The 144179-nt window shown below is 41.6% G+C and overlaps 3 protein-coding genes across 3 annotated transcripts; all 3 read right to left on the bottom strand.

The window, feature by feature from the left end:
• Positions 1-61731: 61731 nt before the first annotated feature.
• Positions 61732-102488, bottom strand: ankrd50 (ankyrin repeat domain 50). The gene is made up of 4 exons (XM_061686086.1): positions 102162-102488; positions 98132-99104; positions 80971-81203; positions 61732-66627 (listed from the first exon to the last, which is right to left on the bottom strand). The coding sequence occupies exons 2-4, from the start codon at positions 98680-98682 to the stop codon at positions 63122-63124; spliced, it is 4290 nt and encodes a 1429-aa protein (XP_061542070.1). The 5' UTR covers positions 98683-99104; positions 102162-102488; the 3' UTR covers positions 61732-63121.
• Positions 102489-117195: 14707 nt separating this feature from the next.
• Positions 117196-121918, bottom strand: LOC133407608 (C-type lectin domain family 4 member M-like). Its single transcript, XM_061685669.1, has 7 exons — positions 121768-121918; positions 121043-121132; positions 120689-120790; positions 119130-120587; positions 118915-119057; positions 117869-117978; positions 117196-117663 (listed from the first exon to the last, which is right to left on the bottom strand). The coding sequence occupies exons 2-7, from the start codon at positions 121113-121115 to the stop codon at positions 117528-117530; spliced, it is 2022 nt and encodes a 673-aa protein (XP_061541653.1). The 5' UTR covers positions 121116-121132; positions 121768-121918; the 3' UTR covers positions 117196-117527.
• Positions 121919-134043: 12125 nt separating this feature from the next.
• LOC133407671 (centromere-associated protein E-like) lies at positions 134044-138546 on the bottom strand. Its single transcript, XM_061685787.1, has 7 exons — positions 138470-138546; positions 137815-137904; positions 137382-137483; positions 135387-137300; positions 135172-135314; positions 134643-134752; positions 134044-134393 (listed from the first exon to the last, which is right to left on the bottom strand). The coding sequence occupies exons 2-7, from the start codon at positions 137885-137887 to the stop codon at positions 134258-134260; spliced, it is 2478 nt and encodes an 825-aa protein (XP_061541771.1). The 5' UTR covers positions 137888-137904; positions 138470-138546; the 3' UTR covers positions 134044-134257.
• Positions 138547-144179: the final 5633 nt, after the last annotated feature.

Here is a 144179-nt window from a genome sequence, read left to right as displayed (position 1 = left end):
ATTCCTTGTGCGTTTTTTGGACATACTTGGTATATAAAGATGATTCTGAGATGGATGTTTTTAACAGTGGTGAAAATAACCAAATATCCTCTGGTGCGTTAAAATAATTGTCTTTTGCAAATCTACAAGGGGGTTGGTTTATGAAATGCCAAACCTTGGGACTATTGTAAACTGAGGCCCCTCTGTCATTATAAGATGTTGCAAAGCTCGATGAATGCTATGCCCATATTTGTTCTTTTCATTTTCAAATTGTTTCAATGTTGCCATATGATTACTGGCGACCAGTCCAGGTTGTACTCAGACTCTAGCCTAAAAGTCTGATGGCATAGACGGAGTCACTTGATTTTGAGCGTCTACTGATACCGGGTCTGGATCCGATCAATCCATTAAGTAGAAAAAAAGAGACCTCATCCAAATTGGTTGCTGCCGTAGCTTCTGTTTTATGATCTTTAAAAATTAAGAAAATAAAAATATGTGATCTTTTTCAGCCGATATTGCGCAGCTAAACATTTCGTGATCGACCCTGATTTCATTTCCAACCAATTTCCATCATGTGATTAGATCGGGACAATTGTACTGTTGTAAGGGCTCCCTGGACCAAGAAAGCTTTTCCATTACAAGTTCCAGAACAGCCTGGCCCCGCTCTGCCCCGGCTTCCGTTGCTTTTCCATTACAACAGGCACCAATCAAAAGTGGGAGGGATTGGGGCGGGATCAAGAAGAAGGTGATGCACTCGTTTCTTGTCGCGCCTTCCACCCCTCGCTGTATTTCATCTTCTACCATTATGGACAAAAATGGCCGCAACTCCTCAGTCAACCACGGAACAAAAGCCCTGCGCAACATGGTTGAACCTGACTGGACATGACCATTGCGTACAGTTGATATACAATATCATAAACAACCAGAGGATTCCTTGTGGAGTATGATGTGGTTGTCTAACAACATGGATTTGTAGGAGTCAGCATCTTTCTTTCATACACCAGTAATCTGTAACAGTGTGCTATATACAAGGTTAATTCATTTTCATGTCAAATGTGAATTGAAATGTATATTTGTGTCATGTTTTTGATTGAATCAAAGTAACATTGTGTAGATCAATCAACGGGATGCTTAACTATTGGCTAGAGGAACGAGCCAGGAAGTGTGCAAGAGCTTTTTAACGAATCAAAGTGCCAACTCTTGACTCCAAGGGACCATTTGAAGTCGGGGCTGAAGGAGCCTCATTACCGGCCGGCCCGCACATGGGGGGCTTTCTCCCAGACACACTTAAATGGCCGTTAAAAAAAAAAAAAAAAAAAAGAGAAAAAAAGGCTTTAAGCTTATGAGATGCTGAATGGCTTTAGAGGAGACGGATCGTTCTCCCTTTGTCCTGTATCCCACGTCACTGGAGCCAGTGGAGTCATAAATGGCTGCTAACACTAACTGTAAATGGGTATAAAAGTCTCCTGGTTTCCTTTATGTGACCCACTCCCCGTTGCTCTGGGGGGTTGGAGATGGCCACTTGAGGTGTGGGACTAGGAAGAGAAGTGCACTTGATGAACTTCCATTGGGTAACTTTTCCTTAAAAAAGAAACCGTATGACGTGATGATCCAATATTCTTTAATTGCCTTCTCGAAAAGGAAAGCATTTAAGGTGACGTGAAGTGTTATTAGTCTTAGCTAAATGTTTCTCATTCAAACTAAATCAAGCTTACACAAATCAAGGTTTGTTTCCATAAAAATGTAAGATGTCATAAAGGATGACAGAATTTTTTCGGGTAGACAAATGCAGAGAAATAAAATGTACTCTCTCTGGTAGTTCTGTAGAGCTTGTGGAAAACTCCCATCCTTAAGACTTGCAAGCGGTTTATAAAAGGTTGCTGGAAACATGACCAACTACGTAGTGTAAATTAGTTAAAAGTAGGGACTACATTTCTTTGACGGTTATGGAAAAATTAACCAATACAAAAATTCTAGGTATTCTTCTGTTCAAAGAAAAATCTACAGTGACTACCGAAATAACTTGAAAGTGGACTTGGAATTTTTCAAAATGCGTATTGACCAGCCACGAAGTGTCTGGGAGAAAAAACTGGAGCTTGTGGGCAAGTCACATCAGCTCTATATTTACAGAACTAACACTGTTCCTACCGTGAAACACGGCGGCAGCTTGATAATGTTCTGGGGCTGATTTACTACATCCGGCACACGGTGTCTTAAATCTTTGCAGGCTTCAATGAAATTTTGAGGGCAGTGTTACAGGATCACCAAAGTAACATTCTTGTCATTATCCTTTCTGGGTCGAACACATCCAGAGCCCCCATCTCATGTTCAGTGTCTCCAGCACCGGAGATTAGCTTGCATTTAGGGAGGTACTTAGCAGACCCTGAAAATTGATATGCATCAGTGCAATAATTTCAAGTTAGTTTTCAAGAGTGGGCACTGCTGCTTCTACACTGGCAGTGTAAATTCTTTAGTTCATTGGTTGCTAATTGTGAAACCAAACGTTTCAGAATCCGCGGCGACTTCACACTGTGGTCCACGCACTGCAGAATACCTTCACGCATTCAGTAGGTGTCATCCTCATTCTCTTACTGCTATGATACAATCTATCAAGGCATAAAATTCCCGAGTTGACTTTGTTCCCTCATTCCGAAGAGGATCTACTCTTAGGCCTGCCGTGCAATGTGGCCAAATGCAACTGAACTGGACCAACGCGAAAAAAATATAGTCTGCTATTCTTCGCCATTTAACAGCCATTTGAGTACCGCACATATACTTAGGCTATGTTCACGCTGCCAGTCGATTCAGTTTTTTTTTTGCCCAATGTGAATGTATCAGATTTCTTCATGTCAATATGATGAGTACAATTCCAATTTTCTTCAAATCCAAACCAGGCCTCTTTCGTATATGGTTATAAATCTGATCTGTGTTCGATGTGAGTGCAGTCTGGACACGCTCAGGTCGCGCTCATCCGACCTATACGTCATCAAAAGGCGAAAACCGTCACAGTTGTTTGATAAAATGGACATGAGCAACAAGCAATGGCAGAAGAAGGAGCAGAAAACAGTTGTGAAAAGAAGATGCTTTTGAACTGATAAATATACGGGAGGAAGCGGTCAATTAAAGCACAAAATCCTTGAAATTGCCACAAATGCGTCACAGTGAGATATACGTGCGAGGCCATATTTACTACCGTAAACACATGGCGCCTCATGTTTGAGCACATACACAACATAACGTCCTATTTTGTGCATGTGTTTCACTTAACAGAGTGATTCCATTCACATAAGAAGTCACATGCCTTTTTGTAATGTGAACGACTACAGAAAAAGATTGAGTGTAGCAAAATATCTGAATTGCGCATCATGTCCTGCAGCGTGAACGCAGCGTTATTGTATCGGATTTTGAGGCTCCACATTCTGTATACAGCGCTGATTTATTTTCTATTGAACTACAAAAACAAGATGCAGTTGTCAAGCAAGACGAGGGTTGCCACAAAGACAGGAAACGGGCGACAATAAAGGAGAGTTTGGATATTTTGAGAGGCTGTTGGCAATGTCCGATGACCGACATTCCTACAACTGGGTGGGCTTTTACACAGCAAAACGGCATTGTGAATCAGATAATCTGATTTGTCAGCACTAGTGGTTGTCGTGACACATAAAATACTTGAGGGACAGCAACAATAGGGCAAGAGAAGCCAGTACTATGAATTAAACATCATAATTCTTCAAAGTTGGCTTTGTGTTCAACAAAATAGGCCCAGATTTCACAATAAGTAGATTTGTGAGTAAATTACAAGATCGTCATTACTTGAGGACTGTACAGTATGTACAGTATACTTTTTGACATTTTTGTTTGGTGGAGTGCTGTGATATTTATTTTTATTTAAATTTTTTTGAAATATGTGCCTTGGCTCAATGCTTGGGGGAAACTAGCTTAGAGTTCCTGCTGTCTAGCACCCATCCAAATTAACCCTCCAACCAAGTAAACAATATATTCTTACGATCTTCTTCTTCTGTGAACTTTCAGTGCACTTCTGGCTCACCCCTCAGCTCGTTTCGGAGGCCCCAGGCCTGTTGTGTGAACTCCGACCTCAAGCTGGAAAGGGAAAGGCTTACACTAGCTCGCGCAGCCGACGGAGAAACCTTAAACTGGCATCTTTCGATGCAATTGTTAGGCTTTGCATTCTCATTCCCACAAAAAAAAAAACACCTCCCTCCTTCCACTTATGGCCGAACAAGTCATTGACCTGTCAAGCACTCCTATAATTATGACCACGTCAATGTTATCTCCATACAGGTTCTGCTAACAGATAATCTAATGGGAGGCATCGTAAACACTGCAGTTGAAAGCACAATTATTTCTTTTTCTCTAATGATAATACACTGCTGTCCAAATTCCCAAATGGGGTTGTTTACAATTTTGAGGTCGAAAATGCATATTTTATTCCTAATAATAATAACGAAAGTAATAATAATGAAGAAAAAGAATAATTTTGGCGGCACGGTGAACGACAGGTTAGCACATCTGCCTCACAGTTCTGAGGACCGGGGTTCAAATCCCGGCCCTGCGTGTGTGGTACTCCAGTTTCCTCCCATATCCCAAAAACATGCATGGTCGGTTAATTGAAGAATCTAAATTGCCCGTAGGTGTGAATGTGAGTACTAATGGTTGTTTGTTAATATGTGCCCTGCGATTGGTTGGCGACCAGTTCAGGGTGTACATTCCATCTCATTGTGAACATCATCCAACAGTTCTACAACAACTTTTCCAGCACTGTAGAGACCAACAAAAACAGCTTTGAAGTAAATTCTGGAGGCCGCCAGTGATGTGTTATGTCTTTACTATTATTCAACCTCACCATGGAGTGGGTCATGTGATGAAAAATAGCAGACTAAGTGAGAGGAATTAGCATTGGGATTGACCGACCCCAAATTCACTGCATAGCCAGTGTGGAAAATGAAACGCACTATACCAAAAAGTGGCAGTATTTAGTGATATTTCATATATTGTCGAGCAGAACCACCCCCCCCCCCCCCCCCCCACACACACACGCTTCCAAAATGACAACTTTTCAGGTAATAATAATAAAAAAAAGACATCTTGCTTGGGTTTCCAAACACCACCTTGTTTAAGTTGGTATTATACCTTATATTGTGTACCGTTGCACAGTCACATGAACACAACAGATAGCAACCCAAAATTATGTTGAATAGCAAATTTATTAGGGTTTGAGTTGGAAAATATATACATCAATTAAAATGGTCCTACAAACACCTCGGAGGGCGTAAGACATCCTTATAACTCGCTCAAGACAGGTAAACGCCTGTGTCACTTCATCCATCCAAACTATTTTCAAAGATCTTAGAGGCATTAGTGATACAATCTGCACAACACTGAGCTGTATATAGGCAGAAATTAATCTGCAAGCATTTACCTCATGTGGGATGATGTGGCTGTCTTCTTTAATGAGGCTCAACGATCGAGTTTAACAAAACAAGCCTGCAAAAATGTGTTATTATGTGTTTCAATATAGGTGACACACTGCAGACAGTTTGTAGTTCATTCATTTGCCTTCTGTATTTGAAGTGTCAGGCAGACGTGACCAAAATGTGGGCAGACCATCATCTGGATGAAAATCAAATGTTTCATCAAAAAAACAAGCCTAAAATTTTGGGGGGATTTTCTTTCTGTAGACATCGTTTTTAAGTCCAGAACTATGGAATAAGTGCCAGTGTTCGCAGCAATAGAGAAGTCCTTTAAAGACACAGTGTTAAAAAGCTCAGAAAACCTGCTAGCAGATGACAGCAATCAAATGCCACCACACGCCGCCACCCCCCCAATAATGAGTGAAGTATGGAGGGGTTTGCATCAATCAGTGACACATTGTCTCCAGGGGTTAGCCAGGTCTCGGTAATGATAAAGAAGTTCAGGTTATTGTCAGTTATAAAATTGTGGCAGAGGAAATATTTATTATTGAGGGATCTGGCATTCAGGAGGCCAAGGTTTACTGTGTTGAATAGGGTTGGGCATTGAGAATCTTGGACTGATTGGAACCGGAACTAATGTTCTGGTTCTCCCGGAATCGTTAAAATTTTAAAAAATTCGGTTCCCAGTTTCAGTTAGTCCGCTGGCCCCGAAGAAGAAGTGGCGAAAACCAACGAAGAAACGGAGAAAACCAACAAAGAAGAACGCGCATGAAGACGTGCTTCTGCCCAATGACGGCAAACAAGTGTGTGTCTTAATTTTGTTAAAATTAATAAGCAGTCGCCTCAGTGGAATAAGATTATATTGTGCAAAGGAGGCTTTCATGATGTGTAGCGTCTGACGTGCTCCGAGCCTCAGCCTACACCGCGTGGAGCTTCAGTGACGTCAACTCTCAGTCAGTTGGATGAGTGAAACAATAAAATGCGTCTATGCCATCATTGAGACAGCTAACAAGGTAAACAGTTGGTTGCACTTTTGCACTGATGGGTTTTAGCGTTTATTTTAGTCTTCAAACTAACGTAAGAGCCGATGACAGAAAAAAAAGCTTAACATTGAGCTAAAACGTCACCTTCAACTTTACATCACAATGAATTGGGACAAAATTCGCATAAACGTCTCAAAGTATTACAAACACTAACTTTGTGCCTCATCGGTGGGTAAGGAAAGGAATCAACGTTTTATAGCATTTGGTTCCATTACCTTCATTTTCAAAATTCACCAGTTAGTTCCACACACATTGCCTTTTAGTTCATAGGTTTGATATTGATACTGGTTATAAAGAACCCCGAGTCAAATGTTCATTTTAGTCTACGCTGTGGGCAGCTAAGAAAATGGATGTTCATAATTTGGACACCCTATATTTAAACCATGCAAGCTTTTTTGACCCAGCCCCTTAAAGGAATCGGAATTGAGAATCGTTTGGAACCGGAATTGAAATAAGGAACCGGAATCAGAACCGGAATCGCTAAAATTTAAACGAGGCCCAACCATAGTTGAATTGAAATGGTGGAGAGTGTTTCTCTGTCGTGTTTCTCATTTGGCTGCCGCGTGGAACTGTAGATGGGCGCCAAAGGCTTCTCTGCGGTCGCTACTTACAGGAGTGGTGTCCGGGCCGGCAGGGAAGTGGTGCAGTTTAGATCTCTCCTTCCTGTTGGTGTCCAGTCACACCATATCAGTGGCCTCCGATGACACCACATCACTGGCTTTAGTTGGATGACGTATCCGGCCTCTATTTGAGGAGATCTGGTATATTGTAAGTACACACATGGAGCTACCACCACCCTCCACGTACAAGACCTCCCTGTTTCATTTGGCTGACACATGGCATACACACACAACCAGACGTCAATCACTTTGTCTTTCTTTTTCTTATGGGGGCAGGGGTTCATTTATGGCACTTTTTGAGGCTTTGCCACACATGCACTGAGCTTTGACAGAGTTTATGGGCCATATTTTTCCAGCGCAATTTGTCTCTGGAGCAAAAGTGACACAGCCGTAACATTTAGAGGCTGAGAACCCCATAAAGCACTCTCCTTCTATTTCTAACCATAACCATGCACTGGTGGCCATTAACCCCTCCACCTCTGCGTCCACTTACCCATGATCCCTCCTTGTTGCAATGGCAGTCTTAATTCACAGATCGCTGTTACACATTACAAGTCTGAGGTGCAGCCAGAGAGCACAGACCTCTGCCAAGGCCCGTGTAGTATGCTGGAACCTCCAAAGTCCTCCAAGTTTCAACAAAAGCTTTCTGGAAAATATTTCTTGAAACCCAGTTTAGTCTGAGTCATTCACTGGCTGAAGTTATCTGGTTACTTAACTTGGTCAGCATTGTTGTCTACCCCCACCCCCCAAAAAAATCAACAGAATCATCTGAGTCCACGGTATTTGTGGTGAGTCTTCTAACTTGAGTCAGCCTCGATTGACCTGAATCTTTTGAATCTACGGTGATTACGAGGGGCCCGCTAACTCGAGTGAGTCTCCCGATCGACCTGAATCATCTGAGTCTGTGGTGTTTCTGGAGAGTGCGCTAAATCTAATAAATGAACCAAATTATCTGAGTCCACAAGATTTCCTTGTCTGCAAACACAAGTCAGTCACCCAGTTCAACTGAATCATCTCAGTCAGTGGTGTTTCCGGTGAGTCTGCTAACTGGATTTGTGAATCAAGTCATCAGAATCCTCTGACTCGTGTCAGTTCCTGATTCAACTGAAGTATCCATTAACTCAAATGAGTCCCTGATTCAGTTGAATCATATCAGTCCACTGTGTTTGCGGGGAGCGCGATAGCTTAAGTCAGTGAACCAAATCATCAGAGTCTGAAGTGATTCCTTTGTGTTTCTGGTGAGTCCTCTAACTCAAGCCAATAACCTGATTCACCAAAATCATCTAGTTTTCTGCTATGTCTGATGAGTCTGCTAACTCTCATCAGTCTCCTAATTCATCTGAATCATTCAGTGTTTCTGGCTAACTTGTGTCGGTGAACCAAATCATCTGAGTCCACTAACTTGAGTCATTAAACCAATCGTCAGAGTCTGCATTGTTTCCTGTGTCCACTAACGTAATTTAGTCATCTGAATTTTCGGAATCATCTCAGTTTACGGTGAGTCTGCTAACTTGAGTCAGTAAACCAAATCATCTGAGTCTGCAGTGTTTGCGGTGTGTCCGCTACGTCAAGCTGGTGAAGCAAACCATCTGACTCTGCAGTGTTTTTGGTGGGTCCACTTACTCGAATCAGTCACCGATTCAGGTGAATTCTCAGAGTCTGCTGAGTTTCCGGTAAATCCACTAGCTCGCTTTGTGTTCATAGTATCAGCCAACCAGGACTCATATGATCCGGGTTAATGGGGACCTCTGACTTAAGTGATTTCAATAATACCTATAAATAGCCATGAGATGACAACAATCATTTCAGATGTCATCAATGGGTGAGTAGTTTTATCTTATTTTATTTCAGTGGTTCACTCTTCTTTATGCTTGTTAGGCAGATAGTAAAGGTCATTGAAACATTTCCTGTACAGTCCACTATATTGTTCATTTTTCTGTTAAATTTATTTTTTGTTGTGTTGAACTAAGTTTAAATGTGATTACAGCACATGGGCGGTGTATTTTAAGCCTTAAACTATTAAAAATAAATTCTATGATCTCTATCGCTGATTTATACCTTTTGTGTGTAAGTCTGGAACACAACTCGAGCGATGAATGGGGGATCACTGTATTTCCTCTGTTAAGGCGTGGTGTTAAACTTATTTATTTAAAGAAGTGTGCAGGGAAGAGATGAATTAGAAGGAAAGAGACGGGTGAAACGGCAAAGCTGGAATGTCTGAGGGGATGTAGGAGTAGGAGGTTGGTATGGGGAGAGTCTGGAAGTGGAAGATGGTACTGTTTCAAAATGACTTCCTGTCTCTGTTACAGCATCCCGTGTCTAGGAAAGTATGACCTTAAGATTCTGAATTAATGGTTCATATAAACACTGCCAAAAACAGTGGAAGTTTTTTTCACTAAATGCTGCAGAAACAGGAAGTTAAAGACACTGAAAGCAAAGGAAAGGGAAAGGATAGACCTGTTTTCTTTATTTTTATTGTATTTTATTTTATTTTTTTTAAATTGGAAAGGACATGATCTGGTTGACTTTTTTATAGGTCAGGACATGATATATATATATATATATATATTAAATGATTGGACAAGATATGATATGGTTTTATTTAAATTTTAATACAACATCCTTTTTTGTTTGCTTTAAATACAACATGTCAGGACAGAATGCGATCTGTTTTTTCTTTTCCTTTTAAAAGCATGATGCAAGATAGGACAGGACAAGATTTGATTTTTAAAGGATAGGATAGGAGATTCGGTTCTTCTTTCATTTATAATACAACAGTATGAGAGGACAAGATCTCTTTTTCTTTTTGAATGGGACAGGACAGGACATGATCTGTTTTTCTTTTAAAAGGACAAGACAGGAGAGAACAAGATGGGATGATTGATAGGAAGAGACAAGACAATCCATTTTCTTTTTCCTTTATTAGGACAGGGCATTGTTTTTCTTTTCATAGAAAAAGGCGGGACAGGACAGTTCAACACAGGAGATAATCTGTTTTTCTTGAGGACCTTGGCTGTTATCAACACATCTCCTTATTGTATTGACTTCATAACCATAAAATCCCAAACCACAGTAAAGCAATTAATCGTATGGAGACTTGTTGGTGTCATGCCTCAATGTTGATGTATTCAAATGTGTTTCTATATATTGCATTATGAGTACCAGGTACTTATGATGACTGAAACTGAATTTAGTTGAAGAGAAAGACTGCACTTTTCAGAAGAGCCTGACTCTTTTTAACATGAAACATCTGGTTTGGGTTGAAAGGAGCTGTTTTTCTTGCATAGTCGTTCAAGTTGTGCACACATACATGTAACTTAAAGGAGGGGGTGCGAGGGGAAGATGGCGCTTGTAAAAGTGAGGGATTAAGTGTGTAAAGACGTGTGTATGTGTATGCGGAGGAACTTTGCATCAGGAAGTGAGGAGCACTTCTGGAAGGCTTCCTTTGTCATTCTGTCAAGGGAAAACATTCCGCTTGCTGGCTAATTTCTCTAATTATCTCGGTGCCAAATGACTTCCAGATGACAGCGACAGGAAATCAACACTCACTTCACGGCATTGTCACATAGACGTGTATGCGTTGTAGCCTCAAACTACGCAAACCGTAGTTTCCTAGTCAGTGTACTATATAGCAGCAAGACATATTTTGCAGATCACACGAGTCTTGGCAAGTTTCCTTCTTTCTAGTGTGCCGGCTGAGCCTTAAAAAAGACAGGACAGGACGAGATCTGTTTTTCCTTTAATAGGAAGGACGTGACAGGACATGATCTGCTTTTTCTATTCATTTAAAAGGACAGGACAGGGAATGATCTGAGGTTTTTTTTCACCTCTTTTTATATTCTTTTAACAAGGACCTGTGATGATCTTTTATTAGGACATGATAGGACAGAACATGAGGCATTTTTCTTTTTCTTTCAATTGGACAGGACAGGAAATGATCTGTATTATTTTACTTTTAATAGGAAGGATGGGACCAGGCGGCACGGTGAGCGACTGCTTAGCACATCTGCCTCACAATTCTGAAGACCCGGGTTCAAATCCGGCCTCGCCTGTATGGAGTTTGCATGTTCTCCCAGTGCCTGCGTGGGTTTTCTCTGGGTAGTCCGGTTTCCTCCCACACCCCCAAAACATGCATGGTAGGTTAATTGATGACTCTAAATTGTCCGTATGTGTGAGTGTGACTGCGTAGGGTTGTTTGTTTGTTTATATGTGCCCTGCGCGTGGCTGGCAACCAGTTCAGAGTGTACCCCGCCTCCTGCGGTGCAAGGGGTGTAGAAAATGGATGGATGGATGGATGGATGGATGGACGGGACCCGATAGGACAGGGCATGATCTGCTTTTTTTCTATTTCAATTTGACAGGATTGGACATGTCCTGTTTTTCATTTTCTTATTGTACAATAGGACGGGACAGGAGAGAAATAGACTTTTTCCTTGTCTTTTAATAGGGCAGGGCAAGCAAGGTCATCACGTTTTTCTTTTTCTTTCAATGCGACGTGACATTGTGTTTTTCATTTACCAAAATGTATTTTTTGATCTTTTTCCCCAACCAAATATACCAAAACACATTTATTGCGGGGTGGAAACCCTCCTAGGGTCTGGAGTCGGATCCCGGCCTGGTCATTCCCAGTTGCAGCCCCCCCGTCTGCTAACCAGCTGTTTGGGATCAGATGCAGCAAAAGCCAACCATTAGTCCCAGTAGAAGCGAGACTGCTGGTGCATTCCAGCAACTTGATCTCATGCGATTTCATCACTAGTGGGGGTACATGAACCTTGGGCAAGGAGGAGTCTCATCTGGAGTCATATCGTTGTTCTATCGTCCTTTGCATTAGTCTTTGCCTTTGAACTTCAGTGGAGACAATGTACTGCATTTAGACCTTCTAACAGTGTTTCCTGACCAATAAAACAAACATAACAAATTACTCCTTCCCACCTCCCTGATATGATTATGACATATCACATAAATCAGACATCCCTTCACAATCCCTTTTTTTTTTTAATCACAATTTCAATTCAATTGTTCGATAAATTAATAATTGTTACTAATTACAATGACTTTTCCCCCTGCTAACTATGACTTCAACATAAAAGATGATTTTTCTTCTTGAAAAAACACGACATTAATCTCATAACATTACAGCTTTTTTTTCTCAAATAGTCAGCGTTTTAATCCTTATGGAATTTAGTGGTACAAATGCTGTAGTAGTTATTTGATTCATGAAATTGATGTTCCGATTATGAGGGGGTCCTTGGAAAAGTCTCTCTCCCCCACGTACAGGGTCCCTGGACCCAGAACGTTTGAGAACCTCTAATGTTGGTCATGCTGGCATTTTAAGATTGAAACATGACTGTGTTTATCCAGTTTTGCACGTGTGGAGCAACTGGACAGCGGGAGATTTACTGCGGCAAACATTTCAAGCAGGTGCTGTTGTGACCCCACTTCATTTCCACTCTTCTTCTCCTCTCTCCTACGTGTCTCCGTCTCACACTTGTCCTCCCATTTAATGATGCGCCTGCCGTCCAACTCGACCAGAAATTATAGGCAGACCAGGCGCTCGTCTGGAGAGACAACTGGCAGCATATGTTGTCAGTGCAAACAGAAAAACAAGCAACGCCAACGTTCAGGTGACTGGTGATTTTCGGACGGAGTCGTGGTTGATGTATTTATGTCAGTCGGAAATCACAGATTGTCAGCGTATGCTGAGAAAGTGGGTTTAAGAAGGAAGCGAGGGCAAACACCAGATGAGGAAGGAACCACATTTAAAACCACCAGCCTACCAACCGTGATATTACAAAGTTCCTCAATGTCTTAACAACAATGGACACTCTAAGGCTAAATTTACATTGCAGGTCCAAGTGCCCATTTCCGATATAAAGCTTCTAAAGTAATCCCCCGCGTATTCACCTATTCATTCAGTTTTTTTGTGCTGTTTCTGAAACACTCTTAAGATGCCAAAAGATAGCGCCGATACAGTCCAGTATATTGTGGCAATTCGCTTCTTCCTTGACAATCGCGCTATGTTTGTAGTTTAGTAGAAAATAATACAGTCCAGTATACTCTATGTGGAGCCTCAAAACCTGATAAAGGTTTGCAGTTTTTCCATCGTAGCGTGCCGGTAGATGTGTCGGTGTTCAATCACTCCAAGTGCAGCCAAGAGTCAGTTGCCAACTCAAATGTTTTTTCGCGATGCTACACTTCAGTTGCATTCGGCCGAATATTGAATATTGGGACTTTTTAAAAAATGTCTAGAAAAGCAGCATCACTGATTTTAGTAGGGAAGAGCGTTCATGTTGCTCTCCTCTTGCGTGAATAGTTGACCTGTCGAGAAGAAGCAAAAGAGCAGAGACAGAGACCATCAATTCCCGGCAAATTGACGAGAAGGAAAGGAGAGAGCATTAGGAATCCGGAAGCACTTGAATGCCGAGTGCAGCTGCAGAAAGCTATTTCACTGGGATCTTTCAGCTCAACCCTGATTGGCCTGACACTGTTAATCCCTCCAGATGTTCGGCATTAACTGATGAGTGTATGACTGTGTCGCACGGGCGGGGGTTTAGGATGGGGGGCCGCAGGGGGAATGAGCTGGGCGTCCGAGGCTTCCACGACCGGGGTCCAGGGTAAACAGGGCCTCTCAGGGACCACTGTCCGTGGGATTTGGGGAGATTTGGAGGACAGGATGAGCCGACATCCGGGAATTAGGTGGCACAGAGCACAGATTGTGTCAACAGTTGGGGATAGTGGCGATGCACGTGACTTCCCATTCCCCGAGCCACCATCTGCACTGTCCAAATGTTTGTTTGTCTATGCAAAGAAATGTCCGGCGGTGGTTTCTCCAACAATGGGCAACACAGGAAAGCGTGTTCTGGTTCTTTCCGACAACTGTCCAAAAATGGATACTATTTGGAGATGTTGTATAAATACTTGTACAGACCAAACTAATAATAATTTTGCCATTTTTGACAATAGCGGTTGCTACTAGCATCGACACTTCTAATGGGATGGGGAGTCACTCAGGTGGTACACTCGAAGGAACTGATTTTACACTCCTCCAAAATATTTCCTTCACAAAAATCTGAGTTCCGATTTGAATTTTTCTCCTTTGCTTGCAGAGGAAATGCAAATAACAGTGGCATTGTTCAAAAGGTTTGCTCTTTATTCTTTCCTGCTTCTGGGATAAGATGTATTTCTCCTGATAGCATTTTTTTTTAACCCCCAGCATTAACTGGTTTATGATTTACTGCTTTTGCAATGTGTAAATGGGCACCATGTCTGGCAATTTTCAGCTCAATTGACTCTGTGATTGTCTTCCAACAGGCTCCTTTCTTGTCATATGGAAAACAATACTGTATGAACATTATTCTGCTCGTTTTCTGTTACTTAGCAGGAAATAAAGTTGTTAGTCATTTTTAAAAGAATTTGTCACTAGAGGGGTCTCAAACAAAACTAAATAATAACTAGCAACACTGACTATTCTTTTGTAAACTAGCGAAACACCGTTCTGTTTCCTAATTACAGTACATTAAAGTAAATATTTGAATGAACACTTCTCAGTCTTAAACATAAAATATCCATCCATCCATTTTCTATACCGCTTATCCTACTTAGGTTTGGCAGTCGAGGTGTGTCAGAAAGGTTCCACTGCAAGTTTTCCCCTTCAAATTAATCCCCTTGGAGTCTAATGCACTTTTCAAGCCTCTCTTCCACACTTCCATTCACTCCTGGAAGGATTCTTCCTCCATCCTCCATCACCTCGTCGTCGCGGCCGTCATGATGTCATCCACATCTTCAAAACGGGTCCCCTTGTTGACCCACTTGACCTTGGGAAAGAGGGGAAAAAAAATTCAACTGCGCCAGGTCGGGTGAGTCGGGAGGCTTCTCCAGCACCGCGATGTTCTTCTCGGCCAGGAAATATCAGATACTCAGCAGGCCATGGTGAAGCAGCCACGAATTGTTCTGACACAGCTCTCGCCTCTTCTCGCGCACTAAACGAAAGACACTTTCTCATCGAATGGGAAAATTCATAGTTTGTAGTTTGGGTTTGAAATTTGTCTATTGTGACACAAGTCATGGAATAATTCTGACGAACAACCATTCTCTCCCACCTTCACACCTGTGGACAATATAGTCTTCTAACATGCATGGTTTTGGAATGTGGTAGAAAGCTGGCATAGCCAGAGAAAACCAGGCCACCCGGCACTAAAATTGGAATAAACCACGAGTCCACTGTGCTGTCTAAATATAAAACGTAAAACAAATCAAATGAACTCAAATCAAATTCGCTTGCACACTGTTCATCGTACATTGTCTGTCGAAACCGTTGTAAACTGAGGACCCCCGTAACCTCTATTTTCATCAGTCTACTGGGACAAACCCATTTGGGCTTTTTAACAACAATTCTTTACATTAGCATATGGTTTGGTCAAATCATCGTCGTGTTAGATTAGCGGTTGAAAAACGAACACCACCGAAGAGCAGTCATATGTGGACAACATTCCAGCAATGTAACCTTTTTTGATGCTTCGTTGTTGTGAAGCGACAGCCGCCAGGACGGCCTCCCTCTTCTCCCCACAAAAACAGATGAGCAGAATGGAAGCAGCTGCACTTGGGGCGGGGGCGGGGGGCCCGTGGGAGTCGAAATGAACCGATCAAATGCCTCCAGACCGAGGACAGATTTCTTAATGTGTGAAAGCTGTGCAGCGTTCTAAGATATGTTTTGTCTGCTCTTTGGGATTTGTTGTTGCACAAGACTTTTCATTCACAGCGGCCAATGAGGGATCTGTCGGTTGGCAAGCCACCACTTGGAATAGCTGTGCGAGACTTTGGCTTGGTTGTTTGGTGAAGGAGCGGGGTGGTTTGGAAAGGGTTAGAAGGTGGCCCTGATAGGAGTTTGTGTGTTGTGTTGAGGTGGGGTGTGTGGGGGGGGGGATTGGGCGGCTTCCGGCTCCAGTCTGCTGAAATCCCGGCACAATTACTCTATTAGCATGCTCAACTGTGCCTCTGCTTTTCTGTATTCACGCAAGTCGTCACAAGCGACAAGGCTCGTCAGGCCGTCCGAAAGGTCGCCTGACAGAGCTCCTTTGAATCCTCAACCCGTCAGCCTCGAGCCTTTCTCGACATCCACCCTCGGTAATGGGTGGAAATCAGGGGAAATGCCCCTTTTGTGCCAGTTGATGTTGGTATTAAAAAAGAAAAAAAAAAAGGAATATTTTACAATAAAAACACTCTGAGATAAGGAGTCATTAGTTCACTTATTCTTTCTGAGCACAAGAAGTTATACATTTTGTTTCACAGAACTACTTTTTTCAATTAAATTCTGTGGAGAGGTGTTGCTAATTTGTTAAATTATTGTTTGTCAATCCCACAAAAAAGTGCCATAGCTTTTTCAGTTAACAACCGTAAAGCCGTAAACTATAAATTATTTGCTGAGAATAGGGACTGAGCTCCTGCCCGAGGCTTGAACCCATGGTACCACTGTTTCTTGGGTTGAGAGTCAAGTGCACTAACCAGCAGGTTAACAGCAAGGGCTGCTTACCCACCGGGTAGCACTACTCCTAAGGCTCTCGAGGAGAAGGTTTGACACGTACTTTTGTACAAGTTAAAAATGTAATTGCGATTGTTCTGGGAGATATTGTGATTTCGATTAGATTCACGATTTCCGTTGCAATATTCACTATGTGCAGTAACATTTCCAAACATGGCAGACTCATCTAATCATGCAAGGACACTGTTTTTATTTCTTTTACACAACGTACCAACTTCTTTGGAATTGGGGTTTGTATACAGTATACTGAGTAGAATATTGAGTTATTTACTGTATCTGTCAATCTATTAAACTATCTTTTGAGCTATGAGGTTATCGACCGATCCAACGATCAAGCGATTTGTCTTTTGAGCTATCTGTCAAACTATCAAGTTGCTCAGCTTGTTTTCCAGCTTTTATATGCGCAAGTCGCAACAACAAAATAGTGGTGTTTGTATAGGTGTGACATTAGCATTAGCACCATAATGAGTTATTACTGCACTCCTCCTCCTGTGTTTTCTCTGCCACGTTTGCCTCCGCATGGTAGGAAATGCCTTTGACTGCAGCGAAGCCCTCGAGGAACAAGCGGTGCAAGCGAATAAATCAACACAAGGGCGATAGTTAGGCTTCTTTATTCGCCAGTAATAATGGGACGAGCTGCATGACGTGACTTGTCGGTGTTCTGAGCAAAGCACGAAAGGCAGCCAGATAACTGCAGCCTTTAGTATGGAACAAACATTACAGGTCGTAGTAAAGAAGAAGAAGAATAAAGGACAACAGATCATGCACAGCTGCACTTTTGTAATTTAGTGTCGATTGCTTACTCATAGTCCTCAATGCTAAAAGGAATTTACACATATGCAACTTTCCAATGTCAATTCATGCAATGCATCCTGCAACCTTATTGTGGTTGTATTTATTTTTCCACGTCAAATGAGGAAATCATTAAATGAGTGACAAACTCAAGATGCAAGAATTAGGTCAGACCGGATAGTTCCGTCGACAAGTCAGCGTTTGTTTTTTTGGCAATATCAAGACTTTGCAGAAGGAGACAGTAGTCTGTTTTCCAGCCGGCATTCCGGTTTGACCAAAAGTTGGTGAAGTGTTTACTGAACACACAATAACAGTCACATCAATCCAATTCTCTATTGTCTTATCCTTCAGTTTTAACCCAGTCTCCCAGTGGGTCAAACCCAAACCAAACAATAGTACTGACACACACACACAAAAAAAAGTCATTTTGTCAGTGTTTCTAATTAGCACTTATTGTCATTATCCAATAAAAAAAAAAAAATGTTTTATTTATTTTTATACATGAAAAACAACATTTTTTTTGGGTTTGTTTTTCATGTGAAGAGGAAAAAAACAACTATACACAATTTGGAGCTATGTAGTTTACATTGGATAAAGCCCTTTACCCCTGAAGTTTTATGAGTCGGAATTCAACCAACATTTCTTCTGGAAAAATATGCTCAAATGTTGCCAAAATTACCAATAATAATAATTTTTTTTTTTTTTTTTTGCAAATGCACAGTAGAAGTCTGCCTCAGTAGTTACCAAAACTAAAGCAGCATCATTTAAAAAAAAATAATAATAATAATTTTTGTTACGTTACATTTTTATAAAAATGAAATGAGTGAAGTAAAATGCAAATCATCTTCGTGTTACAACATCCATATTGGTTACTGTAAAAGTGTGTAATGTAAGATGCCATGAGATGTCCGATGTCTTAATAACAATTGTGTGTGGGGGGATGACTTTGCCAGATAAGCAAGTTAAATGTTTATGGTGGTGAAAGTTTGTCGCTGGATTGGAATTTTTCTGTTTACATGATTTCCAAATGGAAATTCCTGGAACCCCCTCACCAACCAACCAAACCAATCCACCCAACCCACCCAACCCGACCAACCAAGTCACCAATTCTACTGCATAACATCAGCATATCCCCCAGAACCTTAAACATCTAAGGATGAACTTTTTCTTTGACTTTTCATTCGACACTTACGTATATCAAAAGAAGGCCGGGGGTCGTCTTGATTGGTCCACCTACAACCAAGAACCAATTTTGTTTGACTTCATAGCTTTCCGTGTGTAGAACAGCTATTTCATTTTTGGTTTGCAGATTCAGTGCTAAATACTGGGCTGCAGTGTGTGTGTGTGTGATTGTGCCGTCACTGGTCCTATCATTAAAAAAAAATATATATATATCTCATAGTTCTATGTGATTGAAATCTGGTGTGCACAAGGTATGACTTCATCACAGTTGCCACAGCCTGACAGTGAGCACATTTCTTCAATAAAATCTCAAACCGCTGTGGTGAGTGGCGTCCATCTTTTCCAGCAGCCCCCCCCCCCCTCGTCTTCACCTTATATGAGCATGCTTTGGAGACGACACTATCGCTGTGTGGTTTTTGCCTCGCAGCCTCTCAGTGACTTTAATGCTCCATTTAACGCTTACATCATTAAGCCGGAGCCAGACAAGTTTAAAAGTTGAAGCGGACGTTGAGCAATCTCGACATGCGCTGTATTTCATTAATTTGACAGGCTGATAAAAAGCCAGCGGGCATGCATTTGGCTGCCGTTGCATTCCAGCTGCATTGATTAGCAACGCCCACAAAAAAGAGCGGGTTCTGGTCGTGGTGGTGGTGGTGGTGTGTGTGTGTGCGGGGGGGGGGGATCCGCAGTGCACACGTCCGTCGTGGCAGTATGGCATGTGAAGCTCCATCAACACCTCAGAGAAAAACCTCCAGCTACGAAATAAATAACACGGCAGTCTTTCCTGGTGGCAGGGCTAAACATGCTGATTTTGGACAGGCTTCAATGACGCTTTGATTCTAAGGGGAAGTGAAATAAAATCACCATTTACAACGTCTGACAGCCGGCAGCTCTCTCTTTTTTCTCTCTCCTTCTTCTTCACCTCCCCTCCTTCATGTTTGGCTCCCCACGCCAATAAAAGGCTCTCGTCAGGGGGAAACTGTCATGTTGATTCTCAAAGCGCTGCGAGTGTCAAAGCCCTTCAAAACGTGCTCCCACTGTTGACGTTCGTTAGCCTGCAGCGATTTGACAACTTTAGCCGAGTGGGGGGGGGGGGGGGGGGGGGGGGGGGGTGCCGAGTTTATGCCCGAAGACAGATAACGGCAGACATACCTGCGTGTCCTCCAACACGCACACGCATGAACTGACAGCACACACGAACGACAAGCACACTCTAGCAGTCAAGTGAAAGCATGCTTAAAATCACTGGACATTAACAAAACACCTTACTGAGAACCTCCACCTATTTGCGGTACACTATTAATGAATACAACTTTTTGCGCTGTCGTCAGTCATTCCCTGAAATACTGACCGACAGTATTTGTGCTCTTTCTGTAAAGGCCTGGCTAATAGAAAAGTAGAAGTTGGTGTCAAGGAAGTTCCAAGACCATTTTATGTTGGGGAGGAGCTAAGTTTAGCCTGGGTTGTTCTCAGCAGGAGTTATAGTGCGTTTTTGTGGCATGTGTATGTTTTTGGTCCGCTAAGTGGCTATTAAAAGGCTCAAGCGAACAATTGCTTGACAATTTCTATTTTTATGGGTTGCGCACTTTCGGTGCATTTTTTTTTTTTTAAAGGTAATGTGCTCCAAACAACTAACCAACCCACTAAATTACCGAACAACCAACTAAGCCACAAAGTCACAAATCAGCCAACCCACTTTCACCAGCCAACTGTCGTCATGCAGATTTTGCGATTTATTTTATTTTAATTTTTTTTTTTGCTAAATTCAGAACTGAACAAATCGGACAACTGGCATCCTGGAATCATTTATTTTCCTGAAACCCACTCCTTAACCAACCAGTCTACTAATCCAATTGACCCACTAATTTAACCGCCAAACAAACAACCAAACCAGCAATTCACCTCCCTTTTTCACAATGGAACCGACCGACCATCAAGCCCACTAAATTCACCCACATACCTTCCAACTAACTATCCAACCAACCAACCACCCGTCCACCGCTATTAACAATTACTTCCATTTTGGATGTACAGTGTACCTTGAATGCAAGAAAAGTATTGATGGAATTATTGGTTTTAGTTACTGAATCATTGTGGGCTGAAGAGAGTGGCACAACACGTCGCTGGAATAGCTAGATAAATAAAAGATGCATTTATAGTAAATAATATTTGCTGGGCAAATTCAGTGAAATTAGATGTTCTCTCATTGCACAGTGGTTGGAAATTACTACCTTATTGCTTCCTGGTGAGTGTAATATATGTCATGTTGACACAATTTCCTTCCGTGTCCCATGTAGGAGCTTGTCATTTGTCCTCTGGGGTGGCTACACAATGAAAAAAGCGCCGCCCGCCACGCACACCGCAAGCGCACCGGGTAGGTGGATTGGCAAAGGTGCTCTATTGAAATAAGCAGCAAGCTTTTGTTCCTAAACCAATATTGCGAGACTACAAAGGGGTCAGGGGACGGCAGGCGCGCGCAAAAGGCATCCGCGGAGGTAAGAAGAAGAAGGGCCCCCGCGGGCGGCTTTCGCTGAAAGCGCAGCATTGGGCTTGAAAGAATACTCCCTGATGTGGAAATAACAGAACATTCTGGAAGAGCTCGGCCGTCCCACCCAAGCTCACAGCTGCACTCAGACCCACTGCGAGCCGCGTCGTGCTTTCTCTCAGCCTTGAAATGTTTATTTTACATCAGGCCGCTTCCACTTCCCGCCCTGATATCTACTGTACCTGCTGAGCGCTTGATTGACACACGGCAATGGAGGCCCTGATAAACGCTGTCAGAGCTCAAAGCGAAGGGGGGGGGGGGAAATGAAGCCGGTGTGTTTTTAGCCCCGAGGTTAAGTCAGAAAAACAACAGATCTTTTCAATAGACTGCACGGTGAAATATTCGGTAGTATGTTTGCCTTGCATTTCTGTGGTTCTGGATTCAAATCTCAGCTTTTTGTAGAATTTGCATGCTCTCCCTGTGCTTTCGTTGGTCTTCTCCGGGAGCCAGTGAATTTACTGTACGTCAATGTTATTTGTGGTTGACTAATCTTGAATTCACTTCTTAATTGTTTTCTTTCTTTTAAATCTAGTTCACCTATTCTTGGCAAGTTTTGCGGTCTTTACGCAATGCCACATCATTGACAGAAGTAATGGGTATGTTATTTTTTATTAAAGCTAATGTCGTAAGGTGAGTTTGAAATTATATTTAAGTATTTTGCGATCATAGCGTGCTGTATATTTAGTGTTTCAACTTTTAATAAAACGATTCCAAGCATTTTTAGGGGGGGTGTCAATTCCCATGACCTTATTCCTCACAAATAGGGGGGTTTACTGAATGAACGCTGGCCTGTTCCCGCCACACTCCCAAAAAATCCCCGTCTGGTTCAGTCAAGACTGAATTGTCCATAGGTACGAGTGTGAATGGCTACTTGTTTTATGTGCCCTACGATTGGCTGGCGATTACTCCAGGGTGTACTTCGCCTTGTGACCAAAGTCAGCTGGGTTAGACTCATAATGTAAATAAACGTTTACAACAAAGTAATTAAGAACTAAATACATTAGACTATTTCCCATTTGCTAAAACACCAGGGGTGCCTTACTGGGGAGACATTTTTTCCAAGGACCCCTCATAATCCTAACACAAATTCAACATAACTGGGTACCCCTAAATGCCATAGAAATTAAAAAGTTGCCTAGTTCAGGGAAAAAAAAGTAGTAAAGTGGCAATAACAAATTCACATATTTTAGAGAAAAAGGTTATTTACAAGTATTTTGTCGATTGTCATATTCTTACGTGAATAAAGTTTTTACAAGAGAAAATGGGGGGGGGGGGGAATTAAGTTGAAAGAGGGACTAAAGTCATGTTTTAACAAATGAATTTCAAAAATGCAACTTTATTCTCGTAATATTCCACAGAACAGAGAGGACCGCATGTGGCCTGCGGGCCGTACTTTGCTCACCTCTGGTACCGGCCAATCATTTTGTCATTTGCCATTCCTTTTGGACTCGGAAGATCACAAGGCGATATTATTAGCCGGCGTTAAATCCTACAAGGATGTTCTTTTCTTAACACTTGTGCTTTGATCTCTCCTCATCCTTTAATTACGGGAAGGGATTACTTCATCGTGTCAGTCAGGGGTTCTTCTTTGCCACTAGAAGCCCCTCGCCGTCTTTTCCTGTTTGCGGCGGCTCGGACGTGAACCCGCTAACACTCGACAGCTAACAACACGCCGCCTGCGGGCCCCGACACGCATACGTACAGTGTACTGTGCGTCGTGAACTTTTTGATGCGCATCATACAAGAGTGGCTTAAGAGATCCAAAACAAAGTGCAGTGGCAGTTTAATAGACAATTAAACACTTAACACTGGTTTTCAACGTTAGAAAAGAACTGGGAAGAAGTCGAGATTTACAGTGTGACAATAAAAGGCCTTCTATTTTATTCTATTCTATTCTAGCTATTGTAAATTTAGCCATTCAGATTCTTGAATATTTTATGGAATTCAACTTTGTCTGTGAATTTTAATCATTTTTATTGCAAGAATGAAAGAAACAACTTTGTCGATGATCTGAATTGTTAATTGATTTATTTATTTAATCTTAAGCAGTGGTTCTCAGTTTTTTGGTCCAGGTACCCCTTGCAATGAAGATTTTTTTCCCCTAGGACCCTCCCTCATAATCCTACAGACAATTACACAAAACTACTATGTGAAGCCCTAAATGGCCCATTTTAGGGGAAAAAAAGTCATAAAGTTGTAAAAATGGTGGTCTTCTGGCCAGTTGTGCAGTCTTCCCAATATTGAACCCAACTGAGACAATTGAACCAAACTGAAGCATTTTAATGACACCTGGGGAAACCTGGGCAGGTGCTTTGAGTTTAGTAGATGATTAGCGTGTGTGACACTCAGTTTAAAACATTTATGGCCTGCAAAATTTGGGCCGATTTCGTGATAGTATTCTAATTTTTGGAATTCCTGATTTTTGTGGCTTTCATGAGCCGGAAGCCCAAATGATGTAAAAATAAACAAATAAATAATTGTGGGCCCTGAATCTATAATCTATGAAAGTATAACCTGTTGAATGGAATTATGGAAATAAATAAACCTTTCCATGATATTCAATTTTTTTGGGAAAGGGTCTGCATGTAATTAGGGTTTACACGATCAAGATTTTTGGGGCCGATCACCGATCATCAAGTTTAAAAAAAAAAAAAACGATAACCGATCACCGATCCGATCACAAGATGGAGCAATGTGTCTGTTGACATGAATTTGTTCATATATTGTATATACTTGTGTACTGTATACCGAGTATCTTAAAGTATTCTCTAGGATTTTAGACAAATGTTAAAACATCAATGGGGGCATTCAAGGATTTCGGTCAAATCAACATTACAACATGACAGAAATAATTGGTGCTAACTGACTGTAATTCAATTACTTCATTGCAATTAAATTAACAATTACTTAAGGATCAAATTGTTGTGTTGAAGCATTTAGATGACGTTCCCCACGACGTACTTCAGTTGTGCGCAGACAGCAAATAAGTTGCGTGTTGTTTGTCTGAGGCACCGCACCGACAATGTGTTTTTTCACCGGCAAGATTGAAAAAATTGGCTATTGGCTGTCAGATAATTACACTACTACGCCACAAGACACGTAACAAGGCTAAAAAATAAACTGCCTTTTGGATTCATACGCAATGGCGACGCGGACTAAATGGATTTTGCGGAGCCGATCGATGACGTCATTGATCGGATCCACGAATTATGACATGAAAGCCGATCGGCCAATCAGCATAAAATGATAATTATCGGCCGAGACCGATCGAGCCGATCAGATCGGGGTAAAGTCTATGTGTGATATATTACAATCATAGCAGACCTTTTAATTGGCCCGTCCATCTATTTTCTACCATTTTCCTAGTTTAACAAGAGAGCCATATTAAGAAATGAAAATTCAACTTTATTCTCATCATATTACACCTTTTATTCTGGAAAAGGCGCCTTTATTTTCTATAATAAAATAAGACTAAAATATATACTGGTCGTTCTTTAAAAATTGGCAATATTCATGCGGGGCTGTCAGAGATTTTAATTGGCCTGAAGCTAAAGTAGGGAGGAGTATTTGGTTTGTCATGTTTGTTTTAGTGGCATGCTGGTCCCCCATATGTAGGTATTCATTTTTTAAAACAATACGACATCATTCATTGCAAAGTATTATGCGGACCCCCAAGCTATGGCTCGTGGATCCCCGAGGGTCCAGGGACCCCCAGTTTGAGAACCCCAGTTTTAAAGGCTATATGGCAGGACCGGTCATTTGCGTGCTTGCGCCACATTATTGCTCCGGGCCGTTATCACGGTCCATAGAAGCCTCTCGGTGTAGCGTGTCAAACTCTGCTGCCGCGTACACTGAACAAAACCACGTAATTAATGATTTTATCTTCAGCCCAGATCCCACATCACACAGCTGGAGATAAGTTTAGGTACAGAAGGCTTCGGGGGCACAGCATGCGGGTTTCCCCCCTTGTTTGGTGCACTCGGGCGTGGGGAGAGGGTGGAAGCATGAAGGCATCAGCCTGTTATCTGGAGCTGCCGCAGATAAAGGAGGAAGTGGTTAAAGTGGTCCAAGGCGGCTGCGTTCTTGCTCGAAAATCCGCCGCCTCACGCACGCGCGTACGATGGAATGTGCGTTTCCACGTGCATGCGCTCGATCAGCCTGCTTGGACCGAGGGCCGGCGCGGTGATAGTCAATCTTCTATTCTGTATGTGCTGTTACAGCAGCATGAGCACCAGAGACCTCAGAGTATGTTTACGCCGCGACAATGTGGCAACAACTGGAATGTTTTATGTTGTTGTTGTTTTTTTTAAAAAGTAGTTAGCACGTCTACTTCACAGTCAAGACATCCGAATTCCAATCTCCTTTGGAACATAGCTCTGTGCAGTTGTGATCGAGCAGGCTGCAGTGCACAAGCATACTTGAATCCCCCGCGTATTCGCAGCGAGTTTGTGTTTCTGTGGAGATTATCCCCAGCTATTTGCTAATAAACTCACAGATGTATATGCGCTTTCTGAAATGTCCTTAGATAACACAAGATGGCGCCAAAGCCCTGCCTAAATAGGACATTCTTGCCGTATTTGATCCAAGGAAGTATGTTCAAGTGAAACGTCTTGACTGCACTCTTAGCGAAAGTTACAGAGAGTCTTTGCCAAATGTGCATGAGCACTTCTTTTGCATTTTTTCCCCCCAAATCAGCTCATCTGTAAGCCTTTTTTGGGGGGTAATGCAGAGATGGCAAGTGCTCCGATTTCTCCATATTTTCATTCACACGGTTGCGTTATATTCCGCTGATATGGATGAGAAGTCGAAAATGTTCGTCGTGTGGATCTTTAGTTTATAGTTTTTTTGGGGTTTTTTTTTTTTTTTGCATTGTGTTAGCTCTGTTGTTAAACTAATGTAGCGTCCGAGATGGTAACACAAAAACAGTCAAACGGCGTTTGCTGAGCACGCTTTCTTGTGCCGTGAGACAACGTATTCTTATTCTGCTGCGCAAACTAGTTCAGTTGTCACCTCCAAACCTGTCGGTACCGCCCTAAACTGAGGACTTCCTTTATTCACGTCTTCAGGTTCTCCAAAGCGGTTGATGACAGCCTCAGATAGTAATGCAACTCAGCATTATATTAAGGTGACTAGCTGTGAAGAAGCATCCGTAGAAGACGGGGGAATCAAATAAGGGGATTTGTCCACAGACACTAATCATTCCCAACTTAGTGCAGTGGCACCACAAGGGAAGAATGTGGAACACAAAAGCTTGGGTCTGATCAAAAGGAGCATTAAGGGTGACTTCTTCCACTGAGCCATTGTCTGTGTGTTTCATGAAGTATCCCTCCTGGAGGAGCATCAAGCAGGGAGGCAGGGACGAAGTTTTTTTTTTTTTTTTTTTTTAATTAAAGAGCTTCGACTCTTTTCTCTCTCACCTTTTAATCCACCACCGTCGCTCTTGCCTCCTTCCAGGAATAGATTCCTGCGTGCTCAAAGTTGGCAGGAGATGCGAGTTTGTTTGGATTTTTTTTTTTTTTTTTTTTTTTTTTTCCCTTTCCAGATTCAACTTCACAACTTCAAACAGCTGCGAGCCAGTGGAGCTCTGGGTGGGCTTCTGAAAGGTTGCGAGAAGGAGGTGCCGCTCGGAGCCACCAGGATAATGACCGTGACGGCCCCCCCGCTGGCCTTTTCAAGTCCTTGTTGAAAGTTTTGGCTTCAGCACCCGCTTTGAACAACATCACCGATTCCCAATTCCCGTTCTCGTCCTTATTTAAGGAGATTATTCCCTCTCGTCTTTAGTCTCTTTGGCGCAGAAATCCAGTAAAAGAGTCGCATTGACGCTGTAACACCAAATCTCGCAATAAGCCACCTTTGCCTTTTTCACAGAACCCAGCAAATACAGGATAATAGCTTATTTCACATCCTGCATAAAATTGCTGGCTAAGATCCATACCATGAGATCCTGTCACAAGCCACCTTTTCCTTTTAACACAGAACCAAGCAAATGCAGGATAAGTTTCTTTTACATGGCGATCGTGCAAAAAGTTGGTACATCAGAGCCATACCACCAAAACACGCAATAATTCACCTTTGCCTGTTATACGGAATTGAGTCAACAGCGGCTAATAGCCTCACAGAGATCCTGTGAAAAATCTTTGTTTATAAATATGTAAATAGCAAATAGGCGGGGGTTCACAGTAGACACAACAGCAATCCGGAGAAAAGGCAGTAAAATCACGGTCTTGATCAGGCGATGTGAAAATGGCTCCCCTCATGTGTATTATGATCCCGCACTTCGGAGAGTAAAAAAGTCATTTAATAGTCCAAGCAAAATGTCTTTTTATAGGTAGGCAGACTTGCAGGCCTGTTGTGACAAAAACAGGATCGGTTTGCTTGTTTGTGCGTTTTGAAGTTAGTCTGGTTGCATGGACACACGGGATGAGGCCAACTGCCTGCACTCTGTTGTTCCATGACAACAATGTGTTGTCCTAGTCAAGATGTCACTTAATAGCAGAGGAAGGGTTTAAAAAAACAACAACAACAAAAAAAACACATGCTCGTGTTACAGTGTAGGCTGTCACTCAGCAGACCAAGCCCTGCCTTTTAAAGCCACACACGCTCAAAGTCACAGATATTAACAGTGTGGAACGTGAAGATGACAAGCCCGAGTGGACATCAATAGCTGCACATTTTCTTGTTTAATAATGCAAAAGTAATGTTTATCCAGTGACATAATCTAATTGCATAATCTGTAGACTAAGCGATTCTAGCCCTATGGCACACTCTATAAGACCAGTAAGGACCCACATGGTGATATTTTTCAGTCATTTCTGGGGTCTCTCAGAGTTTAGATATCAGTTAAGAAATGCACGTATGTGTGTGTGCGTACCCCGTTTTAGTGATGTCAAAAATGTACATAAGTATCACACACACACCTTCTAAAAATCACTTAATAGCAGTTGTATTACCTAGCGTCAGTGCTCCTGTTTTTATTTGATAGCGCTCATTTACCGTTTATGACAGTTGTTCCCATCCTCCTCTTACTAGTGTCTGACCTCCGAGCCCTCTTGCACGACTATTACATGTTAATAGACGGTATTTCCTCCCATCCAGTTGCTTCCTATTCTTCAGGAGGGCTGCAGATAAGCTATCGCAAAAACACCGTTTTGTAGACACAAACTGAACAAATTTCCCCTCGGAGCGTTCTGCGTTGAAAAGCAAACGCCAGCGCCGACGGAAGATAGCGGCTTCGAAAAAACAAACAAAACGAGTCAGGCAAGGGGGAGGACGTTCCGGAGCTTGTGTTCCGAGGAGCATTGTGACCAAACAGTTAAGGGAAGCGCAGATAAACAAACGGTGCGGTTTATCGCCGCGCGTCAAACAATTTGCCGCGCTGCCGTGACCTTGACGGAATCCGGAGAGATGTCCTGAAAAAAACACCGCTTCCTCCCCTCGGAACGCTGTGGGTCGTCCTTTGACTGAAGAATTTAGGATCACAATGCTGAAATGACTAAAGTATAAATTGATTTTATGTGGAGCTTTTCTCGATATGCAAAGAAAGTATTTACAGCTAAAATACAAACAGTTTCTATTTAGAGTGCCTCAATAATAAAGATAATTAGTTTTCACAAGCAAAAACATTTTCCTCTACTTTCTGCTTCTGTGTCAAGATCTAAATTGATTAGCATACCATATTAATGATTAATTATGATCATCAAGTAAACACTGCTTTAAAGATTTTCAGCTTACTATAGATTGCCCTAGTTTTCGTTCTAAATATGGAGATCTGCTCAGGGGAGGAGCAGAGCTATTCTCAAAATGGGAAACATCAAAAACAATTTGCCCTATCACCTTGAACAGAAAGCTGTGATGTAGCAGTTTCTCAAAATAACTAATATCTATGTAACTAATATATATTAAGTCAGAGAATGTAAAAAGTGGCCCTTGTATCTTTGGATTTTTCTGTATGCGGACCGTGAAGGCAAACGTTTGGACACGCAAAGACACTCTGGAGGCTATCAATAAGGCTAAAAATAATCAAAAATGGGTCAAATCAGTTGATGCTACAGCTGGAAGGAATTCATATACAGTGGTACGACAACAAACAACAAATAGCATATATTGAGGACAAGAGGTCAAGGTGCTTGCTTCAAGCTGTTTATTGCCATTCCCAGTTGACGTTTATACTGTAAACCTAAACATAAAACGTTGACAAATTTGACATAGGTGGTATCATTGAACAGCAACAATGCACTTACTAGTTAAAAAAAAAAAAGAAGTCTGACAGCATTTTGTTGACCTAATAGCATAATTGCTAAAATGTAAATAAGTCATTTTTGAATGTTTTTGGAAAACAAGAAAAAAGACAATAAGTTCAACAAACTGCAAGAGTCCGGTGGCCTCGATTCAGCCTTTGCGGACGAGCATGAACTGGATAACTGAGAATCTACATAGGCATCAAGAAAAAAAATCATCTTTAGCAAGCATATTGGTATTTTTTATTGATATTATGTCAGTAAGTTAGTAACATTACATCAGGGGTGCCCAAACTTAGCGCTACCAGTGAGCTGAAATTCTGGGCCGCCGACACATCTCAGCACCAATGTATGCCGATGTACCTTGCATCACCGCATGAGCCAATCTTGCAAAACACAACATAATTAACAATGTAATATTTGTTTTTTGTTTTTTTTCCATTACCTGAGTTTACTCCGATGACTTGCACTGAAGTGAACCAGCCAGGGATGCGTAGTCAGTGTCGTATTTTCCGTGCGCAGTCCTACAATGCCGCTCCACATTTCCGTTCTTTGGCAATGCGATGGCAGACTGGCAGATGAGGCGCAAGCACTTCGAAAAATGTCATCGTGAAAAAAATACTCCTCGTCCCGTTCCGTATGAAAGTGGTAAGTTTTTGTCTTCTTCCTTGGTCCAGCTCCCCCACTCATTTTTATGCCATTTCTTAAGTTTAAGAGAAAACACCGAGAGCTAAAAATCGGAGGTAACTCACTGACGAGCTTGTTAGTTTTGACACATTGCTTGCGCATCTGCAGTTACCTTTTAGCAGCGTTGTTTGCGCATATGCGTGACCTAAGTGTCAGAAAAATTCAGATGATATCGATTATATATGTATATCAATCAAGCAACGGGATGGATGACAGACTGATGTCTTTTTTATTTATTTTTTATTATGTCAGGCAATGTCATGCGATCTACCAATACGACGCATTGAGCACCCCTGCGTTACATCTTGGAACTTGGACATTTACTGTGTCGTACTTGTAACTCTTCAAAACACCATTGGGAGGCACTCGTTCACCGGCTCCTGCTCTGTGATCTGGCTTTTTCATTAAATCGTCTTTGTTTGAAGCGTGGAAATAACCAAAGGAGCAAACTCACACACAGGAAGCAGCTTGTTGGACTTTTTGCGATTGTTTTCGGGAAGAAAATGTACTGCCTGTCAAAGCACGTGGACACAGTTGAGTCTGTGTGTGTGTGTGTGTGTGTTGGCCGGGCAGTAGGCCCTATCTATTTACAGAACGTTTGGCCCGATACCGCCCGACTTCCTCGCTCTTGGCAAACAGAGAAGACAGCAGCGGCCTGTGAATTGCTTTCCGACCGCAGAGTTTGTTGGTACTTGAAAGCGGTTTTCGGGCCGCGCCGCCCGCATGATTTATGCGCCGCGTCTGTTTAATATCGATCTTAAGCGATAACACAGGCCGGGGAAAGGAAAAGGCATCTCCTGTGGAAGCGCGGGCCGCACTTTGATGTGGAGCCGGACCGGGGGAAGAGGTACGAGGCCTTTTCTGCATTACACCTCTCATCTTGGAGGCAGAGATGGAAAAGTGCGCTAAAGTGCTTCATACTTACCTCCAATATATTTCCCCCCCAACCCCTCCAAGTTAAATCTCAGCAAAATAGCACAGGGTATCATTTTTTTTACATGCAAATACATTCCAAAATGTTCATCATATCAATGTGAAAATTGCTAATTGAGCAGCCACTCACTCATTGTCGTCAGAAACAAATTGCACATTCACTAATTTTGCACGCATTCCCCCCTCGCCAAACTTTGTGACCCCAAAGTTCATGCACATCAACACATTTACTGTCACTCCACTGGCCTCTGGTGGCCGTTTTGAGATTGCATGTGCAGTCGCACAACTTTAAATTGCAGCTTCACTGCCCTCCCCCGTAGGGTTCCTGTCATTTTGATTCTTACTTTTGCAATAAGAATGGGTAGTTGGACAACAACTATAATGAGATTTACAAATTTTAAAAAATACAACATGCAGCGGTACAAATAGTAAAGCTTGGTAGTTGGATAGTGTCAGTAGATGGACATAGGGTTGAGGCATCAACATCTAGTCAATACAGCTTCAGCGTATGTAGCAAGTCATTGATGGGAAAAGGTGCTCGTTCATCTGCTTATTGATTGATTGATAGGCTATATTTGATTTATACAGATTGTTTTTATGTCAACGTTTCATTTTTATAGTTTTTGTTTGTTTAATTTTTTTATTTTTAGTCATTTACGTTTGTTTTACATTGAAATTTGTTAAAATCCAACTTGAAATTTCCATTTTTAATTTCCTGTTTGTTGAATTTCTATTTTATTTTTATTGTATTATTTTTTTAAAATACATTTTCTGATCATTTTTGTTTTTTATTTGTTTTCCTTAAATTTGTTTGGTATTAACTTTTTTTTAAATGGGATTTAAGATTGAAATTATTTGTCATTTTCATATAATTTGTTCAATCACGCAAAAGAGTTTAAAAAAAAAAAAAAAAAAAAAAACACAAATTTAGCAGTGTTTTTTTTTTTTTTTGTTTGTTTTTTTAACGCTGCCTTGGTATTATATGGAAGGTTTCAAATTTTAGGCAGCCACGTTTCTGCCTCCGCTCACACCGCCTCTGCTGGCTCCTCTGTCGGCTTGTGCTGCTAAGCGACTCCGCAGCTCCATTGGCCTCGGTGGATAACGCTCGGAGGCTAGGGAATGTTCAAGGAGTCAATGATAAAATACCGAGTGGTAATGAAATCATAAGTGCTGGTGATCATATACTGATTTGCGTTGGATATTATCTTTCTATTTTTTACGTCGTAGGTGAAAACCTTTGGTTAAAATATGCCTCACTGTCGCTAGCTAATCAATCCATGGACAGTATACATACATGAACTTGTGCATCAATCTTATGCTGATTTAAAAATTCTGCCGCAGATTTGTTGATAGAACCCGTTGACAGATCAAATGGTGGTGGTGACAAGCGGTGAGTGTGACGAAGAACTCAAAATGCAGCACTCTGGGAAAGTTGGAAAGGATTTTCACAATCAATTTGTGATCAACTGTGACAGGTCAAATCAAGGCTAGCATACTGTCCAGTTAAGGGCAGTCGACTTCACACTTCACAGTCGAAGGTTTCAGGCTTTGAAGATGGGCCAAAGTGATGCAAGACTTTGTAATCCGTAGATGGTCCAGCAGCTCAGGAAATGCTCATATTTCACGGTTGTCTTAATCCACGATTCACACAGAGCAGATTTTAGGAACTCACAGTCCGAGCAGAATCCCCAACAGCCACAGGGACAGGAACAGGCAAACGTCAAAAGGCAGAACGCTCACTGGGTCATGTTGTAGTGTTTGTTCTGCGTGTATATTCGTCGAACACTCTAACCCTGTTTGCATCATCAACAAGGCCTCACGTAAATAGGGAGGTGTCACTGACTCTGGCTCGTAGCACGTGATTATCAAAAGGAAATTCAGTGGCCATGTTTTTACACTTGTGGATCAAATGATATGAAAATGACCCACCTTTTAGTTTTTATTTTTGTACGTTTTTCATTTGAACGTTTTATGTGTATTTTGTACTTTTATTTTGATTCCAATGTTTTATAGTTTTATTTTTATTTTACTTTTTGTTATTTCAAAAATACATTTTTAAAATTAAAACATTTTACTTGGACGTTTTAAATTTCCATTTTTAATTTCCATGTTTTATTTAAATTTATTTATAGATTTGATATATTTTTACATTTAAATGATCCGTTTTTTTTTTTTTTTTTTTTTTTTTAAAAGTCAGTTGTGTTTTAAAAATGAAAGATTGCCTTTTCAAAAAATGTTAATCAAATTTTTTTATATTTTGTTTCCATTTCAGTCGTAGTGGATTTTTTGAAATTATTCATTTATATTTTATATTTCTTTTATATTTGTCTTTATTTACTGTGTTTATATTTTTTGATCTTAGTCCTAAATACCATTTACGTAGTGGTTCATGGTTCCTGTTGCGCCATAGGCCAACACGGTGTTAAAATGTCCTCCGTTGAGTATTATAAAGAATGGAAAGCTGGAGCTCAAAGTGCAGCAGGTGGCAAATAAATTGCGGAGTCTACCCTGAGGCCTCCTTAAAGGAAAGTCTGATTTAACTGTGCAGAGGCGCGTTAAAAGTCACGTTGCCGCGGTGGTGTCCGAATGTCGGGCCGAGTGACGTCGAATCAAATCACGATTAAACGTTCAAAGATTGGCCGTCATTTCTCGTGGCTGTTGAGCAGCGTTTGATGCCTCGGACAGGAAATGAAATGTTTTCCATGCTGCGGTGGAACGTTTACCGGCTCGAGTTTGTACATAGACATTTAAAAAGTAAACGCTCAGGAGGAGATTCGGGTAACTCGAACACGCCGGCTACTGAGCAGGATGATTAAAAACGAGACTTAAATGACGTTTTTATGTCACGGGTGGAACAACATGGGTCAAAACGCTTTCAGTCTCAAGTGGTTTAATAATTCTAGAGCGGTCTGCTCACTTACGCTAGATAAATGCCAACGAAGAATCCCTGGAATTTCTCCAAGGGGCTAAGAGTGCATGTGCGTATGTTTTCACCTTCGGTATATGGAGTTGATTCCGCTTGCTTTGTCATTCATAAAAACAGGGATATTTGTATTTTTTGGTTGTTGTTGTTGTTTGTTAGTTACAAAATATTCGAGGTTAAGATTCAAATTTGTGTTTTTTTACAAATGTTGAGTTTTTTCTACCTTTGAATTAGTTCATAGTTTTATGTAATACATTTTTGTGTCTTAAGCGTTAACGACATCTTGCCCAGTCAGATTTTGCTGTTCTATAGGCACATCATTTTGGTAATATAGTCTATATTCAAACACAGTTTTGCAATTTAGAGATTTTGTCCAGTGGCCACCAAATTTGAACCATGTACTGTATACTACATCGAAAAAGTAGTTCGTAGTTCGTACAAGTGTTTCTCATAGAGATTTCGAGGGTGTACCTAATGATTTGGCCAGCGATGAAGTGAATTATCATGTAATGGCAGCATGTAGTTTGCGTCAGGCATTGTATAGCATCACAATAATTCATTATCCCTTTAGTGGCTGTAGCAAAACAAAAGCAACACAGCGCGCGTGTGTGTGTGTGTGTGTGTGTGTGTGTGTGTGTGTGTGTGTGTGTCCGTCCCCCCGAGAAGAATGTGAAGTCAAGGAGAGGTCCCGATGATGTTTTTGGCTGCAGAGCCTCCGTCTCAGCACACATCCATCCTGCCGGTGGCTCGGCACACTTAAAGAGTGGACAGCAGACCCCGGACTCACCCCGGCGGGAAGGCCCCCCAGACTCACCCCGTGCTGCTCCCACCGAGAGGCACATGCACGTCGCTTGCGGCACGTATTGTACACGCACTGTGAGCTCCAGTGCGTGCTGCATGAGCAGAAAAAAAAAAAGACATGCTGTTGCAGTTTACCACAATCGCTATTGCTACGACAACTTTTCATTTTACGACAACTACTCCTGCTGAAGCAGCCACTACAACTACGACCAATACTAGTACAACAAATTCTATAACCGCTACTATGAATATTATTATCGTTTGATCTGACCTTCATGCAATTGTAAAATGTTACCAGAGGATGTGTTATTAAAAGTGTTAAAGCAAACATAATCCACAAATGCTGGTAATACATCATAGTAACACTTTGTTGGATGCTTGTTCGGTTGTGCTTTTTGATACATTTCCTACAGCCCCTCGGAGGACTTTATAAACTCTGTGTAGGAAAAAAATTTGAAGCTGAGGAGCTGCCAGGCCCGTCATAAATACGCCAGCTAAATTCATCCAGCCGTCCCCCACGGGGGGGCTGCTGGAGCCAGACCCCCCGCTTGTACCCCCGAGAATGACAGGAGGAAATAAGTGTCCCTCTACGGCACACGGCCTCTTCCACTCCCACCCCGTGAACCTTGTGCGCTTAGATTTAGGAGGCAAGGGGGAGGACAGGAGTGCGATTGACCCCACAGATTTTGGAGCCGCTTTGGAATCCTTCTCGGTTTATTTACAGTCACTGATGGCAGCTTCAGCGGAACGTAAAGTAGACAGGCGGGGTGGGAGGGTGGGGGGACAAATTCTCGTTTGTTCCCTGAAATTATGTTAATTCATTCCCAACAGTCCATTCTTCTCATTTCATAACGTTTCATTTGGCAGCAATGCTTCCCATATGTGTATTTGTTTGTTGGATTTTGTTTTTGTTTTTTTGCCCAATCCCATTTCAGCCTCTCTGTGTTGCCATAATCAAAGTAATCTGCCCAGGGCCTTCAGAATCGGTCCAGTTGGCCCATGTAACGTCAACTACTATATATGAGCATTGGGTCTGTTTCTTTGACCAATCAGATTTCAACTGAGCTGGCCCTCCTCGATGACGATCCTCTGATTGTTTTGAAAAGTCAAAACCTGTTACAGCCAGGGACGACGAACCAAACACAACTAATAGCACTCGACACACATTAAAGGTCAGAGGGCAACGATGTTAAAAATGTTCTTGATAACTCTAGAACCCCTTTACAAACCACATCTGCCATTTGAAAGTGATTATGTAGCAGATATGCAGCATTTAAAATCGATAAATATGATTCAGAATGCGCTTTCCGGTCTGCCTGGCTCTGTGATGTAACACGAGCTGTGCCGTGTCACTGAAACATGTATGAATATATAATATATAGTCATGCTCAAAAATATTGGCACCCCTAGGGTTCCATTATTTCAAGCCATGACTGTATAAAAAGATGCCCCCCCTCAACTGTCTGATAGTGCCGTCACGTGGAGCCAGTGGCCACTCTCGTTTTTCCGTTGCGCACTTGCTACTTGGCTGCTCGTCGTCGGCACTGTCAGGTTCCGACCTCCTGATCGGCTCAAACGTGTACGCTTTGACGATGCCAAGTTCGCTTGGGTGCTCCTGTATGTCGAAAACCTCCCCCTCCTCATATTCCAACACGTTGCTCGCCTTTCGTATATAGCGTGTAGCGCGCTGTTTGGCAATTGCAACGTCCCTTCTGGGAGACCTTGCGGTGGATAGAGTAACGACACTCCGGCGTCTCGATTTCCGGGTCTGTTCGGGGAGCGCTCAATACGCGTAATAAAAACCTCATTTTTAGCTCAAATATAGTTGACAACTCAAATATAGTTGACAACTTGCTGTTTATATGTTATGTATTACATAACATATAAACAATGCAAATATGAATTATTAACTGACCCCATGTCCTCTGACCTTTAATACATTTAATAATCTGCATCTCTGGTGAGTATGATGTATTTGATTTTTTAAATTTTTGTTCATTTTTATTTATTTATTTATTTTGCCAGCATATTAGATAAATATGGATTCTTAGCTCCTCCAGTCCATTTGATGTACGTGGCACACTCGCGTGCTGTTATATTGTGTTTTCCTATAGTATTAATGGTTTCTATAATTGTGATGTTACCCAGTACAGCTTATTCTTATGCAAGTAATTATTTAGAGGACTGCTTTTTTATTTTATTTTATTTTTTTTTAATTTTCACTTGAGTCATAATATTCTAAGGTAGCACTCCTCTTACTTGAGTACAATTGTCAGCTACTCTACCCACCTCTGAGTATGACTACTACTAGTACAACCACTACATCTACAACTATAGCAAGCCGTTAGAGCATTTATTCAATATTCTACACGTTTTGAATTGTCCATGTATGAGTACGCTCTTTCTCCTCACGAGTAAGACAATAGTGCACACTAATAGAACAGCTAGTCCAGGGTGCACGAGTAGAGCAACTGTGTCTTAATAGTGACATTTTTTTCCACTGCTGCCTTCCACTACTATATGACATTTCTGCGATCTAGTACAACGATAAGGACACACCAGTAGAATCACTATGTTGCTAATAGAGAAAAACTGCAGTATCCTACTACTAATAGCATATAGATGTCAACTAGTGTTTTTCCTTAACAGTAACATGTAGTCTACTGAATAAATGCTGAATAAATGCTCAAATGGCTTGCCATACACTACTACTACTACTATTACTAGTGCTACTACCACTACCATTATTAATACTACTACAAACAGGTGTAGCACTCTGTACAGTTGTCTAGTTAAGTTAGTGGAGCATTGCATTACCAGTCCATCCTATTTTCAAAGTTTAAAAAAATTAAAAAAAAAAAGTCCCAAAATATCAACATTCTGCCAGTTTGAGTTGAACCTGCACTGTCACACCAGTAGAGGGCAGCGTTGGTCAGCTGCAAATTTGTGTGGTGTTCTTTTGCGTCAGCACCACGCTATAGCATTAGCAATTATTTACAGACGTGGCAAACTCACAGTGCACTTCAGTACTATAGATAGTTGAGTAAAAAAAGGAACAAAGACTAGTGAAAGTATAATTACCGATTCAACTCCTTGACTCAAGTAAAGCAAGATAGACGCTCTCCACCCACGTGGCGTGCTTCCACCTATCGTCCAGCAGGTGGCAGTACTACATCACCTTCCCTATTGACTTCCTGCTCCAGCAGGATGTGGGCGCTGTGATGCCTGACTGCCAACTCAAGCATTATCTCACCCCCGCTTTGACTCCATTAAACCAGGCAGGAAAAAAAAAGCTGACTCACTGTACTGCTGCAACTGCTGGCTGCATTCAGAAAAATATCTTTATTTTTTTTAAAGTATATGTAAATAGTGGGCGGCACGGTGGACGACTGGTTAGCGCGTCTGCCTCACCGTTCTGAGGACTGGGGTTCAAATCCGAGCTGTGTGGAGTTTGCATGTTCGCCCTGTAACCTGCGTGGGTTTTCTCCTGGTACTCCGATTTCCTCCCACATCCCAGAAACATGCAGGGTAGGTTGACTGATGATTCTAAATTGCCCGTAGGTGTGAATGTGAGTCCGAATGGTTGTTTGTTTATATGTGCCCTGCGATTGGCTGGAGACCGTAACATCGCAGTAACATTGTGTTGTTAACGCCTACTATATTAGATGGTGCCAGGTCCATGCCAAACCTTTTGACACACCTCCATCAACACACCTTCTCCCCATAAAAGTCATGGTATGGCCCAAATAAAGGTGTAAACGCCAAGTCAAGGTCAATTCAAGGCAAAACAATATTCAATGAAGGCATTTTTTTTAAAAGGCAGACAAAGCCCTTAAAAAGTAAAGAAAAGAAAAAAAGTCAAGGCACATTTAAAGGCAAGAAAAAAATCGAGTCATTTATATGCTTGGGGCCTTTAGTTCAGTGGTTCACATTGTTGATTTAGACACAACTGGCGTGGGATTGCACTTTTTTCGACGTAAAAAAAGTATTTAAAACAGTGTACAGGTATGTCAATGTGTACGTTTTACTTCGGGCCTTTGGTGATTGAAGTTGTTGTGGTAAGCACGACGATTTATGATGAAAATGGCACTTTCAACAGTCAAACAAGCGTTTTTGACTTTTGTCGGGGTTGGGGAGACTTTCGACTTCTTGGGTTCCCGCTCGGTCTCGTTGAACTACCGCTGAGCTCGGCAACCCAGTTGGTCCCGATGACTGCGTATGTGTGAATGAGCTCGCAACTTGTGTTCCGTGGCAGCGTACGCCGCGCCGTCTTTGTGTGAATGAGGCAACATAAAGGCTTGATTTAGTAGCCAAAAAAACCCCAACAAAAACAAAAACAGCGTAGCCCACTGCTAGCGCTTAGTCAGTACTGACTGTTGTCATTACAGCGTTCCTCTGAATCCTGTAATGACACCACCACAGTCTCTTTGTAGTGATTCATCTCAGCCATCTGGCACTACAAATTAAAAAAACAACAACTAATGAACTCCTCGACAGGCATCCCTAAAAGAGAGTTTTTACACAATCCTGGACAAAATCAATCGGTTAGATAATTTTTTTTTTTTTTTTTTTACATAATCCTGCACTCTATCTGTGGGTTAGGTCTGTATTTTTTTCGTTATCCTTCTTTGTGTAATCCAGCTAACTACTATCCACGGGTTTGGTAGTTTTGTAGGAAAATGTGCACATAATCTACGATTTACCGGTAAATCATTTTTACAAAATATGGCAGACTATCTATGGGTTAGGGAGTTTTAACGTTATCCTGCACATTATCTGTAGATTAGGTTGTTTTTACGTTGTTCTACGCCATCTATAAACTGGGCATGTTTCTTGTAATCCTGAACACTATCTACAGATTTGGTGGAAATTGATAATCAGATGCCAAAAACTCGTGATTAGCGATTAGTCGACTTCAATCTTCAATCGTCGATGCGGAGTTGTAAAGTTGACTCATCGACGAGTCGACTAATCAGTCCAACCCATAAGTCAATGCAAGTTCCGTACAGCTGAAGCTCACCGAGGTGAGGCCGATGATGCGAACGGACTTGTCGAAAGCTTAAAAATAACCATCAGCTGAATCCAAAAGTCACGCTGAGGTTAGTAACCGGTGCAGGCAAGATGAGTTTGTGAGACATTCAAAGATACTCTGATGTTCCACTTGGTTGGACGACTGAGAGTCATCATCTGTGAGTCACTCTGATCACCAGCGCTAACACAGTCAAAGCTACACTTGTTCAGAATAACTGCAGTGTTGTGGTTCAGCTGTCATCTTTTTGCCTTGAAGCTTTCCCCGAGTGAAATGGCGCGCCGTGACACATCCGTCATCCGTCCATCCGAGCCGCTATTGTGTGATTAATACCCAAGTGAGGTTAGAAAATAATCTCGGGATCAAATCGACAAAAGTGTCGGGGAATACGTTCCCAGAGGACGGGTAGAAACATGTATCGTGCTTCTGAAAGACAGTTTCAGCAGAGTTAGTAGTAGTAGTAGTACCATAACTGACATATGAGACGGATAAAAACAGCGGCTTGACCACGAAGTGCTGCCTCCACGATGGAAAATAAAATCTATGTTTTTCCATGGACACTCCCTTTATTCGTTAGACTCTGAGTTGCTGCTATCGCAAGTGGAGCCAATCACCTCTTTGCCGCTCCCGGTAACCATGGCAACAAAAGCCGTACTCAGCTGCGTGTGAGCCGAGATCGATTTATTCATTCGCCCCCCCCCCCGTCATTTTAAAAGCAACATAAACAATACCATGAACATGTGTTAGCATTAAACTGGCAGACTTTCCTAAGGCAAAGTCATGCGTTCTGGTTAAATACACGGGTCATTCTCATGGTTTTATGTTTCGTTTGGTTGGGTCACTCCCGATTATACGCTAACATGTTAAGATCACTGTTCAAAACATTAGGTACGTCTGACTCAATGACACACAGAATCTAATTAAGATTGAAGTCAGGATTTTTTTGTTTTTGTTTTGTTAATCCCCCTAATGCACATCCGAGTGTGCATTTACTGTGCGGTCTCTCCCAGGCGCAGGAAATCTAGCCGTAAATCAGGACCTTTCTGGCGTTAATGGGCGGACCGGAGCTGGGAAGTATATCAACCGTGGAGGGTGTAACATCCAGCGTCCAATAACACTCACTGCTGTGTGTGCAATTTAGAGGCCTGGAAGAGAATGAGAAACCCGAGCATCTTTTTTTTTTTAACTTCTGTGACGTGGGTCAATGTATCGCAAGTATTGCATGTCGCTCCAGCTTGTCGGTGGCCCTCTGACTGCTTCAGCGTCATTGTCGGCAGCGGTTAGCATCGGCTACCGATACTTTTTTAAGCCCCGTGCCTTCTGAACCTTCCAGAGGTCTGTTCAACTGATTTGGATGTCAGGTATTCTGATTGGAGTTTGTTGTATATTTACTGTTTAAACTATTAATATAGGCAAGTATAACCCTTTTTGGGGGATGACTCAAACATCGGCATTCTTTTTTTAGAAGCGTGGGTTTCCTGTTGGTGTCCGTCATTTTTGGAAATCATTTGCTTCGGGTTTCTGAGTTCAATGGGGACTTAAAATGGGAATTTGATGCTCTCGCCCATTTGCGGTGAGGAAAATGTTTAATCTTTGACCCAACTTAAGCAGATTTGATTTAAAAATAATAACAATAATAATTTCCTCCAATGTTAGTTGTGACGTTTGATCAAAGCTGCCCTATCTTTCAAAATCACCTCTTTATTTTTGAAACTAGAAACTAGTGTGTGAAAAAACCCTGAGCTACTTCAAACATCTTGGGTCAAGTCTTCTTTCAATGAGGACAAGCCATATAGAAAATGGATGGATGAAAATTTGAAGGAGCACTGAAAAGAAAACTTTGAATTTAGCTAACTGTAGGACTTTAAAATAAGGATCTTCTCTGAGATGACAATAATCATTGACTGCATATCATTCCAGAATTATTGAGTTGAATCGCTGCCATTTTGAAGAAAACCATTTGAGTGCAGTAACTGCTCAGACATACCATTCCAGACTATTAATAGAGTTTTTCATTTTTAAAAATAGTACAAAATTGAACGACTGCCTTTGAAGAAGACGACTCGAGAGTTGCAACTTTTTTCTTTGTTCCCCCCTGTTGTGATTATGCCCCAATTTTACCCCCAAATGTTTGAAGTTGGCGCCATTGAAATGAAACAATGCAACGTGATACACCCTCGCCCGTTTTTGGTCTCACATACTTAACTGCAGCCCGTGCCTCCGCAATGTAAAGTGAGGATCCGCCTTTGTGCGTTTGGACCGGTGCCACACGGTAATGGAGAAGGACAGTGAAAGACCGACGCGCTGTTTTTTTTTTGTTTTTGTTTTTTTTTTCCCTTTCTGCTATTGTCAGCAAACGGCTCCTGATGAGGTGGCGGTGGGCCTCATGCGCCAATCACTTCTGTCAACAGCCTGACATTGTGGCAGCTCTTTAAATGATGAGACCTTTTTATATTTGTACTTTTTTTTTTAAAAAGCAGCTTATGGATTTTTTTTTTCAGGCAGTGGAACTTATGTCACGTTTAAAATGCAGCTCATGCACTTGGTATTTTAATGAACAAATATTTTTAAAATATTGAAATATTGAAATATCTTCCAATTAAGGCAGTTAATACTTTGTGCATTCTTAAATGTAGGGATGGGTGTTTGAATAAATTTCCTGGATGGCCTACGTTTAAAATTATTCATCCATTAATGGACTGTGTGAAATGTTTTGAAATGATTAGATTTTTCTTATATGTAAGTGAAAAACATGATTTTTTTTTTAAAACTACATTTAATTCAGTCAATAATCATTTTTCAAATGTTATATATTAAATATAGAAATATTTCATATTTTAAAATTTTGGACAAAATTTCCTGAATTGCCTATGAGGGTAAAATTAAGATAATCAATGAAATGTTGTTCAACAATTTTTGGTATTTGGTATTTTACATTTTCTGCAAGTGAATGCTCTCAATGACACTTTTTGTGTTTGGAATTTGGGAGTGTTGTCAGTTGATAATACAATAAAACAAAAATGTTCACTTTGCTCAAATGTAGTGTATACTGTCTAACTAAAATTAGCAAAAATCAGAGACAATTTTGCAGTGGTCTCTTCATTTCCCCCCGAATAAAATCCCTGTATACTCTGGGTTTTCTGTCCAAAACTTTGTCTCCTATGGTGTCAATTGATTATGAATTGATTGTAAATGTTTGTTAGTATTGATATTATATATTGTAACAATATATTGAGTAATAATAGTATTAAAGTTTTACTTCCATTTTATGGTACAATCCGATTCAGAAAACTGTATTAATCGCCACAGAATATAACAACAACAACATCAATCATAATAATACAGTAATTACCTTTTGCCAAGTTTTGTTGGTGAAATCAATGAATCAATAAAATGATCGTTTTGGTGAAGCTATGCGTGTGTGTAGCTCAACGTCCGGTTGCCGACATCACTTCGTACTTCAATCACCAGCGGACTTGATTTTGCCTGCAGCTTCTTTAAGATGCGAATTAATCAACAATTTCACACAATCGACGGAATTCTTCATGATCAATGACTCGATGACTGTGCCCATCCCGACTTAAATGTACAAGACCGCCTTATAAATGTTAGTTCATGCAGCTTGTAAGAAACGACCTTGAATGATAATGATGCAACGTATCCTCGTCTGCCCGGAGCGCTTTTTCTTTTCTCCTCAGCGCAAAATGACAAAGGTCGTTAATGTGTCAATCACGAGTGACACACTGGCGACCCCCACGCTGCTGAATTATTCATTTATTCTGACTGCCTTTGACAATTACATTGCTGAAAAGTCACTCTGAAGCGGGGTGCACACATACTGACAATCGGGGCGAATTTGAGAATTTTCTCTCCCTTGCGATCAAAGTTAGCAAAGGTCCGATTATCGGATTGCGCTAAAAGATTATCGCGAGCGATTATCCGATGGTGCAGTGCGTGATAGGAGTCATTTTTACTCCCCAACCTTCTTGGAAAACAGTCAAGGCTGACAATCGTAAATGTTAAAAGGGTTCCATGTTTAGGATAGCGAATCCTCAGTGATCATGAAGTGAAACGTGATAAGACTGCCGATTGTCGGTGACAATATCGTTGCGCACATACCAACAATCGGGCCAAAATTGAGCATTTTCCCTCCCTTCCGATCAAAGTCAGTCATCACCAGATCATCAGATGTCACAGAAAGATTATCCTGAGCAATTATCTTTTGGTGAGCGTTTCTTTGAAGTGATTTTCCCTCGCCGATATGGACGAAAATGGTCGGACAATCATAGATGTTAAACCTGTTCAATAATAACGATGACAAATCCTCCCGAATTGTGATATGAAAGACGATACAACAGACCTCTCTAATTTGGAGTATCGTAATACACACCATGAGCGCAGGAAGGACACGCGTGCCGATTTTTCCTCATCATGTGTGGGATCTGTTAAAAATCCGTGTGTGTGTGTGTACCCCGCTTCAAATAGTTGCATTCCAAGCAGCCCCTTTTTAAAAGTCACAGCAGCCTTTAAAAGAACAACTTTTCAAATCGCGCACACCACACCCTTTACCCTCAGCCCGCATCCTCCTCCATGTTGGCTCCCCTTCTGATCCTGAGCTCCACACGCTGATAGTGATGGAATGCCTTTCATGGAGGTGGGAGCTTGCCAAAAGTTCCCCTCGCACTCGGACGTGTCAGGGCGGCGGGTGTCTTTTGCGCCGGCTAATTGGAAGCAGCTCCGGCAAATACGGCAAAAATAACCTCCCGCCTGACTCCCTTCACTGTAAAAAAAAAAAAACGAAAAAGAAAAAGAAAAAAACAAGTCTGGCAAGGTTGCTGTTATCCCCCGAGCCAGTTTAGTCATGATTTTCTAGCATATTAATTGTGGAAGTTGCTTCTGTTGCTTAGTCATTTTGTTGTTTGTGCTGCATAAATTGTGAAGCTTTAAATCGAGCAATCTTTCACACATTTGCGCTAATTTTCCAGCGTATCAGTTCAAGGTGAAAAATGTCTTAACACTCCTCACAAATACTTAAGCTTGCACTATAACCTTTAGAGGTGAACTTAATTTGACCTTCTGTAAACCTTTAAATCCAAATGCTCTTGCTGTTCTCTAACAAGGAACTAAAAATGGTGAAAATTGTTTGATCAATGAATTAGAAAAATAAAATATGTCATACTCATTTTATGTTCCAATTAATTTAATTTGAATTAATGCTCAGCCTCCCTGGTAAGGTCTATTCAGGGGTGCTGGAGAGGAGGGTCCGTCGGGAAGTCGAATCTCAGATTCAGGAGGAGCAGTGTGGTTTTCGTCCTGGCCGTGGAACAGTGGACCAGCTCTACACCCTCGGCAGGGTCCTCGAGGGTGCATGGGAGTTCGCCCAAGCAGTCTACATGTGTTTTGTGGACTTGGAGAAGGCGTTCGACCGTGTCCCTCGGGGAGTCCTGTGGAGGGTGCTTCAGGAGTATGGGGTACCGAACCCCCTGATACGGGCTGTTCGGTCCCTGTACGACCGGAGTCAGAGTTTGGTCCGCATATCCGGCAGTAAGTCGGACTCGTTCCCGGTGAGGGTTGGACTCCGCCAAGGCTTCCCTTTGTCGCCGATTCTGTTCATAACTTTTATGGACAGAATTTCTAGGCGCAGCCGAGGCGTAGAGGGGGTCCGGTTTGGTGGCCTCAGTATTGCATCTCTGCTTTTTGCTGATGATGTGGTTCTGTTGGCTTCATCGAGCCGTGACCTCCAACTCTCACTGGAGCAGTTCGCAGCCCAGTGTGAAGGGGCTGGAATGAGAATCAGCACCTCCAAATCTGAGACCATGGTCCTCAGTCGGAAAAGGGTGGCATGCCCTCTCCGGGTCGGGGATGAGATCCTGCCCCAAGTGGAGGAGTTCCGGTATCTTGGGGTCTTGTTCACGAGTGAGGGAAGAATGGAACGGGAGATCGACGGGCGGATCGGTGCGGCGTCTGCAGCGATGCGGACTTTGTATCGGTCCGTTGTGGTAAAGAAGGAGCTAAACCGAAAAGCGAAGCTCTCGATCTACCGGTCGATCTTCGTTCCTACCCTCACCTATGGTCACGAGCTGTGGGTCGTGACCGAAAGAACGAGATCCCGGATACAAGCGGCCGAAATGAGTTTCCTCCGCAGGGTGTCCGGGCTCTCCCTTAGAGATAGGGCGAGAAGCTCGGTCATCCGGGAGGATCTCAGAGTAGAGCCGCTGCTCCTCCGCATTGAGAGGAGCCAGATGAGGTGGCTGGGGCATCTGATTCGGATGCCTCCCGGACGCCTCCCCGGTGAAGTGTTCCGGGCACGTCCCACCGGGAGGAGACCCCGGGGACGACCCAGGACACGCTGGAGGGACTACGTCCTTCGGCTGGCCTGGGAACGCCTCGGGATCCCTCCGGAAGAGCTGGATGAAGTGGCTGGGGAGAGGGAAGTCTGGGCGTCCCTGCTAAAGCTACTGCCCCAGCGACCCGACCCGGATAAGCGGTAGAAAATGGATGGTTGGATGAATTAATTAACCAATTAATAAAAATGTTCAAAGTACATTTATTCAAGAAATATGTTTTCCAATAGTATTTGTTTTATTTAATAGAGTTAATTTCAATAAAGTAACAGTTCAAGTATGGGCCCCTCAACAGTATTGCAGTTTAAAAAAAAAATTATATTAACCTAATTAGCCAATTATTTAATATAATACAACATTTAAAATTGTTTAATTTACTAATATTTTTTGTAGTTTATATACAATCGTGAAATTTGAGTATAAAATAATATTTCATACTCAAATTTGTTTATAATTATTTAATTTGAATTTATTACCACAGATAATTTAAAATTATTAAACATGTAATATTTTTTCAATTAACTCATATTTTTGTTTGTGTAATAGATCATTTTAATAATACTTTAATAATTCATGGTCATTTTAGTTTGACTAATTTGATTAAAATTATTTAACCAACTAATTTAAAAATGTTCAGTGCTATCTACAATAGTTTATTTTTGTAACAGTTGTAATTACTATTTACATGCTCATTAGAATTATTTGAATTGATTTAATTTTAATTGATTCACCAATTAATTTTAGATTTTTTAATATGTTGCATTTTTTTTGTTTTACGACTCTCTTTGTATTTCATTTAATATAGTTAATTTTAATAATAAAACTACAATTAATGGTAATTTAAAATAGGGAGGACCTCCTGTATCAAGTAGAGTATATAGCTACCGAAGTATTGACAGTAAAATATACATTTTGCGGCAGAGAGCAATTTGTTTTTAATTGGCCCGTGCCGTCCTTGAAAATAATTGATCATTTATCAAAGTCAACAGTAAACAAAAACAACTATAGCTGCATTCCTTATTGAAATGAAAAGGCAATTTGCAAGGAACATTTTGTACTTCTACATTTTCGACACATCATGGGAAGACAATGTTATGTTATGTTTTGTTTAGTTTTTTTAAGCAAAAGATAAAAATGATAAAATGATAATAATGTGATAGATGAGTCGTAGATGGTTTTCACAGATATTTCTGCCCTGCTCGTATTTTTAGCATGCTCGTCATTGAAACATTTTGTGCAAAAATATAAATACACTATCTTTTCTTGAAATTGTCTATTATAACAGGACAGAAGGAAAAAGTCTGAATAAAGCCATTCCTAACTAATATTGATCAGGAAGTTGGACATTTTGGTCTCCTACTATGGAATAGGCCCAGATGAGCCCCAATGGGACACAGGTATACTACGCGGGTGAAATTTGTGAAATAACTGATTGTTGTCCAATATGAACTCCCCTAATTTTCACATGTAACTGCATATTTTATAATGTACACCTTTTGCGTTAAACTGAGATTGCGCAATCATTCTTTTCTGACAAGTTCTGCGAATGCTCGTTTATCTTATCAGGTCACAAAGTCCTGGTTAAAGTGTACACAGTTGATGAAGTGCTTATATTGTAGGAGAGATGGTCCCACGTGAAAAACAATTGGAATCGGTCAACATGTGCTACATGGGAAAAACGTCACCCTTTCTACTTGCCTGAGATACACTGCAGGGGATATCGTGTTTGTTTGCGGGGCACTCAGAAAACATCTGGATTGGCTCATCCAAAACAAGATTGCTCTACAAGCTTTTTAGTTCTGGGGAAGAAAAAATAAATAAATCACGAAACTTTGTACGACTCATTCCCTGAACGCTTCTTTTTTTTTTTTTTTTTTTTTTTTTTTTTTTCTCTCCCCACAAGGACAAGTGGAAGCCTTGAAAATATGAGCTTCAGAGGGAACCGCAACAGCACGTGGCCGTGTTCTCATCAACGTTTATGCGTGGCCACATATTGCATTTTTCACGGCCCTCGCAAGCTTGACCTTGACTCATTTTGCAGCTGGACTCGGCAATTGAAAAGTGATATTTGATCACGCGACGGCTGACAAAAGTTCACCCCAATACGGCTAACGTGTAAATACGTAATTTACAGTGCCGTAATAATGCTGATTGATTTCCAAGTTGTAATAATCTAATTTCAAAACATCTTTCTTTCTTCTCAGGAAATCATTTCATCCCTAATTGTCATACAAGCATAAAGATAAATGAATCACTGATTAATACAACAGTAGAAATACTAAGTAATAATGTTAAGTAAATGTTAACATCACTGTCATTAACCTATAAATGTTAACCGATAAATAATGCAAAAATAATACAACTAAGATAGCTATACCAAAAAATGCTTCTTTTATCCCAAGTAAAGCTAAAACAAAAATAATAAATACAATTCAACTTTATCTCTAGAGCACTTTAACGACATCTGCAAATGTAACAAAGTACTGTAAATAAAATCAAATATAAATCATAAACCACAAACTACAATAATTGAGGAGTAGTAGTAATAGTAGTTATAAAATACAATAAAAGTGGAGATGCATGCTTTTCACTGGATGGCGACTAGTATGGCAATGGAAACTGAAGCGTTTGTATGTAGTTTCTGTATAATTTAATTTTTTTTGTTGTTTTCATCAGAAATAAAGCACACAAAAAAAAAAAAAATCTGAACCAAAATAAAAACAAATCAATCAAATATTGCGATACTTATAATGAGTAACATGAATAAATAAGATAAGATAAATATTAAAATAAATGTATCTCCCTCTAGGTGCTGCTGTTTTGGTTAGCGATAACTCCAAACGGGCTCATCGTCTTAAATGTCTGTGTTTGAAAATGACTCTCTCATTTCACCCACAAGGAGTTTGTGTTCAACCTCAACAAGTGGTTGCTGGTAATGTTGACGTGCCTCGGTAGGTGCTGCTGTGTTGGTTAGCAACAGTCCAAATGGGCAGGGCATTTATGAATCATATGGTCATTACATTTTGATTTATTTTTTGTTCCCTAAGGGGAAAAGGAAGCTATCTATTGGGGGAAAGGTATTTATTAGAGTTCTTGTTGTGCTTTTTTATTTTAATCTGGCCCCCTGCTAAGTATTGGGGCACTGTCGGGGAATGGAACCCGCGCCATCTGTGGAGGCTATTACTTGTGCTATTGTGGTTGTAGTTTGCGGGCGGTTTAACAAGCGCAATGCATCAAAACCTAGAGCTGCTTCAAATCCTTTTACTTAGGAGCAAAGCCGTGATGCATGTGTTGCTCATTCGATGCTGCAGATGTACCTAATGAGGCGTCCAGCGGGGGCGCCGTGTGGCACGGCGAGACGCCACGTCAATAAGCGAGAGGAGCAAGTCCGCGGGGGTGAAGGTGGCGGAGTCACCGCGCCGAAAGCTCCTGACATCAGGTGAGGGTCGCGGAGTTAATTTGGCGGTAAACGGAAGAGCGACGCCCCCTCCGCCTCGCCTCGTTATCAGCCACGCCGCTCGCGTTTTGGCACCCGTGTGGCGGAAGATGCTTTTAAGCCTGAGTCACGCCACCTGGCACTAGACTGTCATGCCAACTACTTTCAATACACACAAGATAGCCTATGTTGAAGTGAGTTGAGGAGCTTCACTTAGCGCTCCGGCGTTAGCTTGTGGCATCGACAGGCAATTGTTAACCTTTTTCGGTGGGCGTCATGACTTGTAGATTTCGTGACACGTCTCACACACACACACGCACACGCATACCTACACACAAACACACTGCCGCACACTTACATTTTACAGTTGTGTGTTTGTGTGTAATTGTGTGAAGTCCGTGGTGAATGCTGAGCCATACAGCTGCTGACGCTTTTTGACTAGATGGGGGATAAACACAAGATTTTCCCACCAATCCCTTTTCTAGGCCTACACACACACACGCGCGCACACACACACGCACACACTCACGCACACATGCGCTATGTCAACAGCTGTACATTTGTCTGCACATGTCCCCACTTAGCTTTTATTGTTGCGCTGATGAGAGGCACTGAGCGCTCGCATTTGCTGTTTGGTGCACTTGAAGTGTTATTTGCTGCCGCCGTCAACGCTGATTCTTATTAAAAGCGTCATCGGCCGTTTAGCGTACAATGCGACGGTTTATGAATAAACCTCTTTTTTTGTCGTCATTGTGCTGTGACAACGAAGCGATCGACGCTCATTTGAAAACAGCGCGCCAGTTTGAAATTGCTCATCACTGTTCAAAATTGTTAAACATCAAAACTTTGCGGAAATGGAAAGAGTCCGTATTAAAGTACTTAATGACGGCAAATGTTCTCGGGTCGTTTTTTTTTTAAATGGCAAGTGGTCACATGGCTAAAGGTGGATTCAGTTTGAAATTCCTCATTTTCTTTAATGGCAGGTGGCGATAAGTCATAGGGTTGAAGGTGGATTGAAATTGAAATGGCTCATTGCTGTTCAAAATGGTCAAATGTCGAATGCTCTCTTTTTGACTGATAGTCGAGAAATGTGTTTGGCCCGAGTATACATGTATATTTATATCAACACCCAGTGCATATGGCGCACGTTCAGACAAAAACAATTCAGCTCGGGGTGAACCCCACCTTCATGTGTCCGGCATATTAACAAGTCAAGCCTCCCTGCCTCCGAGGTAAAAAAGGGGGGCGAGATCCACGCCGCTGGGGGTGGGGGAGGTTAGGTCGCCTCGGGCGCGGTTTGAGCACGTGGGGGTCGGCGACAGCATAAAAAGGTGAGAGTTTTCCGGCACCATCCGCCGGTCGTCATGAAATATGTATAGACGCCCCGCCCCAGCTGTGCGGCAAATGATCAGAGAACGCCATTCGCCGAGGACACCGCCCCCGATGACTGCACCTGGAAGCAGCCGCCCATCCCCCACTGCGTCTTCACCCCCGAGCATTGTTTTTAATGAGGGAGATCAATGAACGAGGCACGCCCAGAAGCTCAGTCACTGACAAAATACTCTCTCAACGTTATCTTTGTGGCATTAGTCTGCTGTTGTTGCACTTCCCATAATATTTACAGTGGGTTAAATATTAAGTGACAACATAAAGTATCAAACCAAGCCTCTTTTTACTCAAATGCAGCTTCAGCATAATTGTAGACATTTTACCTCAAATTTTCATTGACAAGGTTTCGTTCCAGTCTCTTTGTGTCTGGGTGAAATGACGAGGAAAACTAGAAATCAATGAGGCGCGACCGTGCACATATCAGTTCACAGGCAAGGTGGTTTGCGTCCTCTTCAATCAAGTATTTTACGTATCATTTAAGACGGTGGACCAAAGGAAATGTTAGTTTTCATTGGACAGCGATGATATGAGACTTGATTTGGTTTAATAGCCTACTGCAAATTGACCAAGCCCGAACACGAATAGTGACACCTTCTAAAAAAAAATGTTTTATGTTGCCTATATTAATAGGTTAATCCATAAATATACCACAAACTATGATCCCAAAACGTTTAAATGTCATTTCAAACTCATCTTACACCACCCTTAAAATCTAATGGATTGCTGATTGTTTAAATTTTGGGGAAAAATGCACCTGAAGTGCATGTGTATATGTCCATGCATATGCAGCAAAGACTCTCTTAATTTGCACTAACAACCCAGGCAAAACTTTGCTCCTCCCCGACATATAAAGCTTTTCTCTGAGTCGACATTTATCATTTCAACACACTGTACTTCCTTGAGCCCAATTTATATTTAGGCAGTGCTTTGGAACTATCGAAACCGAGAATAGGTGACTTATTTATTTTTTCCCCAGTTAATAACTGAGGATTAGTTACAAGAAATGTACACAAATAGGTGAATTCTCAAAAAGCAAACCACGCAGAGTCGTGTCATTTCTGTATCCTTGAAACCACACAAGCGAAAGTAAAAATCTTAACGGGGTCGAACGAAGCACTAGCGATTAAAGCAAATTTTGTTTGGGGTTGACCTCATATTGACCTTTAACACAGACACCATAGCAGCGCAAACAAAAATGTTAACGGCATAGATCAGTACTTTGACTGAGACGATTTTCCTGACTCATCTTTTCTTGCCCTACGCTGACATCATCCCTTAAATGTCGGACCTTTGACACTTTTGTCTTTCGAGACCTTTCCGATAAATTGGCCTGTAAGCAGGTCCTAAACCTTTTTGGAAACAATCCCAAGTGGGAGCTTGATAAGTCCTCAGTTTGGCCTGCAGAGATCGATACACCCTGAACTGGTTGCCAGCCAATCGCAGGGCACATACAAACAAACAACCATTCAGAATCAGAATCAGAATCATCTTTATTTGCCAAGTATGTCCAAAACACACAAGGAATTTGTCTCCGGTAGTTGGAGCCGCTCTAGTACGACTGACACTCACAGTCACACCTACGGGCAATTTCGTAGAGTCTTCAATTAACACGTTTTTGGGATGTGGGAGGAAACCGGAGTGCCCGGAGAAAACCCACGCAGGCACGGGGAGAACATGCAAACTCCACATAGGCGGGACCGGGGATTGAACCCGGGTCCTCAGAACTGTGAGGCTGACGCTCTAACCAGTCGCCCACCGTGCCGTCGATTTGAAAGTTATGTTCAACCTATATTTAATTGAATACACAACAAAGACAAGATATTTAATGTTCAAACTGATAAACATTATTGTTTTTAGCAAATAATCATTAACTTCGAATTTTATGGCTGCAACACATTCCAAAAAGCTGGGACAGGGTCATGTGTACAACTGTGTTGCATCACCTTTTCTTTTAACAACATTCCATAAACGTTTGGGAACTGAGGACACTAATTGTTGAAGCTTTGTAGGTGGAATTCTTTCCCATTCTTGTTTGATGTACAGCTTCAGCTGTTCAACAGTCCGGGGTCTCCGTTGTCACATTTTACGCTTCATAATGCGCCACACATTTTCAATGGGAGACAGGTCTGGACTGCAGGCAGGCCAGTCTAGTACCTGCACTCTTTTGCTACGAAGCCACGCTGTTGTATCACGTGCAGAATGTGGTTTGGCATTGTATTGCTGAACTAAGCAGGGGCGTCCAAGAAAACGACGTTGCTTGGATGGCAGCATATGTTTCTCCAAAACCTGTATGTACCTTTCAGCATTAATGGTGCCTTCACAGATGTGTAAGTTACCCATGCCATTGGCACTAACACAGCCCCATACCATCACAGATGCTGACTTTTGAACATTGCGTCCATAACACTCCAGATGGTTCTTTTCCTCTTTTGCCCGGAGGACACGACATCCACAATTTCCCCCAAAATTTTTTAATGTGGACTCGTCGGACCACAGAACACTTTTCCACTTTGCATCAGTCCATCTTAGATGAGCTCGGGCCCAGTGAAGCCGGCGGCGTTTCTGGGTGTGGTTGATAAATGGCTTTTGCTTTGCATAGTAGAGTTTCAAGTTGCACTTACGGATGTAACGCCGAACTGTATTTACTGACATTGGTTTTCTGAAGTGTTCCTGAGCCCATGTGGTGATATCCTTTAAACCTTGATGTTGGTTTTTGATGCAGCGCCGCCTGAGGGATGGAATGTCACGGGCATTCAATGTTGGTCTTCGGCCTTGCCGCTTACATGCAGTGATTTCTCCAGATTCTCTGAAGCTTTTGATGATATGATGGACCGTAGATGATGAAATCCCTAAATTCCTTGCAATTGTACGTTGAGGAACATTGTCCTTCAACTGTTGGACTATTTTCTCACGTACTTGTTCACAAAGAGTTGAATCTCACCCCATCTTTGCTTGTGAATGGCTGAGCGATTCAGGGAAGCTCCTTTTCTACCCAATCATGGCACCCACCTGTTCCCAATGAGCCTGTTCAATCATTGTATTCTGTGTTTATTTATGTTTAACACAACGTCCCAACTTCATTGGAATTGGGGTTGTACATCCTCACAGCATGTGACTAAATCGGGCCAATCACGAGAGATTATGTCCGCGGCATTCTACGCGCAGCAACCATTTTTGACGTGTGCGCGTCAAGCGACACAGAGGGGCCGCGCGGGTCAATTTGTCGGTCACGTGATGCAATGCAGGCGTTGTTGGCCGTGCGACAGCGGGAGTACAAAGAGGCCTTTAGTCTCATAGGGCTTCACAGGCCCACAACATCCCATCCAGGGTGTAGGAGAAGTGGCAGTAAAACAGGCCAAAATCCAGATGTCAGTGGGCAAGGCAAGGTAAGAGACTCATTGGAGGAAACCGGGAATTTACAAAATTGAACAATGGCTCTTAATAGGGAATTTCAATACTTGGGGAAAATGTATTTTAACACAGTCCCGACTAAAACAATCAGATTTCATGCAAGTATATTGACTGACAAGTTTCCCTGTTTACGAGTTATGGACCATAAGTTAGGTAGATTTTATTTTTCTTTGTGCTGTGAGCCAGATTTTGAGCTCTGAGCGAGTTCAGTTCCAAAAATGGAGCAATCGAGGTTCTGTAATCCTGTCGCATGTGGGCAAGGAGAGCTATCTGTTTTGAATGGATTTCTGCACGCAACAAAACCAAATTTAAAAACACACACATCCAAATTGTGTCACCTCTACCATGCATTGTTAATGCAGCCCAGCAGTACATGCAGGAGTAGTTCTAAAGTAGACTTTAGACGGTTTTCAACAGATTATATCATGAATTTGCAGCAAAGACTGCAAAGGGAGGAAGCGCTTCTGGCTGCTGTTTCATCCTCGTTTTAATGACACATAACCAGGAGGAAAATCAAAGACACACCTAACCTAAAGTTGAACACAAATAATTGACCCATCTTTAAACCCAACCCAGTCTTTCATGTGTCTAAACCGAACCATTACAGCACTATTTCCATTCCAGATGGAACTGGAAAGACTCCAAAGTCACGCTCGGGAAGGACCAGCAGTCATTTCTGGTCCTTACGCAGAACCCAGACACAAAGCATCCCGCAGTAAGATAATTCGATGACATCAGCGTCTGGTGTGACGTATACTTGATGGACAGTGTATAATTGCTTTTGACACAACAGAGCAAGAGAATATCAGGTGTTTAACTGGCGTTGCGAAATAGTCTTTCACACCGTTGTCATACCACCTTGGTTACAAGGCTACCTCCAAAGATGTAATATAATTCCCATTACAATAGATCAACTTTAGCTACCACCAGTAGTTCGAACGTATTGTCATGTCCCCAAAAGCGGTCACTTTATTGTCGTAGTAAAGCGGCTCCAACTACCGGAGACAAATTCCTTGTGTGTTTTTGACATACTTGGCAAATAAAGATGATTCTGATTCTGACGAGCTGCTACGGCAGCAACCGACGGCAAGTCAGTCAACACGCAGGCTGGCTGACGGTTAGCCAGTTGACAGCGAGGCGCTAACCTGAGCCAACTCCACGCTCTCATTCGCTGAGTCCCACGTCGCTCACCAAGCCAAGCCCCGCCTGCACCTCGCGTGCACATTTAGTTGTTTAATAATGCAAAATAAATTTTTATCCGATTCATTGATGGGATTGTCCCAATCGTTGCACAAAAATGACTGAAACATTAAACCGTTGGACATGTGCATTCAAAAGTATAGAAAGGTCAAATTAAAATCGCCTGTAAAGGTAAAACAGTAATCCCGCGCTATATCGTGGTTCATGCTTTGCGGCCCCGTTATAGCGCATAATATTTTGGGGGAAGTGCTATTACTCTATTTTTTATACTATTTGTACAATACTTTTGTGTTATCCATAGTTCCTGCTCTCTCTCAATATATTATATTTAAATGTGTTTGTTTTGTTTTAAAAGTGTGTTTAAAGACCATAAAAAAAACGATTTTAAGTGCCGTAAATGTTATGAAGACATGCCGAGCTAGGTAAGTATTTTAATCGGGTATTTCCATATCGCTGATTTCACTTATTGCGGCGGCGGTCTGGAATGTAACCCCAGCGATGGAGGGGGATTATTGTTGTGCATTTTAGCTTGATTCTGAAATTTCACCCAAAAGCTCAACATCACCAAGGTTTTGGGAGCGGTGAAGGTTAATCCAAACACAGCCTCTCGACTTCACACACACACACACACACACACACGAGTGCGATGGTAAGAATAGAAGCTCTCGCTGAGCGCAACATGCAATTATACACTGATTCTGAACGGGACATTGCATTTAGCTGCATTTTGTAACGGAACTTTTGTCACATTAATGTACCTACTACGTGGGCAGCTATCGTCTGGAACTCGATGTGACCAAGCGTGCCGTGGAAAATCTTTTGAGAACTGACCCAGCATTACATGGACCTTTTTTTTTTTTTTAGATTGTGGATTATCTCTAGTTTTTATTTGTATTTCTGTCATGCAGTTACCATCAATTAGCAGCTAGGGGAGTGGCCACATTCACTATTATGGCGCATACATTGCAAGACCTTTTTTTTTTTTAACTTTATGAGTTATTTCGATCATGAAGCGATCGGGTATAATCATGACACATACAAATGTGCACGGAAAATAGCGTTCTGTGGATCTTTTCAAATTTTTTAAAACTTATTTCAAGTTGTTCTCTTTATTTCTATCGTGCAAGGTGGGGGTCATCGTGACTAACTTGGCGAGGAATGCATTGAATTCATTGTATCCCGTTTTCACGGTATGCCCGCATGGTCTACATGATGACTGAAAACAGATGTCGTGTTGAAATTAAGCATCATCGGCTGCATAAGTCATCAGGTCGCATCTCCGAAGCACTCTGGACTAAACCCGAATGGATCATAATAGAAAAGTCAAGTGTCAACCAGAAAAAATCTGCACTAATGTCATGTGATGTTTCATGTCCATAATCCTCCTCCTGCATCAGAGATCATCTTTGTTTCTTCTTCACTGTTCTCCATCTGTCCCCGGGCACCGTCACGCCTACTACTTTGATTCAATGAACACACGGTGTGTGTGTGTGTGTGTGTGTGTGTGTGTGTGTGGTGTGTGTGTGTGTGTGTGTGTGTGTAAGAGTAGGGTTTTATCCCGAGATGAACTCTGCAGCAGTGGAGTTGAGGTCTGCCTAAGAGAGAGGAAGGAAGAGAAAGATTCCACATAAACAAAACAAAAAAACACCAAGAAAGCAGCAGGAAATGGGAAAAAAAATAATGTTGAGAGTGAGAGGTCCAAAGAGGAGAAAGTGACAGAAATGATGAACAAAGGAATGCAGAGGAGGAGGGAAAGGATGGAGCAGGGGCACAAATGGGATAATTCACGTTCAATTAAAAAAAATAAAAATAAAGAGCAAGAGAAAAAATTGCATTGGTCTAAAACTTAAAAAGAAAAATTGAAAGTCAAGTAGTTCAAGTCCAATAAATAGCTTGAAATTGTACAAACTAAGATAAGTAGTAGTAGATAATAACTAAAAAACAACAACAGCCAAAAATTGGTGTGTTCAAAAACTTTTGACCAGTAGTGCTACCAACTATTATTGTTGTTGTTGTTTTTTTGTGCGCACATTTCTTCTTTTGCTTTATTTTCTTTTTATTCTGTTGTAGCAGTGCTTTGCAATTGTTAATCTGTGTCATTATTGTTGCTCAGATACACCGCTCCATAAGAATCTGATTTTTTTCTGATACTAGTCCTCGTCGGCCAAATTTTGATTAATCAACTGTTAATATCGTCATCTTACTTATACGGCTTAGTGGGTTGCATGCACTAGTTGTATCCTGCAATATGGGTTCATGCAGTTATGCAGGGTACACCAACATATAGTGTGCATAAAAATAATGCTCAATATATTTATAAAGAAATACGGTATATGTTTTGTCATTTTACTCGTAGGTAGCTTGCATGTTGAAGAAGTGTGGGCATCCCTGCCCTTGATAGAAAAAGAAATCAGACCCCTATACTAGCTTAACTTCTCAACATAAAATTAAGAGGACATGTCTGTCATAACAGTATGTATGAAAAAGTCTCAAGGACCCATGCCCCGGAATTAAACAGGAAGTTGACAATTTTGGGTTGAAGCAGCCATTTCGGACAAATTCTTGGGCTCGTACGTTGAGGAACTCCTACTCGAGATTTCACACAAATGAGCCCTAATCGGTATACTCGACTGGTGTCTTAACAGCCCTTCCTACTATGACTGCTCCTTTTTTTTTTTTATATACATGTCACGTGGAAAAAAGCCAAAGAAAAAGCAAAACACTCTTGCCAAACTCAGTTCCCGTGTGCAAGTTTTGTGCTACATTAGTAGTAGGTCATAGTCTGCAAAGCGCTGTTAACTCAGTCGGTATCCACAACAACAACAAGAGCACTCAGGGCATGCTGGATGGAAAAGAAGCAGATGTGGCCGCTGGCACCGTTTATCTGAGCAAAACATGACATCACTTCCAGATGGTTTACTCATTAATAGCCCACCATATGAAAAAAAAACACAGTGCTGAAAATTTACACCAAATGGCTTTCATAGTCACAGGGCCGGCAACGCCACAATACTTCATGAGTAGTTCTTCATGTCCTTGTTATGTTTTAGTTTGGATTTACTGGGGGGGGGGGAGCAATGTCAAAATAAAATAAAAATAGCCATAAAAAATGTCATGCTTCAGGGGTTTCCACCAATAAAATTGCATCAAACAAATCAAAATGCAGAGAGAAAACCATCTTAGGATGAGTGTTGGGAGTAGAGCTGGGGGGGAAAAAAATCTAATAACTCTGTTAAGTCGACTTAAAAAACAGATCGACACAAAATTTCTGCCTCGAAGCTCCGCCGGTTTTGCCAGAACCCATTTATTGCAGACGGACACAGTGTTGGGTCGCATAAACTTTTCCAAAAACGACAAAGGAGCGTCTGTGATTTTTAAGACACTTTAAGATGTGTAATGTACATGTAACAAGATAAATATGAGTGAGCTGTATGGTAGGTAGAATTTTTTTTTTTAACCTAAAATGTTAATCGCTAGCACGCTAATGCGAATCGTGATTGCTAACCATTTAGCATTCTGCTCTCAAATTCTGTACATCAAATTTGTATCATACACTCAGTACCAACAAACAAATGCAGTTTAAGGATTGAAGTCCATTAAATGAATATTACATGAGAATTATTTTTGTAATAGTGGGGGTCGATTATTATTCGATGACTCGACTGACGTTTTAGTTTATTTCGAGCCAGATCATGAATGGCCATTAAGATTAGTTTTTAAATTACTTTTTTATTTATTCTTTGAAGCTATAAAAGGTTTCATGTTTAATTTTGTGTAAAAGCAACAAGAAAGCAAAACAAATTAACATTCATTAATTACAGTAATATTATTGACTAAAATGACATTAGTTCAAAATTAATTGACTAAAATTACAATATATTTAAATTCCTCTACTAAAACTATACTAAATTTAATTGATTAAACATACAAAAATTATATTAAAGTTATTAAATACCTACCATTAATTATCTTAAAATAACTGACTAATGCTGTATTAAAAATAATGGACTAAAATTACATAAATTATATTGAAATTTCACAACTAAAATCACATTATTAAACTTAACTGACTGAAATTACATTCTTTATATTGAATTGAGGGAACTTACCTTAATTATATCTAACTAATCGAGTAAACATAATAAATTATGTTAAATGTCATCTTGTTGAATGCCATCAATGTATTAGTTTGTGAAACAATGTAGAAGCACAGCAGATGTCTCAAGTTATCAAAACGGGTGTTGTATTATTTCACTGACAGATCAAATAATTTTTTTTACATTTTACTTTTGTATTGTAAGTACATTCCAGATGCTGTACTTTTTTCCATGAGTTGAATCAGTTCTTCTACAAGTCTTTTTATTTTATTTTTTTTCTTACAATGTGTTCAGAAGTGTCTGCACTTCTACTTATGTAGAGTGTGATTTAAAAAAATATATATTTTTTTGCCACCTCTCTTGGTAAGTACCTTGCAGCAAACAGTTCTGCAGCATTGGAGCTTAATCCAGTCTTAGCGGGTGGCCGACGTGGAACAAAAAGTGCCGCATGACACATTAGTGTGTGTGTGTGTTTGTGTGTGTGTGTGTGTGTGTGTGCGTGCGTGCCTACACACAACTGTGAGACAGCATGGTGGGGGGCTGATTCACCTTACCCTCTAATCAGCAAGTGGAACATTAGGGAGAAAATTGTGCAACCTGAAAAACACATTAGCTCCTCAGAGGAACACCTCCGTGCCTTTGGACCACTCGCATTAGAAATAAATGCATCAGAATGTGTTATTAATAGGATTTCAACCATTTATTGAGAAAAAAAACCTTAAAACTCATTCAGTGCCAGCCTTCCCAGTTAACATGGATATTTAACTTCTAAAGCCGTCAATGGCAGTGAATGTGTTTTAATGATGGGTGTAACGATTCATTCATTATATCAGTGTACCGATTCATATTCCTAACATCCGACTGGATCGATCTGTGCTTGACAAGTTAGCCTTCTGGACAAAAATATTATCGATTGAAATTGTTTTCAAAGGTAATGAATCAATTGTATCAATATGAGAAAAGAATGCACTGGATTTATACAAGTCAGACTTTATGTGGAGGTCTGTATGTGTTGTATTTCAAAGAAACACGCTTGTAATTCCTTTTTTATTTTTCAGTTAGCAGATAGCAGTTAGCACAACGTTACCTCCTCCTTCTTCTCTTCCTCGTATCCTATTCTACATCCCACTTCTAGTCACTCCTTTTCGTAGTGTTCTTAGTGGTTGGACCGAGAAACCACAGTATTAGTGTGTGTTATTTCCTAAACACTTTTAGTGCAGTTTAAGACGTCAGCCTGTCTCGTGGATGGCAAATGAGAAGGTGGCGAGTTACAAATTATCACTATGGATGCCCGTGTGTGTGTCGTTGAACCCTTTGAAGCTTGCTCGCTGTCTTAGCTTAGCTCGCTAGCCGCTAACATAGAGGTGTCTTTTTGATCAACACATCGCTCAGCTGAAATAAAGTATAATGTGTTGTGAATGTGATTATTGTTTCAAAATACTGTGTGTGTAGCAGAATTTCTGAGAACTTTGCTGCATGTGCAACCAAGTGTGGCCAGTTGAATTGTTTATTTTATTTCTTACGAAAATGTTCAAACATGGCTAAGGCAATTATGCTATTAGTCTAACGAGTTTAAGATATAAATTTAGCACAAACTATGATTCCAAAACAATTTGATATCATTTGAAACTCATCATACAACATTAGCCTTAAAAGCAAATGGCTTGCAGATTTTTTTGATTTAGAAAAAATGTGATTTTGGCAGACTCTCTGTAACTTCCGCTAATAACCCAAGCTAAACTTGCATGCATCTTAAAGCATTCGAGATATATCAGTATTTAACTGTGAAAAGGTGGGGGGTTACTGTATTTCGTTTGTATATTGAATACCCGGACCCTTCCTGTGTGGAGTTTACATTTGCCGGAATAGCCGGAAATAAAACGCGCACGTTTTTTTTTTTTTTCTCCTGGTACTTTGGCTTCCTCCCACATTCTAAAAACATGCATGTTAAGAACACTGAAGACTAAATTGTCCATAGCTGGGAATCCTTGCTTGCTCTCCTCCTTTTAGCTCCTCTCACAGGCACAATGAATACATGTTTAAGTCCTGTCGACTGCATCGTGTGACGAAATACCCAAACCAGCAAACTGCAGTGCTGCCACACATTTTATTTAATTTTTTCCCATTTCAGGTAGACAAAGAACAAGTGTTTTTTTTCCAGCAGTAAAGCAAATATGTTTATTAAGCATTTTTAACGTACATGGGGACAAAATTACACTTCATATGATACTGGAAGTAAATGAATGTTGAATGTACACTGCGATATTTACAGTCCCAATCATGCCAAGATGGCAGACAAAATTCCAATGAGGTGTTGAACTGATGAGACTGAACATTTTTTGCATTTTTTTCCATAGCGGACTGACAGATTTCAGGCCTTTACAAAGTGTTTGTACATGCGATAGGTCACCATGATTGTAGTCCTTGGCGAAAAATAGCATAACATGATGCAAAAATATGACACAGCCTGTAACTGCAGCGTTCATGAGAAACAGATGTTTATTTTTTTAGGTCCCGTTTTGGCTGTTTTTTGTTTTTTTTCCAACTTTGGCTTTTAAGAGTCTAAACCTCCTTTTAAGCCGTTTTCATGTCTTTTGCATTTGACCCCTTGACAGCGTTACACTCTCACAACAGTACTGCGTTTAGTTTAGCACCAAACCAATGCGGACGATACACCGTGGATATAGTTAAATATTCTTATGCGCTCGCAAAAAAAAATATATAAACACACAACTAAAGAGAAGAAGAAAAAAGAAAAATCCCATGGGGACAAAAATTTACCTTTGTTATCCTTTTTGTCATTGAACACTTAGAACAGGAGTCCAAAAATAGCTGCAGGCAACTTGTCCAAACACAACAGCACCATGGTAGAGCAGAACACACAAAAAAGGTGGCTTTTCTCCCCAAAATAAATATGGTCTCATATCAAATGCTAACAAATCGCCAGGACTACTTTTAACACGGAACATAATGGAATATTTGGAGAAAGGCGGCCTATAGATACAACATTCAGGTGTTCATACGCTACACAGCCGACAAACAATAAAAAAAGAATAGTCGCAGACTGCGGATAAAATAAGGATGGGCTTACAGAGTAAATAAAACAAAAGCACGTCTGTCATTTGACTCTTTCCAAAGTGCATACACTTCTTTTTTTTCATTAAATAGCATATTAAATTATAATGATAGTTTTGCACGGAGAAGGCTGTAACAGAATTTAGGCACATTGAGTATCAGTTCACAGAAAGCCTCAAGGCAGCTACCGATCAGCACTCTCCCCCAGCCCCGAGTAAGGTTTCCACTTTTTGAGATCTTCCAAATGCAGTTGCTTTGGCACGTTTGTGACTGTTGGCATTCAGGAAGGATTTGAGTGTTTCTCAGGGAGGAAACAGTCCAGATGGAGAACATTCTTCATGCAAGTCTGATTAGATCCGATCCAGCAGCAACCTAAAAGTTGGTCATTGCAAATGTGCCGTCTTTCTGTCTGTCATTGACACAAACAACTATAAGGGGGTCTCCTTTTTATAGTTGAAGCCGGGGTCCGATCCTTCAATCTGCAGTCTGAGGGCTTGTTTAAGGCTTAGCTCCGTGTCTCCGATGGGGTAGTTTTCTAGGACGTCCTGGTGGTGGCCTCGGTTTTGGGCCGCGCGAGAAACCGACACCCGACCCAAGAACACCTGGTGACCCTGTAGGTGGTAATTGGGATTGGTCATGATGCCGTTGCGTTTCTTCTCGGCGCAGCTCTGTTTGTGGATGAAGAGCTGGTCCTGCTGTGCTGAGCTTCCGAATACGACCTTGCAATGGGGGTCCTTGGCGACCGATTTATTGAGGGAGAGGCGCTTGTCTAATTGGGTCATCTCATACTCAAGGACCTGGCCTTGCGTCGAGCCGCCGTTCTTGGATTTTTTCTTGTCCGGCCCTCCTTTGCTGTTTGCCATGCCATTTACGAGCTTGGTTCCCTTTGTCGACTTGAGGCCGGGTTTTGGCAACGACCAGTCAAAGTCACTGGACGGCGACGGCGGTGGCTGCTGGCCAATGGATTTTGTGGTGGAGGAAGGCGAGACGATGGATTGTCTGCTGCGGCTACGGGGCAGCGAGTGCTGCTGGATTTGTTCGGTGAAGGTCATGCCGTGGAAGCTGTCTATGGGTACAGTCTGCGCCGTGGCCGTGGACGACGTGGTCCTCAGGGATGAGTTCTTGGAGCTCTTAAGTGAATTGTTGGACAGTGATGATTTCTGTCTATCTACCGTGGAGTCGGGGGAATCTGACGGCGAACTGAATGCGTGCACGGGCCCGTTGGTGAGACCGCCGCGTCCTGTTGACTGCAGATCTCCCGCGCCGGTGCTGCCAGAACTGCTGGACTTGATGGTGAGTGACTGCATTTTACCTGTCATTTTGTCATCCATCGTGTGCACCGGGGACGGATTGCTGCCGTTTAGAGTTGTGGCTCCGTACTTTTCTAAGAGTTTAATGATGGTGGAGTGGCCGCCTTTGGCCGCCACTCTCATTGCTGTGCGTCCAAACTGGTCAGCGTGGTTTGGGTCTGCACCGTTTTCAAGAAGTATCTGGACCACGTCGATGTGACCCTCCTGGGCGGCGATGCCTAAGGCCGTCGCACCCTGGTTACACGTGTGGTCGACGCGTGTGCCGTTTTCTATCAGAAACTTTACAACTCTGGTGTGGCCTTGCCAGGAGGCTGATTGCAGGGCGGAGCGCTTCTCGTTGTCGCAAGCGTTGACGTCGGCATGGTAATTGATGAGCAGCCGTACCGTCTCCAAGTGACCCTGCCAGCAGGACACGTGGAGGGCCGTTCTTCCCTCTGTGTCGCACGCTTCCACGTTGGCGCCATTCTCTAGGAAGTACTCCGACATTGCCAGCTGGTTTTCCAGTGCCAGTATATAGAGCGTCGGGCGTCCGTCTGCGTCCTTGTAATCGATGTCGGCACCGTGGCTTAGCAGAAGCTCCACAATGTCCCGGTGACCTTCCAGCGCCGCCACCCTGAGAGCGTTCCTCCCGTCATAGCCTCTCTGGTCTATACATGACTTGTTGTCGAGAAGAATTTGGACGCAGTCGTAGTGACCCTCTTGCGCAGCCAGTATCAGCTGTATCCTGCCGTCGTTGTCAACCTCTGTGCATCGGGCACCTTGCTCGATGAGGGCTTCACACACTTGCCGGTGGCCTTCGAAGGACGCCATGTGCAGCGGGGTCCAACCAGCGTCGTCCCGGTGGTTCTCATCCAGACCTCTGTCCAGCAGAGTCCGGACAACCTCTACATTGCCCTGAGCAGAAGCGATGCTCAGCACGGTCCTCCCTTCGCTGTCAATGCTGTCCACGGCCGCGCCCCAAAATAGCAATGTGTTGACAACTGATGCATGACCCATGGATGCAGCTGCGAGGAGAGGGGTGCGCCCGTTGTTGTCTGTGTGGTCCACGTCGGCTCCGCCTTCCAAAAGTAGATCAACGACGTCCACATGTCCTTCGTAGCCGGCCACCAGGAGAGGAGTCATACAGTCTTTGTCGCAGTGGTCTACCTCTGCCCCCCTGTCGATGAGAAGACTCACCACAGAGGCATGGCCTTTACTGGCAGGGACGCAGAGAGCCGCCACCGAGAGGGCGGTCCGACCATCCACGTCTTCGTGGTTGACTTCCGCCCCGTGGTCCAGGAGGTGCTCCACTATCTCCCGGTGTCCCATGTATGCAGCGGCGATGAGGGCTGTTCTTCCTTCATTGTCGGCCTTGTTGACTTCGGCCCCATGCTGGAGGAGGTTAAGCACAATGTCCTCATGGCCCCCCCAAGCGGCTGCCCTCAAGGCGGTCCTGCCGTCGGCATCGGCGCAGTCCACTTTGGCGCCAGCGTAGAGCAGAGCGGACACCACCTCTGAGTGTCCACCCCACCCGGCTGAGCGCAGCGCAGTCCAGCCATCGTGATCCGTGTGGTTGATGTTGGCCTCGCAGCCGATGAGGCAGTTGACCACTTTGGTGTGGCCCTGCCTTGCAGCTAGGGTGAGAGCCGTTTGTCCGTGGTTGTCTTCCAGCTCCATGTTCGCCCCTCTAGAGATGAGCAAAGTGACGACATCAAGGTTGCCGCTGTACGCTGCGTTGGAGAGCAGAGTTCTAGCGCTGGAGTCGCACTGGTTCACAGAGGCTCCATTGTCTAGTAAAGTCCGTATGGAGTCCTCTCTCTCCAGGGCCTGTTGTACGATACACGAGGCGTGGTCGTCTTCGTTGTTCACGTGAGCGCCGGCTTTGACCAGAAGTTGCAAAACCTCCTGTTCCCTCGGTATGGCGGTGGTAAGAGAATCTTTGGTGGGGGTACCGTTCCAGACCATCCAAAGAGCCAAATTGACCGGTTCAATCTGCAGATTGGAATTCACGAGGTGAAGCGCGAATTCCTGCACTTCGAGGGGTTTGAGCTGCTTCGCCCGGCACGTGTAACTCATAGCCAACATCCGGTGTCCCTCCGCAGCATTGCAGAGGTACTTTTGTGTGCAATGCTTCACATCCAGCAGCCACTCTGCAAAACTGTAATGGAAAAGGATTTTGGTGCTGTCGAAACCGTCCATCAACAACTTTGAGAGGATGTCCATCTTTTTCTGAAACTCTTCCATTGTTAGCGTAGTGTTTTTGGTCCAGACTGCGTGGTACAGTTCCTTCACCGTGAGCGGCCTGCATGTGGCCAGGATGACGTTGAGGATGGGCTGGACTTTGGCAAACTGTTTCCTGACAAACAGTCTCTGGCAGAGCCACAGGTAGAGGCCGTTGAGTGTGCCAGGGATGTCACGGATCTCGCGCAGCATGATGAAGTTCTCCACCACGCCGTCCAGTACTCGCTCCAGGTAGAGGAAGCATCCACTGCTCTTGATGTGGAGCTGGTTGAGCATCTCCGCCGTCTCCTTGGTGAGATGCTGCCTCAGGGCTTCCTCCTGGTCCAGACGGTGGAGGATGTACTGTTGTACGTCCTTAACGATGTAGGCCTTGCGCAGATCGTCCAGGCTGATTTTCCGGAATCCTGTTTGGAAGACAAAAAGTACACTTAGATTAATGACAAATATATGTAGTCATTAAACATTTACAGTATTTTATCATAAAATTCTAACAAAAAGCTAAAACTTTAACCCCTGCGGTTTAAACAAATGTGCGATTTATTTGAAGATTTTCTGCATCCCAGGAGCACTACATTCTCTGCAATTCTTAGCATGTCTTTAATTCACTAAAATTGTTTCCTGTTCAGCATTTTTTGCAGTAAGCTCTATGTTAAAGAGTTAACTGTACATATAGCCTAATCACAGCTATCTTCGGGCGAGAGGCGGGTTACACCCTGAACTGGTCGCTAGCCAATCGCAGGGCACATACAAACAAACAACCATTCACACTCACATTCACACCTACAGGCAATTTAGAGTCTTCAATCAAGCTACCACGCATGTTTTTGTGATATGGGAGGAAACCGGAGTACCCGGAGAAAACCCACGCAGGCACGGGGAGAACATGCAAACTCCACTCAGGCGAGGCCGGGATTTGAACCCCGGTCCTCAGAACTGTGAGGCAGATGTGATAACCAGTCGGTCACCGTGCCGCCCAGACCCATCATCATACTAAAAATGTGACGTAATGCAGCCTTCACACTGAAGGTGATCGACCTGGCCACTGAAAAAGGCAGTTTTTGTTTTCTCTTGTGTTTGTATGTGTAATGCGTGGCCGGTGAGCTAGTGGTTATCTGCCTCACAGTTCTGAGGTTCAGGGTTTGACTCTCAGCTTTGTCCTTCCTGAGTGGAGTTTGTTTGTTTTTCCTGTGCTTGCGTAGTACTCTGATTTCCTTCCACATCCCAAAAACATGCAGGTTAAATGGAAACTAAATTCTCCATTGGTGTAAATTAAGTGTGAATTGTTGTTCGTCTAAATGTGACTGGCAATTGACTGAAGACCAGTCCAGGATCTACCCCGCCTTTTGCCTAAAGTCAGCTGGGATAGGCTGCAGCTCATCCTGAGGACAAGCGCTACAAAATAATAATGGATGGATGGATATGTGCGGCTTATAAATCAGTGAGCTCAATAGACTGATGTTGGGATATTTTAAGGCTAACTTTAAAATCATACCCTGTATTTAGACATTGATTCAGTACTTTTCAGATAATTAGGTTGAGATAATCTTCAATTTCCTCAGGAACGGAATAACCGACTAAAACACATCCTTTTGGAGGAAATGAGCGTGTCATCCCTCTGGCTGCTGGCAGAAGAGACCATCAAGCAGCAGTTAGCTTTGAACTTGGGCAATAAGTCGTGAAGGGAAAACAAATCTGGGCCGGGTAAACTTACGGAATGCTCTCACTTTGTAGGGTTATTTTAACAGCGAAGCGTGCATACATTACAGTTGAAATGTCAACCTTTGTGGAGGAATGACCCCCATAAAATGTGAGAAATGTGTCTGGCCACAACAAAAAGCACTCCAACAGATACACAGTGGTATGAAGTAAGAACAAATGGGTGAAGAAATAAGTATCCCCTGCCGAAAGAAAACATGTTTGACTAAATAGTAATAATAATATTTGGCAGCACGATCGGCACAAATGTTAAGAGCACAACATGAGCTGTGGTTATGGGGAGTTGACGTACGAGTGAGGGGGCGAGGGAAAAATCCTATCGCCCGCTGATTGTGCATGGCGTCCTTCTATCGTAGGTCTTTTTCTGCTGAGAGGGTTGAGGCTTAATGAACATCTTTAGGAATAATTACTTTCTAGAGCTCTACCATGGTTTTCTGGAAGATGCACTTTCTTGTATTTTAAAGCCATCTGTGACCGGTGTGATCAGTGCACTCTAGAGTGCCTTTGTTTACAATTCACACAGTTTTCAGGGCCGCTGGGACCAGAAGAACTGACAATTAGGGTTTTTACATCAAGTATCCCTGTGGAAAAGGTCTTTTTCCCGCCCCGTGTACAAATATCCAGATTTTTAATAGATTCATCGATCTAATACATTGAACTATCACCTATTCACAGTTCGCTTTTCACAAATTCACCTAGTCATGTTTTTTGTGTGCTCTTTATCTGTTTCTAAGAAAATTGTTGTCTTGGAAGTATGTTGAAGTGATGCATTTTGACTGTTCTTAGATCTTTGTATGTCTGGTAGAAGCTAAGTTTAGGCCTGGGTTGTCTAGCAGAAGTTACGGAGAGTCTTTGTCGCATGAAGGCATCAAATCATCTGTAAGTCATTTTTTAAGAGGAATGTAATAAGTTTAAAATGATTAGTGTTTCAGGATCATAGTTTGTGGGACAGAATACATATATATGTATGTGTATGTATATATGTGTATATGTATATATGTATATATATATATATATATATATATATGTGTGTGTGTGTGTATATATATATATATGTAGATATATATATATATATATATATGGCAGAGCCACAGGTAGAGGGGGCGACATCAATTACTTGCATTTTTCTTTTTTTATTAGGTATTTTGAATACAAATATATGCTGTAATTATGACTAGAAATAAGGCGCTTGCGTCCAAATTTGGGTCTAGATAGCTCATCATTTGTATTTATGATTGCTTTTCACTTGTAAAACACCCCTCACGGGAGATCTATCGTTACTCAAACTGTTGCCAAAGCTGAGGCTACTGTTTGGATACGAACGGACTTGTGGAATTTTACTCCCATGAGGCCAGCCAACCCACACCTGGAGGCTGGATAGCAAACAAGACGGGCAAGGCGGCAGTTCCCAAGCATGTAGTGAAATTTAGGACAAGGATCCAAGACAAGCGATGTGCACTCCCCGCTAATATTTGGGTTTTTCCGTCCTTGAGACCTCCATAGAATTAAAAAAAAAATACTTGAGTTCTTGTGCTATGCGTGCATATGGAAGAACGTAACTGACACATTCCATTGTTATAGCTATAAAGTTATCTTAAACATATAAGCTATACACTGATAGTAAGTGTTCATGACAACAAAAACCCAATGACCCTAACCCACTTTCAGTTAATTGTTGCAATGAACCATGTGCCGTTTCCTCCGACCGCCCCCTCCCTTTCTTTTCTTTGGCCGCATGACTTTTTGCTCCAGTTCCAACTTAAAAAATCAAAAGAATCACATTAGCAGAATTTTGGAAATATGCGTGACTACCGAAAAACAGTTGCAGATTGCGTTTCTGTGATTGCACACTTGGGAGATTTGTTTACTCAACATTAGTCCTTACAACTTTTATCAGAAACACTTAAGAATATTAAATATATTCCCATGTTTTATCATCTCAGAATTTTAAGGTTCTTTTTTAGGCCAGGCTCGATGGTGTATTTAGTCTGACTGTGAGATTCTGATGTCACTGACTCTCTTGACCATAGCCTTCTACGGACACTCTGGGTTTGCAGCAGCTGGGTAAGCCATGAGCTAAGCAGAGGGGAAGAGGCCATTAAATGGCTCGGATGAAAAAGTAATGTTTTGCCTTGAAGTGGAATTTAATTGGTTTTATTCACCGAGGGATCCGTGTGAGCACACTGTCTACTATGGAGGAATGCTTCAAGCTGTGATATCTCCTCAGCGAAACAAAATAAAATTGCCTCTCTGCCGCAGACAAAACATTCCGCGGTTACTGACACAACAATTGTAAGGATAGTCACTTGAAACCACCAGGGGTGGAGAATGCGGTAGTGAAGCCGTGAAGTCAAGCCACTGCCCGATACTGTATCTTTAAAACAGAACAGAGAAAAATTGCATTTACGTCGACCAATTTTACACCGTATAACAGGGAAAGATGTCTGTCACTACAATATACATGGTTTTCTTCAGTGAAGATTGTATTCCTATATACAAACAAACAAAAAATCAGTGCACAAAGTTGTCAGTTAGGTTGCAAAACAATGTTGTTGTTTTTAGAAAATATTGAGAAAGTATTAAAAGATGCTTAACTTGAGGATTTTCAATTATCCTGTTTACCACGGTTTACGATGTAGTTCCATTCTTACAGCAGCCACATAACTCAAATTTCCGACCGTGCTATAGTTTATCACGAATGTATGCAAAAGCAGTGGTTAAGTCATAGTTACAATACAGTATGCAGTATACTGTATTTGTAAGAAAAACAGGTGTAGACCATAAATAAACAATTAAATGCAGAACAGTAAGTACGGTGGTAAACTTTCTATGCACACTGATAGAAACCTTGTATGTCAGGACCTGGGAAAACAGAGAACCCCCTGTATACCCTGAATATACATAAAATCATTTTTAAGAACATGCCCAAAAATGTGGATTGATAGTCAGTAAATTAGCTAACACCTTACTTAAACAAACAGTGACCCATAACCAATTTAGGGCCCCAACCTCAAATTCAGGTAACCCTGCATTAGATTATGCCAGTCCAGACTAGGGGTGGGTATCGTAAGGTACGGTACTTTAACTGTTTATATACATTTTAAATGTAGATTTATTTTTTATTTTTTTAATATCTGAATTATCACTTTTTTTTTTTTACTTGTGTTGCAACTGCAACAACATTCATGTAAAATAAATTAATAAAAAATGATTTACAGAAAAATAACTTTCTTGAAAACAATCACTTTTATAATGTTGAACATTATATAAACAGTTCATAAGAAACAGTGGCCTACAACTCCTGGAACTGCTCATCTTGCGCATGAGCCGAAGCTAGCCGTGCCTCTTGTGCATGGCTCTAGTGTGGGGCGAGATGGAGAATATCTTAATTTTATTGCAAGTTAGAAATTAGATCGGGGCGATCAAAGGTGCAAAATAACGTTCATATAGTCTAAATAAATAAAAAATAAATGTCATTTCTCCAAGACCGTTAACAGAACCGTTAAGGGTGGAGCTTGTCAACTCTCTCTTTAATTATTTAGCCCAGGGCAGATTTAATACCAGGGCTCAGTACTAGCTATCCCTAGTCCAGACAGCATTTTTGACAGAATCACAGTTAAACAGGACACAGGAATGCAACACGTAGCTTGGCTATAGGAGCATTCCAAAAACTTAATCTTGTTCAGTCAACAAAGCCTCGACTGTAGTATCTGTGTGGTCGCTTTTAGGTCCGAACAATAGTGGCGGCGAAACAAACAACAAGTGCCACATTCATCAGTGTGAGAGATGCAGCGCCAGAGTAAAAAAAAAAAGGCCTCTTAGCCAGCTGCTACTTGTTACAGAACTGGATACCAGCCACAGGAGACACAGCTCCAAGTACAAAAGAGCGACTGTTTGCCTTGGAGATTATTTTTTTATATTTACAAACCAGGCAGAGGGCATGTGTGCGTCGGGGAAACTGATGGCGTGAGCTCATGGGTCAGTGTTTAAAGTAGAGATGCAGTGTCTCGAATCGTCCACGTTCCTTTTTGCGGGACAGCGTCTTAGGTCAGCGGATCGCCAAAGAAAACAGAAACCTAAGCCCGGCTGCTCTCTGACGCTCCGGCAAAGCCGTTCGCGACAGCGTCTGCTCGACAGCTGCGCTGATCGCCGCTCCAGCGAGCACTTGCACGCCAATCTCCTCCACACAAGTATGAGGACCAGAGTCCAGAAGGGACTGCAGACAAGTGTGGTTATTTCATCTGAGAAAGATATTGTTTTGTTTGCCAAGCTCTCTGTTGATCTCTCTTTGGAGAGATGATCGTAGAATATAGTTTTTTTTACGGCACTGCATCACAATCGTTTGACCTACTGGTAATTAATTATGTTGCACTGGGGACGACGATCATGCTCAAACATGCTTTCCGCTAAATTGCAAGTCGGTTTCCAGTCAAACCTGTTGTGGTTTAACTGAACAGGTCTGAGGGGGCGAGGGGGGCAGTGGGGGTACACAAAGTACCTGCGTCTTTTGAGTGACAGAAGCTCATTACGATGCAACAGGACTCTATAAGGCGGTTGCACCTGGTCACGCCGACGTATTGCAAGGTTATCACCATATCTCACGCTGCTTCTTTCAACACCACAGCTGAGCAAGTTGACAAGTACTCAAATAACCAGCGAGGCCACGAAGCCTTGCTCTACATGAAAGATGTTTTTTTTTAACTGTCTGTTCAGCTTAAACAATTAATGAGACTGCTGCAAGATGATGGATGTATTGCAATTTTTTTACATTTCCATTTAAACACTGGAATCGTGCCAAAACAAATCTCTCATTGTTAGGATAGATGTTGCGTGATTATGTCTTGTAATCTGTAGCGATGGGCATAATCGATCATTAAGAGTTGATTGATGGCTGATGAAATGTAGCGCCCTACTCATTTTGTTTTGCGCTGTTGATTCAGTCTCATCTAGTTTGAGATAACAAAAAAACAACCACATGGGATCAGCTATGGATAGTTGAGCAACATGCTATGTGGAAACCTCAACTTTGGCCCATTTTCACTCAGAAACATCTTATTTTTTGAAAGAAATCTTTTTTTTCCAGAAATAGGTCGACTTGTTTCAGAAATAGGTCTCGAAGTCGACTTTCTTTTTCAGCTGTGTTTAAGGCTTGCTGTGAAAATGGATCAACCTTGTCATCTGTACGTGAAACCTTTCGACAAAAACTGGTTTTTACTTGATTGTTCTTCCATAATCTATGCATGCTCCAAAGTCCCTTCCCCCAATCTAGTATATAAGGAACCAAAACATTATTCATCACACTGCCAGCTATCTCATTTACATATTTCATGATGTAATCGTGAACTAGGAAAACAAATACTAAGAGGCTAAAAGGGGGTATAGCACGACAACTTAAATATGTACTGTACGAAAGTCAGAACACGCAGAAGTCTATTACTATTTTATGCTAACACAGTAAGTCATAATTACAGTAAATATTTGTCAATTTTGGTGACAATTGATTTGCAGTTTTGTGACATTAAACAACGTAACGCTTTTTCTCGAGTGAGCGTATGGAGAGGAAAATAAATCGCAAATATTGTGGCGATCGTTCTGATGTTTTCAGTGGTTGAAGTGGGCATACAGTATGCAGAGCTGTCCACATAAATTTCGGTGACGTTTGAGCGCAGATTTGTGATATTAAGCTACGTTAAGCTTTTTCTCTGTAGTGAGTATATAAAGGACTCCCCAGTTGAACATGCTCTATTTCACCGCAACTCCCTGGTGACCTTGCTAGTCTTCAGGAGACATCACGGAGAGGTCTCTGCAACCAGCAGACTCGAGTCGCCATCAAGTCACCAACTAGTCTCCAAGTCATAGAGAGAGGGGTCTTAGCCAAATGATAAGAGTAGCCTGACAAAACCCAGCTATAAATACATGCAGGTCATTGCTAACCGACCAATAGGAATGTGACCTAAAATGTCGATGTAGCATTATCAGTATTTGCAACACACAACTCTCCTACTCGAGGTGTGAAAAAGCTGTGAGCGCTGCGAGTTTCAAGCCCCCACAGGATCGGATTTCCTATCGCTCGCCCTTGTTTTATGTTCATCAATACACTTCCCGCCGACCCGGTGTAAAGCATTCCACGTTTCCAATCACCGGCACAACAAATACACACATCACATTTTAATCATTCTATGCAGACAAATCAACGCCAGAGAGATCTGGAAACTTTTTGATGCTTCACTGGCAATTTATCCAGACCAAGAAAATATCAGCAGCAAGGCAAAATCAGTGCAGAGTTATAACTGTCAAGCAGGTCATGAGGCAAAAAAGATCTTTCCTTAAAAGCAAGGGGAGCAAGAACAGGCAGAATGTGCCAGGAATCCCTTCTATTTTTATCCATACTAAAGTCTAATTAAGACCTAATTATAACACCCTTTAATTAAAGCATAATCCGATAAGTCTACCTCAGTCTAACTGCTTCAGAGCCTCGGAAACATAAAAACGCTCTGTATATAAGTACTTGGAAGAGGCATGCCACATACCAAAGGGCATCACACAGATTCGTCTGCCATGTCACTGCAGTGGCATTGGTGGAGATAGACCTGTAATTTAGCCAGCAGTCAGACTGCATGCTGGTGAAATTACAGTATTCAGCCAGGATTACGGTCTTCAAATCATCTCAAGTGGTAGTCGACTTGCAGCCTAACAGATGACATCTCATGCATGAATGTTGAGCGTAAATGTGCTTGTCGGATACCGCTGATCGCTACGATGACATTTTGGGGACTGAATTATTATGTGTGCGAAATGTTCCTGCACTCATTATATCGTAATCAAAAAACCTTGTAATATCATAACTTGGGTCGAATTTGGAATCGTACATTTTCACGGTAAACTGTAAAGCAAGGTACACGCATACCCACAATTGGGCCATATTTAAGCATTTTCCCTCAGCAAAGTACCGATGATCAGATGTCCCTAAAATATGATCCTGAGCGATTATCCTGTGGTGTGGGGTGTGTTAAGAGAATTTTCTCCATGCCGACCAGCTTGGAAAACAGCCAAGGCCAACAATCATAAATGTTAAACCAGTTCAATATCCACGTTGGCAAATCCTTGTGTCTGTACTCAATGCCAAATTGAGCCGAGCCACAGAAGACTCTGGGATTGTGATGTGAAATGGAGCGATAGCTAATTAGGAAAGTTTGCGCCGTTGACGGACACAAATACAGAAGAGCAATTAGTTGTGTTGAGTGTTTTTTAGAACATGTCTCCCAAGTCGTTCACCACAATTAAAATGACAAGGAGAAGAGTTGCCAATGTAGATAACAGTTATCCTAGCCTCTCCTCTTATTTCTTCTTCTACTACTACTCTTCCTTCATCCCTTGTATTTTCTGGCAATATAGATGCCCTGTGACACAATGCTGCCTCTCACAGGTCAATCTACGATACTACGACAGACATCTGATTTGAGTTAGGAGAATCACGATTGTAGGTGGAGATATGGCTATGTCTGCGGTGTGCTGTGTTGGTCATCTCAAGTACACAACACACTCAAAGAGCAGAAAGAACATACTTGGAAATTATTTTCCTCGTGATGTGTAGGGTCTCTCACATTAAAAAAAAATCGGTTAAAATGGTAAAACCCATCATGTGTGCACCCCGCTTGAAAGAATAAGAAAGGGTAGGAGATAGATAGGAAAGTCATTGCCTTCCAAGGCAATTTTCCAAGATAATTTTCTTTTGATTTCAAATTCATATCGTGGATTATCTTCTAATCTTCTAATTCGTCAAATCCTTGTAATCCTTGATGAACTTCTTGATTTATTTAGTTATACTATGTCTTTCGCACTGGTACGTCTCCATCATCTAAACACATAATTTACGGCCAATTCATAGGTATCTCTGTCTCTCTTGGGGGAGCATTCCTGCAGTCCAGAAGAAGTAAAACAACTTGCTGCTTTACAACTATTTGTGTTGTCAGCGTGCCAGAAGCACTTGCAATGACCTCTAAATGAGGCGGCTGACAAAAATAAATAAATCTCAAACAAAAATGTATATGCACGGAGATGTTAAAAATTACATTGACCTTTTTGCAGTGCCACTGTGTTAAGATTCCGCTGTAGGCCATGATGACAAAAGGACATCTTGAAAGATGGAGGAGTGCTTTAAACATACCCTTCTCCTTTGTGAATGTCTGCGGTAAATCAGTTGGGTCTCTTGGCAGCTTGGGCAAAATGAACGCGCCATTCACAGCAGCGGGCACGGCAAGGTGAAGACCGTGATTCACGTTCCCAGGGTGGGCTAAGTAAGCTCCCTCTGAGAGAAGACCCAGCCGTAGCCACATTTAGCTTTTATTGTACAATAGATAGGAATTTATAACGCACCCCCCCCCCAGGGATGATTCAATAGCTGTAAAACTTGCCATGTGTTGAAGATCACCTGATTAGTTTTGGGTCAAACAGCCCGAAACTGTGTCATCTTAGGATCCCCCCCATCCCCGACATGCCTCACAAAATGAGTAGTCTTCTAAAAGGGGCCACATGCTTTGTGTAGCATTTCCCAGCCAATAACGCAGTTAATTAAATCTATGATTCATTACCGCAGGGCGTAAGGGGGGGGGGGGGGGTATTGCTGGGGGAATTAATGTGAGTGTGAATGTGCGGCTAGTTCAAAGCTTGTGGAAGGATCAAATTGGCGAAACAACGAAAATGATGGATGTCCTGATTGGGGAAGTAAACCTCACTGAAATAGCTGGAATGCCCTCATGTAAACGGGATTGGGGTGGGTTCTCTTTTGCAGCCCCAGTAGCACTCCATCTCTGTATGACGATTATAACTGCAGTGATCAAATATTTGCATTTCACTAATCGGAACAGTCTATGGGTTTTGTTACATTATCTGGATGACCTACAGTAGCAGGCGGAAGGGCACCGGCAAATAGCAGGGTGCATGCACATAGTCAGAGGTTTCTCCTGTTCATCAGCTACCTGCAATTATGTCACCATTATACGTAGTCATCCATTTTCCAGTCTGACTGAGTCACTTTCCCACCAAAACCATACATGGTCACAGTTTGTGATGTACTCTGTAGAGAAGGGTTCATGTTCGAGTACCATGGTTACTGTGACCTAACCAAATGATCCACGGAAACAGACCAGAGCTCCATTAGGGGTGCTTTTAAATGACAAAGATGAGTAAAAATTAATCTGTCCTTCATTTCATAAAAGATGGGCTTTCATTGTGAAACCATGACGCACCATCTTTAAAGCTACCCCGTTGTTATCCATCCTATCCATCCATCCTCTAAACAGCCCTGATAATGTGCTGAAGGGTGCTACGTTGCAAGGAAGTGAATTTTCAAAGGAACAAATTGGTCACAAATGGGGGAGGGGAGGGGTTGAATGAATAGCTCCAGTACATTCTGCTCACTCACTGTGGCTGCCTTTTTTGAATTTTTTTTTATTTTTTAATCTAACCATCTCTCCAGTTACTAAAAGCCACCTATGAAAAGATGAAAAGATTTTAATCTAGGGTTTCATGTCCTTCTCTTTTTAATAGCTGCTGCAAATCTGATAAAAAAAATTCAAAAATGATACCCGTGTGCTCTTTGTATGTAGTCAAACGTAGAAAATTGACACGGATAAAGATTGGAGAATGGTATTTTCCTGAAGTTCTTGACTTCATCTTGGAATGTTCAAAGTTCTTGAGACTGAAAGAAAATACCAACAGCTGGGAGGAGGCTGAGTAATTGGACTGTGTTTATTGCCACTTTTTAAAATCTTACACCTTATTTCATTTGCAAGCTTGAGTCGCATGTCCCCACTTCCATCCCGCCCTCTTCTTTGCTCGGCCTTCTCTCCCCGGGACCTTGTAAAATTGCTGTGCACTTTAACCAACTCCTGACCAAAATTGTCACCTGAAGTGTTTCCACTCCACTGCCCCTATCGAGGCTGTACAGTAGCACTGCACTGAGTTGAGGGGGAGGCGCTGGAAAAGCAGCATGTTCTCTGCAGATTTGTTACATACTGTTTTTTCAGTCTGTAAATTCCAAGTTCAACACGGGGGAAGTCTGGGACTTTATCATAAATGAGTGATCATAACACGCGAGTGCCAGGATATCCAAATCCGCACTCCTGTCGCAAACAGAAGCGTCTTTGTTTGCGAGCTGAGCGGATGCGAGCGAGGCATTCTGCTGCAGGCCTCAGAAAAGCCTCCTTCATCCTGCTCCGGTCTCCGAGGTGTTGAAACGTTCCCAGAGTGCATTCCAAAGCGTGAGACGGACACAAGGAATAATACTTGAGCAAGGGGAGAAGAATCAAGAGTTGTGCTCTCCTGAGGGTAGTGGAGGAAAAAAAAAAAAGTAATCTCTGTCAGGAAAAGTCAACTGCAACTAATGCTTGATAATGTGTGTAAGACTCCCAAAGACAAGTGCACTTCTTCTCCTCACAAGGATTCTTATGGTCATGGTCTCATGGTTAAGAGTCTTTTATTCAAACCTTATCCACAAAACTCCAAACTATCACCAATCCAGAATAAGTTTGCTGCCTTCTCAACCAATATTTTCTGGTAAATTTACTGCCACAGACGTACATACAGTATACTGTATGTCAAGTAAATTTTTCAGCGGTTAGGCCTGACAGTCGCCCAGCTTGTCTGTGAAATTCAGCTTTGTAAACCACTGCAATGACTAACATATCCCAGTAGATGGCGGCGTTGTATCGCTTTGGATTTGGGATCAGCACAGCTTTTGAGTAGAAGATAAAAATTAGGAGATGAATCTCAGCTTGTCACACCAATTATTAGGAATTATGAGTTTTTCGCAATTTACGGTATCTAAAGAAGCCACACGAGCCATGCCATGAGTCACCGTCTCTTGGGTTTTGTTCGTGTCATTGAACAGAACTCTGTTGTAAATTGTACTCAAGTGTCCTATTTTAGACACAGTGATGAATGACTAAAGTGTACTCCTAATTCAATTGAATAGAGGCAGGCCACGGAAAATGGGTTACGCTGTTTTGTTTATGTGCATGTCTGCAAGAAGCAAAGTGATTATTATTGTCTTCAGCTCAAAGCGGAAGACTGAATCCAGACATAACAAAAGGTGCTGCAAAAAGCATCCGTAAAAGAGGAAAGCCAAGCTATTGTAGGCTTTGTGGAAACGTGCCAGTGCACAAACTCAATAAGAAATAAATGAGGCGCTACAACACATTCAGGAGCACACATTCACATTCCAAAATGTAAAAGAAAGAAGGGGAAATTAATATCTATGACCTTCGCTCCTTTCAAAATGGTGGAATCACGTGATGAGCAAGTTCTTGTTTAAAAGCAGCCCATTAAGGAGAATGTTGACAACCATTTGCCCTGCAGTTTTAAGCAGAGATTGACGAAGGCCCCGTCGCCATCAAAGAGCCATTAAAAAGGAAAAGTGAAAGTAGGCAGTCGAGAATGGAGGAGGAGGACGACAACAGCTGTTTATCACATTTTTAACTGATGAAAACCCATGCAAAACTGCAACAGACAGCCAGCGATCCGAGTCCTACTCTGTTGAGTTCTGCGGTAGCTGCCATGTCTAATGGATCTTCCTGAAAAATTTGAACACACTGAAAAGCGAGGCTCAAAACGGCAAATTAAAGAAACAAAATCTAATCCAGAACGTCAAAACCATTTGTGCTGTCGGTGTCGGAAAATGGGAGTGAGGATGCTTTGCTCTGTGATGGCCGTCAATAATCTAATCTAGCATGGACACCGACAGTACGTGGAAGGGTGAAGGGAAGTTTTGGATGTCAGTTGAATCGCACATCTTGGTGAATATTATGCGACCAGCTTCCTTCGCAGTCCGTTTGTTGAATTTGTGGACACCTGCCAAGTCTTCCAAGCAGACCCCTACACCCACCTCTGCCAGGCAGTCAAGATTGATCCAATCTACAAGGACACACTTATGGGCCTATCTCACTGGTGAGCTTGTTGCCGAGACTACCGAGGCTGATCAGTTGCGGCGACTCCAGTACCTGGGAGACCAAAATATTGGTTGCGCTCTCACCGGGAAGATTGTTTACTGTCCACCGCTGTAGAAACAGAAATCTGTCATAAACTAAGACAGAAAGGGGGGAACGATGATTTGAGATACTATTTTTTTTAAATTAAGACCTTTGTCCCGAAACTAATTTAAGTGGTATTTCAAGGAACCACTCTAATTCCCCTGGTAGTAATCAATCAATCAAATTATCAATTTATATTATCTACTGTTTATATTACCATGAATACAGACCGATAATGTAGGTTATTTGGGGTCTGCATGGCAATGACAAAACCTGTACAGGGGGCCTCGATTTACAACGATACTGCCATATGAGCTCACAAACGGTGGATAATTTTCGTAGCGGCATAAGAATACGTCATCACGCGGCACAAGAAGGCACTATCAGTTACTGCCATAATTACTGTTTTTCCATTTGTTTTATAATTTGTGGCTAAACAGTGTTTTTCATGCAAATATTTAGTGTAAGCGGCACGGTGGACGACTGGTTAGAGCGTCTGCCTCACAGTTCTGAGGACCAGGGTTCAATCCCCGGCCCCGTCTGTTTGGAGTTTGCATGTTCTCCCCGTGCCTGTGTGGGTTTTCTCCGGGCACTCCGGTTTCCTCCCACATCCCAAAAACATGCATGCTAGGTTAATTGAGAACTCTAAATTGCCCGTAGGTGTGAATGTGAGTCTGAATGGTTGTTTGTTTATATGTGCCCTGCGATTGGCTGGCAACTCCGGTTAATGCCGTTTCATTGTACAAAACGACCTGCGCGCTGCAAAGATTTTAGGAAGACAAGTTGCATGTTGAATAATAGGATGGCGGCTGCTGGCCTGACAAGATAACATCTGGTCTCACGGGACATCAGGCAAGTGCCGCACCGGCGACCCCGATGGCTTGTGGGCACGTCAAGAAGCTTGAGATACTATTTGAACAATCTTGCCAGCAAATGAGGTTGCCGGCGGAAAATATCAAGACTATCTATATACTATCGTTTTTTGTTGTTGTTATTTTTTACCTGTGAAGAGTTTAGTAATGGCCTTATTCTGTCTCCGTGCAGAGCAGATGAGCAGAAGCCATGGCGGCAGGAACTCGTGATGGCTGGCGAGGAGCTCGGCGATGGTCCTGGGGGAGCCCGGCGGCGACCTCTGCTCCGCCTCGCCCATCTGGCCGCCCTCATCCACAGAGTCCACCAGCAGGAAGAGAGCCTGTGGCGGAGGCTTGGCGCTCAGGAGAGGCAAGAGCACGCATCTGAGACAGGAAGGGGGGGAATGATGATTTGAGATACTAGTTTTTTTAAATTAATAGCATTGTCACGAAACGAATTTAACTGGTATCTCAAGGAACCACTCTAATTCCCCTGGTATTTAGGGGTGCACATCGCAGTTACAGTATGTTTCGTGAGGATTGTGATGTTGATTATTTCCTTGATAACATTTCCCTATAAGAAGTTCCTGGACCAGAAAAGTTAAAAAAAAACCAACCTTTTTTTATGATTACTGTTACACGAGCAGCAACTTAGATGTTTGTGTGAGCAGGACACAGCACTGACGTGAAGGACAGAACTTCGCGAGTAGGTGTTAAGTACGCATCCATTAAGTCCACTGCACATTACTTCAGCTCACAGCAGATGCATTTATAATTCAGTGGGCCTTTTTGTACAGGCCTGTGAGCTAATGTCTTGAGATGCTATTATTGATACAGGTATGTAATATTATATTTTGCTGCACCAGTGGCAGTAAATGTGGAGCGTGAATTAAAACTACCACCCGCTACATCTCGCATTGAAGCAAACATGACGTACAACATTCCGAATTAGACGTCACATTACAAGTTGGCTGTTTGAACACTACATTAACCGATCCAGCAACGGCAAGCTGCTAGCCAGACATGGAATCTGCAAGTTCCACTGCTAATGTAGCACATGAACGCTAAGTGAACCGCAGTAGTCAACAATCACATTCAAGCACTGCAGAGTCTTGTTTGAGCTCCTCTGTTCCGGTGTGAGCGCCACAGGCGTAAGACGGGCAAAATGTCATTTCCCAAGATTCATTAAATTACTTCTGGCTCAACAGCCAATGATAACGGATCTGATGAGTTCAGGTTAGTGACATTTTCATCAGAGTCCACGTTCATTCTGCATTTAAAAATAGGGTTTAACAAATCAATTAATAGATAGGAAAACTTGAGCGGAGGCAAAGCTTCTTGAGGTATTCCACCACCCCCCCCCCCCCCACCACCCAAGTAGACATTGCACAGATAAAATCGTTCACCTTCCAAGGTGACATACCCTGTCTTTGGGATAGAAAATTGCTTGTGAACCCTCATTGTGAAACAAGAGAACAGAACTTGCTCCAAAGCCATTATCCATCTTTTATTTTGGAAAACAATGATCAACAATGTTGCCTATTTTCTGACGTTATGGTCCAAACCAGTAACGGAATCACAATTAGTTTATGTTTGTGCATTTTCTGCACAAATCTGAAATGTCCTGTTTTTTAATCAAGGGATGCAAAGCTAAAAAAAAATAATGTTTTAGCTGATTCATCAAGACAAAATAATTGACAGATGAATCTACTATTAAAATAATTGTCAGTACAGCCCTAAACTTTATCAAAATAATTTGCAAAAGAACTTGAGGCCATTTTTCCAACAGTTGAAGTGCAAAAGAGGATGGGTGTTGCAAAAGGACAATGGTCTAAAACACAAGCAAAGCAACAACAGAATGCCTCCAGAAGAAGAAAATACATGTTCTCGAGTGACCCAGTCAAAGTCTTGACCCCAACCCGAATTGTGAATGCTGTGGCATCACCTCAAGAGAGCTCTTCACACGCAACATTTTTGTAAAGAGGAATGGTCCAAAATTAATAATGATCGTTGGACATGTCTGATCTGAAACTAAAGGAAATGTTTGGTTGAGATTATTGTTGCCAAAAGAGGGTCAACCAGTTATTAAATCCAAGGGTTCACTTACTTTTTCCTCACTGTCCTGTGAATGTTTACATTATTTTCAGTAAAAATATGAAAACATATAATTGTTTGTCCAGTATTGGATTAAGAAGACAGTTTGTTTACTCTTGTGATTTAGATGATCAGACTACATTTGAGGACTAATTTATGAAGAAATTTAAGAAATTACAAAGGATTCACATACTTTTTCCTTCAACTGTATTCTTTATCGTCGAACGACAAATATTACTGTGGCTTACTGATGAGCTGGGATGGCTCTATGTACATGTCGTATGTCTGTAATATAATGTCCCCGGGTGGACAAGTCGCTCACACCTGAAGTACTGTGTAAACTGAATTAAAGCAAAAAATGTGACAAACTAGAGTTCAGTTTTTTTCACATTCTATTTAAATGTGGCATTACTGTATGTTTTAATAAAGTACAATATTATAAAGTGCTATTTTTCTTATAAAGAACACATTACAAATTTGACACATTTTCCTTGTTTTTTGTTCAGAGACTGGAATACAATAATGGCATTTCCATTCATTTTAAATGGGGAAAGATGATTTCAGATTTGAGTGTTTTGAGTTACAGGCGTGGTCACGGAACAAATTCAATTCTTATCTCAGGCTCCACTGTATATACCTTTAGTGACATTTTCATTTGGTGGTGTGTCGTGACATTTATCTCATATAAAAATATGAATTTCAGCTCAATAAAGGTTGGGAAACCCTGATCTAGAAACAGTCCGAGGAAGGCTAAATGACACATCTACCCCTTGGGTGCACGTTGTTTGCAAATCTCCTAACACCCTTAAGACGATTTTCCTTGCTTCATTGTGATCTTACTCGGCCTTCCGCGGCTAATCTCTCCTGATGGCTGCAGCCTGCGGAGAACCTGCAGTGCCATCTGGGAGCGTTGCCAAAAGGAATGTCCACGCACGGGGATGACTGAGCGTGAATGGCCGTGTCTGTGTTGCCTACCGAGACAATCAAATTCACAGTGACAGCAAGTGGGCCGGACAAAGAACCATTGTTCTCGCGCAATTCAGCTACTTTTGGGCTGTCAAAGAGTCAAAAGACAAGAGCAGCAGACAAAAAGACAACTCTGTGGGATATTAGGGCAAACTAAGCGCAACAAAAGCCACTTTGCCAAGCGTGTCCGAGTGTGCGTCTCTCGCTTCGGTCCTCGACATATGCCCGAGTTTACGCCAAGTGCTGTACAGAAGACATGGTGTGAAAGAAATTTCATGCACTCGCCATCATGCACTTGCACAATGTTGTGGGACGACTGATATAGTTACAAGGTTAAGACAGCATCAAGCAATAAGCTGACTCATTGGCTAAAATGATTTTACAAGGATAACCCTGACCAGGAACTACAAAACAGATGGGGCAAATATAATGTACATTGAGCCTATACTATCAAGGTAGTCATCAGGGTAGTGTTGTAGTACACGTGATCGTTGGTTTATGACCGGGTTCTGTTACTACGACGGCGTAACCTGAATTTGTCTTATTGCATCGTAGTTTATCACCAACCTAACATAGCTCGTAACCTTGAAATGTCGCATGCCGGTACAGATATAAATCGAGGACTCCCTTGCACTCGAGATGATTCTTTATCTTAAGACTACTTTTAGGGACTTTATTCTCAAAACGAGTCGAGAAAAAAAAAAAAAAACTGCGAGAACAGCAGTGCATAACTAAAGTTATCAAATCGATCTCATACAACATATTTTTCAATTTACTCCATTTATCACACTACTTTCCTCACCCTTTTCCAGATTTCTTCAAATGGCATCTACGAGCCTTCACCTGGTTTTGCTCTTGACTCAACACATCAGTCTTTTTTTTGTTCATGTGATCTTGACTACAAGGCCAGTTTATGGTACCGTGTCTGTTGAGTCTTTGATAAATTGTGTCTCGACGACGTCAAAATCATTTAAATTTGACACAAAAACAATTGAAACGCTGTAATACGCATGCCAGACCAGTAGTTGTCAATCTTCCTTTGTAAAGAAGCTGTTTTTTTAGTTTTCAAAGTTTGTAACTATTCCATCTTAGTGTTTTATTTACATACTGTAGGTATATATTTCCTTTGTTCCACTTTGTTCAAAAACTTGATGTGATAGAGAAAAACTGAGAACAGTTTTGGATTCCACACCCAAAAATTAGTTAAAAACAGCTGTCAGACCCAACTCAACAGAAATTGTGTTCCCCAGTGAATTGATTCAACCAGTGGCGGGCGGTGCATTTGGGACATTGGCCTTCAGTAGGGACTTAAATGAGCCAATGCACCCCTTAATACCACTGCTAACAGGTCACAATTTTACAAAATACACAAAAACGCAATATAACAATGCGTGGCATTACAGAGAGAGAGAGAGACATTTTATTTTATGATTCATTAGGCTGCTAACTTAGCGACTGCTACACGTCTTTTACTATTTAACATTGTATAAAACACTAATAACTCACAGGTAGGTGCTATTCTTAACAGAGCACTTATACATGTGTAACTGTGTGTTGCTACTCACTTGCCATTAAAGCACACAGCCGAACAAATTTATAATCCTGTACACACACGATCTTCCACCAACTGCATTGCAAACTTCGCTCCTCCACCCTGTGACATTACCACCCAGGCACAAATCACGTGGACTGGACCACTCGAATATCAATAATAGACAAATGAACGCAAACTTCAAAAAAATGCTTAAGCCACCCAAATTGAATTCATTGTTTTCGTTTTGTCTTCCAAAATTATATAAAACAAATGACATGTTTTGTGAGCCACTGCTTGGTGCAGACAAACTTTCACAATCGCAATAAAACATTTTCCAGATATAATCTGAGTCACTGTCTATCTTTATTGCATATGAAGCTACGATATGCCAATTACGTAAGACTACATCATGCATGGTCATGCTGTACCCCTCCAAAACAGGGTGCCACCAAAGCATGTGCTGCTGCGACCCCCACCAGTCAGGTCCAAGTCGTTTTGGTCAAGAAGGAAAAGCACGGAGGTTTGGTTTCACATGACCGTACTAAAAAAAAACACCAAATTGAACATCTATTATCAATGTCTGGTGATCTTCTGAGAAGTCTTACGATGTCTTTAATTGGTCAGTCATGAGACCTGTTAAATACAAGGGACTGCATTGTTTTTGTTTTTATTTCTGTGGAGACGACATCGAGGGCTGCGTCCGGGATGGTGGCCATTCTAAATTAGCTCCTCACTGACACGTCCCAAAAAAAAAAAAAAAAAGAAAGAGGGGAAAGAAAGCTCAAGTAGGTCAAACTGCAGTTGTATGCAAAACGCTGTCAAAGTGCTCCCATGTCTGTTTATTTATCTGACATATGACAGTATGTATTAATGATTTCCAACCGTGTACAGATGCTACTTCTTTAGCAAGCACTCACGCCTCAGATAACTACTGCAAATAATTCAAGCTCTTCCCAGTCCAAGCTATGTGCACATTCCTGATGAGATATCCAACGCCGCCAATGGAATCTGAAATCTGAACACCCCCTACCTCCACCCGTTTCTCTGTCGACACTGTGGCGCGCGGGAATCTCCACACACCCAAAACACTCTTTGGAATGGCCGGTAAGGTTTCCTGCCAAGTAAGGATTATCCTTCAAGCTTTAGTCCAGGTCAACTACTTTATGAGGACCAAAGTAATCAGAGGGAATTGTTATAAGTCTTAGTTTGCATACATGAAACAATATTTGAGCTAACTGAATTCAGCTTCACACTACATATATGAGCATTTTTTTTTTTTTATACACTCACACAATATATGCCAGTAATGTTGAGACAGAGGCTCACCACAGAGTGCTGAGTCATCATTGCACCGTTGCTGCCGCCGTTTCTCCTCTTCTGCTCCATTGGAGTTGATGCGTCACAAGTGAGGGGGGTGGATGGAAGTGGGACCCTTTTTTTGTAGCTTGCAAAAATGTGGCCCTAATTTTCAGGAAATCTTCCGCTGCCGTGCACCACATGAAAGGCGTGGGCAGCTTTTATTTGAGTATCTCTTAAACCTCAACAAGTAGTGCCGCCCAATCAAGGAGTAAACACATGACACAAATGGAAAAGAAATGCACAAAGCGCCCACGCCTGGCCATTAAAAGCTGCCCTGGTTTGGTTCAGCTGAAAACGAAACGTGCTCAGCTTTGAATTCTGTTTATAATCTGCAATAAAACGTGACATGGCCAATTTCCTCAAAATTGCCCTAGAGGAAACATGTTTAACGTTTTTTCCCCTCATTTCTGGCTTTTTGCCACTCAAGAGTCTCAAACCCAAGATCTGAAAACTTCCCTGTTCTGTTCAATCTTATTTACTGGAGACGACTGAGCAAGTGTCAATTGACACAGTATCAACAGCTCATTTGGAACAAGGATGCCTGTTAGTGTTTGATGTAGTTGCCAGAAATACAAAATAAATCTATACATTTATAAATAAATTTTCTTGAAGTATATAATCCTAACTGCTGCATTTATTTCATGCACAGTAAAAGTTATAATAGGTTCAATTCATCATGGCGACTGCAGCAGGAGCTGAACTGTCCCAAACCCCGGAGCCAGATAAAGTCACACCTACTAAGCTTAACAATTTTGTGGCATCAGCAAAAAAACAAAAGTGCTGGAATTCGTTGGGCCCACATGACTGCGTTAAATTTCCCCTACCCCTCGTTTGAAGCCGGTTCTTTTGTCCTGAAGGAAAAGGCCTGTAGGTTGAGTGGACGTTAGAAACATGAGTGAAGCGACTAGTTTGAGAGTTGGATTCAATTTCAAGCTCGATCATCGTAATGATTGCAACCAACAGATCTTTATTTGTAATTGGTTAGTTTCGAATATACAAAATACACATTTGAAGTCTGTGTAAAAATCTGTCAGATTTTCAGGTGGATGCCATTCACGGAACAAGCACAGTAGGAAATTCCGGTAAAAAAATATGATTCGTAATGACCGAATTTGCTGAATTACTCACAAACATTAGGGTTGCAGGTGAGCTGGAGCCTATCCCAGCTGACTTTGCGCGAGATGCGGGATACACCCTTGACTGGTCGCCAGCCATTCGGAGGCCACACAATCTAAACATAAAATGAAATCACTTTATCTTATGACAAGTGATAATTGTCTTGTTAAGACCATCCCAGGTCACATAGACCTGCAAAAATGACTGGAAACGATGTAATGTGCATGCCAGGTCACTCGTCAGAAATACAGTAGTCTATAGAATACAGTGAACCGCCGACAATTGGGGGTGCTCTTTCTGTAATGCCTTAAGACAGGGGTGTCCAAACTTTTTGCAAAGAGGGCCAGATTTGGTCAGATGAAAATGTATGGGGGCCGACCATTCGGTCTGACATTTCTCGAACCATTAACATTGTAAATTAACATGTAAATATGTAACTATGGGGGCACGGTGGAGGACTGGTTAGAGCGTCAGCCTCACAGTTCTGAGGACCCGGGTTCAATCCCCGGCCCCGACTGTGTGGAGTTTGCATGTTCTCCCCGTGCCTGCGTGGGTTTTCTCCGGGCACTCCGGTTTCCTCCCACATCCCAAAAACATGCATTAATTGGAGACTCTAAATTGCCCGTAGGCATGACTGTGAGTGCGAATGGTTGTTTGTTTCTATGTGCCCTGCGATTGGCTGGCAACCAGTTCAGGGTGTACCCCGCCTCCTGCCCGATGACAGCTGGGATAGGCTCCAGCATGCCCGCGACCCTAGTGAGGAGAAGCGGCTCAGAAAATGGATGGATGGATATGTAACTATATCACTTTGCTGTCTGACGCTAGATCGATATTGCAAATGAGAATCTGTTTTCAATTGCATTACCAGGATAGTTAAGGGTTAAAATAATAATAAATTAAATACAAATTAACTATTTTATAAAAGTTGACTGAAATTCTTTTAGAAACATGTATTTATTGATTTTGTTTTAACAAATCACATCCCAGTGCATTTTGACAAAGAATAGTATAGTAACTATGCAGCTAGTATAGTGATTATACTATTATTATAATGTATAATATAGTCATCTGATTTGACGTCAAATCAGATGACAGAAATTTGACAAAACTGTGGATTGATCATCACAAAAAATCAATTCACTGAGACTCGTAGCTCGCCTTTGTAGAATTTTCATTTGAATCACGGGCTCCTGTGAAAAAGCGCTGCTGTGCTATCAAAACAGCTTCCAGTGGCTTCAGTTTTTCAGCGCGTTTGTTCTCCGGTAGCTTGTCGTAGTTAACATGTTTCGTCTGGTAATGCCTCTTAATATTAAATTCTTTGAAAACAGCCACAGCCTCTTGGCAAATTAGGCAGACACAGTTGTTTTGCATGTCAGTGAAGAAATCCACTTGTCCTGGACACTGCGGCCCTCGTTGTCAACTTTCCTCTTTTTAGTTTCAGTTGCCATTTTAGAAATGGGCTAAAAACATACCACAGGGATAAAAGTTCGCAAAGGGGTCACACAACGAGAGTGCGGCCACAGGTCTACTGCCACCCTCTGGTGAAATATAAAATGGCTTTTTTTTTTTTTTGTATGTCTGTATTGTTTACTGTGGTAAACTGTGCTGGCGGGCCACATATTATTGATTTTATGACATGATGCTTCGGGCCGGAGGAAATTTGGACACGGGCCGGATTTGGCCCGCGGGCCGGACTTTGGGCATGCCTGCCTTAAGATGTCACAAAATGGTTCCAAAGCCCTAGCTAATGGGAAGGTAGCATTTCATGTCAAAGGCTGGATTGTTGAAATTATACAGCTCGACTGGGAGACTAAGATCTTTGTATGTCGAACCAAGTTGAGCCGGGGTTGTCAGTGGATGTTACGGAGTTACATTTGTACGTATAGTACACGCACACAATTCTGGTGCATTATTTGATATGAAAATCATCTGTAAGCAATTTATTTTTGGGTGGAATTTTATCAGATGGTAAGGCTCAGTTCCTGTCTACCACAAATAGCATGGGTTTATTGTGCTCTTTGTTGACGCAGCACAACGCCTCGGGTCACAGTAGCGTTGTGTAGCTGTGATCTGCCTTTGTTGTTTACTATCATGGTTGTGTCTCACTCATAAAAAGCCCACACTTAAAACTTTTAGCAGTCATTTTCAGGCTCCGAAACGCTGTTGTCGTGCAAACAATAACCTAAACAATGCTGCTTATCAACTTTTTTCAGTTAAAATCCATCTCATCTCTTTTTGTGGGGGGGGACTTTAGCTTAAGCCCGTTTTTGTCTTTCTTAACAAACCTCTCATCACTCTTACATGTGATCAGTCCGTACACTACTTCAAAAGGAAGAGTGTCAACTGAAAGGTCTTGTGGCGACGCAATGCTACAACAGCTGAACAAACGTCTGCACAACAATGTGAAACCCTGTTTGAGAGTTGTTGTTTTTTTTAAATACTCTACAAGAGGGGTGTCTGCGGGTTTAAAGAAGCCACATTCAAGACATTTTAAAATTTTGATCAAATACCGCATTCACTAAATATTACCATTAGCAGTGATTGAAATGGGCTCAATATTATATATTCAATTGTTAAGAATTTTCGCTATGACTTCATTCCACAAAAGTGCAAAATATTAAAATTTGTCAAAAACTTCACAAAGACTTCCAAATGTGTCTGTGGCATTTTTAAGACGAACAGCAGATTTAGAATTATATGCAATTTTTAAGGATAATTAAGGCCTTTCAGAAAGTAAAATTAAAGACTTTTTGAGGATCCTTGTACAACAGTATTTTTACCTCAATGTGAGATTCATTTTATTTTAGTTTTGTACCGTAACATTTTTATACAATGTGACTTTGATTTTCTTTTCTTTTTTTTTTTGTACCAACTGATCATTTGGACACAAAGTGATGGGTAAATAGACCATCAAATCGCAATTATCCTGCCACAGCGACCAAATTTTCTCCATTCTCATCATTCATCTGGTTTTTATCCTTTGAAATAATGTGATTATGACACCTTTTTTATCTATCTTTCTGTAATTCATGGCTTGTGAGTCAGCAGTGAGTAATAACCCCTGCAACTGCACAAACCTGCTACGCAAAGCATCAAACTGACCGCCTAGATAAAAAAAGAAAACATAGCTACAATACGAGATTTACAAGAGAAATGTGCAGGTACATTGCAGATGTCTACAGACTGGACAAACAAACTGTTAAAATCTGCGCTCAAAATGCCTCAAGTCTGGTCTTCCCTCAGGCATACACAGAGAGAAAAGCAGCAATCGGCTTGTACGCCGCGGACGTCAACCCATGTCTAAACCAGTTTTGCTGCATTAACACACGACTGGCGATTACTATCAACAAACAGACTTGTTTGCCTTTGACTAGGCCAAAGAATTTGGCAGGGGCCTCTTGCATGCACTCACTGGCTGAAAATCTGAACTGGACAGGGGTTGATGAAAGCTAAAAGCTCCTAAAAAGGAAAAAAATAAAATAAAAATAAATCTGCATTTAACAACACAGTTAACTAGATGTAACCTGTATACGTTTTTACTGAGTAGTCTAGGAAGTGCGGAGTCAAAACAAACACACCTCGTTGTAAACTTTTATCCCAAGGCCTGTCACACTGGAATGGCAAAGTTTTACTCCCATCCATTTATTTTTTATTCTTTCGTCAAATAGAACCAACAATCCTGGCACCCTGAAACCAGAAACCACTATGACACCAGGGAAACACCAGGGAAACTTGTCAGATAGTGTATGATGATCCCCAATTTGTGTTCACATCGGATAATAGAGCTAATATGGAAGATATGGACAAAATTTTATATCGCTATCCAGGTAATTTTATACCCTGATAATAATAAATATCCAAATAGAGTATTTTTCCTGAAAATCACATGAAATAACTGGCAATGTTCCAGTATGTTTAACCAGAGTTTTAGGAACACAAGTTTGTCATCGTTTGTCAAGGCCCTGGGTTAACCGACTGTGGTGTCTCGGTCTGTACACTAGGGGGCACTACTTAAAAGGAGGATGTAGATAGACGAGGTAGAAATAACAGACGAAGAAGAGTGTAGCGTTACCGTATATGGATGGATTGGATACTCTTTACAAGTAAATAGAGGAATGCTATGTTACAGTATCTCTGTGTTGAGCTATGAATAAAAACATGAAATACACAATTGCTTTCGTTTTCTGGCGTTACAGACTCAGAAAAAACCCAACCGTCAGGAACAGGTGGCCTAAACAAATTGTGACAACTCTTAGCAGTAGATCAATCAGCTAGCACGTTGATTAAGAACGATGCTAATGTCGTGAAAGCTAATGTGACTCGAGCTTATGTGAATATACTACGTGCACAAACCCCATGAAACACTTCAGATCTCGCCAGTGATTGTCAAAGTAGTATCCGGTTATATGGACCGGGAGAATAGCTTAACGAAGACACAAGTGCTTCAAGCGCCCAGAAAATAGCATAATATTGTAAGGAATGCTTGTAGGTGCCAGAAAACGGTGGGGGGCTCAAATGAGCAACGCTGTGCCATAACTGCGAAAGCAACTCTTTTCACGTAACACTGTGAGGTCCTGATTAATATAAGTCGTGTACAACCCCAAGTCCAATAAAGTTGGGGCGTTGTGTTAAACATAAATAAAAACAGAATACAATGATTTGCAAATCATGTTCAACCTATATTTAATTGAATACACTACAAAGACAAGATATTTAATTTTCAAATTGATAAACTTTTTTGTTTTGAGCAAATAATCATTTACTTTGAAGTTTGTGGCTGCAACATGTTCCAAAAAAGTTTGGACAGGTGGCAAAAAAGACTCAGAAAGTTGAGGAATGCTCATCAAACACCTGTTTGGAACATCCACAGGTGACCAGGCTAATTGGGAACAGTGCCAATGGCATGGGTAAGTTACACATCTGTGAAGGCACCATTAATGCTGAAAGGTACATACAGGTTTCGGAGAAACATATGCTGCCATCCAAGCAACGTCTTTTTCATGGACGCCCGTGCTTATTTCAGCAAGACAATGCCAAATAACATTCTGCACGTGTTACAACAGCGTGGCTTCGTAGTAAAAGAGTGTGGCTACTAGACTGGCCTGCCTGCAGTCCAGACCTGTCTCCCATTAAAAATGTGTGGCGCATTATGAAGCGTAAAAAATGACAACGGAGACCCCGGACTGTTGAACAGCTGAAACTGTACATCAAGCAAGAATGGGAAAGAATTCCACCGACAAAGCTTCAACAATTAGTGTCCTGTCGCAGCTTTTTTGGAACGTGTTGCAGCCATAAAATTCCAAGTTAATGATTATTTGCTAAAAACAATAAAGTTTATCAATTTGAACATTAAATATTTTGTCTTTGTAATGTATTCAATTAAATATAGGTTGAACATGATTTGCAAATCATTGCATTCTGTTTTTATTTGTTTAACACAATGTCCCAACTTCATTGGAATTGGGGTTGTATACATAGCCTCACAGAAAGCCTAGTAAAAAAGTAAGTAGTCAGAAAAAAATTAAGAAAAGTCGGCTGTAGCACGTGAGGATAAGCGGTACAGACAATGGATGGATGGATGGAATAGTCCATCCATCCATCCATTGTCTGTACTGCTGTAGTAGTTTATTGAATCTGTGTTTAACTGTCAGTTTTCATGAAACGCTGGCTGTGGGTTGTGTACAATACAGTGACACCACCCCCAGTCAGTCCCGTTGTCCGCTCACGTGTCCTTCTTGGTAATTGCTCAATAAAGTTTCCTTCTTCTGTAAACCATAAGTCTCTGTTTTCCTTGTGCGCCTTATCAGCGCCACAGTATTATTAAGTGGAGGAAAAGGAACTACAGGATTACCTCACTAGTAGCAAAGGAAATTGAAAAGATTAAAAAATAAAAAAATAAAATAAAAAAACGATATACGTGACAGCAGGTTATATTGTATGATAGATGTTATATCACACTGTGATATACATATATTATTCAATTAATCAATAAAATGTTATTTATATAGCACTTTTCATACATAAAAATTACAACCAAAAGTGCTTCACAGAGATAAAAACAAGCCATTAAAATATTTTTTTTATTTTTTTATAAACACCCCTCACATTCCCACATACAGTATAAATGCACACACAACCCATGCGAACACATATACCCGCACGCACAGACAAAAACACAGCACCTATTGACAATTAGTATAGAGACATGGGAAGGCACTGAGGATACTGGGGTGGATACTAGAGGTACCATAGTCCACAGCCACAGAGGATGCTAACACAGGGACCACCGCGACCGGAGTAGACCTTGGGGACTCTTCACATTGTACAGAGACCCCCAGCCGCCCCAGTCTGGGGAAACTGCAGGATCAGATCCCCTCGGGCAGACCGGACACACCTCCCAGTGTCGAGGCTCCCAGGAGGAGACACTGGAGTAAAACTTAGACTAAAAAGACAAAATGACAGGATAAAAACTGAAGGACTATAAGAGATGTAATAAAATAGGGTACAAAAATAAATAGGTAAATAAAAATAATTAGATCTATGAATAAGCAAATGATTAGATAAATAATTGTCTAAATGAATAATAAAGAAATCAGTTAAAAGCAAAATAAAGAAAGAAACTGGTTAAAAATTAAACCAAATAGGTGAGTCTTGAGCCTCCTTCTAAAAGCATCAATAGTCTCTGCGTTCCTGATGCCCTCTGGCAGGTTGTCCCAGAGGCGCGGGCCATAATGGTTGAATGCAGGATCTCTGTGGGTTTTTGTTCCAGATCTCAGAACAATTAAAAGGCCTGTGGCAGAGGACCTCAGGACCCGCAAGAGTTGATATGATGAGAGCATATCCGAGAGATATGATAGTCCAAGACCGTTAAACCTAGTAAAATAACCTTAAAAATCGATGCTGAAACATACGGGGAGCCAATGCAGTGATCTTAAAACCGTCGTAATACGCTCCCGCTCTCTCGTCGTCGTCAGCGCACGAGCAGCTGAGTTAGCAGCTGAAGTAGTTGTACAGTGGACATGTTCTTTATGGGAAGACCAGAAAGCAGAGCATTGCAATAGTCTCAACGACGGGAGATAAAAGCATGCGTCAGCACATCCGTTCGTGTTAGCTTGAGGGATAAACGCGCGGACTCTGGATATATTTTGAAGATGGTCTAAACCTATTTTGATTACATTCTTGATGTGCAGAATAAAATTAAGCTTGGTGTAAAACATGACACCCAGGTTCTTAACACATTGTGAGGGTTTAAAATCCTGTAGTGTTGGTAAAGGTTTCTATCGCTTTCCTTCAGGATCGATAACTAAAATCTCAAGTTTTGTCCTTGTTGAGCTGTAGGAAATTCAATGCCAACCATAACTTAATATCTAAAATATAGTTAAAAAGGTATCAGTTGTCTATGTGTCCCACGGCAATGTACAGCTGTGTGTCATCTGCGTAAATGTGGAAGCTGATGCTTTGTTTCCAGTGTCTCGTTATATGGCACAGCTCTATCCGATATTATTCAGTAAAGTGTTTATAGGGACTCCTTGATTCACGCCGGAGTCCCGTTCCTACTGTGGAGATGTAACGGAATTTGTACAACAGAATGCGTTTTAGTCTGTCCCTAGCCTATTGTGACACAGTAGTAAAGTCAGAATTAGAAAAAATATTTGCATGAAAAACACTTCGAGACCATAAATATATGACAATCAAATGGAACAGTAAGTACGGCAGTAACTGTGTGCCTTCCTGTGCCATGTGACAAACGTTTTCTTACGCTGCTACGTAAGCTGTTTTATTGCATGCAGTATGTAACCTTGAATCGGCATTTGTCGGGACCGTCTTTCATGTTTTTGAAAATTACACTAATTAAACGCTCAAAATGGTCATGTTACGGGTGTTATGTTACAGGGGGTCATTTTTTATTTTCTTAAAACAGTTAGCTACTATGACACCAGGGAGACTGATCATATTATTTGCATAAATGGTAAAGGGAGTGCACATATATAGCGCTTTATCTACACCATCACCGTGCCTAAAGCGCTTTACAGACGCCCACACACACAATGGGCGGCTGCTGCCATGCATGGCGCTGCCAGGCCCAATGGGAGCAATTTCGGGTTCAGTGTCTTGCCCAAGGACACTTAGACAGCGGCCAGTCGGAGTCGGGATTCAAACCGTCGACCCTTCAGTCACTGGACGACCCACTCGACCAACTGAGTCACATCCGTACAACAATTTTATTGTTATTATTATATAATAACAATATAATAATATAATATTATACAATAAAGTGCCTATTAGGCTAAAAAAAAAAAAAAAAAAACTTACTCTTGGCTTCTTTGTAACTGAAAAAAAAGTGATGATTCAGTCGTTTGCTTTTATGAAAATGGCGTTTGAGAGCCAGAAAAAAATTATTCATCATCCATCCATTTTCCGTACGCGTTATTTATGAGTACACTACTGTGAATGAAAATGCGTGTTCAATGTGAACCTGCACAGCTTCTGTATATCATAGCAGAACAACAACACAATGGACCTGAAAGCACTGTTGTTTATCCTTCTAATTGGTATAATATTTTTCGTCATACACAGTCCCGGTACCCTAACATCTACTGTGACACTGATTAGATAGATGAATTACATATGAAGAGCCCAAATGTTTAGGTGCATTTTTGGCTGGGGCTATTTACACAACACAATTCTAACTAAAAGCAAAACAAACAGTGTTGTTTTGGCTATTTGTGTACATTTCAGGGCCTTAAAACGCAAACATTAAAACGGTTCTAAGTGTGAACATTTTATTCCGGGTCAATGCTGAAAATGGTAGACTGTTGAAAGAAAACAATGTGTACAACCAAAACAATGTTGCTACTTCAGCAAAGTGTACACTTTCCACACCACTTTCCCATTGGAGGTTACATTACTTACACATGAAATTGTAACCCACATATACTGCATGGCACTATTCAAAAACGTTTTTCTTTTATATTTTTTAACAAAAGGACATCACCTACTACTGGCCTAGCATGCGTATTATAGCATTTTCAGTCATGTATTGCAGGTCTGCCATGAAACTATTTGAAACGGTTGTTTTAGTGTAAACGTACCCTTTAGTCCTTAGTTAAAGTGTGAAAGAAAACAGGCTCCATAAAGGCAACAGGCTGCCTGCACCAAGGCAGTCGACATGCATCAAGTATTGCATCCTGCTTGGGTTCAGACTATTTTAGATCCTTCAGTAATCTGTTTTTTGTCTTTTGGGGGGGTCAAACTGAAGTCAGAGTCGTGGGTAAACTGAGTCCTCGTGATTATGACCAGATGACAAGTGCTTCCCTGGGAATGAGGGTGTCAGGTGGGGGCGGGAAAAAAAAGGTGTGTTGACTCTGGTGAGCGTTTAAAAAATGGTTTACCTTGCCGTGACCTACTTTGCATGTGTGTGTATGCGTGTGCGTGTGATTTTCTGATGTTGCAACAAGCGTCAGCAGATGGCCAGACAAGAAATGCGAGTGTTCAGCACGCGTACAAGCACACCACCTGACCGACAGTACAACAAGCTGTACGCAAACTCATGCACTGATCCATTGCTAGATCCACTGCAATCACTGTGATCAAGTTGTCAGCCGGTGTTAGGAGAGGCCCTCCCAAATGACTCAGAAATAGGTGAGTCCCAACCGGGATGCCAAACCGGGAGGGGGGGAGAACCCATGCAGGCATGACATGCAGTGAGGCTGCTGAGATGAGCTGTGCAAAGAGTGTGAGTGGCAGTAAAAAGAAAAAAAATGGGGGAGGGGTGCATCGGGGTCAGGAGGTGGAGTGGAGGTGGCAGGGGGAAGGGAAAATCTAATTTCCAACGTCACCTGGAAGCACCAGAGAAGGGCTTTACAGAGGTCAAAGCAATGTTTTTGCCCCCTTTTCTACAACAATTTAACCAACTAATTGTACGCCTTCAGTGTATTACCATGTTGTACCGTTGTGCATTTTTGGGGGGATGGGGGGGAATGGGTGGATTTCCATTCATTTCAATGGGGAAAGATGCGTTGAGTTATGAGTGGTTGGTCACAGAACAAATTAAACATTTATTTCAAGGCACCACTGTATTCTCCCTCTATATCAAGGATTTCCACCTATCCTTTCCGCTGCAATAAATAAGGGGTTGACTGTACATTGCCTTCCATCTTACGCACAAATTTGATTACATCACCGTAAAAGGAATGGAACTCAGTCGTAAACCAAGGACGCCCTATATTATGTCCGTTGTTACCTTTTGAACGCCTCGGTGGGATTCCTCTCGCACTCGCCGGGCAGCAGTGCGCCCTGCACAGCCGGCTCGCGCACCTTCTCCTCGTATCCCGTCACCAGCCCACTGCGGCAAATCTGCGCCACCAGTCCGCGGATGAAACCGGCGACGCACAGCGTGTCCGAGTCGTCAGCCCGGCAGAAGTGGAAGGCAAGGCCCTGCTGGTGTAGGCTTCGCTGGACTCCCTGCGTGGATGTGGGCCACAGCAGCTCCGTGCACAGTGCCGTTTTCCCACTGCCGGGACCGCCAACCAGCAACAACCCCCAGGAGTTCCCGCTTTTCACCGAACCTGAAGTCAGGCTGCATGGGTTGGCTACGCCGCCGCCACCGCCGGGCCCCAGAGGAGGCTGCTTACTGGGTGTGCCGGTCACCCTGCTCAGGTTGCTGCTTTTCTCCTGGAGGCAATGCTGGATCTTGTGGAAGACCCATTCCCGGCAGTAAAAGCGCTTCCCCTGCAGCAAACTGGTGTGGGCCATTGTGATTTGCTGGTTCCAGCTAGTCCTCTTTCTATTCATATGGCTCCCATCCTTCTGCCGTTCACATCCTCACTATGTCAGGCTGTGAATTCCATCCATTATTATTCACAGAAAAGTAGGTTGCATTTAGATGTGACTGGCCAAAATGTAAGTGCTTCACCAAAGTATCTAGGTCAAAATAATAAAAAAGTGGGGGATCAAAAAGCAAGGTGAAAAACCGAGATTTTCCACCAACTTTTTCCAGCGTTTTCCCTCTGCGTGAACCGAGCGCTCCTGGTTGTTATTTTTACGCCGCTTTAGCATGGCGCTCTTGACCGTATCGGCTGACAGGCTCGACACGATTAGCCATCAGAGCCGCTTGTGTATTTCCACATTTGCATGGGAGTGGTCATCAAACGTAGTGTTTCCATTACTTTAACATTGACTGAGCAGCCAGCGTACAGTCATTTTATCCAATGTGTCTGGGAAAAAAAACAGAAACACGTTTCGTTAATACAGAAAAGTGTCATTACTTTATTGATTCCCGTTGTGTTTAAACATGATATACGGACTTTTGATCACAAGTGACGAAACTGACGGTGACGGGTTAACACGAGAAGCAAACATAGCAGTCTACATCATCATTCTTTTGTCACTGAACATCCAAATCTGAAGAGTAAGCGGCTAGCATGGGAAGCTAACATACTGTAGCAGTCTACCCAGTACTCCTCCCTGTCAAACAGCAGCGGTCACAGAAGATTGAAGTTGCTGCTGTTTGTTCACAAAAAGCTTGTCTATGCCAATGGCTGACACAAGAAGCTAACATACACAGGTGTACATTTACACAGTACTCCTTTTCGTCAAACAGCAAAAACAGGCTGATTCAAACGCACATCACCACTCACAAAAGATCCAAATAAAAGTCCTTAATACGCAAAACGTTCGTCAATACAAGCTCCAGCGGAAAGTTCTATTGAGCTGGCTAGTTAGTCTAGTGGCTAACATGAGAAGCTACCAGACAAATTCAAATGCATAACACCTGTCACAAAAGATCCAAATAAAATATTTTGTTCGCCAAAAAAAATCGGTATAACCTGAGAGCCCTGTTAAGCCAACAGGAATGGGAAATAGAAATCTACCAAAATATAATCCATAACACCACAAAATCCTATTCAATCAAACCAACACTTCTGCTCAGTCGCCCGTCCGACGACTGGGACTGGTGGCTAACCACTTAGCTTGTTCCCAAAAGCTGGGTTTTACCAGCTTCAGCGGAGAGTCATATCAAGCTGTCTTGTTAGTGGATAGCGCGGCAAACTCATACAGAAGTCTAACGCCAATACTCAGCACTTCCTCTTGTAAAACGGTGCAAACAGATTCAAATGTGCAACACCTGTCATGGAAGATTCGAATCAGTCCCAAAAAGATGGTCAATACCAGTTCTGGCTGAGAATCTTATCAAGCCAACATAAGTAAAAGCGCTAAATTCGACCTAACAGAACCTATGCTCAATCATCCTCACGACTGTGCTCCTTGTCAAACAGCTCAAACAGACAGACTAAAATACACAACGCCTGTCACAGAAGAGCCAAAGTCTGATGTTCGCAAAAACCCGGTCGACACCAGGTTCAGCTGAGTGTCCTATCGAGCTGGCTAGCTAGCGAACGGTTGCACGAGAAGCTAACATACTGTACGTAGCAGTCCACACTAAGAGAGATGAATTGGACTCAAGAGACCTGTATGTTCAATGCATTGATCCCACCATGTTGTACGACCACAAGACGACAAACCAGTTTAAACATGACTAAGTGCAATACTTGGTGTTAGTGTCTCTGTCCCCACCCCCCCACCCCCTAACCCACAATACCCCCACCCACCCTCCTGTTCCACTGCAAACATCCATGCCTGGCTTGCAACTCGCTGAATTCTTGGCAAGCACCCCTCTCTTGTCCACGTCCACTGTGATCCCCCTTCTTCCTTCCTTCCTATGCGCCTTTAAATCCCAAACAGCTCACATCCGCACTCAGCTGCTAAGTCCAAAATGGGGGAAACCTGTTTGTATAATTAACCAGCACACATGTATACGTTAAGGAATGAAAATATCTTTCAAATTCATGGTTACTCTGCCAAATAACAATACAAGTTTGAATTCCAGAGAGCTACAGCTTCAAGGAAGTCCATTTTAGACTCATTATGTCACATTATTTATGAAAAAATGTACAATATTTTGGCCATACTACTTAAAAAAAATAAAACAATTCTGCCTTGAGACAACGAAATGTGGTTTCGATCATTCTGATCTCTGTTATGCTAACATGCTAAATGCTAGTAACACATTTGTTAAATTTAATGGAAAACTTTTTGTGTGTGTGTGAATTCCAACACTTTTGAATAGTAGATGTAAGAATCAAGTGTCACTTTTAAGGATTATCGAGGCTTCTATTTGGGGAATAATAAAATTTAAGGCATTAAAGGAATTGTGGACACCCTGCATGTCTGAAAAGGTTTTAAAAAAATTACACACATTTTGCAATATTTTAGATATACTTACTGGTAGCAAACTACCTCAACTTGGCACAGTCAAATGTGGGTCTGCTCATTCGGCTATGCTAACACAATAAATTGTAATTACAAATTCATCAAATTTTCACCGAAAATATATATTTTTTGGTGTGCATTTTAGTGACTTTAAACGATGGATGTAAGGCTCAATTGTCACTTTCAAGGACAATTGAGTCTTCCAAGACAAACAGAACTGTCCCGTTGCGAGCGATTCAATGCGCTGAGAACAATTTAAGACCTTTTATGGACCCATGGACACTATGAGTACCTGGAAATTTATCTGGAAAATGACAGCAATTTTGTAATCTTACATGTATTTACAAGCAACAAACTGCAAACGTGATCCCTTGAAACAACTCGCTACCATGCTAAATGCTAATGAAAAATGTGTCCAATTTTTCAGAATATGAACACCACTTTTAACGACAATCGACACTTTCGTTTGAGTCCGAATCTAATTTAAGATGTTTAAGGATCACTAGACACCTGACATTTGCCTTACATTTCATGGAAACTCTAAAAATTCCAACGTTAAGGATCGCGCTAAATTTATAGGATAAATATAACGCATCAGAGTAAACTTAATAAGCATTTGTGAACATATTTTGGTCTACAATTGCGGTGTGGATCAAAACGGCCACGGACCTGAGGTTGCTCACCCCTTTTAAATGATAACTACACTGTAGAGTCAATGGTCACAAATGTTTAGTGGGCGGAAGAATAAAGAAGGCTAAAGTCTTTTCTATGGCCACCAATACAAACGTCACCTCGTTATTTTTATTCATTATTTATTCATGTTTTTTTCCCCGTTTTTTCTGGGGGGGGGGGCAAATATATATATATATATATATATATATATATAGCGGGTGCAGATGTTCGAAACCCGTCGTGCGAACTTCAACAAAGCCAGATGTGAGGCTTCCAACAACGTCCCTCTTTTCCCTCCCTGCTGTTTTAACCCAGAAACGGTTGCTCACCTCCCGCCGACGTCTCTCTCTGCCGTGTTTTTGTCCCTAGTCGACACCCCGTCTGTCCATGTTTCAAGAGGCAAACTTCACGCGGAGCCATTCGACCGTCGCCGCTCCGATTTCTTCATCCGCGCAGCGTTCAAGTCTTCCTTTCAATTGGGTCGCTTTTCTCTCTTTTTTTTTTTTTTTTTTTTTTTTTTAGCAGCTCTGCCTCTCTTTTCTTCTCGTCGTCTTCGTCTCGCTCTCTCTTTCCGGTCGGTGCGGGCTCCTCCTGCTGCCCGGCCAACGCACACACACGCACACACGCGCACACGCGCACACGCAGACACACAGAAACAGCTCCCCCGGCGAGCCGACTGTGACTCTCCGCCTCCCAAACACTCTTGTACGGTTCCGCCGCATGCAAAACACACGCCGGCCGCAGGGCATACTGGGAGTTGTAGGCTTCTCAGCCTGGCTCGTGCTGAGTCTGTCATAGCGTTGTTTTTACTGCATAAAATTAGTTGTCTCAAACGTATTTTTTTTATATTAGGTGAAAGTGAAAGAGTCAACCATTCACAGATATTGTCAAATATACTCCCAAATGTAGTTTTGGATGACTTTAGTCGTTTTCAAGCTAGCTAAGATTGCTAAATTAGCAAAACTGCTAGCTAGGCAGGTAGCAATAAAATGTACTTCAAAATGGCAGACATAAATGTAAAAGTTACAGGGGGGGGGGGGGTGGTCATGGCTACATGATATGAACTTTCCATCCATCCATCCATCCATTTTCTGTACCGCTGAACAGTCCAGCCCTGTCTCCCATTGAAAACGCGTGGTCCATTACAAAGCGCAAAATACAACAACAGAGACCCCAGACTGTTGAGCAACTAAAGTTTTACATCAAACAAGAATGGGAAATAATTCAACCGACAAAGCTCTGAATGCTTCAGCATACCAAGAGATTTTGGAAAGTCACCGTTTGGGGATTGCCTCTTCCTGTTCCAACACATCTGTGAAGCAGTGCACGAAGGAAGTTCAATAAAGATGGACAAAAACCCGAACATAAGCCTATCGCTTAACAAACAGTTAATAAATGAGTCTGAATAAATAAAATATCTTTTTAAACAACTACTCATGCTGCATGGAGCAAGGACAGCAGAGAGGCAGGGAAGCGTTGAAAATACGTGTTATTATTTTTTTCAATCAATTGTGCTCTCCTGTGGTGCTCATATAAATACATTCCCCCATCCTCCAGCAGTCGGGGGTTGCATTTTAACGCGCGCTTTCTCGCCAATTTGTAGCGCGCTCAGCAAATCGCGGCTTTTCTGCGAGCTGCCCCGCCGCTCGTCTGTCAGCACGAGCCGAATTACGAGCTCATTCCTTCTCGTGGGAACACCACAGAGACGCATATTGCTGATTATTCTGACTTTTCACACTGTGCGCCGTATGTGTATACAATCTGGACGATTCACATAATCACAGCGAATTTGTCTTTGTCATGGTGGCTGCAGTACTTGGTCCAGCACAAAAATATAGTAGGCACTAAAGTGCATTGAGCACCTTCTGTGAACAAAGCACATTCATTCAAATCTTTCGTGAAAGTATTTTTTTTGTGTTTTAGGAGTATATATTTACAATTGAAACAATTAATTCTAAACAATTTTCGGGTGGGCGTCATTAATCACAAGGCTTCACTATTTGCGGCAGGAATCCTCCCTTATCCCCTATTTATTGTAATTTAATGCAAATGTATATCCTGAATATACAGTATTGTAGTTGTTCACAAGGCTTCAGATCATGTTTCTATTGATAAACCCACTATATGATTGACTATTCTGGTGAGAAAGGTGTGTGTGCAAACATAGCGCATGATGAACTAGGAGGGGTGCGTACCAAAGGAATCAAAGCGTCCCATAGTAGAAAGACTACTATATTTAGAAAATTCCACCAGCCACAATGATAATGGAGTAATAATAAACAATAAGGACACCGGCTTATAAAGCGTGCTGCCGCACACCAATGGAGGCTGAGGGTAACTGGTAATCACTGAACTCCACCGCAGGCGCTCGTTTTGTCGTAATCATGAGATGACGCTGGTTGCGCCTCAAGAATCTGTGAGTGTGTCAACTTTTTCGCCCAAAAAAAAAAACAAAACAATCTTTTTGAGTGGCGCTAAGCTGCTTGGAAATCTGGCAGCTACAGTGCCCGATAAGCTTCACGACTGAGGTCTACACTTTCCGATGAAACTTTAGTTATGGCGGCCCTTATGATGGGATGTATAACGACAAGAACTGAACACTGCCCTATGTAGTGAAAATCTGCTAGTAATTGACACCCCAGGATCTGACGTACAGTATATAACAACACATTTACACATTTGACATATAAAGACATATTTGACATTGTGATTTTTCTTTTTATAAAGTTACAGCAGTACCTCGACTTACGACTGACCCGAATTGCGAGTTTTTCGTGATAATGCACGTTAGAGATGCGCCATCTCTGTCAAGCCACGAAGGCCGCACGTGGCTTAAAAAGTGTGGGAAAGACTGCTCTAGGACATTTACTGTATTTCTTCTTAAGTCACCGACGAGTCGTGACACGAGCTGAGGCTATTTGGTTCCCTCGCTTGCTTACCAAACTGCCTTGCCGAAAGCACAAAACCCTGCAAATTTCTTCTGTTTTGTTCCTTGTGTCATATCTGACAAGCTCCTCGGTATCCTCCGGACAAATGGGAAGCTTTTACTAATTCAAATGAAAATGTGTACCTTCGCCGATTTTGAAAGCGGAACGTGACACCAGAGAAAAACATGAGATCCTTTCAATGAAGTTCGGGACACTTTTACGGCTCTTTGACAAATGGCACTGCCACAGAGATCGTCTTCCCTTTCGTCAAACTCATACGCCCTCTCAGTTTACTTGACAGATTTTTCTCACGTGCCTAATTGATGAATGCAACAACACGAATCAAAGGTGTTCACATCCTGAGTGTTTGTCATCAGTTGTGTAACTTTTTTTCTACTCAGGCCACATTTAATGTTCTGTGCAACTCCAAGGCACCATATCTACTTTATATGTTCTACATAACTCTAATATACCATATTTAAATCATATTTACATTTCTACACAACTCTATTGCACCATATCTACATCATATGTTCTATGCGACTCTAATATACCATATTTACTTGACATCCAATTTTAGGTTCAATACAACGCTAATGTACCATATTTTCCATCACGTTTAATGTTCTTTATAATTCTAAGGCACCATATCTACAGCATATGTTCTGTATAACTCTATTACAGTATACCGTATTTTCATCTCATTTAATATTACAACAATAACGCACTACATATACATCACACGTATGTTCTGTACAACTCTAATGTACCATGATGACATCATAATTAATGGTCTGTGTACTGCTCATGTACCAAATGTACATTGGCTTTGTCTGTATATATCCCTGTAAAGTACCATATGGACATATTTAATGTTCTTAGCATCAACTATGGCTCGATTACATAATACCTATTTACAGAACATGATACATCTAATGTGCAATATTTTCACCATATTTATTACTCTAATGCACCATATTTATATATTTAATTTCAGTAAAACTGTAATGCGCCCTATTTACTTTACACTAAATATTCTATATAAATAATGTAACATGTTTACTGTATATATATATATATATATATATATATATACTGTTAATATTCTATACAACTCTAACGTACCGTATCATCACATTTTATGGTCAAAACGGTTCAAATATATCATTAATATTTTACACGATTTTCCATTGTTGTTGTCATGCCTTTTCCCTATGTGACTTTCTTCATGCTTTTGATTGGTTAAAACAACATACAACCTGTGAATGTGTTTTCATGTCGACTATGGATGTAGTTTTTATTTTCATTTTTATTTTTTATTTTGGGGGGGGGGGGGTCTCAGGTTGGGAAGATAAATACTGGTGTAGGTGTGCACTTCCAGTTCATACTGCTCCAGGGAATATCACACTGATACTTTTGGAGGATGAACGACAAGGTTAGCATGCAAACATGTATCTGCAGATTTAACACAGAAGGCAGATCGGTTTCAAGTACTGAGCCTTAACAAGTTGTGAACTTGTGACAATGTAGTCAGGAAATGTTGTTTGTTGCTCAGCTGCAGGCTTGTCGAAAGCCAGCAGACTGGAACTAACAACAACGCTGAAATATTTATGTCCCATGAGGACGTGTTTTTGTGTGTATACGTGTTTTATGTGTGTGTGTTTGTGTGTGCGGAGGTGACAAAATGATCACACTGTACTTAAGTAGGAGTAAAGCTAATAGTCTAAAAACTACTCTTGTAGAAGCAGTGAATCAACCCCTTCATAAAAAGGTATATACTCAGAAATGTAACAGAGTAAAAAATTACAAATGTATTTTTACTGTCAATTATATACAATATCTGTTTTTGATAACGTCACAAAATGGGATTAAATGTGGAAATAGTCATCATTTTTATCAGAAAAAGTAAAGATTTTACAAGAAAAAACATATTCACATTACATTAACATTTTTACAAAAATATAATAATGATTTTAAAATAATTAAATGGAAAAATATTGTCAGAACATTTGCATTCGAAAGTTCGTATTTTCCTTAAAATTAAGTGAGGATTTGATGACAATAAAAAAAACAAAATCTGAAAATGTGATTATTATTATTAGTTTTATACATATATATATATCCTAACTTTTATTGTAATAATCCAACTTTCTCTTGAGTGCGGCCCTAAATCTCATAAAGTTGTTCAAAGATTTCCAAACAAAAAAATTTCATTCACTGAATTTTCATTGAGAGAAATGTTCTTTGCATTTGTTTTTCGCATTTGCAGGCCTGCAATCAACATTGCTCCCTGTTGTCTGTCGGCTGAGCTCCCTTCTGTGCTTTTATGGCCAAGAAGCTTGTTTAAGAACACAACAACTCAGCTGAGGACACACTTTGTGTTTGCAAAGGCCATAAAGTCAATGAGGGCCATGTTCATCCTCCCTGCAGCCCCCACTTGCTCTTGGTGGGGCCTCCCTTCTGCATTATTTATGCAGCCCACAGGCCAAAAAGGCCTGATAGGACTCCTTCTTCAGCTCGACGGCATCCCTCACCGTTGGTGTCCACCAACGGGTTCAGGGATTGCCGCCACGACAGGCACCGACCACCTTACGGCCACAGCTCCGGTCGGCCGCCTCAGCAATGGAGGTGCGGAACATGGTCCACTCGGGGTCAGGTCCACGTACATATGGGCCTGCCACGTCTGGCCGACATCTTCCCCCACCATCGGAACCAACTCACCACCAGGTGGTGATCAGTTGACAGCTCCGACCCTCTCTTCACCTGAGTGTCTAAGACATGCTGCCGCAAGTCCGATGACACGACCACAAAGTCGATCATCGAATTGCGACCTAGGGTGTTCTGGTGCCGAGTGCACGTGTAGACATCTTCATGCTTGAACATGGTGTTTGTTATGGACAATCCGTGATGAGCACAGAAGTCCAATAACAGAACACCGTTCCTCCCAATCACCCTCTTCCAGGCCTCACTGTCATTGAAGTCCCCCCGCAGAACGGTGGAGTCCCCAGCGGGAGCACTCTCCAGCAACTCCTCCAAGGACTCCAAAAATGGTGGGTACTCTGAGCTGCTGTTTGGTGCATAGGCACAAACAACAGTCAGGACCCCTCCCTCCACCTGAAGGCGGAGGGAGGCTACCCCCTCGTCCACCGGGGTGAACCCCAACGTACAGGCGCCGAGCCGGGGCGCAATAAGTATACCCACATACCTGCATCCGGACTCACATTCACACCTACGGGCAATTTAGAGTCGCCAATTAAGTGAGTGCGAATGATTGTTTGTTTAAATGTGCCCTGCGATTGGCTGGCGACCAGTTCAGGGTATACCACGCCTCTCGCCAGAAGATGAATGAATGAAGGAAAAAAAAAATTTATAGGTTCAACAGATTTTTGTTTTTTTGTCTTCACTTATGATTTTGTCGAAATGTAGCTATAGAGCTTGTTTTTATTTCTTCTTCATTCTCATTCTCCTTTTAAACAAAGAAGAATATGAATGTAGTGTCCAAATCAAGCCTTTTTGCCAGCACACCCTGGTCAAGGTTTTTTTTTTTTTTGGGGGTGTGGTGTCATTGTTGTTGCTGCTCTGCGTGACCTTGCAACAAATGGTCCAATTATGCGAGGTATAGCAGCGGGCTGCACGCATTCTTTGCTTAACCCCTCACGCTGTCACACAGACACACACACATACACGCACACACCCACACAATTAATCAAGCATGCACTGGCAGGGGGGTCAAAGTTCACCGCACACTGTGCTGGGGCTGTTAATTTTTTTTTTCTCTCCAATTTGGTGGCTTAACGACCGCCATGGGGGTGAAAAGACGGCTAAGCGCTCAGCGCACAGGTGCCGTAAAAATGCATCATAAAGCTTCTTTTTGCGCTACATTTCAGTCAGACAAAAGCAACACGGTGTGGAAATTTGTAGCGTCAGCCCAGCCTCAGAAATGTTTGACTAAACAGAGTTGTTTAGGGTTATGCTGTCTTGCATTTACTCCCCTCAACAGTATTTGCCACCTTCCAGATTTACGATTATCTTTGCATATTTGTTAAATAAATTCTCTACCTTAGCTTTTTGGGACAATTAGAAGGTCTGATATGATTGTGACATGTCATCACATTTAGATAGAAGGATCTACTCAAAAGTCTTTATTCCAAATTAAGTTCAAACAAAAGGGTGTGTATGTGTACTGACTAATAAGAAAGGAGAAGAACAACCAAATACAAGCATGTGACTAAACGAGGAAGGAGTAAAGCAAGGAGAATTGCCAGGAAAACGCCAGATTCTACTGGGGGAAACAGCTTAGACAAAGGAACAAAAAAAAAAGAACATTCTGGCATTTTTCTGGAGTTTAAGATTGGGAGCTGATTACAATAGCTCCCAGCTGCGCGCCTCCTTGCCCGACCTCATCCAGTTTGCAGCGCCACCTCAAGGAAACGAGGAAAAACACAGGAAAGAGCCAACTGACGGATAAAAACATAACAACACTTAGAAAGAACATGACAGTCCAATGTTTCTGGAGAACAATTTATTTTCATTTTTTTCCAAAAACTAAGAATCGGGCCCGACCGTGAATATAAAAAATTCACGGGTGATTGACACTCCGTATAATTGCTATGAAAAGAAAACCCCCAAAACACGAATAAGCGGGGGATTGTGTTGTCAATAAGTTCCCTTAACACACCCCACACCAAAGGATAGTCGCTCAGGATAATCTTCGATAATCGGGCCTTCGCTGACTTTAATCAGTGGAAATAAGTGGAACCGCTCTCAAAATCATCCCCGATTATCGGTATGGGTGTACCCCACTTTATCCACCTAGAGCCAACTTCATAAATATTTTGTGAAGTTAGTACCTCTCTGATAGTGCCAATTAAAAAAGAACATTATTGTAATCATACTGTAACGGAAATGGGAATGGAAATAATGACACATGCATGAGGATCTGCTGTGGTGGAAAAGGTTGGATGGTCGACATGGAAGTCATGGAAGAACTGCCACGAACAAACACCATCTGGTGGTGTGTGTGTGTGTGTGTGCGTGTATGTGTGTGCGTGCGTGTGCATATGCGTGCGTGTGTGTGTGTGTGTGTGTGTAGGAGGAGGCAGAAGCAGGACATATGGCCTGTGAACCTTCTCGCAGAAGATGGGGGCAGTGTTATGGGGGCTGTCAGTGTCAAATGTTGCAGATTCCGAATCATCATATTTTGCTTCCTTCTTTGACATCTTGTTCATGGGCTTGTTGTTGCCATGACAATGACCTGGATTGCCCTCTTTGTTGCGTTTTAACAAGCTGCTTTTCCACCGCGCAGTACCGAGTCAGCTGTACTCTTATTTTTTTTTCTCATTAAACCTTTATTAAAAGGTACTGGGTCATGTTTTAACTAACATTATAAATTATTTACATTCAGTGCAAACAGAGGTTAACCGCTGTATAATAAAACAAAAATAAAGTAAAACTAGTCACCGAACAGACATGTCATAGTAGAGGGAACAAGGAGCTGTTTGCAGAGCTTGTGTAGTGTTGTGTAAAGTGTAATAAGTGTATTTATTAACAACATCACGTTATTGTTATTTTAAAGTAGTTAGAGGATGCGCTGGAGATACTCTTTCAATCATACATATATTTATTAGTACATAATCTAACTAGTCTAGGGAATATTTCTTTCTTTTATAATAAATAAAAATCACCAAATTTATGAAATATTTGGAAACAATTACAGTTTTTAAAATTATTTTTTAAATTATTATATTATATTATTACATATATATGTTTTATAGTTTTTGGGGATTTTTAAAAAATAGTTTTTGGGGATTTTTATAGCAGTTTCTGTTTCATTTATAGTTCATCTTTTAATTGATTTATTTTTATCACAAGGATGTAGTACATAACAGGTTTTATTTTTCCTTAAATTGTACATATATTGTATTTTTATTATCACAAGAGCGTGGTATATATTAATGCTACAAAGTATTATTTTATTTTTGCTTAAATATTTTTAATGACAAGTATGTCGTGTATATTAAAATCCATTATATTTTATTTAAGTTTTTTTTCACAAGGATGTGGTACATATGGTATTAATACCATAAAAGATAATGTTTTCTTTATATTTAAATTAAATGTAATGTATATCTTTTTTAATTACAAGGATGTCGTATGTCTTAATACCGAAAAAGTCAAATGTTTATTTTTTTTGTTCAAATCATATTTTAAAAATTCCACTCAATTGTGGTACGTGTTAATAACCCAAAATTATACACTTTAATTCCAAAAGTGGGCAAAAGGCAATCATGAATATGAGTGGAAATTGTGGAGGCTAAGGAATCAACAAGTTTGTCATAGAAAGTACAAATAAGGTCAATGCAACAGCCTTAAAGGGGCGGACCCTGGTCACCAAGAAGCCTTCCCCAGGCGCTCACCCTCCCGCAGCCGGGAACTCAAGTGTGTCATTGGCTTGCTGCTGCCAGGATTCAGCAAGCTGTCCGCTCTCCTGCGACAGGTGCAGATTTTCTCAGCGTGCCTGGCGGTGGAGCAGTCAAAGCCCCTTTCAGTCCTCGGCTGCTGATGCACCAAACGTGTCCATTTCCAGCAGATGCAACTAATTATGTTTGGGGCCCAGCCTTCCGCAGCAAACAATCGATGAATGTGCCGTGTTGCCGGTGAGACAATAGAACTCGGTTACTTGGTTATGGTGTTTTATCAAAATTCCCTTTATACCCTCACAGGTCAGCATCAAGTATAGATCTGTTTCGTGGTTTTAACCATAATGACAGGCGTTTTCGCGCTCGGTTTGACACACTGCAAAGTCGGCTTTGCTGAAACAGTTGATCAGCTGCGGCCTTACAACCGAATCGCTAGCAATAAATTGGTGCTGAAAATACCATGCATTTCAATGTCAAAAAGAGAAAATGGATGCTTGATTCGACGTTGAAACCAAAGCCAACACGAGAGCCAAAGGACTCGAAAATTCTTTCAACGTTGACAGATGTCTGGACAAGGCAGACTATTGCCTCTTAGAAACTATCTGTATCTGGAAAAAATTAACTATTGGAGAGAAAATGTTTTGATGGTCAGTGTGAAAGAAGTTATAGATTCAGAATGATAAAACCCCAAAGGCCTCATTTAAAAGTTGAGCAAACTGCAGTCCTGTGTGTACTTTATGTTTTTGACGCTTTCTTAACTTTGCCAACTTAAAGTGGGGCATCTGGAAGAGACGGCGTTTCGCAAACATCCGTGCATGCCAGTCATAATGTGACTGGTTGGGTTGCTGCAAAAAAAATATTGACAGCTGATACATCTCGCCCGTGTGATTGAATGTTTTCTAGGTCACGTTCGCAGTGCAAATTCGTCTTGGCGCTCGTTTCCCGGCCACGTCCTCGTCGCGTTCTTCTAGCTGTCGAGCGGTGTAACAAAACATCATCTATCGCCGAGGAAACTGTTTTATGTTGCTGCCGGTGTGGCGTAGGAGGAGAAGGAAAATCCTAACAAGAAGGGGAAAAAAATAATAATCTGAAAAAGGGCTGACGTGTGGAAATGAATGTTGACGAACTCATACTAACACTTGTTTAGCGCAATGCGATCATTCTAGGTTGTCTGGAGTGCAACTTGTGGTAGAAAGTTCCAAGATGCTGCCATTAACATCACAAAACATTAAACAAATTTTAATGGCAAGTTTTAATGGCACTAGGATACCTCCGGGCAGTAAGGATGCTAGCTTGGATGGCGTCCCTAGATGCCCCCCCCCATCCACGAGGTATCTTGCGACGGGGGCACGTTGGGAGTTGGGGGGCTATGCTGACTGAACATTTTGCCGATCCAAACCACCCATTGTATGGTAAAAAAAACAATGTTCAATATCCTTTAGTTGTCAGGGGGCACTGCATCAAAAACCGACATCAATGTGTAAAGGATATCACCACATGGGCTCAGGAACACTTCAGAAAACCAATGTCAGTAAATACAGTTCGACGCTACATCCGTAAGTGCAACTTGAAACTCTACTATGCAAAGCAAAAGTAATTTATCAACAACACCCAGAAACGCCGCCGGCCTCTCTAGGCCCGAGCTCATCTAAGATGGACTGATGCAAAGTGGAAAAGTGTTCTGTGGTCCGATGAGTCCACATTTCAAAAATATTTTGGGGAAATTGTGGGCGTCGTGTCCTCTGGGCCAAAGAGGAAAAGAACCATCCGGACTGTTATGGATGCAAAGTTCAAAAGCCAGCATCTTTGATGGTATGGGACTGTGTTAGTGCCAATGGCATGGGTAACTTACACATCTGTGAAGGCACCATTAATGCTGAAAGGTACATACAGGTTTTGGAGAAACATATGCTGCCATCCAAGCAACGTCTTTTTCATGGACGCCCCTGCTTATTTCAGCAAGACAATGCCAAACCACATTCTGCACGTGTTACAACAGCGTGGCTTCGTAGTAAAAGACTACGGGTACTAGATTGGCCTGCCTGCAGTCTAGACCTGTCTCCCATTGAAAATGTGTGGCGGATTATGAAGCATAAAATACGACAACGAAGACCCCGGACTGTTAAACAGCTGGAGCTGTACATCAAGGAAGAATGGGAAAGAATTCCACCTACAAAGCTTCAACAATTAGTGTCCTCAGTTCCCAAACGTTTATTGAATGTTGTTAAAAGAAAAGGTGATGTAACACAGTGGTAAACATGACCCTGTCCCAGCGTTTTTGGAACGTGTTGGAGCCATAAAATTCTAAGTTCATGATTATTTGCTAAAAACAATAAGGTTTATCAGTTTGAACATAAAATATCTTGTCTTTGTAGTGTATTCAATTAAATATAGGTCGAACACAACTTCCCAACTTCATTGGAATTGGGGTTCTATATGAATCCAGTGGAGGATAAATCAAGTCTATGTCTTATACAGTTGTACAGAAAAGATCGTAAGACTGATTGGTGGCATAGTCGCCACGTCTAAAGGACATAACTAGAACGTTTCATCATATTTGTACTGACCACATTGCCCAAATTGAGTTATGAGCTGGGTCACAAAACGAATTCAACTGGTAAATCAAGGTACTGGTGCACTTTTCTTCAATGGAATCATAGTTCCTCCTTTCCTTGCCACAGTTCCTCTTCAGGAGCAGTTCAGCATCCAGGCGCTAGCCTGCATGGCGGCGCAGGCTAAACGGAAAAATAGCGAAGACGCCAGATTCCAGTAACTTGTCATGTGCGTCAGAGGAAAGATAAACCAGCCTGGAAGACTGTCCCGTTCTCTTAATTTGTGGCGGTGATTGTCAAACCGATACCAGAGGATTCTTCCCGGCTCCCGAGACGGAGAAATTGATCTGAGCGCTGTATATTTTTCGACGCGCTACAATTTGTAGAGACCTGTTATTTCTTCAAACCTGACGTGCGTGGTTTAGTAACCACAAACAGCAGCAAGAAAAAGAGAGTGGAAAACGTGTACTGAGAGGAGATTGGAAGACGATGATATGGGCGACATATTGCAATTATGTCAGCGCGTACGGGCGTTAACGGAATTATCGGGAAACCCAAGTTAAATCACGTTAGTTACAAATGGACTGGAAATCAAATGTATGAAGGCCTCCTCAGTCCTGTGAGAATCACTAATGTACAATATACAAGGAGGGATTATTTTAATACATCCATCCATGGCAGCACGATGTCCGAGTGCATGTCTTCCTCACAATTCTGAGGTTTGTGGTTTGAATCCAGACTTGGGCCTTCTAGTGTGGGGTTTGCATGTGTGTGTGTGTGTCCCCCTGCCCCCCTGCTGACACAGCTTTTGTCTGGGTACTCTGCCTTCCTCCCACTGTCTAAAAACATACATGTTAGGTTCATTGACGATTTTAAATTGTGTGAATGTGTTTTTGTCTATATGTTCCCCCTGATTGGCTGCAAAGAAACTGCAGTAATAGACTTTGTTCCCCCAAAGCAGAGGGAATGCAGCCTGTGAGTTTTGTTGAAGGGTCAATGTTTTGTTCATATGGTCTCTCTATTTAACAGATTTTCACCTACTCCAGATGGGGTTGGAAAGTAGACGATAAGCTTTATTTAATCAATTACACGACACATATGTAGACAAAGGACAACGATTTGAACCCTGAACCTCATAACTGTGAGGCACATGTGCCAACCACTAGACTACCGTAATATGAAAACACGTCTTTTCAGCTTGCCAAAGAACCGATCGGTTTCAAAATCCTCAGTTTTGCGGAAGACTTACCGCCTTGGAATGATTTTCTGCAGCTTGAAGTGAAACATGAGCACTCGCGGTGGAAAATGACTCGAACAAAAGCTCAGAAACGAACACCGATGGAAAATCTGTTAAAACCTGACCGCACGACAAAACGTGATTATGGACGTCCATCATCGTCGCTTTCCCTCCTTGGTGCAGATGCGGCGTCTTCATTCTCTCTCTTCTGCTCTCAGACCGCCGCATGCAGGAATATGAAACTCTGGCAAAACATGCATCCCCCTGCATTAACTCTGCTATTACATTTTTCATTTGATTGTTTAATATTCATGGCATAAAAGTCTTTTTCATTTAAATATTTATTGTAATTGACTTTATGAGTGCATTAGCGTATAATTTAGTGATAGACTACAGCGCTATCCAATTCATGTACAAATTAGGGTTACATGCCGGAGCACCCACGGTGGTGTCTTGAGATACGAGTGACCTGACCCTTTATTTTATTTTTTCATTTTTTTTTTTTTTTTTTCTGAATCGAGATACGAGTCGTTCCACAAATCTTTTTGCTTTGACTTGCAAACATAAATTTGAGATACGAGCACCGTATGGTGACAGCAAACTCAGCTCACTTCAAATCTATCTATCTATCTATCTATCTATCTATCTATCTATCTATCTATCTATCTATCTATCTATCTATCTATCTATCTATCTATCTATCTATCTATCTAATCACCTCTAATTTGTCACATCCGCATGGCTCAACAAAAAGACGAAAGGTTCACGCTGTCAATGTAAGCCGGCCCGAGCTTTCCCCGTGGGTAAGTGTCAGTCCGCTGCACCGACGATTGTCATCTCGTTCTCCGCCGGCTGGTTTTGCTTGTTTGTTTTGACTAAACGAGTCAGATTGCATCAGCACGGAGACACAAGTCGTTTTTGGTTTTTTTCCCCCCGTAACTGGCAAACTGGAGAGAAAGCCATGTGTCGAAAAACAACACGACAGTGATAGCAGGTCTGGGCCAGCAAGGCCTTATTTGCTGGCCGAAACGCGAAGAACTGACCAACTCTAAATTCGGAAATTTGTTTCATATAAATTGTGCTAATTTAATTTTTCTCTTGACAGCACTGCTACCAGTACATGTCGTGGATGTTATATTTTGTGTCAAATCAGATTTCAGCCTCTATCTGTTGCCATGTCAATCTAATATTGCCAGGGCCTTCGTAATCAGTAGTGCTGGCAAACCGGCAGAGATCTACAGAAATAAAGTGTTGCATATCGATATTCATCAGTTTCCTACTCATTGTGAAAAATCATTAACATGATCAGCGTCTTCACATGGATTTTCATAATTAATTATTAGTAATATCATAGAATAATAAGATATGATTTAAAGTTAATTTGAGCAAATTAGTTGTTTCAGACGTGTGCATGAAACTGGTAGCACTTCGCATGCATCAGACGACAATCCCAATGACGTTAGCATTTTTTTCGTCCTCTGATTCGTTGGTCAGAGTAAAACCTGGAAGGAAGCCAATGTAAATTGATCGTAGCCGGATGTTGTGAAGTTTGCTGCCGCCATCTAATGGTGGGGGTCTGAAGCGCATATCTTGAACCAAATGCCCTGGAAGAGAAATGTGCCCTTTCTGCTCTAGCCCATCCCCCCCCCCCCCCCCCTCAATTAATCAATATTAAACAAAATAAGAATAATTCACTAATATAAACTGAGTCCCCAGCTTGATGGAGATTCATTAAGTCACTTCTGATTATTATGAACAACAATGATCCGAAATTTACATTATTTAGGGCTACGGTTCTGGAACTGGGGTCTCCGATGAAGTTGACCCTTTCCGTTTTGCAGAAAAACAGCCCCAAAACTATGTTTCGTGCATGAGAAGGGATGGTGATCTTTGGGGTTTTCTCACACTTTTCAAGCTTCCAACACAGCAGGTCGAGTTTGGTTTCATCTGACCACAGCACTTTGTTCAAAGCCTTTTCTGATGTTTGCATGTAGATGTACACATATACAAGTGTCTTGCTGAGCAGGGAGACCTTGCGGGCACTGTAAGACCCCTCCCCCCCCCCCCCAAAAAAAAAATATAGTAATATTTTCAAAAAGGTAGTACTCTATAAATCAAATTCAACCTTTATTTAACCAGGTAAAAGCTTGAGATCTAAAATCTCTTTTTAAAAAGCGACCTGACCGAGAGGCAGCAAAGATTTTACAGTAAATGACAAAATTCATGCAACAAACAAAATCAAATTAAGAAAAAAAAAAAAAAAAAAATCACAAAAATACAGCCCTGTATTTCAGTCATGAATTGTGTTGTACAATTTTATTTCTACCAATGGTAAACAGTGTAGTTTGCATACAAGGCAACATGTAAAGCCTGTATGAGGGTGATTTGCCCAAATCATGTTTTCATGTTCACATATAAATCATTAAAATTGGACACAAAAAAAAACAAAAAACATTTCATAATTTTGCATTTTTCTGAAGCTATTCAGCACAAAGAGATGTATTGTATCTGCAGGTATCCATTAAGTTTAATGGGTTAGGTCTTAAGCTACATATTGTCTTCAAGTCTCACAAATCCAGCGTTGTTTAAGGGAACAGCTATCGTCATTCCAGGCTCCGAACATGAGAAAGGATTTGCTCTGGATTTCAGCGCAGTCCTGGTTCCGGAAGTTGTTGGGCTGACCCTTCTGCCAGAACCTATTAGAAAAAAAATAAACCTGTAAATTCAAATATAAACGAAACATTTATCAGACATGTACATGTTGCATCACATTGCACTGCAGGGGATTTTTTGTTTGTTTTGTTTGCTTCTCCACCCCTCCTTAGAACTAAGTGAAATAAAATCTGGAAGTGAGAGCACTTTGTTGGGAAATGTTGACACATTCAAAAAGTTCAGACTTACTCTGTCTTGAGAGGGGTCCCATCCACCCAAATCCACGTTCCTTCCTCGATTTGGTCGCTCAGACCAATCCATGCATGCTGGCTTTGCCCCAATATACCATTAACGAATATCTGTTTGTGAAGACCACAATCATGAATGTGCACCGTTAGTATGTTTTTGTTGAAGGAAGTATGTGTACAAAATTGTTGATAATGTCACAAACGTTTTTTTTTGGTTTTTTTTGCAGGCATTGAAGGCAAAACTTGGAGGCAGAACATGTAAGACCCAAGTGCAGGGAGTCTCAAAAAATCTTTTAATTTCCAAAAACAAAGGAAAACAAGGATCGTGGAAAAATCTAAATACCAAATTGACAAAGTCCAAAATCTAAATGCAAAGTAACAAAGAAACACGAGGGAACAAAGAAAACATGAAACGAGACATGACGAGTGATATAACTGACGACTTCGACATGTGACACTGACAATGAATTGACAAGATCTGAAAGAAACAAAATCAAACAAATTGACGAGACGACGAGGAACACCTGGAAAACTCTAAATTTTCACACGAGTGGCTGGAGGGAGCTGATTGGTCGACACAAGGTAGAAGGTTGACGAGAACAGGTGGCGACAATAACCAAATGAGCACACACGACATGAACAACATGGGACACAGGAAAACATGAAACAAAACTAAATATAATCGAAACTAGAACACAGACCATGACAGATACCTTTCCATTATGAAAGAAAAAAAACACCATGGTCACTGAAATAACTTGAGACTGACAAGACTGGAATTTGCCAAAAATGCATATTGACAAGCTACAAAACAGCACGTTTTCACATGAGAATGGCTTGATACTCTTAAGATTTCATTTTGGCCTGCACAGATTCATGACACCTTGTGCCAGATGCAGAAAAGCAGCCCCAGGACACAACCGAGCCACCTTTGTGGTGCACAGTAGATTACAGTTTGCAATTAGATTAAAGTCAGAGGACTCCAAAATAGAGGAGCCCATCCAGCCAATTGAACGCTTTATTTATGTTGGAGTCTGTTGGTCTCACCTGTTCCTCCTTGCTGTTTATAATAACCAGATCGCCTCCCTTGCTGATGCAGTCTTGTCTGCTTTCCGCCCAGTTCTTACTCAAGCTTGACACAAAGTAGCAGTTGCCGTCAAACTTTCTCCAGCCGACCCCACAGAGCATGTCTAGAAAATGTCAACAAAATTGAGATCGATAAGGCAATCCGGTCACTGCACCGGTGTCCGTAGTGGTCTTACAGCTCAGTTTGGCGGTCATCTTGTCCACGTTCTTCTGCAACTGGTACCTTTGTGTCTCAAGGCTGCTTTGGTTTCCGCGAAGCTGCTCATATTCAACCCGCAGAGTGTCGCAGTCATTGTGAATGCGCTCCTTTTGTCTTTGCAGGAGCCAGTACCTGGTCTGACACATACTTTCACTGATGCTCAATGCTGTGTTATTTCTTTCCAGCCGGTCTCTGTCAGCCTCCAGCAAAGTGTAATTGTTCTGTAAATGCGCTCTGTCATTTTTAATATCATTGTAGAGGGACTTGAACACATCTCTCTCAGCAGCCACATTGGTGTTATTGGTTAGAAGTACCGCTTTCTCTTGAACGAGTGATGCGTGACGGGTCTGTAACTGGTCTTTTTCGCTTCTCAGCAAAGAATAACTGCGTTGTAGCTGATCTTGCTCATTTTTCAGACCGTTAAAGCGGGACCTCAACTGATCTCTTTCAGTTGACAAAGTGGTTTCACTTGCAAGGAGAAGTTTTTTCTCCTGATCGAGCGAATTGTAACGGGCCTGTAACTGGTCCTTCTCGCTTCTCAATGAAGAGTAACTGTGTTGCAACTGGTCTTTCTCATTTTCCAGATTGTTAAGGCGGGACAGGAACTCGTCTTTTTCAGTTGACAAAGTGGTTTTACTCGCAAGGAGAAGCTGTTTTTCTTCAGAGAGACTATCGTAGCTGGTCTGTAACTGATCTTTCTTGCTTCTCAGTGAAGAGTAATCGCGTTGTAACTGGTCATTCTCATTTTTCAGACTGTTAAAGCGGGACCTAAACTGATCTCTTTCAGCAGACAAGGTGGTTTTACTGGTTTGAAGGTGTTCTTTCTCTTTAACCAGGGAGCCGTAACTGACCTGTAACAGGTCTTTGTCATTCCTCAGTGAAGCGTAATCTCGTTGCAACTGGTCTTTCTCATTTTTCAGATTGTTGAAGCGGGACTTGAACTGATCTCTTTCGGCAGCTACATTGGTTTTACTCGTTAGCAGAAGCTCTTTTTCTCTCATGAGGGAATCGTAGCTGGTCTGTAATACATCTTTCTCTTTGACGAGGGACTCATAATGGGCCTGTAACTGGTCTTTCTCGCTTCTCAGTGAAGAGTAATTGCGTTGGAAGTGGTCTTTCTCATTTTTAAGACTGTTTAGGCTGGACTTTAGCTCATCCCGTTCAGCAGCCACAGTAGTTTTACTGGTTTGAAGGTGTGCTTGCTCTTTAACAAGAGAATCGTAACGAGTCTGTAACTGGTCTTTCTCTTTAACAAGGGACTCGTAACTGGCCTGTAACAGGTCTTTGTTCCTTGTCAGATTATTCAACATGACCTCAAGCTGGTTTCTCTCCACGTGGTCTCTGTCTGTGGGAAAGATGTTGTTGAGATGGCGGTCTCGAGTCTGATGATCAGAATTAGCCCGGTCCGCCATTGAAAATCCAGGCATTAGCTCGTCTGTGAAAATGAATTCAATGTTGAAACCAGTTTCAAAAAAAAAAAAAAAAAAAAAGAAGTATTTTTTTTACTTAGGCTTGCATGTTTTCAGGGTGACGTACAGTAGATGAATTGTCCAATGTTACCGGCCAGTGAGACAGCGCACAGTAAACCAAGACACACAGTGACACATCTGGATGACTTGTTTCTTTGTTGAAAATTCACTAAATAAATTCAAAGGAAAATATTATCAGTTTACAACAAGGTGAACATTACATTTTTGGGGGCATCGTTACATCGCGAATAAAAAAATAAATAAAAACAGGAATTAAAAAATAAAATTTAAACAAAATGTATCAAATTGAGGCACTTATTGAAAATACTTTTGATATATAAAAGAATACATTTATAATAAAACAAAATGGTACTGATGTCAACTCCAGCTTAATTTGTTGATGATTATTATCTTACATTACCTTCAGTGACGAGCCCTTGCGTCATACATTTCTTATTTACATAGCCGCAGTCATCAAGTTCCATGGAATCCATGTTTAGCAGTGTTTTTCCTAGTTAGGAAATGGAACATTTATTGCGGAATGCAAAACAAAAACAAAAAGAATGTAGTCAGTTTTCACGGTTTACAAACATCTGTTCCTTCAGTTTTCTAATACTGCCAATAATAACACAATTATGAAGTCACAGTTTTCAACTGTCCACTTTATGACCAGTTTGAGTAAAAAGTGTTCTAAACATCTTCAAATATTTGTTAATTTAATTGTAACATTGACTGCTGTTTGACTATCCACAAATGTCATACAGAAACAAAAATTAATCCCAATAAAATTCTTATTTACTCAATTTGAAAATAAGTCAAATCAACCACCAACCTTTAATAATGGTTCAATTTAACCTACAATATAACTCACTGGACAATACAATTTATTCTCAACATTTCTATCTAGCTTGCGAAATGAGACACATTGACTGCATTATTTTTGGATGCAACAACTGTTTTGTTTCCTTATTATTTAAAATTTTTTTGAGTGTTGCTGTTTCCCACTATTTCCCTTGACATCTTGGTTAAACGAATGTCCTGAAATTCCATGTTTTCACAGTTAAGCGTTTGACACCCAGTGTTTTACTATATCTAATTTACAACTGTGTAGGCCTACTGTAATAAAACCATGAAACAAGTCCTTACCTTGAAATCGTGGCGATAGAAAACTGTAAAAAGTTTGAGGGGATCTGCTTTCACATTAAATCGCCAATGCATTTTTTTCCATAATAAGATAGGAAACAGGAAGTTATGTGGGTTGTGATTGGTTGGAAATGAACACACCTACTGTATATTGACACTTTATGATGATCTGTGCAACTGGAGTTCATTGACTTCCGGTCATCATTGCTGGGGAAGCACTTGAGTTTCTTTTTCCTTTCTTGGCTCGATCGAGTCTTAATCTGGACTTTCTCTTCCCCTTTTGCCTCACTTCAATTCCTTGCTTATGTCAAGTGACAAATGTTTGACTTTATTCTCAAAAAGTTAAAGTGCAAACTCGTTCATTTCTCACAAAAATTACAGGTTTAATTTTGTTTCAGTTTTACCCCTACAGACAAAGTCTTGTCTGACTTTTTCAAAGCTATTGCGAAGTCTTAAACTTTAATTTTGACTATCATAGCTATGCAGATAGCACACAGTTACTGTATATCTAGCAGTGTCTCCAGATGACGATAGTTCAATTGAGGTGTTGTGTCACTGTCTAAAACAGATAAATAACTGGATGAGCCAAAATTGACTTCAATTAAACCACAACAAAAGTGAGATAATTGTTTTTGGCAATAAAGAAAAGAGGATTGCTGTTAGTAAATACCTGGAGTCACTCTCTTTAAAAACCAAAGATCAAGTGTGAAACCTTGGCATACTGATAGATTGAGACCTGACTTTCAACAGTCATATCAAATCAATTACTAAAATAACCTACCATTCGAAGATTATATCCAGAGTGAAGGCTTGCATGTGCCAAGCAGACCAGGAGAAGCTCATCCATGATTTTATTTCAAGTAGACTTGACTATTGTAGTGGTCTTCTGACTGGACTCCCCCAAAACAGCATGATACAGCTGCAGCTCGGGTTCTGACTAGAACAAAGAGGTCAGAGAATATTACTCCAATTCTAAAGTCTTTACACTGGCTCCCAGTCAGCTTTAGAATAGATTTAAAAGTTCTGCTACTGGAATCAATAAATGGTCTAGGTCCTGAATACAGGAAAGAAATGCTAATGGGATATAAACGCTGTAGGGCTCTGAGATCAACACTCAGGTCAAATAGTGGAGCACAGAGTCCAAAGCAAATATGGTGCAGCAGCACAAATGGAATAAGTTGCCAACAGAGGTGACGTCAGCCCAAGTGTGAATGTTTTTAAGTCTTCGCTAACTCTTTTTTTCTAATGCTTTTTAGAGCATTTCCACTTTTAAATGATATTTCTTACACTGTACGCTGTTTTAATTGTACTTTTATTTTGTTCTATTTTAAATGTTTATAAGCTGTTTTTTCTTTGTTTTTGTGTATGAAATGCGCTATATAAATAAATTTGCTTTGCTTTGCTTTATCATTCAGAACAACCTTTCGCTTTAATCTTTTGCCCTCCTTAACACATTTTTACAGTTTGGACTGTGATTCAGGCAGCTGTATGATGCTAACTGTGCTAGCTTGCTTGTGTAGTTAGCTTTTGCAGTAAAATGTTCTTATTCATCCGCAATCCTCTAAGAGACTAGTAAACAGTTAACTACAGTTAACACAAACTGACTTTTGAAAATTTGACGGCAAGTCAATGGAAGGTGTATTTAACAAGATTGAGCACTTAAAGCTACATGCTAGGGAAAAAAAACAACCAGTCGCCACAGTGCTTCTAAAATAAAGATTATATACACATTTGACACTCTCCCCAAAAGCATTTTTACAATTTTGCTTGAGATTCAAGCTACTGTCTGAGGCTTGCTATGTGCTAGCATGCTACCATTATTGGCTTTGGTCATCAAGCTATGTGCTAACATGCTACCATTATTGGCTTTTGGCCATCTAAGTGTAAAAAAATTTTACTGCATGACTTTTGTTTTATTCGTCCACAAATAAACCATCAAATAATTCTCATGACAAATTGATAATAAAATGAGTGACACTTCAAGCTAACATTTGACTATTTGACAGAATGTTAGCAAAGGGTTAGATTTAGCACTTAAGGCTACAAATGAGTAAAAACTCCAAGCACGATGTACAGTGGTTATAAAATAAGGCGAGAGTGCGAAGACAAATGGAGTGCAATAAGCTTTGAGGCCGCTGTTGAGTTTTAGCAGCCGTGACAAAAAGACAAATAGGATTAATGTGCCTTACAGTCACAGTTCATTATCAGACAGGGGAGGAAGGGTAATGTTTTGAACGCGGCGAGATGAGCCTCGCTCCAACAGACTAACTCAAATGCGTATCAGGGAGGAAACGGGAGTCAATCATCATCAGATGATTTAGCTTTCTTTTCAGGACACGATTAGAGACATAAACACACACTTGGAGGAATATTAAGCTCTTGTAAAGAAGGTTGACATTTAAAAGCTTCTTTTGTAATTGGATTGATGATGTTTTTATCTTTTTCAGACATAATTGTATTGAGGAAATCCTCCTGGTGGCACACTGCTGTGTTCAATTACACATTTTACCCCAAATGTTATATATTATTGGTCTTTTAAAAATGAGAATACAAGAGAGTCACAGGAACAATGACAATCAGCTTGGCATCTCCCAATTTGCAGCATTGAGAGGAAAAAAGAAAGAAAAAGAACTACACATATAAATATAAATTTCACTATGGCCAGACTCCAATCAAGTAGAACCTGAACCAGATTTTTACCACCCTGAGGGGTGAGCATGAAGACCCCTGGGAGCAGTTATGACTCATAAAGACACCGTGCTTCTTGTGATGATCATGTGAATCGTGCCGTTGGCCTCCACATGTCAAGTGGGACCACACAGGCCTTGTTTACCGCATTCCTCTGCTTTGACTGACACCTGTGGTCAGTGAGTCACAGGTACAGGCCCGGTCTTAACACCCCGCCACCTGCAGCCTCCAACACCTCTGCCCAGCTGGCTTCACAAAGAGGCTGTGACAGCGAACAATGCAACATTTGCAAAGTCAGTGAACCTTCTGGGTGTCCGGTGGGGCTGCGACCCCTGAGTCAAACACCTGATTCAACTCAATCATCTCAGTTTTCGAGCTTTCCACCGAGTCTGCCAACTTGCCAAATCAGTCTCCCAGTTCAACTGAATCTTTTATTTATTTATTTTTTTGTCAGCGTTAAGTCTCTTAACTAAAGTCAGTGAAGAAAGTCCACTGAGTCTGTAGTGTTTCTGGTGAGTCTACTTATTTGAATCAATTCACCTGACTCATTTGAGTGTGCAGTTTTTCCAGTAACTCTGCTAACTTGAGTCAGTCTCTCAGTTCACCTGAATCCTCCAAGTTGGCAGGGTTTCTGGTGAGTCTGCAATTTCTCTTCAGTTTCTCGATTGAACTGAATAATTTTACAGGTAGTACGCAGTATTTCTGGTGAGTGCACTATTTGAGTCAGTCTACTGATTCAACAGAAGCATTTGAGTCAGCAGTGTTGCAGGTGAGTCCACTAACTTGAGCCAATCGCCTGAATCAACGGAATCATTTGTCTGTGGGCTTTCGGTGAGTCTTCAAACTAGTCAGTCATCCGATATCAACTGAATCACCTGTGTCTGTGGTCTTTACAGTGAGTCATCGTTACACCATGAACTGGATATACCTCAAGAACCTTGTTCAGAAGTTCCAGCCCAATGCCCAAGTCCTGCACCAGAACTCTAAAGACTTGGGCCATGGATGGAAAAAGTTGGAAAGCCAAATCATTTATTTGATTCATCGACTTCATTACTGCCCATGCTCGGCCCTGCCGTCTGTTAGACGGTATGCTGCTGCCAAGGTAAGTGCCCTTGATTTCCACACTCCCACATTTACACGACTGGGAGAAGTACCCAGAAATGCTGAGCTTTAACCAGGACAGGTGCAGCCCAAGACATTCCGATTCCCAAGAGAGTCTCATTCAAATCATTACAGCATCATAAAGATCTTATGTGGTGAAAAAGGCAAAATTATCATGAGACATACCGACAAAGTCATCAAGAGATGGACGATACAGTTGGTTGGGTGAGACAGGTTGAGAAGGAGGTGGGTGGTAGCGGCAACCCGGGAGGGGGGCGGCCTTGGTTGTCAAAGTTGCCTCACCAGGTGCTCCATCTGACGCATGATGAGGAGGCCTCGAGGAGCTCAAACACTAATCTTTCGCTCATCACGGAGGCCGTTGTTCCCCCGACAATGTGATCATGTTTTGGCCTAAACGTCCCCCTAAAGCATCTCCTTTAATTACCCAAAAACACACTGACAGTTACCATAGCACAGCTTTCTCGTGAGTCATTTCACAGAGCGGCCACCAACTGTTTTGGCTGCTGGCCAAAAGGCTTCCCTCCACAATGGCCCTGAACTGAACGGACAGAGGAATCGCGTTGGCAGGCGAAAGTGCGCATTCAAACATCCGCCAAGGTTCTGATTTTATTGGGAGGGGGTGCTCAATAGTTTGCCGTGTTATTGTCCTTTGTGATGAGTGGGAGTGGGAAGGCTTGATTAGATGAGGAATGTGTGACTCATCATCGCAAGAGATTGCTGGTTTTTAATTGCAAAGCGAACATCTAAAACTTGTTATACATATATCTTAGTGTGAGCACTATTTCCACCTCTGGCCGTCTGTTGCGGCTCTACGATACAAAGAACCATTTATTCCAAATGCGACTACCACAGAACACTTGATCCACGATTGTAAAAATCTCTGTAGCGTGTCCTCGACACGCAAGTCACATTTACAAAGCGGCGACACCAGGTTATTACGAATGTGTGAAAGTGCTGACAACACACTTCCTCGTCAGCCAAGCGTAGTGCACCAATCAGAAAATGGCAACAAAAAAAACGAAAGATGAAACGTGATCCTGCCGTCCTGATGGCGTAGATACCGCATGAGCAATGTTGCGACGGAGAGGGATGCCGAATATCTTATTCTGCTCCGTGGAGGGCGACATTCATCCCTGGGAATGCAGGAGCGATAAAAGCGGATTTATTGCCCGTTATGGACGCTGCAGGCACACACCTTTGAAACGTTATTTGCTATTCATTGTTAATCCGTGTAATAGGACGTGCTGTGCTTTTTTTTTTTTTTTTTTTTTCAAACATTGCTTTTGGAGCAAATGAGCAACTTAACCTTTAACTTAGCAATTAGGTGCGCACAATGACAGTCGCATAACTTTGTGTTATTTTATTTATTTATTTATTTTGTTAAGCGACATCTTAACGGAATGGTGTTCGACAAATTTGCTAATCGATCTTTTTGTGGCAGCTGGATCCAATAAAAATGTGAACATAATCTCACACATTCATCTTGCCTTGCTTGAAAATGATAAAATGATCCGCAGAACTATAGTCCAGTCACCGTCAACTGGCTGTGCTTCCCGTGTCTTGAAATCAGTTTTTTTTTTTTTTTAAACTATAGGAAATAATCAGTTGCAGACGCCCTACCAATCACCACTTTCACTTGAACAAGATTAAATAAAAAGAAATGAAATACAACTATTTCAAAATATACAGTCCTCTCCAGAAGTATTGGAACGGCAAAGTCAATTCCTTTGTTTTTGTTATATATTGAAGACATTTGGGTTTCAAATAAAAAGATGAATATGAGACAAAAGTTCAGAATTCCAGCTTTTATTTCATGGTATTTAAATCTAGATGTGTCAAACATCTCAGGACAGAGAAGCTTTTGTTTGAAGCCACCCAATTTTCAAGTGAGCAAAGGTATTGGAACAGACATTATTAAATTAACTTAAAGTGAATAACATTTCATATCCATCCATCTTCTTCAACTTATCCGAGGTTGGGTCGCGGGGGCAGTAGCTTTAGCAAGGAAGCCCAGACTTCCTTCTCCCCAGCCTCTTCCTCCAGCTCTTCCGAGGGCATCCCGAGGCGTTCCCAGGCCAGCCGAGAGACATAGTCTCTCCATCTCTAAGGGAGAGCTGGACACCCTGGGGAGGAAACTCTTTTCGGCTGCTTGTATCCGAGATCTTGTTCTTTCGGTCACGACCCACAGCTCGTGACCATAGGTGAGGGTAGGAACGTAGATCGACCAGTAAATGGAGTGCTTCGCCTTTCGGCTAAGCTTGTTCTTCACCACAAAAGACCGATACAAACTTCACATCACTGCAGACGCTGCACCGATCCGCCTGTTGATTTCCAGTTCCATTCTTCCCTCATTCCTGAAAAAGACCCCAAGATAGTTGAACTCCTCCACTTGGAGCAGGAGCTCATCCCCGACCCGGAGATGGAGCTCCACCCTTTTCCGTCTGTGGACGATGGTCTCAGATTTGGAGGTGCTGCTTCTCATTCCAGCCGCTTCATAGTCGGCGGCGAACCACTCCAGTGAGAGTTGGCGATCACGGTTTGATGAAGCCAACAGAACCACATCATCTGCAAAAAGCAAAGATGCAATACTGAGGCCACCAAACCGGACCCCCTCTACGCCTCTGCTGCGCTAAGAAATTCTGTCCATAAAAGTTATGAACAGATTCGGTGACAAAGGGCAGCCTTGGCAGAGTCCAACCCTCACCGGAAACAAGTCCGACTTACTGCCAGCAATGCTCACCAAACTCTGACACTGGACGTTCAGGGACCGAACAGCCCGTATCAGGGGGTTCAGTAGCCTGTAGTCCCGAAGCACCCCCCACAGAACCCCCCAAGGGACACGATCGAACGCCTTCTCCAAGTTCACAAAACACATGTAGACTGGTTGGGGGATCTCCCATGCACCCTCGAGGACCCTGCCGAGGGTGTAGAGCTGGTCCACTGTTCCACGGCCAGGACGAAAACCACACTGCTCCTCCTGAATCTGAGATTCGACTTCCCGATGGACCCTACTCCCCAGCACCCCCGAATAGACCTTACGAAGAGGCTGAGGAGTGTGATCCCCTGTAGTTGGAGCAGACCCTCTGGTCCCCCTTCTTAAAAAGGGGGACCACTACCCCAGTCTGCCAATCCAGAGGCACTGTCCCCGATGTCCACGCGATGTTGCAGAGGCGTGTCAACCAGGACAGCCCCACAACATTCAGAGCCTTTAGGGACTCTGGGCGAATCTCATCCGCCCCCGGGCCTTGCCACCGAGGAGCTTTTTAACCACCTTGGTGACCTCAGCGAATACCTCAACAAAGTATTAAAATTGACATTAATACATTTGTGAATAATGTTTAATATTCAGTGGCATAACCCTTAGTTGCAATAACTGCATCAGCCTGCGACCAATTGAAAAGTGGAAGGTCTCAGGCTGGCCAAGTCAATCACCGGACCTTAACCCAATAGAGCATGCATTTTACCTCCTGAACAGGAGACTGAAGAGAGAAACCCCCAGAAACAAAAGAAAACTGAAAGAGGAAACCCCCAGAAACAAAAAAAACTGAAAGAGGCTGCAGTAAAGGCCTGGAAAAGCATTTCAAATAAAGAATGCAACAGTCTGGTGAAGTCAATGGGTCGCAGGCTTGATGCAGTTATTGCAAGCAAGGGTTATGCCACCAAATTTAAATGTTATCCACTTTAAGTTAATTTAATAATGTCTGTTCCAGTACTTTTGCTCACTTGAAAAGTGGGTGGGTTCAAACAAGAGGTGCTCTGTGCTGAATTGTTGAACGCATCTAGATGTAAAGCCCATGAAATGAAAGCTGTAATTCTGAACTTTTGTCTCATAGTCTTCTTTTAATTTGAAACCCAAATTGTCTTCAGTATACAACCAAAACAAAGGAATTGACCTTGCAGTTCCAATCCTTTTGGAGGGGACTGTATGTTCAGTATCTATTTACTGATGAACAGGATAAATATTAGATGGTTAATGATGAGTAACGTTTTTTCGTTCATCTGTGTTGTCTAATTTGTGACATGATTCCTCCCTGGGCTGCAAAATTCTTTAGCCATATAAGTCGCACATGTGCAGTAGCTCCTCTTCAACAGAAGGAGCATGTTGGGGCGCAGCGCTCCTGTTCCCAGAACTGAACGCAGATGGATTTACAGTACAACGCACCATCTTCCAGCCATGGGGCCGACGTCACATCCGTCTGTAATAAAGGGTCAAGTGTCTGATTGACAGGTCGAGAGGTGGGCGGTCGGAGACCAAAAGAATTCCGACATCTATTGGGAGGTTAACTTCGCAACGTTAAAATTCCGTGCTCAGTGTTTCTGGGGGTTTGTCACCAAGCCGGAAAACACAGAGTGGAACGAGCTAGGCAACGCCACACGGTCTCTCCAGGATTTCATGTCGAATTAAAGACTCTACAACGACGACATGAGCTACTACGCTCCAGAGTGGAAAGCTCACCGCACAGCATGCAGCCCAGATTAGTTCAGGGTTGGAAACTGCACAACTTGCGACCTCAGTGGAATGGCTTTTTTTCTTGTTTTTTTTAATTCCTCCATTCCACGCTACCAAAATGGACCTGACTGTGGAAGTTCTGTCAGATCTTATAAGGAGATGGCCCTTTTCCTTGAAAGTGGGTGTCACCAGTCGAAGGCTTTTTCTAAACATACCTTTAAGCCTGAGTCTGAGTGCAGTTTATGATTTATGCTTCCTTCAGGCGCTTTATAATCAACGTGGGATTCGATACCGTAAATGCATCTGATGTTGAGTTTGACGTAATGCGTGCCTCGGGGACCCGCCGGCACCTCTACTCGCCATTCTTGACACGTGATCGCTGGATTTAGGTAGTCCAATCGTGAGGTTGAAGGGTTCCTTTGGCCCCCGGTCACAGATTTTCTTTTACGCATATATTTGACGGCACCGCGGTTGCACTTTCACAGCAATTATCTTGACAATCAAGACATGGATCCTCAGGTAATGGCACCACCTGAGGAGCAGTTTTAAAAGTGATGGCTCAATGTAAAGAATTGATTTACGTTCTTACGAACCATCTGGCTTATTCTCTATGCAGGTTTGTATTTCTGTCAAGTGTCCTTCCAGGTTTCAAACCTTCGGGGATTATTGTCCTATTTCAAAGAAAGCACCCTGCTGATTTATAACAAGTTATCTACATATCCTCTGGATCTTGTCGCACTCTGTCTGTCTCTGACTCCATCCATCTATCTGCAGTGGGTTGAGTCCGTCATCTTTCCATCCATGTTTTTAGGTCTGCTTTTCTGTCCGTCCTTCAATTCGTCTTGTCTGTCTAAGACGGGCAATTACTCAACCGTTATTGATGAAAAAAAAGAACATGCATTTAAATCCGGTGCAGATGGATGATAATAAAGTGTCAATCTTGCCGTCACCTCCGCAAAGTCAGCGTTTATTGACTCAGCAATGTCGTTAACATAATACTCTCTGCTAGCTTCCGCTATTTTGCCTCAGGTACCACTACTAAAATCTTAACGCCTGCAAAATTGCTTTTTGTGCCTTTTGGAGAAGATTAATTGAACGCTAACACACACACACACACACGCACACACATGGGCGAAACGTCCTGTGAGTACAATCCCTGGAGAAAAACTCTACATTATCTCTTAACCAGACAAGGTGCATTGATTTTACTTTGAGAACACAGCAACTGTCTTCAAAAGAAGGACACGCGCATATGGTAGTACTTTCAAGTACTTTCAAGGAAAACTGCACTTTTTTTAAAAAGCCAAATTCAATATGGGCCAGTCACTACCTTAATTTCTTATATTAAAATTCAACAAATTAACTCCAACTGACCGTACAAAGATCACAAATAATGTGAACGGTGACACTGGTGAGCAAGGACATTTGAAGCAATGCGACAGTGACACCTTGTGATCCTTGATGGTATTACACTTAACTGCAGCGTTTCACTTGCTCTCCCCTTTTCAAATGTGTAAAAGAATACTGTATATGCATACATGTACCCATGTCTAAAAGTTAAAACATATTGCAGTACTCTCGTGTACTATGTAGTATTAAAGACTTACCAATGTATTTACTCTTTAAAATGAATGATACATTTAATGTAAATACATACACAAAAAAATAATAATGAAATATTTGATAATGCTACAATTCCCATGAATAATACTCACATTTTCTTGGGTTAAAATGGTGAATTTCCCAAAATATATTTACTCATTCCTTTTATGGGTGTGTAATGGGTGAATACCACTTGTCCTCATTAAGATTTAAGATTAACCTTTTATTTTTTTTCCTGGTGTTCAAATCATACATGTATGAATTTAATTTTATTTTATTGTCATCAATCATATTCTATCCTGCTTTACACTCACTGGGATAAAATGTTTTAAAACAAATTTCAGTTGTTTAAATTGTGATTTTATGCTGTTTTATTTTGCTGAATTCATCCAGTTACAAAATTGATTGTCATCATGCGAATAAAATTGTTGAAATTGACTTGGAATTTTACTTTTGGGGGTCTAAGTTGTAAATTTCTGAATTTAACTGTATTTGATTTCATTCATCCATTTTCTATACCACTTGTTATCTGTTGTATTTGTTTTAAGTCCCTTTGTATTTTCTAGTGTTGAAGTTCAACTTTTATTTATTTCAATTTATTCATCCATTTTCATTACTGCTTGTCCTCATTTTATGAATTTTTAAAAATATATATAGAGATATGCCCTGCGATTGGCTGGCAACCAGTTCAGGGTGTACCCCGCCTCCTGCCCGATGACAGCTGGGATAGGCTCCAGCACGCCCGCGACCCTAGTGAGGAGAAGCGGCTCAGAAAATGGATGGCTGGATGGATGGATATGTAGAGATACCTCTCCTTGAGCTGTCACCTTATCGTGGTGGAGGGGTTTGTGCATCCCAATGATCCTAGGAGCTAAGTTGTCTGGGGCTTCACGCCCCTGGTAGGGTCACCCATGGCAAACAGGTCCTAGGTGAGGGACCAGACAAAGCACGGCTCCAAAAACCCCTATGAAGAACAAAATATATGGATCTAGGTTTCCCTTGCCCGGACACGGGTCACCGGGGCCCCCCTCTGGAGCCAGGCCTGGAGGTGGGACTCCATCGTTCTGCTGGGGGACTTCAATGCTCACATGGACAATGACAATGAGACCTGGAAGGGCGTGATTGGGAGGAACGGTCCCCCCGATCAGAAACCGAGCGGTGTTCTGTTATCGGACTTCTGTGCTCACCACGGGTTGTCCATAACGAACACCATGTTCAAGCATAAGGGTGTCTCCTATCTCTGGGGTTGAGGTCCCCGAGGTGGTTAAAAAGCTCCTCGGTGGCAAGGCCCCGGGGGTGGATGAGATTCGCCCGGAGTTTCTGAAGGCTCTGGATGTTGTGGGGCTGTCCTCGTTGACACGCCTCTGCAACATCGCGTGGACATTGGGGACAGTGCCTCTGGATTGAAAGACTGGGATAGTGGTCCCCCTTTTTAAGAAGGGGGACCGGAGGGTGTGTTCCAACTCGTGGACCGGCTCTTCACCCTCGGCAGGGTCTTCGAGGGTGCATGGCAGTTTGCCCAACCAGTCCACATGTGTTTTGTGGACTTTAAGAAGGCTTTCGACCGTGTCCCTTGTGGAGCCCTGTGGGGGGTGCTTCTGGAGTATGGGGTACCGAACCACCTGATACGGGCTGTTCAGTCCCTGTACGACTGGAGTCAGAGTTTGGTCCCCATTGCCGACAGTAAGTCAGACTCGTTTCTGGTGAGTGTTGGATTCCACCAAGGCTGCCCTTTGTCACCGATTCTGTTCATAACTTTTATGGACAGAATTTCTAGGCGCAGCTGAGGCGAAGACGGGGTCCGGTTTGGTGGCCTCAGAATCGCATCTGTGCTTTTTGCAGAGGATGTGATTCTGTTGGCTTCATCAAGCCGTGATCTCCAACTCTCACTGGAGCGGTTCGCAGCCAAGTGTGAAGCGGCTGGGATGATAATCAGCACCTCCAAATCTGAGACCATGCTCTCCTCTCAATGCTCCTCCGCATTGAGAGGAGCCAGATGGGGTGGCTCGGGCATCTGTTTAGGATGCCTCCCTGGTGAGGTGTTCTGGGCACGTCCCACCGGGAGGAGACCCCGAGGACACGCTGGAGGGACTACGTCTCTCGGCTTGCCTGGGAACGCCTCAGGATCCCCTCGGAAGAGCTAGAGGAAGTGGCTGGGAAGAGGGAAGTCTGGGCTTCCCTGCTGAGGCTACTGCCCCAGCGACCCGACCTCGGATAAGCGGAAGACAATGGATGGATGGATGGATGGATATATGAGAGGCAGCTAAATTTGACAGTATATAGCATGACAAAATTCATACAATTCATACAAATTCATCCAATTAAAGAATTAAAATCAAACTAAGAATCAATCATCACAAAAATTCAACCCTGTATTTCAGTCATGAACTTTGTTGTATAATTTTATTTACATGCATGGTGAACAGTGTAGTTTGTATACAAAGCCTGTATGAGGGTGATTTACCCAAATAAATCATGTTTTCATTTTCACATAAAAATAGGACTAAAAAAAAAATCCTAAGGTTTAATCATTTTGCATTATTTCTGAAAGTAATTCAACACAAATAGATGTACTGTATCGGCAGGTATCCATTAAGTGTAATGGGTTAGGTCTTAAGCTACATATTGTCTTCAAATCTCACAAATCCATCGTTGTTTAAGGGAACACCTATCGTCATTCCAGCCTCCGAACTTGAAAAAGGATTTGCTCTGGTTTTCACCGCAGTCCTGGTTCCGGTTGTTGTTGGGCTGACCCTTCTTCCAGAACCTATTAGGGGAAAAAAACAAAAAACAAAGCAAACACTCATACATTTAAAAAAAATCAACATAAACGAAACACATTCATCAAACATGTACTGTACATGTTGTATCACATGGCACTGCAGTTTTTTGTTTCTTTGTTTTTTCTTTGTTTTGTTTACTTCTCCAACCTTCCTTAGAACTAAGTGAAATAAAACCTGGAAGTGAGAACACATTGTTGGGAAATGTTGACATATTAAAAAAAGTTTAGACTTACTCTGTGGTGAGAGGGGTCCCATCCACCCAAACCCACGTTCCTTCCTCGATTTGGTCGCTCAGACCAATCCACGCCTGCTGGCCTTGCCTCAATAAACCATTAACGAATACCTGTTTGTGAAGACCACAATCAGGAATGTGTACCAGTAGTATACTCTTGTTGAAGGAATTAAGTGTATAAAATTGTTGATACCTTTCCATTATGAAAGAAAAAAAAAACCCACCATGGTCGCTGAAATAACTTGAGACTGACAAGACTGGAATTTGCCAAAAATGAATATTGACAAACTACAAAGCAGCACATTTTCACATGAGAATGCCTTGATACTCTTGAGACTTCATTGTGCCCTGCACAGATTCATGACACCCTGTGCCAGATGGAACAAAGCAGCCCCAGGAAACAACCGAGCCACCTTTGTGGTGCACAGTAGATTACAGTGTGCAATTGGAGTAAAGTCAGAGACTCCAAAACAGAGGATCCCACTGAGCCAATTGAACGCTTTATTTATGTTGGAGTCTGTTGGTCTCACCTGTTCCTCCTTGCTGTTTATAGTAACCAGATCGCCTCCCTTGCTGATGCAGTCTTGTCTGCTTTCCGCCCAGTTCTTACTCAAGCTTGACACAAAGTAGCAGTTGCCGTCAAACTTTCTCCAGCCGACCCCACAGAGCATGTCTAGAAAATGTCAACAAAATTGAGATCGATAAGGCAATCCGGTCACTGCACCGGTGTCCGTAGTGGTCTTACAGCTCAGCTTGCCGGTCATCTTGTCCACGTTCTTCTGCAACTGGTACCTTTGTGTCTCAAGGCTGCTTTGGTTTCCGCGAAGCTGCTCATATTCAACCCGCAGAGTGTCGCAGTCATTGTGAATGCGCTCCTTTTGTCTTTGCAGGAGCCAGTACCTGGTCTGACACATACTTTCACTGATGCTCAATGCTGTGTTATTTCTTTCCAGCCGGTCTCTGTCAGCCTCCAGCAAAGTGTAATTGTTCTGTAAATGCGCTCTGTCATTTTTAATATCATTGTAGAGGGACTTGAACACATGTCTCTCAGCAGCCAGATTGGTGTTATTGGTTAGAAGTACCGCTTTCTCTTGAACGAGTGATGCGTGACGGGTCTGTAACTGGTCTTTTTCGCTTCTCAGCGAAGAATAACTGCGTTGTAGCTGATCTTGCTCATTTTTCAGACCGTTAAAGCGGGACCTCAACTGATCTCTTTCAGTTGACAAAGTGGTTTCACTTGCAAGGAGAAGTTTTTTCTCCTGATCGAGGGAATTGTAACGGGCCTGTAACTGGTCCTTCTCGCTTCTCAATGAAGAGTAACTGTGTTGCAACTGGTCTTTCTCATTTTCCAGATTGTTAAGGCGGGACAGGAACTCGTCTTTTTCAGTTGACAAAGTGGTTTTAGTCGCAAGGAGAAGCTGTTTTTCTTTAGAGAGACAATCGTAGCTGGTCTGTAACTGATCTTTCTTGCTTCTCAGTGAAGAGTAATCACGTTGTAACTGGTCATTCTCATTTTTCAGACTGTTAAAGCGGGACCCAAACTGATCTCTTTCAGCAGACAAGGTGGTTTTACTGGTTTGAAGGTGTTCTTTCTCTTTAACCAGGGAGCCGTAACTGACCTGTAACAGGTCTTTGTCATTCCTCAGTGAAGCGTAATCTCGTTGCAACTGGTCTTTCTCATTTTTCAGATTGTTGAAGCGGGACTTGAACTGATCTCTTTCGGCAGCTACATTGGTTTTACTCGTTAGCAGAAGCTCTTTTTCTCTCATGAGGGAATCGTAGCTGGTCTGTAATACATCTTTCTCTTTGACGAGGGACTCATAATGGGCCTGTAACTGGTCTTGCTCGCTTCTCAGTGAAGAGTAATTGCATTGGAAGTGGTCTTTCTCATTTTTCAGACTGTTGAAGCAGGACTTGAACTCAGCAGCCACAGTGGTTTGATTATTTTGAATGTGTTCTTTTTCTTTCATGAGGGAATCATAGCTTGTCTGTAACTGGTGTTTGTCTTTGACAAGGGACTCGTAACTGGCCTGTAACGGGTCCTTCTCGCTTCTTAATGAAGAGTAACTGTGTTGTAACTGGTCTTTCTCATTTTTAAGACTGTTTAGGCTGGACTTTAGCTCATCCCGTTCAGCAGCCACAGTAGTTTTACTGGTTTGAAGGTGTGCTTGCTCTTCAACAAGAGAATCGTAACGAGTCTGTAACTGGTCTTTCTCTTTAACAAGGGACTCGTAACTGGCCTGTAACTGGTCTTTGTCTGTCCCCAGTGCACTATTTAAGGTTTGTAGCACATCGTTCTCTGTATTTAGGAGACTGTAATTAGTCTGCAACTGATCATGTTGCTGCTTCACACTCTGGAAGTTGGTCCTCAACTCGTCTCTTTCGGCAGTCCAAACTGTTTCGCTGCCGAGTAGTCTATCTCTCTCTTTCACCAGTGAATTGTATTTTTTCTCCAACTGTTGTTTCTCTTCAACAAGGGATTCGTAACTGGCCTGTAACAGGTCTTTGTTACTTGTCAGATTATTCAACATGACCTCCAGCTGGTTTCTCTCCACGTGGTCTCTATCTGTGGGAAACATGTCGCTGTTGAGATGGAGGTCTTGAGTCAGATGATCAGAATTAGCCCGGTCCCGCATTGAAAAACCAGGCATTAGCTCGTCTGTGGAAAAGAATTCAGTGTCGAAACCAGTTAAAAAAAAAAGTCCTTTTTACTCATGCTTACGTTTTCAGGGTGACGTACAGTAGATGAATTGTCCAATGTTACCGGCCAGTGAGACAGCGCACAGTAAACCAAGACACACAGTGACACATCTGGATGACTTGTTTCTTTGTTGAAAATTCACTAAATCAATTGAAAGGAATATATTATCAGTTTACATCAAGGTGAATATTATTTTCTTTGGGGCATCGTTACATCTCTGATTAAAATAAAAATATAAAAACAGGAATTAAAAAATAAAATGTAAAAAAAAACCAGATAAAATTGAAACACTTTTTATATATACTGTTAATGAAAACATTTATAATATAACATTAAAATGGTCTGATGTCACCTCCAGCCTAATTTGTTGGCTCCAACTACCGGAGACAAATTCCTTGTGCGTTTTGGACATACTTGGCAAATAAAGATGATTCTGATACTGATTCTGATTCTGATTTTTATCGTACATTACCTTTGGTGACGAGCCCTTGCATCGTAAAGTTCTTATTTGAATAGGCGCAGTCATCAAGTTCCATGGAATCCATGTTGAGCAGTGTTTTTCCTAGTTGGGAAAGGGAAAATTTGTGCATAATGCAAAACAAAAACAAAAAGAATGTAGTCAGTTGTTAATATCTCTTCCTTCGATTTTGTAATACTGCCAATAGTAACATAATTATAAAGTCAAATTTTTCCACTGTCCACTTTATGACGAGTTTGAATAAAAAGTGTTCTAAACATCTTCAAATATTAATTCAATTGGAACATTGGTTGCTGTTTAACTATCCAAAAGTGTCCGACACAAACAAACAAAAATCCGCCCAAAAGTTAGACCAACCACCAACCTTTAATAATGGTTCAATTTAACCTCCAACATAATTTGCTGGACAATACAATTTATTCTCAAAATTGCTATCTAGACACATTATTTTTGGATGCAACAACTGTTTTGTTACCCTTTTTTTTTTTTAAGTGTAGCTATTTCCCACTATTTCTCTTGACTTCTTGGTTCAATGGATGCCCAAAAATTCTACGTTTTCAGACTTAGGCATTTGACACCCAGTGTTTTACGATATCTAATTTACAACTGTTTAGGCCTACTGTAATAAAACCATGAAACAAGTCCTTACCTTGAAACCGTGATGATAGAAAACTGTAAAAATTTTGAGGGGATCTGCTTTCACATGAAATGACCAATGCATTTTTCTCTGAATAACACAGGAAGTTATCTGGGTTGTGATTGGTTGTAAACGAACACACCTACTGTATATTGACACTTTATGATGATCTGTGCAACTGGAGTTCATTGACATCATTGCTAGGGAAGCACTTGAGTTTCTTTTTCCTTTCTTGCCTCGATCGAGTCTTCATCTGGACTTTCTCTTCCCCTTTTACCTCACTTCAATTCCTTGCTCAGGTCAAGTGACAAAAGTTCAAACTTATCCTCAAAAAGTTAAAGTGCAAGCTCGCTCATTTCCCACAGAAATTACAGTTTTAGTTTTGTTTTATCATTCAGAAAAACCTTCCGCTTCATTTCCACTCCCCTCCCTCCTTAACACATTTTTACAGTTTGGACTGTGATTCAGGCAGATGTATGATGCTAACGGTGCTAGCTTGCGTGAGTACTTAGATTTTGCAGTAAAATGTTCTTATTCATCCGCAATCCTCTAAGAGACCAGTAAACAGTTAACTACAGTTAACACAAACTAACTTTTGAAAATTTGACGGAAAGTAAATGGAAGGTGTATTTGACAAGATTTAGCACTTAAGAGCTACATGCTAGGGAAAAAAAACAACCAGTCGCCACAGTGCTTCAGAATCAGAATCATATATCACACTGATTATATACACATTTGACATTCTCCGCAAAAGTATTTTTACAATTTTGCCTGGGATTCAAGCAACTACCTGAAGGTTGCTTTGTGCTAGCATGCTACCATTATTGGCTTTGGTCATCATGCTATCTGCTAGCATGCTACCATCATTGGCTTTGCTCATCAAAGTGTTAAGAATCTTATTGGATGACTTTTATTTGTTTCATCCACAAATAAACCATCAAATAATGATTATGACAAATTGATAATAAAATGAGTGACGCGTCAAGATAACATTTGACTATTTGACAGAACGTTAGCAAAGGCTTAGATTTAACACTTAAGGCTACAAATGAGTAAAAACTCCAAGCACGAGGCACAGTAGTTATAAAATAAGGTGAGAGTGCGAAGACAAATGGAGTCCAATAAGCTCTGAGGCCGCTGTTGAGTTTTAGCAGCCGTGGCAAAAAGACAAATAGGATTAATGTGCCTCACAGTCACAGTTCATTATCAGACAGGGGAGGAAGCGTAATGTTTTGAACGCGGTGAGATGAGCCTCGCTCCAACAGACTAACTCAAATGCGTATCAGGGAGGAAACGGGAGTCAATCATCATCAGATGATTTTGCTCTCTTTTCAGGACACGATTAGAGACGTAAACACACACTTGGAGGAATATTGAGCTCCTGTGAAGAAGGTTGACATTTAAAAGCTTCTTTTGTAATTGGATTCATGAGGTTTTTATCTTTTTCAGACGTAATTGTATTGATGAAATACACCCGGGATCCTCCTGGCGGCACACTGCTGTATTCAATTACACATTTTACCCAAAATTTGATATACTATTGGTCGTTTAAAAATGAGTATACAATAGAGTCACGGGAACAATGAAAATCAGTTTGGCATCTCCCAATTTGCAGCATTCAGGTAAAAAAAAAAAAACTAGACATAAAAACACACAATTATCAAAAGACACATTTACAAATTATACAATTATTGACACTTTTCTGCCTCCACACCATCACTATGAACCCCTAAGCGTGACAGTTGTTGCTTATTTTGTTTTTTCAATCCTTCACCGGAATCATGCAAGTCTGCTGGGTTTCTGGTGAGTCTGCAAACTCTCTTCAGTGTCTAGATAGAACTGAACTATTTAACTATGCATTATGTCTGTAGATTGCACTAATTTGAGTGAGTCTCCTGGTACAACTGTATCATCTGCTGTCACCAGTGTTGCAGATGAGTCCACTAATTTGAGTCAGTCACTCAATTCAACAGAATTATCTGAGCCTACAGTGATTCAAGTGAGTTTCCTAACCCTAGCCAGTCCCCGGATTCAACTGACACATCTGAGTCTGCAGTGTTTTTGGTGAATCTCTCTCTTCAGTCTCCTGAATCAACAGAATCATTTGTGTCTGTGGGATTTCGGTGAGTCTTCTAACTAGTCAGTCACCCGATATCAACCGAATCATCTGCGTCTGTGGTCTTTACAGTGAGTCCCGCCTTTTCAAGTCAATGAAAAGTCACCTTGAGTCTGCAATGTTTCTGGTGAGTCCATCAACTCTAGTCAGTCACCCGACTGTTTGAAATCATTCCATTTTTACACCATGAACTGGATATACCTCAAGAACCTGGTACCGAAGTAGTCCAGCTCATGTTTAAGGCAACTGGTTAATGCTCGAGTCCTACACCAGAAATCTAAAGACTCGGGCCATGGATGGAAAAAGTTGGAAAGCCAAACCGTTTGTTTGATTCATCGACTTCATTACTGCCCATGCTCGGCCCTGCCGGCTGTTAGACTGTATACTGCTGCCAAGGTAAGTGCGCCTGATTTCCACACACCCACATTTACACGGCTGGGAGAAGTACCCAGAAATGTTCAAAGCATTACAGTATCATAAAGCTCTTATGTGGTGAAAAAGGCAAAATTATTGTCATCAGGAGATGGACGATACAGTTAGTTGAGCGAGCGTGTCAGACTTCTACACATAGTGAAAGCCTCCTTTGCACAATCTTGATCCACATGTTGCACTGAGGTGACTGGTCATTTATTTTAACATAGTTAAGAGACACTTTTGTTCGCCGCCGCCGTTGGGCGCAAGCACGTCTTCGTGCACAAGCACATCTTCGCGCATGTTCTTCTTCGTTGGTTTTCGCCACTTCCTTCTCCGGGGTCGGCGGACCGTTGGCATCAAAACTGAGAACCGAACTTTTGTAATTTTAACGATTCCGGGAGAACCGGAACGTTCGTCCCTGTTCCAATCGGTTCTCGATTCTCAATGCCCAACCCTAATCATCGCAAGGGACTGCTGGTTTTTACTTGCTTACTAACTTAACCTTTAACTTCACAATTAAGTGCACACAATGACAGTTGCATAACCAGAGGTGGGTAGAGGCCAAATATTGTACTCAAGTAAGAGTACTGTTACTTTATAATATGACTCTAGGGTCTAACTTGTACATTTCTGAATTTAATTTAACTGTATTTCATCTATTTTCGATACTGCTTTTCATCTGTTGTATTTGTTTTAATTCCCTTTTGAATTGTACTTGAATGGATGAAATTGGTTGAAGTACTAATTTTATTTATTGTATGCATCCATTTTCATTACTTCATATATATACATAGTTTGGTGTGAAAAGGTATTTGGCCCCTTCCTGATTTGTTCTTATTTTTCATGTTTGTCACACTTAAATATAGGTTTCAATTTTTTTGCCTCCATTAGTAATAACCTTCATTCAAAAAACTGCATTTTGTGTTAACTTGTGTTGTCTTTGACTAATATTTAAATTTGTTTGGTGATGGGAAACATTTACGTGTGAGAAACCTGCAAAATAATAATAATAAAATCAGGAATGGAGAAAACACTTTCACACCGCTGTCTGTATATGTATATGTGTGTGTACATATATATAATGGGATCTAAATTGCTGAATTTAATCTTATTCATCCATTTTTATACTGCTTGTCATCATTAATATAAAATGTCTTAATTCACTTTAAATGCGGTTTATATTTCTCTGGAGTTAGAGTTGTGATTAGTTGAATTTGATCGTATTTTGTTTTATTCATCTATTTACATGACTCTTTTCTATTTTTTTTGGACTTGGGATGAATTTCTCTGGGGTTCAAGTTGAGAATTGGCTGCACGGCGGAGGTAATAATGCTTGCGCTCATCGATGCACAGAAGTAATTCTGTCTTAGTTCTTCCAGCATGCTTTGCACGTTCGCATCCACAAGCCCGACAACGATTAAAAAGAGCCTGAAGCACGTTGGTGTTGGTTAGAGAAGAGAGTGCCGTTGTATTCCAACAATTGCCTTTTTGTGGCTCTTTTTCCTAAAACTCTGTTCCACTTAAAGCCATCTGCATGAGTCGGATTTGATTTGCTTGCAAAAAAACAAACAAACAAACAAACAAACCAACAAAAGTTATATTTTGTGTATCCCAACTGATCATGTCAGCTAATTTCATGTTAATTTGAGCAGGTACGCGTGAATATTAAATTAAATGGATGACTATAAACAAATAAGGAAACTGACACAGAAAATAAAATAAAATAATTAAGTCATTATATTAATAATAATAACTACATCTAAATAAAAACAGATTGAATAGGATAATCAAATACATTTAGAATAAATCAAAAGAAATGTCAAAATGAAATAAAATCAAATCCATCAGTGTGGATGAATAGATTCATGTACAACTAGTCACAAGATTAAAAAAATAAATACAACTAAATAGCAACAGTAAAAATTGACAAAAATATATAAAATGCCAGAGAACAAATGTGAATATGTTTAGACAAAGTCACAAAAGAAAAAACAAAAACAAAAACGTGGTAAGTGGTGTAAACGTTCACAGGGACCCAATAGAACTATTGGCTATAGTTAACTAATTGTAACTAACTCACTAACTACAGTATATACACAGTCATTGATTGATGACTTAACTTTGCAAACTTTATTTACCGACCTCGTCTGACTTCCTGGTTTGCTTAAAACTAACAAACAAACAAACAAACAAAAAACTTTGCTTGTGTGTTAAAGTCATTTATTTTTCATTTTTTAAAATTTATTTTTAAAGCAGACAGAGAGGCAGGAAATGAGGCTGTGGATGAAAACAGTGTACAAGGCCCCAGAGCTGATCTGAGTGACTCAGGATTTGACCTTGGGTAATGTCCTTCAGCAAAACATAACATAAAATACAACGTAAACAATAGAACATCTTTAAATGTAAAGACTTAAACAGGTCTCGACAGTATTGCACTGTATGAAAAACAGCAATGACATAATAAAATAGAACATAAACTTAACAATTGCACTTAGAAATACTTTCTTAGGAACCATGGTTTAAAAAAAAAAAAAAAAAAACGAAGAAAAAAAACAAACAAACAAAAAACACAGGAAATGGGAGGAAGGAAATCAGTGTAACACAGTGTTTGCCGGACTTTGTGTAGTCTGCTGCCGCCACCTGTCGGTGGGAGGTTGGATGCGCACTCGTTACTCAAAAATAGTACCTCGAAAAACTCGATGGTCGAGTGACTCGTATCTCAAGGAACCTCCAGTATTCGCAGGGGATAGGACACATAGATGACGGCCTCGCTGTGAATAGTAAAAATCCGCGAATAATTGAGCCCCTCCCAAAAGGGGGTTCGAAATTGTGTCTAGGTGCCACAAGATGGCGGCAAAGCTCTTAAAACAGGACCATAAAGCACCAACACAAATGAATTGAGTGGGTCTTTCATATTTTTTCATGGTCCCCAACCCAACAACTAGTCCACTGGCTGCATCAAAAGCGCCGTGGCCGCGAGACCCGTCCGTCCCTGCTTCTGCTAATCCCGTCCGGCCCAACCGCGTCTCCTGCGGGAGGTCATCTGCTTTGACGCTCTCTCTCGTCTCGCTTCTCGCGACCCTGTCGGGCCACTCTTAATTCAATTACTGGAGTTGGCTCATGTACTAATTTGCATCCAGACAGCAAGCGAGCTGTCGCAACGCGGCATGACCAACATTAGTAACGGCAGTA

The sequence above is a fragment of the Phycodurus eques genome, chromosome 9 (genome assembly GCF_024500275.1).
Source record: "Phycodurus eques isolate BA_2022a chromosome 9, UOR_Pequ_1.1, whole genome shotgun sequence".
NCBI classification, from domain to species: domain Eukaryota; kingdom Metazoa; phylum Chordata; class Actinopteri; order Syngnathiformes; family Syngnathidae; genus Phycodurus; species Phycodurus eques.
Note: the sequence above shows the minus strand (reverse complement) of the source record. Positions and strands in the feature narration are given on the sequence as shown.

Bases quoted from the DNA above. Each gene is read 5' to 3' on its own strand.
- LOC133407671 (XM_061685787.1), bottom strand. From the start codon at position 137,887: ATGGATTCCATGGAACTTGATGACTGCGCCTATTCAAATAAGAACTTT. The intron at 134,753-135,171 runs GTGAGACCAACA...CTTCACAAACAG, and splicing joins TAAACAGCAAGGAGGAACAG to GTATTCGTTAATGGTTTATT. The intron at 134,394-134,642 runs GTAAGTCTAAAC...TTCCCCTAATAG, and splicing joins GGGACCCCTCTCACCACAGA to GTTCTGGAAGAAGGGTCAGC.
- LOC133407608 (XM_061685669.1), bottom strand. From the start codon at position 121,115: ATGGATTCCATGGAACTTGATGACTGCGGCTATGTAAATAAGAAATGT. The intron at 120,588-120,688 runs GTACGTCACCCT...TCATTTTCACAG, and splicing joins CATTGGACAATTCATCTACT to ACGAGCTAATGCCTGGATTT. The intron at 119,058-119,129 runs GTAAGACCACTA...GACATTTTCTAG, and splicing joins GATGACCGCCAAACTGAGCT to ACATGCTCTGTGGGGTCGGC.
- ankrd50 (XM_061686086.1), bottom strand. From the start codon at position 98,682: ATGAATAGAAAGAGGACTAGCTGGAACCAGCAAATCACAATGGCCCAC. The intron at 81,204-98,131 runs GTAACAACGGAC...TTCCTGTCTCAG, and splicing joins CCCACCGAGGCGTTCAAAAG to ATGCGTGCTCTTGCCTCTCC. The intron at 66,628-80,970 runs GTAAAAAATAAC...TCTTCCAAACAG, and splicing joins CATTACTAAACTCTTCACAG to GATTCCGGAAAATCAGCCTG.